Genomic DNA, 132,817 nt, shown 5'->3' on the forward strand with positions numbered 1-132,817 from the left:
CCTGGCAGTGAGGAGGTGAGCTGAGCTCCGGGTCCCTGCCTGGGGACCCCCGGGCCGTGCTCCAGCTCTGGCTCAAGTTTCCCCACGGCTCTGCCCAGCTGCTGCAGCAAATCCCAGCCTGGGGCATCCCATCCTGCTGTGGCACCGCTGGCAGCTCCCCAGAAAGGGCTCAGTGCCAGGCTGGGTACCTGCTCCTGCCTCTGCTGGACGTGGCTCAGGCATTTTCCGCAAGACAAAGCAGAGCGATGTCAGCGATTGTTTGCTTTTAACTCTTTCCTGCTCCTCCGAGGAGCAGTGACAGCGTCCAGGTGCCCGTGTGGCACCGCCCTGTCCCCTCGCTGGGCACTGAGCACAGCCCTGAGCCTGGGTGCCCTGCTGGCCCTGACACCAACAGAGGGTCAGGGCACGGAGAAACTCCTGGGGAGGGCTGGGCTGCTGTGCCCGGGCTCGGTGACATCGGTGTCACACCCAGGAACAGCAGGGCTGCTGTCTGAGCTCGGTGACATCGGTGTCACAGCCAGGAGCAGCGGGGCTGCTGTGCCCGGGCTTGGTGACATCGGTGTCACAGCCAGGAGCAGGGCTGCTGTCTGAGCTCGGTGTCACTGGTGTCACAGGCAGGAGCAGGGCTGCTGTCTGAGCTCGGTGACATCGGTGTCACAGGCAGGAGCAGGGCTGCTGTCTGAGCTCGGTGACATCGGTGTCACAGCCAGGAGCAGGGCTGCTGTCTGAGCTCGGTGACATCGGTGTCACAGCCAGGAGCAGGGCTGCTGTCTGAGCTCGGTGACATCGGTGTCACAGGCAGGAGCAGGGCTGCTGTCTGAGCTTGGTGACATCGGTGTCACAGGCAGGAGCAGGGCTGCTGTCTGAGCTTGGTGACATCGGTGTCACAGGCAGGAGCAGGGCTGCTGTCTGAGCTCGGTGACATCGATGTCACACCCAGGAACAGCAGGGCTGCTGTGCCCAGGCTCGGTGTCACACCCAGGAACAGCGGGGCTGCTGTGCCCAGGCTCGGTGACATTGGTGTCACAGCCAGGAGCAGGGCTGCTGTCTGAGCTCGGTGACATCGGTGTCACAGCCAGGAGCGGGGCTGCTGTCTGAGCTCGGTGTCACAGCCGCAGTGATGCGTCAGTGCAGCCGTGGGCACTCCGTGGGGGAGGTGTCTGCGTGGAAAAGGGTGTGGGATGGGGAGGGGGATGTGTGGAGCCCCCAGTGCTCACCTGCAGCCAGGCCAAACCCGGATTTGCTGGTGTCTGACTCCATCCCAGCCATGTCCGTGCAAGCCCTGCTCCCAAAATCCCGATGGATGAGGAGGGGGACACCTGTATTGTGTATTCCCTGTGTTCCCACAGGAGTCCCCAGCAGGAGCCTCCACTCCCTCTGTGCTGTTTGATGTGCAAATACAGAAATCCTGGGAATTCCTAGCCCTGGGAAGGACCCGTGCCCAGGTCAGCTTTGTCCTGGCAAACCCCCAGCAGTGACACTTGTGGGTGATCTGAGATGTGATCTGAGATGTGATCTGATCTGAGATGTGATCTGAGATGTGATCTGAGCTGTGATCTGAGATGTGATCTGAGATGTGATCTGAGCTGTGTCATCCCCTTTGTACCCAGGGGTTTTTCTGGGATGGGGATAAGGAGGCTGCAGGTGAGGAGTGAGGGGCATGGGGTGCTGCCACCAGCACCCCAAAGGCCACCAAGGCAGGAAGCAACAGGGCAGGGGGTGGCTCCTGGGGTGGCTCTCCTTGGCCACTTTTCCACAGCTCACTGAGGAAAAAGGGCAGGAAATCAAAATGTGCTGCCTTGGAGTGCTGGGAGGGAGCTGCAGCCACAGCCCAAGAGCTGGCTGTAAAACCAGCAAAATAAAACCTTCTGCTGTTCATTGCTGACTAATAAACATCAGCACCGCTGCTGCTGCTGCCAGTAACGAAGTTTTCCTTCCCAGCCACTTGATTTTAGTGGGAACTTGACCTCAGATTGGATCTGCTCTGCAAAGCCTCGCAGGGCTGCTGGCAGCGGGATGAGAAATCTCTGCCGGTGATTGCAGAGCCAAGAGACTGAACTGAGCCTGCAGGTGCTTCACACACAGCCTGGCCTGGGCAGCAGGGATCAGGGGCAGCTCCTGCCTGCAGAGGATTTTCCCAAATCCCAGGGATGGGAAGCACGGATGGGGTGAGCCACAAACTCCCCAGGATGGCTGGAGCAGGGACCTGGGTCACTCCTGCACGAACCTTCCAGCCCCAAATCCTGAGGGAACCAATTCCCCTTTTCCTTCTCAGCCCAGTGAGGCTGAGGGGCGGCTCCACAGCTCCCTGACCCCGCGGGATGGAGCTGCCTGGGGACATCCCTGCTGTCCCCTGGTGTGCACAGGTGGCTGTGCCTGGGCTGGGCATGTCCCTGTGTCCCCTCGGACCCAGCCTGGCTGGTGGTCAGTGCCCTGCTGTGCTCCAGAGCCAAATCCTGCTCAGGTGGGCAGCAGAGCTGGACCCAGAGCCCTCACTGCAGCTCCAGCACTGCCTTGGACTGAAATAATCTCCTCCTGAACTGCTCTGCCATGTCTCCGGAGGTTTTCCCCACCCTGCCACCATGGGAAGAGCTTTGTCTTTGTGGGAGACTCCACCACAGGTCCCTTCCCTCCCAGAACTGCTCAGGGTCCCCATCCAGCTCCATCCCAGGCTCCAATCCAGCCCCAAGCCCTTGCTGTGAAGGAGCTGATTCCAAAATCAGGGAGAGTCTCCAAGGGGGAAAATCCAGCGAGGCACAAGCAAAGGACACAGCAGATCCCAAAGCTGCCGAGCCTGGAATGGGACCTGCTGCTTTCCAGCCCCAGGGCACCTCTGCCCCTCCCTGCCAGCCCTGACACCCAGCCTGGCACCCGGTGTCCTGAGGGATTTCAGCTCCACGCCCTGCCTGCTCCAGGACTGTGAAAAGCCAGAGCAGGAGAGCCAGACTGGGAGGATCCTCCTCCAGCTGTGTCCTGACCAGGAGACGCCGAGGGATGCAAAGCCTGGCCACTGCATCCATGGATCCATCCATCCATGATCCATCCATGATCCATCCATTATCCATCCCTCCATCCACCCCACGCAGGGCTGGGATGGCTGAATGTAAATAATGTAAATTGTATATACTGGATGTATAAAACCAGGGGGGTTTCTGTTCCCTGACAGCCCCACAGAGGCACCTTGGCTCCGGGAGGGTCCACAGAGGCTGCTGCTCCTCTGCCAGGTGATTTCTGCAGGGTGAGGCAGGTGGAGCGAGGTCTCTCCATTTCCTGCAGAGCTCCAGGGCCCCCAGCAGCTCTGTCCATCCCCGTGTCCTGTGCTGTGCTCTGTGACCAGGACATGCCCAGGGTGTGTCCCTGCTCCCAGCCCTGTTTTCCTCCCCAGCAATCATTCCTCAGTGTCCCAGGGTGGGACTGAGCCTTCCCAGACAGGGAGGAGGCTGGGGATGGTGCAGGAGGGAAATAAAAGTTTTCCTACAGTTTTTGGTAGTTTGTGTGTGTTGGAGCTGGAGGGTTTCAGCCAGGCTTGGACACCTCCCAGAATTGCAGAGTATCCCAGAATTGTTCAGGTTGGGAAACTCAAAGGTCACCGAGTCCAACCTCGGCCACCACTGTGTCCCCAAGTGCCACATCCACACAGCTTCAAATCCTTCAGCCATGGGGACTGCCCTGGGCACTTCCAGTGCCTGACAGCCCCTCCTTCCCACGAACAAATTCCTCCTGATGTCCAACCTGACCCTTCCCCAGCACTTTTCTCTTGTCCTGACCCTGGGAGCAGAGTTTATCAAATCCTATAAACGCAAAGTTTGTCTCTGAGCAGCTGCGCAGCCCGGCAGCACCAACACTGTCCACAAATAAACCAAACTGCTCCAAAAAAACTGTGATTCTTTTTCTTCCCATCTCAATTTCCAGCACAAAAGGGGGGTTTTGGGGTTTGAACACAACAAACAAAGCCCACGGGCTGCGGTTCCAGCATCATCCCCACGGAGCTGGATCCGGCCTGGCTCTGGATCTGCCTCTCCCTTCGCGGCTGGAAAGGACTTTAAAGCTCAATCCCGTTCCACCCATCCTGGGTGGATTTTGGGGGAATATCGTGGTGCTCAGAGCGGTGTTTTTGGAATGGGAGAATGGGCAAACAGCCCCAGCTCTGTTTGAACCAAGCCCTGCAACCCAAAGGGACTGGGGTGTGTGGAGTGACAGCGGCACCCGCAGGCCGCGGAGCGCGACCTGTTTCCCCGGGAAACGGGGAAGAAAAAGAAAACGCAATTAAATAAATAAACAAAAATAAAATAAAATAAACAAAGCGGCGTTTTCTCCCTCTGGTTGTGTCTCCATGGCAACGCGGCTGTGCCCGACACAAATATGGCGGCGCTGCCATGACAACGGCTCCCGGATGTGCCCGGCACAAAGATGGCGGTGCTGCCATGACAACGCCTTCCGGATGTGCCCGGCACAAAGATGGTAGCGGCTCCCGGATGTGCCCGAGACAAAGATGGCGGTGCTGCCATGACAATGGCTCCCGGATGTGCCCGAGACAAAGATGGCAGCGGCTCTCGGATGTGCCCGGCACAAATATGGCAGTGATGCCATAACAACGGCACCCGGATGTGCCCGATACAAAGATGGCGGAGCCCCTCGGTGGCAGCGGAACTGCCACCCCCTTGCCGTACCCAAGATGGCGGCGGCGGCCCCGCCGGTGCGGGCGGGCTCCGATGTCGCTGTCGTGGCGGCGATGGCGGCGCGCGGCGCCGAGGCCGAGGCGCTGTTCGAGGCGCACACGGCGGCCGAGCTGCGGGCGGTGGAGCGGCGGCTGCGCGCCGGCATCGAGCAGAAGCGGGAGGAGCTGCGGCAGATGGTGGGCGAGCGCTACCGCGACCTGATCGAGGCGGCCGACACCATCGCCGAGATGCGGCGGAGCGCCGAGCGCCTGCTGGGCGCCGTGCGGGGGCTGCAGCGCGGGGGCACAGCCCGGCCCGGGCCCCCCGGCACGGTGAGGGGCAGGGGGGCACATTCTTTTTCCCCTTCTCCATCCCTTCTTGTCTCCGCTCATGCCGTATCTCACCGCTGTTTTATCCCCCTCTCTGTAGGCTCGCCCCCCGGCTCAGCAGGGTTTTTACGGGGCTGCGGCGCAGCTGAAGCTGCTGCTGGAGGTTCCCGAGCAGGTCTGGGGGGCGGTGGAGGGGGGCCGGTTCCTGCCCGCGGCCCGGCTCCACCTGCTCGGGGCTCACCTGCGCCGCCAGCTGCAGCTCGACACCGCCCGGGCCCGCTCCAGCCCCGTGCTCGCCCGCTTCCCCATCCTGCTGCGACAAGTGGCGGCTGCCAGCCACCTGCGGTGAGCCGGGCACGGGGCAGGGAAGGGCTGGGGAGGAGGGGGTGAGCCCCTGGTACAGGTTACACGGAGAAGGTTTGGCTGTTCCATCCCTGGAGATGTCCCAGTGTTGCATCCTGGGGGATTTGGAGCAGCCTGGTGTAGGGATTTGGAACTGCTTGAGCCTAAATTCCCTCCCTAAACCGTTGCCTGGGGCTCAGACACAGCCCAGGGAAGGCAGCACAGAAATCGGGTGCAGCAGGGTGGGAGATTCTTAACCTGGATCCCTGGCAGGATCCTGGGCTGTGGCAGTGCCAAAGCTGGGAGCACAGAGCTGCAGGAGTGATCCTGGGCATGGCAGGTGCCAAAGCTGGGAGCACAGTGCTCCAGGAGTGATCCTGGGCTGTGGCAGTGCCAAAGCTGGGAGCACAGAGCTCCAGGAGTGATCCTGGGCTGTGGCAGTGCCAGAGCTGGGAGCATAGTGCTCCAGGAGTGATCCTGGGCATGGCAGTGCCAAAGCTGGGAGCACAGTGCTCCAGGAGTGATCCTGGGCTGTGGCAGTGCCAAAGCTGGGAGCACAGTGCTCCAGGAGTGATCCTGGGCTGTGGCAGTGCCAAAGCTGGGAGCACAGTGCTCCAGGAGTGATCCTGGGCTGTGGCAGTGCCAAAGCTGGGAGCACAGTGCTCCAGGAGTGATCCTGGGCATGGCAGTGCCAAAGCTGGGAGCACAGAGCTCCAGGAGTGCCCTGGGCATGGCAGGGAGGGAGGGATGTGATGGAATATCCCAGTAAGGACATCCTGGGGGCTGCATCAGGTAACAGGACAACACTGACAGGGATTTGGGGAGATCCTTTCCAACCCAAACCATTCCAAAAACCATCTCGGCAGTCCTGTAATAACCAGATACAGGACACAGAGCCACGCTGGCAGTGCCCACACAAGCCCAGCTCAGTGTGGGGCTCAGGCAGTGACCCCCAGCTGGTTTCTGGGGCAGTGTCCACACAAGCCCAGCTGAGCTGGGCTCTGGCAGTGACCCCCAGCCGTTCCTGGGGCAGATCCACCATCCTGCAGGAGAGCAAGGCCCTGCTGCGCTGCCGGACAGGCTCGGACCAGGCGGTGGCAGAAGCCCTGTGTGCCATCATGCTGCTGGAGGACAGCTCCCCTCGGCAGGCCCTGGCTGATTTCCTGCTGGCCAGGAAAATGGCCATCCAGCAGCTGCTCAACCAGCCACACCACGGTCAGTGCCACGCTCAGGGTGGGGTGAGCCTTCCCTTCTCCAGGGATGGGTGATTGCCATCAGTCTCATGGTGGGAGGGACCAACATAACCCAAAAATTCACAGTTCTCAGGGGCTTAGGCCAAGCCCAGCTGTAATGGGGAAGCAGGTGGGGTGTGAGGCTGAGTCCTTTGCCCTCCCTGAAGGGACAGAGGCTGTGACAGTGCCCCTGAAGGGCTGCCTTGACTCACAGGCACCTCTGTGCAGGTGCAGGTATCAAAGCTCAGGTGTGTTCCCTGATGGAGCTGCTCACCACCACGCTGTACCAGGCCCACGCTCTCTTCTACACCGTGCCTGAGGGGATGGCCCCAGACCCAGCCCTGCCCTGTGGATTGCTCTTCTCCACCCTGGAGAGCACCACGGGCCAGAACCCTGCAGGTGAGCCCTGCACCTGCTCAGGTGTGCAGGCAGGAGGGTGCCCCGTGCTGGGCTGATCCCTGGCTGTCATTCCAGGCAGAGGAGGGGTGCTGGAGGAGGATCTGAAGCTCAGCAGCTGGTTCAAGTACCTGCCTGAGTCTGTGGTGGAATTCCAGCCAGCCCTGCGGACTCTGGCACACCCCATCAGCCAGGAGTACCTCAGGGAGACCCTGCAGCAGTGGATCAACATGTGAGTGGAACAGGGCAGTCCCAGCGTGGCTGCCTTCCTCCTCATACCCTCATCCTCCTCATCCCTCACCCTCATTTGAGCAGGCAGAGGCAGCACAGCCCACCCAGCAGTCGGGCACCCTGTGCCAAGCTCTCACCCCCCTCACTCACAGAGGTACAACTTCGCCTCCAGGTGCAGTGATGACATCAGGACAGGGGTCAGGACCCTGCTGGTGTTCGTGAAGAGCATGAAGGGGCTGGCAGGGATCCGTGACGCCGTGTGGGAGCTGCTGTCCAGCGAGTCCAGCAGCCACAGCTGGGAGGCCGTGTGCCGGCGCCTGCTGGACAGGCCTGTGTCCTTCTGGGAGGAGCTGCTGCAGCAGCTTTTCCTGGACAGGCTGCAGGTGGGTGCTGTGCTGTATTGTCTCACCCAGCCCACAGTGCACTGAGGCTCTGTTTAATTTGCAATCAATTTTTTCTCGTGGTTCTGTCGTAGACTCTGACCAAAGAAGGCTTCGACTCCATTTCAAGCAGCTCCAAGCAGCTGCTGGCTGTGGCCTTGCAGGAATTGGAAGTGAAAGGCAGCAGCGGTGCCCTGAGCAAGCAGATGCAGCTGGAACACAACGTGGCCCTGTTCCTGTGGTCAGAGAGCCCCGGGGACCTGCCCGGGGACGCGGCCTGGGTCAGCGTGGGCCAGCGCGGGCCCTTCGCGCGCAGCGGGCTGGCCATGAAGGCACAGGCACTCACCCCCTGCGTGCAGAGCTTCTGCTCCACGCTGGACTCCAAGCTGAAGGCCAGGCTGGAGGATGTCCTGTCCTACCTGCCCAAGGATGGCTCTGTCCCCAAGGAGTCGCCGTGCTCTGCCTTCGACCGCTTTGCCGACGCGGGCACCGTGCAGGAGCTGCTGCGGGAGCGCTGCGTCAGCTGCACCCAGCACCTCCTGGGCTGCGTCCAGGAGCAGCTCCTGAGTGCCCAGAGCCAGCTGCACCCCCCTGGGGATGCCAAGCTCAACGCTGTGCTCTTCATGGCCAGGCTGTGCCAGGCCCTGCCCGAGCTGTGCCCTCACCTGCAGCGCTGCGTGCTGGGCCAGGCGGAGTCGGCGCCCAAGGAGCCGCGCTCGGCCAAGAAACTGGGCAAGGGCAAAGGGCAGGAGGTGTCCCCCGAGCTGGCCAGGTGGCAGGGGGTGAAGGCAGAGCTCCTGCAGCAGAGCCTGGTGGCTTATCAGCTCTGGAGCTCGGCTGTCACCAAAGTAAGGAGCTGTTTCCCTCCTCAGAGATGCGTTTTGGGGAGGGGTTCCCTTGCTGGGGTGGCTCCAGTGGGGTTGGTGTCTGTGAGATTCACTGTGGGAGGTGCAGGGATGCAGCAGCTCACAGGCAGGGTGGGCTGGCTGTCCTTGGGGTGGTGTCCATGGGATTCACTTTGGGAGGTGCAGGGATGCAGCAGGGTGGGCTGCCTGCCCTTGGGGTGGCTCCAGTGGGGTGGTATCCATGGGATTCACTTTGGGAGGTGCAGGGATACAGCAGCTCACAGGCAGGGTGGATTGGCTGTCCTTGGGGTGGTATCCATGGGATTCACTGTGGGAGGTGCAGGGATGCAGCAGGGTGGGCTGCCTGCCCTTGCTCCTGTAAGAACTGTTCCTGTGATCAGGGCTTTCATTTCTGTGCTCCAGGGTCTGGTTGAGTGCTTCACCCACACGCTGCTGCTGGACACAGCTGGCTCTGTGCTGGCCACAGCCACCAACTGGGATGAGATTGAAATCCAGGAGGAAACAGAGTCTGGGAGCAGCGTGACGTCCAAGATCCGGCTGCCTGTGCAGGTACGAGGAGCTGCCTGTGGGAGGAGCCCAGCACTGCCCTCCAGAAGCACTTGCTGAGCTGCTGGGGAGGTTGGTTGGTGTCACAGCAGAGCACAAACACTCTCTGGTGCTCTCTGAGACACTCACCTCATGAGGACAGAGGTCAGAGGAAGGAAATGGGTCATTGTCATTGTTTATCTCTATGAGTAAGGTTGGCCCAGATCCTGTAAAACTGAGCCAGAGGAGGACTTGGGCCTGATTTAAACACACAAGTCCCAGGAGAGAGGTTCCATGGAAGTGGATGCAGTGAAGGACAGGGCTGTGGAATCCTGAGGGAGATGAGGCCTGGGGCTGCCCAAGGGTGTGGTGGTGGCACAGGAAGGACACAGGGACAGAGCAGGTGGCAGGGGAAGAGGCCAGGCCTGGCTGAATTCTGTGTTTGCACAGCACAGGAGGGGCTGGACAGGGAAATGCAGTGAGCCTTACCCAGTGAATTCTGTTATCTGAGGGACAAAGCAGCTGGGTGAGGATTCAGGAGGCCCAGGAGATGAGGAGCAGCCCCAGGGAGTGGCTGGGCAGAGCAGGGTCTGGCTGACAGAAGATGCACAAGCAATTCTCTTCTCACTGCAGTGTCTGGCAAAGTCTTTTTGGGACTTTGGGAGCTGCTGTAACCCAAAATCTGGGGTGTCAGTAAACCAGACCCTGTGAGATTCCCCAGCCAAGCTGTGGGGCAGATCTTTGTGTCTGCTGAGGAAGTGGGACCCATCTGAAGGGCTGTGGGAGGGAATGGAGCTCACAGAGCAGCTGCAAACACACTCTGTTCTCCTGGGCAGCCCTCGTGGCACGTGCAGTGCCTCCTGTTCAGCCTGTGCCAGGAGCTGAACAGGGTTGGTGGTCACACCCTGCCCAAGGTGACCCTGCAGGAGCTGCTGAGGAGCTGCATGGCAGAGGTGCTCGCTGCCTATGAGAAGCTGGTGGAGCAGAAGCAGGAGAAGGTACCAGGGTGTGGGATGGGAGTGTGGCTGGGAATGCAGGGACACAGCTCCTGGAGCAGAGAGTGTCTGTGTGTGACAGCTGGGGACACCCTTACACTCACCCTGCCTCCCCTGCACTGAGGCAGAAGGGGAGCAGACACCAGATTTCACACTCTGGTTGTGCCTTGGGGTTGGTGTTCTCAAACATTCCCCCTGGTCAGCCTCCCCATTCCTGCCTGTCCCGTTTGCAGAGACCAGACAGCTTCCCCCTGACCCAGAGCAGGGCTCTGCAGCTGCTCTACGACCTGAGGTACCTCAGCATCATCCTGACAGCCAAGAGTGAGGACACAAAACCCAGCAGGATCAAGCAGGACTCTGGGTATGGCACATTGTGGGGTTCACATCCTCCAGCAGTGCTTTGGGGGGCACTGAAACAGGGCAAGCTCCAAGCTGTGACACTGCACAAACACTGAACAGAGGAGGGGTGGCATTCTGTGGGCTGGTCCCCTCCTTGTGTCCACAGGATACCCTCAGGATGGCCCTGGAGAGAGCAGGAATTGAAGCCTGGAGTTAGCTCCAGCCTTGGGGGTACCACAGGAGCAGGTTCCTGCTGGGGTTGTGTAAGAGCTGGAAACCCTTGGGGCAGCTGCTGTTGTGCTCAGTCACCCCAGACAGGAAACACCTGGCTGTTTCAGCAGGGTGTCACCCCTGACAGGAGCCCTCTGCTCTGCTCTGCTCTGCTCTGCAGGATTGAGAAGGTCATCGACTTCCTGGAGGGACACATCGATCCCTTCGACCTGGACGTGTTCACCCCGCACCTGAACAGCAACCTGAACCGCCTGGTGCAGAGAACCTCGGTGGGGAGCAAGGCTGGGGGGAGCAGGGCTGGGGGGAGCAGGGCTGCCAGTGCCTCACAGGGCAGCTGGGCTGCCCTCAAACTCCTCAGAGCCTCCAGATAAGCACTGGCACTTCCTTGCACAGGGGAAGAGTGTTCAGTGCCAGCTGGAGATAAGAGGAGCTGGCTGAGCCGGCTGCAGCGTGTGGGGCTGCCTGAACTTTATCTAACAGGATTCACTGGAGCCTGGGCACCACTAATTGGGTTAAGTGGTGCTGGAACAGGCCTGGGACTCAACTGTGGGAATAATTAAACACAAGGGTTAAGAGGGGGAAGGGAGACACTTGATGTTCAGGCTCAGTGCTGTGTGCCCATGTATACTGTGGGGTCAGCAGTGCAGGAAACCCAAATCCAAACAGCTCCTGGTGCCTGCCAGCTCCTCTTCCCCAAATTCCAAGCATGTCCTGGTGCCCTCCAGCTTCCTTTCCCAAATCCAAACAGCTCCTGGTGCTGCCAGCTCCGCTTCCCAAATCCAGGCAGCTCCTCATGCTCTCCAGCTTCCCTTCCCTAAATCCAAACAGCTCCTGGTGCCTTCCAGCTTCCCTTCCCCAAATCCAAGCAGCTCCTGGTGCCCTCAATCCCCTTTTCCCCCAAATCCAGCATGTCCTGGTCCTTGCAGGTTCTCTTTGGCCTGCTGACTGGGACAGAACACCAGTACACGAGCAGGGGCAGCGCGCCGAGCTCACAGGAGCTGCACAACATCCTGCCCTTAGCATCCAGCCAGATCAGGTGAGGCTCCCAACTCTTCCAGGATTCTCCTGCCTCTGGGAAGCTGCTCTGGAACTGCTGCTTCCCACATTTCTTCTTTTTTCCATTTGTTAAGGTTTGGACTTCTGCCACTGAGCATGTCGAGCTCGCGGAAGAGCAAGGCCAGTGCCAGGAGCACAGAAAGAGTCCAGGTTGGTGTTTGAAGTGAGATGTGAAAATAGGAATATTTCCCCAGTGTTCACTGTCCCCCCAACACTCGAGTTAGTGGGGAAAGAAGAAAGCAGCCAAACATGATTTCACCTGATTTTTATTTCCAGTAAAATGAATCATTAGGGCAGCACAGCAGGGGATGGGGGGGATTTCTCCAGGACCCTCCAAACCCCCACCCTTCACCCCTGGGGTGTTTGGGGTCACTGCTCTGTGCCAGAGCAGCAATAACCACTGCAGGGGGGGTTCCATGGCTGAGGGCAATGCATCAAAGACAGCTCATGAAGTGGGGCTGCAGGAGAGGCTGAAGGACAGTAGCTAATGCTTGCACTCCTTTGCAGTGGGATGCTGCCCTGTGACCCCAAGGAGGCCTCAGGTACCCCAGCTGTGTGAGGAGTGTCCTGGTGCTGAGCTCTAGCAGCCAATCTTTCTGTTGCTCCATTTCCCCCAGTTTCAAACATCTGCTTAGATGGAGCTCTGTGTGCTGGATGAGAGCCAAGGAATACCTCACTGCTGTGGGAGGCAGCAATTCAGGTTTCCTTTACTTATTACCAGCCCAATCCATCCGTGCTGGTCTTGGCAACTGGGACAAGTTGTTGAGTCTTGACAAAGAGGTAAAGGCCTGGTTTGACCAGTGTCATTTGAGATGATCTTCAGCTTGCAGCTCTTCACTATCTGGGCCCAGCAAAGGGGTGTTTAAAGCCCAGAATTCCCAGTAAAGGTATTCCTTACCTCTCACAGCTCAGCTGGACTAGAGCATAGCAGTGTGCAGTGATGTCTGCCTCGTTCTGTCACTCCCCTCAGCTCTGTGCTGTGCTCAGCACACCCATGGCCTGTGCTAGCCACACTTCCCAGGATCCCTGACAGATGCTTGCTCCTCCTTCAGTGCTAAAACTCTTCTGGCCAGGTTCAAATGTGCAGTTCTCCAAGCACAGCTCTGCAAGGGCACCAGCCGTGCTGTGATCCCTTGCTCTGACAGCAGCAGCTCCTGCCCTGCTGCTCAGAGTTTTGATGAGTGTTCAGGGGTTTTCTGAGCATTGAGTGACATCTGCCACGTGCCTGTTGCTGGCAGCAGCGAGGTGCTGTGCTGTGTCCCCGTGTGTGGCTGTCACTAAGCCAGCAGTGACACCGCTCCGAGGTGCCCTGGTTCCACCTGCTGAGGGGACAGGGGAGCCCTGGGGGTGCTGTGACACTCAGAGTCACTTGTGTCTTCCCCAAGGAGCAGGCTGCAGCTGCTGTGCTGCCCAGGGAGGACGAGGCAGCACGGCCAGGCTCCCTGTTCCGACAGCTCCTCACCGACGACGAGGACGCGGCGGCGCCGTCGCTCTTCAAGCTGGGCTGGCTCTCGGGCATGACCAAGTGAGGCAGCAAACAATAAAACTGCTCTGGCTCTTTGTCTTCACTGAGGTCTCTCTGTCCCCTTGGCAGGAGTGGTGACACCTCTGGGATTGTCAGTGCTTCCCATCCTCAGCCAGAGCACGGTTTGGATTGTCCTTGTCCCCTCCTGGCTGCTGGAGCAGAGGTGGAGCTGCTCTTCTACCTCCTATCCTCATAAAGTCAAATTAAAGGAACAAAAAAGCCAAAATAACCTACACACTAACAGAAAACAAAACATTTCCCAGCTGGGAAGGGGTGCTGGAGCAGGCTGAGACAGCTGTGTCCTCCAGGCACCACCACCCTGCTCTGAGTGGCCCCTGCAGCTCCTGCCCGACCTGTCCTGGCTCTGATTTCACATTTCCCTTCCAGTCCTGCAGCTCATGAGAGAAGCTTCATCACCCTGAGCTGGGTGGGAGCTCACAGGCCTGAGCACCTGCACTCACTGTTCCTATTCTAACCCTAAATGCTCAAAAAATTATGTTGCCAACTCATTTTTTAACTAGTTTATTGAAATTAAAAAAAGACTTATAAAACTGAAGAGGAACGCTTAAGAGAACTTTACAGAAAGCAACAACTTGCTAACAAACAGATTAGGCAGTTGATTGGAATTGGACAGTTTGCAATCCTATAACACACATGTGGACTCCTCAGTCTCCTCTTGCCATGTACTTTAGAACCACCCCAAAAAGAATCCTATAAAAATTGCTTCAAAGCCCCTTTTGCATTGCAATAGTGCAGCAAACCACAAGTAAACAATCTCCTGTTAACCTGTTATTTCAAATATAGACTGAAAAGGCAACAGGCAATTTTTGTGCAATTCCATTTTAACAAACTTTGAAGTTGAAATATCAAATCTACACAGTGCTGTCCCTTCACAGAAGGCAGGGAGCTGCTGGGTCATCATGTAGGGAGGCGTCCCCGGCTCTGTAGGCTGTGGAAGTGAGCTTCCTTCAGGATCTGGTTGATGTGGAAGTAAGGACCTTGGCTTAGTGCAGACTGCTCGTGGAAGGGCTGGGAGGAGACAGGGCTGGATCCTGCAATCCTGGGGTTCAGGCTGGACTCTGCTCTGTCAGGGCTGTTGATGCTGCTGCTGCTACAGCTGCTGCTGCTGCTGCTCCCACTGTCACTGCTGGAGGACTGGGACACACAGAGGGTGCACAGCAACATCAGACACCTCTTCCTCACCCCCACTTCAGGATAAATCCCTCCCTTCCACATTTCCAGCCTGATGGAATGAATAAATCCACCTTGGCACCGAGGGGTGGTTGTTGCCCACACCAGTCACAGAGCTGAAGGGACAAACCTTCACCCAGGGTTTCAATTCTTTCAATCCTTCCCAGTTAAACCCCTCAGCTCTGCCCCCAACCCCACTGGAGTGATGGAGAATTGGAAAATAAAGAACATTCCCAGGGAGCTGCAGGTGTCAGTGCAGGCAGGCAGGGCAGGGCTGGCACTTCTGCTCTAGCAGAGGTTTGAGGGAAGCACCATGCAAAGCATTTTCCTACAGGGCAATCCCACAGTGACATCTGAAGCACCCAAAGCAAGAGGCTGTGAGAAACAAACGCACACAGCAGCCAATTGAAGCCTTTGAACACCCTGACATCAAGAGCTCTTCTCCCAGTTAAGTACTCCATGGCAGTGTTAACTGGAAGAGTTCCAGAGCAATTCCACACCAATTTACTTGACATGACAGTGAAAGAGCAACAGGCACCAAAGGATTCCTCAAGCAGCAAAAAGAACTCAGCATCTGACTGGAGTAAGAGGCCAGGGCTCATCTGTCAGCATTTAGGAAAACCAGTTTCCATGGGAATGGCTGGAAGAGCGTTTGCCATCATCATGAGGGATTCAAAGCCATGAAACACCATTTAAGGGCTGCTAGGGAAAGGTTCCATTAGTTCCAGCTGCAATATTTGAGTTTGTGTGATCTGCTGGTCAGGACCTGCAAATATTTGGATGAGTCAATCAGCAAGTGGCTACTCTGCCATCCCATAAATGATTCATGAAGCAGACAGAGTGACAGCAGCTAAAAATCGACATTTTTGTAAGGATTGAACCACAGAAGTCACAGCTGCGTGGCCAGAGCAGAAAAGGCCAAAATTCACAAAATCCTCAGGGATTCACCAGTCAACACCACCTCCAGTGGAGTAAATGAGGAGTGGTGCAAACTGCAGTGAGCACTGTGGAGTAAATCAGGAGTAGTGTAAATTGAGTAAATGAGGAGTGGTGCAAACTGCAGTGAGCACTTTGGAGTAAATCAGGAGTGGTGCAAACTGCAGTGAGCACTTTGGAGTAAATCAGGAGTGGTGCAAACTGCCCCAAATAAATCAGGAGTGGTGCACACTGCCCCCAGCAGTGCCAGGGAGGCACTGGGGATGTTTGGGGTGGAACACATCCCTCCCCCTGTCCCTCCCTCCCTCCCTCCCTGCCCCCAGCCCTGCTCCACCATCGATCCTGCCCATCCAACCCTGACTAACTCCTTTGTTTCGCTAAGCACCAAAAATGCTTCAGCTCTGTGGGAGCGCAGCAAGCCAAGCCCCGGGCTGCGAGGAGAGAGAAACACAGAGCAGCTCGTTCCCCAGGGAGCACAGATGGAACTCCTCTGGCTGAATCCAGAGGGAGAGAGCCCCGGCAGCACAGGGAGGAGCTGGGGTGGTGCTGGCAGAGCAGCTGCTGGTGCAGAGCAGCACAAAGAGGGGTCACACAGCTCGGGGAGGGACCCACCGCACAGGACACTTTGGTTCCTTTTAGTCTGCGCTCCTTAGTGAGCTTCGTGACAGCCACCTTCTGCAAATCAAGGTAGAAATGCGAGTGAGAGCCTGGCCTGGCTTGCTGCTGGAGTTTCACATCTCAACAAACGTTTCCCAGCTGTGAGCAGTGATTATTTTGTGCACTCAGGGGTTGGTGAAGCTGGCAGCGTGTCCTGGGACGTGTCCTGCCGCCTCAGGCTGCTGACAGATGGGCTTTGTCAGACCCTCTTTATTTCCAGATTCACTGCACCCCTTCAGCACTGCCCTGTCCCCAGGCTGTGGTGCACATTCTGCAAGGCACTTGGGCCACAATCAGACAGGAAAAGAATCCTTAAAGTCATCGAGACAGGCATCACAAAGCTCTCCAGGGCCAAAGGAAGGCGGCCCAGTGACGTCTGTGAATACTTGAACTATCAAAAGGGCATCTTCAAGGTTTACTGAGCTCATTAACCCTCAACATCACACTTCAAGTTTTCAAACAAACAAAATCCTGTGAAATGTGCAGATCCCTCGTGACAGGAACTGGAGTAAAAGCCACTCAGCCCCTGCTGCTCTCAACATCTTCCAAGATGAGTTTAACAGAGCCACGGTCTGGTTTTAGTTAAACTGAAGTCCAGCCCTCCCCTGGATAATGGGGGACAAGAACTTTGATTTGATCTCTGCTAAGAACCCGGGGGTGTTTCAGTCCTGGCCAGGACAAAGAGGAACGATGAGGAATTGGGGTTTGCAGAAGTTATTCAGGAAGGAAAGGGTCAGCCAGAACACTCAGACTCGCTTCCTTCCCTGGGAAAACCAGAGCAAAGGCTTTGCCTTGCTGAGCACAGCTGGCACTCCCAGCTTGGAGGATCCCTGAAGGATCCACTACAACTTCTCCTGGCTTGATCTGGGCACAAGCAATGGATTTCTAACCAAATATTGGGCAAACAACCCAGCTGAGCTCCTGGAAAAGGGAGGACAGGCTGAGCAGGAAGTGAAATTCTGTGGCAAAGGCTCTGCCTCGCTAATGTTTAACAGTGCTGGAGCTGCAGCCCCGTGTCTGTGCCTGCCCATGGACTGAGGGTTCTGTCACCCCAGGGTGCTGGAACCTGGCACTGCCTTCTCCAGGAGCAGCAGCAATGGCACATCCTCACAGCAACTGGCCCAACAGCAGCACTGATGGGGACTGGAGAGAATCTGTTCCCATCCTGTGAAAGTTGGAAGGATAATCCAGGGGGAGAGAACAGCAAATCCTCTGGAATTGGATGTGATTTGGATCAGCAGGGGACTCAAAGAGAGGGACTGAGGGATAACATCACAGAACAGCCCAGGTTTGAACTGCCACTAAGGAAAAACCTCCCTTCATCTCATTCTCCAGAGCAAAACATGCAAGGAAAAAAAAATGGGGAGAGATCCTGTTAAAGCCAAGTCCTGTTTAAAATGCAGCTGCCTGGTTGCCATCCTGAGCTCGTGTTCTCAAAGAGGCCTCACTCTGCAAGAGGAACAGTGAGTCTGAACCAAAACAGGCACAGCAATCAGGACTTTGGGGGATGTCTCACAAAAAGCAGGTGTGTGAGGCCCTGCCATGAAAAGTTACTCTCATCTGCTCTTGGAAATCACCAACTGCTCCCAAGAAATATCCCAAAACCAGGGGGGATTTTTAACCAGCAAGAGGTGTCTTTGCACACAGCAAATATCAGGAAACTGAAGCCAGGTGCTCCAAAGTGGCTGAGACTTTCCAAACAACACCAATCGGAAGCACTCGTGCACAATGAGCACAAGGATTTCTCCCCTTGGCACAGGAAGTCCTTAACCAAATGTTGGAATAATACAGATTTAATCTCGTGGCTTGAATTTCTGGGCATGCTCAGTTCAGGGATCTGACAAGAAAACAAGCCCAAAAAAAAAAAAAAAAAAAAAAAAAAAAAAAAAGAGAGAGAGAAAGGTCTATTCATCAGGAAAACCATTGGGAATTCTGATCCCCAGGAAGCTGTGTCCATCCCTCAGCAGTGCCAGCTCCTCCCTGCCTCACACCAGGGTTTAAGGTGTTAAAACCAGACTTTTACCAGGCAAGAGCATGCAAGAAGCAGATCTGTGTTAGGCTGAGCAGTGACCTTGCCCTGGCTCCTGTTCCCTCCCAGGAAAGCAGGCCAGGGCTGAGGTCACCCCTCGTGTGTGGCCACAAACCCACTGCCAGTCCTGCTTTTAGTGCCTCTGCCCAAACACCAGGTGTTTACACAACAAGCAAAGGTGCTGCTGGCACTCACCATCAGGGGGTTTTCCTGATATCCTTAATTTCATTACTCCCACTTCAATCCCTTGTTCCACACTAAATCCGTCCTCCTCCCGCCACAAAGCTGCTTTAGCTTTAACTACTCTACACACACGCAGGGGTTTGACCTGTTGGACAAGTGATTCAGTGTCAGATGGCAACAGAGCAGGGCTGCCTCTCCCCAGCACTCCCCAAAATGCAAAGTGTCCCTCCTGAGAACACAGCAGCACAGGGAACTTTCCATCCCAGAGATTCCTTCATGATGGACAGCAGCTCTGAAAGCGTTTCCAGCAGTGTTTCCTATCCCATCATCTTTTTGTAGAGTCTCCCTCACAACAGCAATGTAAAAATATCCATCTGAAACCATTTCCAGGTTATAAAAGAGCTCAAAGTTACACAGCAGCTAAATATTTTCTGTGGAGCACAATGAATAGCTGAATAATTGAGTTAATTCTGTAATAATTCAGACTCATTAAAATCCACCTTCAAAGTGAGGAAGGATAAAAAAAACCCAAGGATATTTCCAAAACCTTCAAAGAAATTAATTTCATTAACTTCAGAGAGAGAGCTCTGCTCTGCACCCTCTTCTCCATGAATGTTTTGAACACAAGGACGTTGCTCACAGTGAATTCTCAGGTGATTCACCCACGTGACATCTCAGGAAATCTGGCAGCAGTTGGGAAATCAGCAATTTCTTTTTAAGAAAAAAGAAATCTCAAATTGCACTGAGACAACACCTGTCTGGTGAGGGCTAAGAAAATAAGGGAGTTTATCCCACATCCAGCAAAAAATCATGGAAAATGTGAATAAAAACCAAAGAATTTAAAGTGTTTTAGCTGTGAACAAGTCTTGTTTAAACTGAGCAGCTCTATCAGAGCATTTTTTCCGCATCAGATAAGGGCTGCCTGGAATGTGTTTTGTCTTTCTCCCACAAATAATCACCTGACTGTGAGGAAAGGCAAAGCTGATGTTCAGGCAGAGTGAGCACAGGGACACATCCACCCTCAGCATCCCCTCAGCTCATCCCACAAACAGCAGGAAATTATTTCCCTGGGTGCTGCAAATTTGGAAATTCCTTCTCAGGGATAACCAGGCTGAGTGGAAATGCTGATTTCCAAACTGATCCAATGCTGCTTTCAACCTCTGATGTCACCAAGCGAAACCCCACGACCTCAAACACAAAGCTATGAGATAAAAATGGAAAAAGTGCACAGGATATTCCAAGTGCTGTTGAAATGCAGCATGGAAGGAGGCAGGATCTGCCTGGCAATCTCACCTCAGTGTCCCACGAGTCCTGCAGGACAGAATTCCTGGTGCTACGTTTGGTCTGGGGAACGTGACCATCATCTTCATTTCCATTCCTTCTCCTCTTCCTGCAGGAGAAAATCAATCATCAGCTCGCTCATCTACCTCCTGAAGGCACCCAAAAACAGCAGGAACAGCTGGTAAATGAATGCAGGATGTCTCCAGACCCCTGAGGTGCTGGGGACTCTCAGATTGCCCCTTTAGCTGCACAGAGAAAAGGATCCTGCTTCTCACAGGATGTTTCCCATCAGCTTAAGGCACGTGGACTCACATTAAACCCATCCTCCTAAATAAACCCACTGAACAATTGTCAGCCTTGCACATCTAAAAATAATCCCTGGGCTCAGAGTGACACCTGACAGGCTGGGGACAGCGCTGGGACGAGTGGCAGTGACCACATCTCCAATTATTCAGCTGCTCACACCACCCCACAACAACTCCTCACTCTGACAGTGTCTGGAGTCGAGTCACGTCCCAAAACAATCACACTTCCCATGTGGAAATAAGGTTTTGTCAGGAAAACAAACTCTTCCCTGTTTATGATGTTTGCCACCTCCCATTACACCTTGTACTGCCAGGCCTGGTGGGTACAAGTTTTAACCTAATTTTTGTCCAAATCTTTGCAGGTAACAAGGCAAAGCAGAGTTTGGAGGGGTGAGGGCAGTGCTAATATTCCCAGATTGGAGGAGATAAAGGGAAGATCTCAAAAAATAACCTGGGGCAGTGGAAGGTGTCCCTGCCCACGACAGGGGGTGGCACTGGATGAGACTGAAGTCACCTCCCTCCCAAAGCACTGAGATTCTGTGACACCTTCCCCAGCAGCATCCCAGAATTCCTACACAAACATCAAACGCTTCTCCCCACCGTACAAACGTGACAACTCAGTCAGGATCTCCAAAAAAAAAACAACACAGGATGGAGCTGTTTTGGTGTGCCTAAAATTAATCCGTGCCTGAATGAGTCAAAACAGACTGGAGGGAGGTATTTATAACCGGCTCCTTTCTTACAGCCTGGCCCACGCCTGCAGCCCGGAGCTGCCTCCCTGCTCCCCATCCCTGCGAGCACAGCACCGGGCGCTGCCCATCCGTGCTGCAGCACTCTGGGGAAGGGACATCGCTCCTTTCTGCCTGCTCTGCATCCTTCCCTTCCTGCAGTGACCGCAGCAGGAGCACCCCGGGCTGGGAAGGTGTCGCTGCCCACGGCAGGGGTGGAATGGGAAGGGTTTAGGGTCCTTCCACCATCCCCTATGGCCTCCCAGCTCCAGGACCCCTCCGCATCCCCTTCGCCCTCCCGAACGGACCCAACCTCCCCGGCCGGAACCTCGAACCCCTCCCAGCGCTCAGGGCCGCTCTCCCCTTCCCCACCGCTCACCTCCGCCCCCCTCACGCCAACCCCTCCCCGCGCGGGGCCGCCCCGAGCGGCCGAGCCCCCCCTGCCCTCAGCGCGGCCCCTCCTTCCCCCGCTCAGGCCGCGCTGCCCTCACCCACCTCTGCCTGGCTCCCCGCTCGCTCGGCAGCGGCTGCCGGCAGCTCATGGCGGGTCGGGGCGCGCTGCGGGCGGGCGGAGGTGGCGGCTGAGGGGCGGAGGTGGCGGTGCGGGGCGGAGGCCGCGGTTGAGGGGCGGCAGCGCGGCCCTGCCCGGCCCCGAGCGCCGCTTCCGCCGCCGCCGCCTCGCCCCCGTGACGTCACGGCGTGCGCCCGCGCGGGCGGGGCTGCGCCATTGTGACGTCACAGCGCGCGCCGCGCGGCGGAGCTGGGGGGAGCCGCGCCTTTGTGACGTCACCGGGAGCGGAGCGATGGCGGCGGGGACGGAGCTGTGCCCGCACTGCCAGCGCCCCTTCAAGCGGCTCCGCGCGCACCTCCCGCACTGCAAGGCCCGGCCACCGGCACCCGCACCGAGCCCAGGGCCCGGCCGAGCGTCAGGTGCGCGCCCGACCCCCGGCAGCGCACCGGGATCGGCACCGGCAGCGACCCCCGAGCCCTCCCCCGGCACGGCCCCAGGGCCCCGGGCGGACCCCGGGAGCGGCCGAGGTGCGGGATCCAGCCGAGGTTCGGGGCCCGGCAGCCCCAGGAGCCGCTCCCGAGCCGTGCAGGACGTGGCCCGGAGCCTGGATTTGCACCCCGAGGAGGTGGAGGATGTCCCCAAGAAGCTGCAGAAGGGGGTGAAGGTGGTGATCGAGAAGCACCGCGCCAGGGTGCTCAGGGAGGAGCCCCGGAGCAGGGCAGGAGCGGCGGGGAGCGGCGGGGAAGGGACGGAGGAGCCCGGCCCTGCTGCCCCTCCTCAGCGCCACAAAACTGCCCTGAAATCCAAGAGCGGGGAAGGGACGGAGCCCGGTCCTGCTGCCCCTCCTGCCCAGAAATCCAAGAGCAAGGAGAGTCGGAGCCAGGGAGCCGTGGGGAGCGGGACTGGGAACGCCAAGGGAGAAAAAAGCGTTTTAAAGGCAACAAAGGCACTTGAAGAGCCCCCTGAGAACAGAAATGGCCTGGTCCGCCAGGAGAGAAGAGACAAATTCACGGCAGGAGAGGAGCTGGTGCACCTGGAATTGGGGGTGGGATCTGAACCCCCCGTGGCTGCTTTGCACCCCCAGAACCTCCCTGTGTCACTGCTGGAGGCACTCGGAGGTCACAGCCAGGGCACATCCAGAAATGAGCTCCCACAGATGCTGCAGGACAGCAGGGAGGGGGTGCAGGGAGTGCCCGAGCTTGTGCTGAACCTGGGGAGAGCCCCAGGGCTGGCTCTGCTCCACACACCCCAAACCCAGCCCCCCTGCTCAGCCCAGACCTCTGGCAGGAGCACCAGGGCCAGGGGCTTGGAGTGGGTTCCAGATTTGTACCCTGATGGGGAAGGGCTGAGGATTGTTCCAGGGGAGCGATTCCACGAGGATGTGAGGAGCATGGCAGAGACACCCAGGGGTGGTTTCACACAGGGGCAACGAGGTAACGAAAATCTCAGTGCTGGGAGGTGCTGGAATTACAGCTGGGAAGGGGAGAGGAGGGGCTGGGAAGGCTGAGCTGCTGGGCTTGCCCAGGGAAGGATCCAGGAGAACCCAAAGAGGTTTAACTGGGCATCCTCCAGCCTGCAAAGCCAGTGGTTGATGTTTTTTATGGAGGCTGGAGTCAGGTTCGTGCATGTTTGGGCTGACAGAGCCCAGACTTTGTGGGAGGGGTGATGCCCTCTGCTTTTCCAAGCCCACATTCTGTGAGCACTGTGCCTTGTCACCCCACAGGTCCCCTCTGGGAGAGGCCCCTGCTGGAGGTGAGGCTGGGGGAGCTGCACTCCTGGATCAGCACCTGCAGCTTCTCTCCCCAGGGGCTGCTGGGGGCAGTGCAGAGAGGTGAGAATTCCTGCCTTTGGGGCCAGTCCATCCCACTGTTCCCTGGTTTACTTTACTGGTCCCCATGGCCAGCCTGGATCTTTACAAAGCACAAATCATGGAATGGTTTGGGAGGGACCATAAAGATGATCCAGTGCCATCCCCTGCTGTGGCAGGGACAGCTCCCACTGTCCCAGGTGGCTCCAAACCCCATCCAGCCTGGCCTTGGACACTTCCAGCCACAACTCCTCTGGCCTCCCCTCCCTCACCAGGAACAATTCCTTCCCATCTCTCATCCCAACATCCCAGCTATTCCCTCTGGCACTGGGAATAAACTATAAATAAAATTTTAAATAAAACTATAAAATAAATCATAAACAAAACCAACATTTTAGCTTTGTAAAGTTGCATGGAAACAGTGAATGGCCAAGACCAGCCCCTGATTTATCCCTTTCCTTTCTCTCCCAACAGCCTGGAACAGTTATTGTGCCAAATACATCCACGTGAAGCAGGGGGGCCCTGCTGGAATATCCATGCTCCTGGCTGGCTACTGCCTGCTCAGCTATGGCTGGAACTATCAGCACTTCAGTAAGAATTCCTTGGGGTCTCCTAGTTCAGGAATTCTTCCCTTTGCAGCACTTGGAGAGTCTGTTCAGCATTCCTGTTAATTAAAGCTGTGGAATAATTTCCATAATTAAATGATTTAAATATTCCCCATTTAAGACTAACACCAGAGCTCAGAGAGCAGGATTCTCTAGGTGGGCAGAGGAATTTGGTTAATAAAAGTGCTGATAGCAGTTGCTGACTCACTGGAGAGCACCAGGAAAAGCCCACACAGGGCAGAGGGAGGAGATGCTCCACCAGGAGCTCCTGTTCCCTGCATTTCCTGACAAATGAAAAGGGATTTGTTGGTGGTTGGGTGGTTCCCCCTTGCAGCACAAACAGAGAAGTTGAAGTCAGGCTCCTCATCCCACCTGGACACCCCCAAACAGATCCCTGGGCTGACGCTGGAATGATTTTCTGGTTTTCTCCTTGTTCCAGAGCGGCACCGCTGGCGAAAATACCACTGAAGGATCTGGAGCAGCAGCCAAGGAACAGCCACAGCTCTTGGAGAGGCAGCACAGCAGCCAGGACTGGGATCCCAGCAGGAATCCCCAGCAGAGCAGCCAGGACTGGGATCCCAGCACAGCAGCCAGGACTGGGATCCCAGCAGGAATTCCCAGCAGAGCAGCCAGGACTGGGATCCCAGCAGGAATTCCCAGCAGAGCAGCCAGGACTGGGATCCCAGCAGGAATTCCCAGCAGAGCAGCCAGGACTGGGATCCCAGCAGGAATCCCCAGCAGCACTGGAGCTGAGCAGTTGGAATTGTGCTGCAGGTCGGCTTGTGTAGCAGAGAGGGGACAGGGACAGCCTGTGGTCACCCCTCCAGGGAGCAGGCAGCTTTTAGTAGTGACAATGAGATAGATTAGAGGCACCCTGAGAAATCTGTGTGGGCAGGAGAGCTCCTGGAGGCTCTGGAGTCCCAGATCCCTTGTTGGGGACAGGGGACAACACCTGAGCTGTCATCAGAGATGTGACAATTCTGCTGAGTGTTACAGCAGGCTGGGCTTCAACCCCAGAACCATTCCCTTCAAATCCAGAGCTGTGCCTGGCCCAGCCCAGTTTGTACTCACCTCTTGTACTGGTGGGACTGGCCAGGACCTGTGTGAAGGCACTGGAGCAGCAGCTCAGACCACAGTGCCCTAATTCCAGGGAAAAAAAAAATCCTCAGGATGAGCTGTTGTGCCCAAAGGGCAAACCCGTGCCTGCAGCAGCCAAACCAGGACAGTCAGGAGTGCTAGTTGGAGCCTGCCATTCCCAGACATGTCTGGGAAAGGGTTGCTCATGTTGCAGGCATGAAGGACAAAAAGAAAAGCCAAGAATTAAAAGTCTGAGCTCTTTATTCTGCAGAGTGCAGTAGTGCCGTGACAGAGGTGTTGCACCAAAAACTCTTTCACCAGCAATTAAAATTTGTGTGGATTTTCCTTTCCTGCTTGGGTTGTGATCTGAAGCGAGGTGCTTTGTGCCCCCTTCCCAAAGGATGAGCCCATCCTCACCCCTGTGCCCAGGATCCTGGCACCAGCCAGTCCTGCACCCCTTCAAACCTTGGGAATGCTGCTGCTGTCCCAGCCTGCCCACAGCCAGCAGTGCCAGGGGGAGCAGCCAGCTGTGGGAAGTCCCAAATTTCATTGCATGAAGTGATTTCTGTGCCAACTGTGAGCTGGTGCTGGGCAAACCCTGCTGGCTTTTCTAGCACAGCAGCTGCCCCAGTGCCGTGTCCATGGTGCTCTGTGATTTCCTCCTTCCCTGATCCATGTGTGATCCTGCAGTCACTGTCCCAGGAGCATTTCCTTCCCTGATCCATGTGTGATCCCTGCAGTCACTGTCCCAGCAGCATTTCCTTCCCTGATCCATGTGTGATCCCTGCAGTCACTGTCCCAGCAGCATTTCCTTCCCTGATCCGTGTGGGATCCCTGCAGTCACTGTCCCAGCAGCATTTCCTTCCCTGATCCATGTGTGATCCCTGCAGTCACTGTCCCAGCAGCATTTCCTTCCCTGATCCATGTGTGAGCCCTGCAGTCACTGTCCCAGCAGCATTTCCTTCCCTGATCCATGTGGGATCCTGCAGTCACTGTCCCAGCAGCATTTCCTTCCCTGATCCATGTGTGATCCTGCAGTCACTGTCCCAGCAGCATTTCCTTCCCTGATCCATGTGTGATCCTGCAGTCACTGTCCCAGCAGCATTTCCTTCCCTGATCCATGTGTGAGCCCTGCAGTCACTGTCCCAGCAGCATTTCCTTCCCTGATCCATGTGGGATCCTGCAGTCACTGTCCCAGCAGCATTTCCTTCCCTGATCCATGTGGGATCCTGCAGTCACTGTCCCAGCAGCATTTCCTTCCCTGATCCATGTGTGAGCCCTGCAGTCACTGTCCCAGCAGCATTTCCTTCCCTGATCCATGTGTGAGCCCTGCAGTCACTGTCCCAGCAGCATTTCCTTCCCTGATCCATGTGGGATCCTGCAGTCACTGTCCCAGGAGCATTTCCAGCGCTGTCCTCCCGCTCTCAGTGGCACAGGGGCTGCCTGATCCGCTCTGGGGGCACAGGGAATGGGTTTGTGCTGGATCAGTCAGTCCCACACGTTGGTTTTGATCCCATTTCCTATGGAATGGGGTCATGGAAACAGCAGCCCCACACCTCCACCTGCACCAAACCTCTCACCCAGGAGGATTTGTTGTTCTCAGAGTTCTCCCACTGAAATCCCTTCCCCTGCTGGTTCCCACACCAGCTCCAAGGGGGCCAAATAACACAAGGAAAAGACATTTCCAGTCAGAGGCTGTTTTGGGAGCACTCTGGGAACCCCCACAGCATCTGCTGCCCCTCATCCTCCCTCCAAGGCTGCTCCCAGCCCTCCCATTCCCCAAAATCTCTCACCTTGGAGCAGGTGCCTCCTTCCAGCAGGCTCTGTGGGCTCGGGGGGCAGCCCCTGGTGTCCCACAGGTGAGCTGCCAGGTGCTGGGTGCCACGTGGCTCCTTGGGTGGCACATCCTCAGCTCCCCTCTCCTCTGCAGCAGCCAGGTCCCTCTGTACCAGCCCCCATGGACACCCAGCTTCCTGGGAGGAGAAAGGGGGCAGGAGGGGTAGTTCAGCTGGGGGGCAGCTGGGGCATCACCCCCGTGGGCACAGGGAAAACAGCTTCACCTTGGATGGGTCCGTGCTGCTGGTCATGAGCCCGGCCTTGAGGCTGGAGGGGACACAGAGGACAGGCAGTTACTCCCTTGGGTGCCCCCAGACCCTCCTGAGGCTCCCACAGCCCCTCGGGGGTGTCCTGGAGCTGCTCCAGGCACCTCCATGAGCACCAGGACAGTCCCCTGCCCACCCACCACAGTCAGCAGCACAGCCTGGGTGTGGGGTTTGGTTAATTCAGACCCTTTGGCTCCTTGTCCCTGACCCCACAAGGGCCACAGGGAGGGAATTTCCCCCACCCCAACACCTTCCAAGCCCCCCCAGCCTGCCCAGTACGCACTGCACGAATTTGCACTTGGGTCCCTCGGGGCAGAATCCCACCAGGTAGTTGGCACACATCACCCTCCTCGTGTGCTTGTACTTGCACAGGGGACCTGCCAGGCAGAGGGGACACTCACAGGGACACGGCATCACTGCAGGGCTGTGGGAGCTCTGCTGTCCCTGCAGCCCCGAGCCCAAATCCCCTCCTGCCCCAGCTCACCGTGCCTGCAGAAGCCGCGGTCGTACCAGGGACAGCCCACGGTGCTGGCGGTGCCACCGACGTGCAGGAAGGGACAGTCCTTGGTGCTGCACTCACCTGCGGGGACAAGGGACATCGGGGACAATGCTCACTCAGCGGGAATCACTCAAGGATGGGCTGGATGGAAGGAATTGGGGTGCCCTGGGAGTGTGACCCTGAGTGACAGTGGCACTTCTTCCCGCAGGCAGGAGGTGGCATCAGCCGCTTGCTCGAGGGACACGAGAGGGGAGGAGGGACCCAGGCACGGCCAGCCCCGCACCTACCGAACTTGGAGTAGAAATAGCACTCGGGCATCCTGGTGGCATCGTAGTCGTGCAGGAAGTCGCAGCTGTCGCCTCTCTTGCAGAGCCCTCGCAGCCAATGCTTGCACACGGCGGGCTTGGCCCCGCCGGGCCGGGGGTGGCCCTGCACAGCTGGGACAGCTCTGTCACAGCCAGCCTGTCCCCATAACCCCAGCCCTGCCTGTCCCCATGACCCCAGGGTGGCCCTGCACACCTGGGACACTCCTGTCACAGCCAGCCTGTCCCCATAACCCCAGCCCTGCCTGTCCCCATGACCCCAGCCCTGCCTGTCCCCATAACCCCAGCCCGGCCCTGCACACCTGGGACAGCCCTGTCACAGCCAGCCTGTCCCCATGACCCCAGCCCTGCCTGTCCCCATAACCCCAGGGTGGCCCTGCACACCTGGGACACTCCTGTCACAGCCAGCCTGTCCCCATAACCCCAGCCCTGCCTGTCCCCATAACCCCAGGATGGCCCTGCATAGCTGGGACAGCCCTGTCACAGCCAGCCTGGCCCCATAACCCCAGCCCAGTCTGTCCCCATAACCCCAGGGTGGCCCTGCACAGCTGGGACAGCCCTGTCACAGCCAGCCTGTCCCCATAACCCCAGCCCTGCCTGTCCCCATGACCCCAGGGTGGCCCTGTACACCTGGGACACTCCTGTCACAGCCAGCCTGTCCCCATAACCCCAGCCCTGCCTGTCCCCATAACCCCAGGGTGGCCCTGCACACCTGGGACCCTCCTATCACAGCCAGCCTGTCCTGTCCCCATAACCCCAGGATGGCCCTGCACACCTGGGACAGCCCTGTCACAGCCAGCCTGTCCCCACTGGCCCAGGGTGGGGACACTGGGGACCCTGGCAGCTCCCCAAGAGCTTTGCCAGCTCTACCCCTGAGAGAGCAATGCCCAGAGCCAGGATTAAACCCACCCAGGTGTGAGAGGGCAGCAAGAGGAGAACCCCAAGAGCTCTCCCAGCCCCATCCCCAACTTACTGTCCACCCCTGGGAAGGGCAAGGCCCGAGCTCCGAGCTCCTCCTCATCAGCCTCCAAGTCCAGCCTGATCTTCTCCACGCCAGCCACCAGCTCCTGCATCATCCCTGCTGCAGGAAGAGCCCAGCACAGGCAGGGGAAGAGGCAAAGCAAGAGGCAGAGGAAAACACAGCTCTCCAAAGGGAGCACCGCACTCTGCAGGTCCCTGCAGCCACCCCGGGCCCCAGCAACACTGCAAAACCCTCCTCCTCCTCCTCTTCCTCCTCCTCCTCTTCCTCCTCCTCCCCAGGCAGAGCAGAACCAGCCCAGGCAGTCCTGCAGTGCTGCATTTAGAGGGGGAGGTTGCCCACATCTGATCCCAATTTGCAGCCCCGATTTCCTGGTCTGCAGCTGAGGAGCTGAGCCCCAGGCAGCCCCTCGCAGCCTCCCCACTCCCACATCTGCTTCTCCTCCAGAAACCTCGGCTGGGGCTGCCTGGGAGCTGGGTTAACCCCTCACTTCGAGGCCTTAAACGGAGACAAGCATGGCTGGAGTGCTGGGATTGAGCATTCCAACAGCCTGGGGTGGATGCTGGGTGTGTTGGGGTGGGCAGCACCGGCCCCAGGCCTGCCCAACAGCACCTGGTAACACAGACCCACACCCCCGGGCTCTGGAAGGGCACAACTTGCATCCCAACAAATGACAGAATCATGGAATGGTTTATTGTGGAAATGGAATGGTCCTTAAAGCCCTTCTCGTTCCATCCACAGGCTGGCACGTTTTCACTGCGCTGCCCAAAGCTTCTTCCATCCCTGCTTTGGAGCTTCCATGGGTGCCAGGCTCTGGTGGCACAATCTGGGCATGACCAGGCTCCACGGGTTTCACAAAACCTCTGGATTTATCCCAGTGCTCCATTCCTGCTCCATCACAGAGCTCCAGTGGCACAGTCTGGGCTCCATGGGCTTCCCAAAACCTCTGGATTTATCCCAGCCCTCCATCCCTGCTCCATCACAGAGCTCCAGTGGCACAGACTGGGCTCCATGGGCTTCCTGGAAACTCTGGATTTATTCCAGCCCTCCATCACAGAGCTCCAGTGTCACATTCTGGGCTCCATGGTGTTCCCAGAGCCTCTGGATTTATCCCAGCCCTCCATCCCTGCTCCATCATGGAGCTCCAGTGGAACATTCTGGACTCCATGGGGTTCTCAGAACCTCTGGATTTATCCCAGTGCTCCATCCCTGCTCCATCACAGAGCTCCAGTGGCACAATCTGGGCTCCATGGATTTCCCAGTGCCCCTGGATTTATCCTAGTGCTCTGTCACAGAGCTCCATGGCACAATCTGGGCTCCATGGATTTCCCAGTGCCCCTGGATTTACCCCATCCCTGCTTCATCACAGAGCTCCAGTGGAACATTCTGGGCTCCACGGGGTTCCCAGAACCTCTGGATTTATCCCAGTGCTCCATCCCTGCTCCATCACAGAGCTCCAGTGGCACAATCTGAGCTCCATGGTGTTCCCAGAATCTCTGGATTTATCCCAGTGCTCCATTACAGAGCTCCAGTGTCACAATCTGGGCTCCATGGATTTCCCAGAACCTCTGGATTTATTCCAGCCTTCCGTCACAGAGCTCCATGGCACAGTCTGGGCTCCATGGATTTCCCAGAACCTTTGGATTTATCCCAGTGCTCTGTTTCTGATCCATCACAGAGCTGCAGTGGCACATTCTGGGCTCCACGGGCTCTGGATTTATCCCAGTGCTCCATCACACAGCTCCAGTGGCACATTCTGGGCTCCACGGGCTCTGGATTTATCCCACCCTCCATCCCAGAGCTCCATGGCACATTCTGGGCTCCACAGGCTCTGGATTTATCCCACCCTCCATCCCAGAGCTCCATGGCACATTCTGGGCTCCACGGGCTCTGGATTTATCCCACCCTCCACCCCTGCTCCGTCCCGCGGTTCCCGCGGCCACGCTCAGCGCCCGGGGCGCCGTGGGCTGACACGGCCGATGGAGCCCTGCTCCCATTCTGTCACTAGACATCAAAGCACTGGAGCAGCACGGCCACAGCGCTGCCCGTGGGTGCTGCAGGGTGCTGGGCACCCACCTCCCACCCTGCAGCCGCGTGGGACACCCAGGTGTCACCCTGGGATGTGACAGATGTCACTGTGCCACCCTGGGATGTGACAGATGTCACTGTGCCCACCGAGGGATGTGAGGAGGCTGGGGGTGCAGCCTGGCTCCTGGCACTCCCCACGGCACTGTCCCTGTCCCTGTCCCCTCCCGGTGTCCCCAGGTCACGCCCTGTCCCACGGAGCGGGGCTGTGTCCCAGCTGTGCTCAGCAGCCCCACAAACACTTTCTGCCCCATCAGCTCGCGGCACCGCGGCACTGCCGAGCCCCAGCCTGGAGCCGACAGCGTCACAAAGATCAGGGTGGCCAAGTGACAGTGGCAGGCGGCCCGTAAATGTCACCCCAGGGCTTGTCCCCGCCCCACAGCCCCGGGGAGCAAAGGGGACAAACCCCAGGGACCGAACCTCACTGCTTTGTGCCAGAGCATCCCTAAGGGACCAGAGGAGCCAGCTGTCCCCCAGTGACAGTGACCTCCCAGGTGACAGTGACCTCCCGGGTGACAGTGGCCTCCAGGTGACAGTGACCTCCAGGTGACAATGACCAGGATCATTGGCTCAGGGGGTGGGACACGGGGCAGGGGGGCACAGTGACCAGGGCAGAGGCAGCCTGGTGAGCTCAGAGCCTCCAGCTGCAGCTGCTGTTGTTCTCCCTGTCCCAGACAATGGCCCAATGTCCCCAATGCCCAGAGTGACAGGACAGGACCCCATTGTGTCCCCACTGTGTGGCACAGCGTTTGCCTGCTCCCCTGGCTTCTCCAGGGAGATCCATTTGGGTGGACAGGGACATCCAGCCCCTCCCAGGGCTGGGAGATGTTCAGGGGGATAAATCATTCCCCTCTCCAGTGAGGAGAGCCTGGCAGTGCTCAGGGAAAGGCTCTGGGGCCATCCCTGGCGCTGTGCCCCATCTCAGCCCAGCTCCATCCAAGGGGCTGGAGCGGGGAGTGACCCCCAGCACTGGCACAGCCCCATGTCCCCAAAGGCTGAGCTGTGGGAAGCTGGCTGTGGGATGGGAGTGACCTGCCCTGCTGGCCATGCCATGCCAGGATCACCCAGGGCCATGCCAGGATCACCCAGGGCCATGCCAGGATCATCCAGGGTTGTGCCAGGATCACCCAGGGCCGGGAACCCCCAGGGCACCCCTTGGCCCTCAGCCTGTGGGAGCAGGGACAGCCAGTCCTGTCCCCCCAGAACTGTCCCCTCCTCCCCAGCTGGAGGGAGCAGGGCTGGGGGAGGAGAGGGGAGCCTTGGCAGAGCCTCCCTTGGCAGGAGCTGCCTGGCCTGAGGGTCCCAGCCCTGAGCCAGATCCGGCCAGCAGGAGCTCTCCTGCTTCCTCAGGCAACGGGCAGAGAAAGCTGGGCCACGGCAGGTGCCCAAAGCAGGGCCAGGAGCACAGCCAGGGATGGGCAGGGGACAGCAGGACAGGGCTGGCCTTGGTGGCAGCACAGGGACACCAATCCTGCCTCGGCAGCAGGTCCCAGCCACGTGTCACCCCTCAGGAACTCAGGCCACGGCAGTCACTAGCATTTCCTTTTATTCCTTGCATTTGTACATACATGGTATAAAACCTCCTGTTCCAGCTGCCTGCTCCCAGCACTGCCCAGCCCCACCAGAATTCCCTGGCTCTGGGGGCTTCCTGCTCCTCCACAGGGGACAGACCCCACTTCCATCAGCACCCCTGTGACCCTCAGGCTGGTGGGAGGGTCGAGGATCTGGGATGGAAGCATCCATCCATCCAAGGGATGGGGAGCGAGCACCTGCCAGGGCACAGAGAGGCTCTTGGTCTGCAGAAAGTCCCCAAGAAACCCAGGAAGCTGGAGCTGCCCATAGTCCCAGGCCACCTCTGAGCTCCAGAGCCAAGCTCTTCCTCATGGGAAATCTTCCCTCAGTTAAAACCAAAAGAGAGTAGAGAAAGGTAAGTACAAATCAGAAAACAGTAAAAACTGTACGGTGGAAAATATATATATATTACTAAAGGGGCTAAAACTCCAAAGGCTCGTCTTGTTGGATCCTAAATCGCTTTACTCGGGCAGGGGGGCAGGAGAAAGGAGCTAATATCCAAAGTCCAGCAGAAAGAACCGAAATCGAGTCTGCTTCCCCCTCCCAGGAAGTGCTGGAGCTCTCTGGGGGCTGCCAAAGACCAGGAGCAGCCCCGGGAGCAGAGCGCTGTCCTGCTGCAGCACACAGAGGGAACGAGGCGGGAGAGGGGTCCAGTCTTCCCCAGTGCCACCAGTTGGGGTGTTCAGCCCTGTGTCCAAGCAACCACGGTGAGAACCAGGCCCTCAGCCTCCCTTATACCCGGATCTCATCATCATCCTCATCAGCGAACGAGAACTCCTTGTCGGGGCGTTTCGGGGCCCCTCCCCGCTGGCTCGGTGGCCTGGGGACAGGGCTGCGCTCCTCAGGCCCTGAGGTGCAGCTGGACACCGGACTGCTGTCCCTGGGGCTGCGGCCAGCACCGCCACGGGCCGGGCTCTGGCTCGGCTGGGCCACCACGGCCACCAGCGGGGAGCCAGGCGGGGCAGGCTCGCCCTCCTCCTCCTCCTCCTCCTCCTCCTCCTCCTCCTCGCGGCTCTCCTCCGCCTCGGCATCTTCGTCCTGCTCCCACTGCTCCTTATCCATGATGCTCAGCACGTCCCCGAGCATGGAGGGCCCCAGGTCGATGTGGAAGGACATGATGGACTCGGCGTGCTTCAAGCCCGCCCCGCCCTTGGCCACCACCACGGGCAGCTCCGTGATGTCCCCGAAGTCGCGCTCGTCCAAGCCGGGGCTCAGCGGCCCCGCGGCCGCCCCGTTCGGGCGCTGCTGCTCTTCGGGGCTCATCTCCTCGGGCAGCTTCTTCACGGGGCTGGACGAGAGGCTCTTGGGCAGCTGCCCCGCGCTCCTGTCCACGTCCTTCTCGTTGAGCTGGGGCAGGGACACGGCGTTCTTGACGAAGAGCGCCGAGTCCCGCAGCGAGCCCAGCATGTCGCGCCGGTCCCCGCGCGTCACCGACTGCGAGCGCTTGCTGCTGCGGAAGCGGCGCGACAGCAGGCTGGGCTTGGAGGCTCCCGGCTCCTCTCCCACCTCCGGCACCGGCTCCCCGGCCTTGCTGGTGAGGAAGGAGGTGTCCCCAAAGGCGTCCCCGGCGCGCCCCACGTGCATGGTGTGGCGGAAATCCCCCAGGGGAGCGCTGATCATCTCGGCCGTCAGGTCGGCCCGAGAGCGGCGCTTGGAGTGCGCCGAGTTGGACACGAGCTGCTTGAGGATGGGCATGGTGGCGATCGGGGGGGGCTGTGCCACGCTGGGTCCTGCTGCTCGCAGCTGGGGTTCCTCAGCCCGGGGTCCCAGCGGCGTCACGGGTGGGTCACTCCTAGGGGACAGAGAGGGAGGGACATGGTCAGGATCTGAGGGTGTGGGTGGGTGCCAGATTCATCCCACCAAGCTGTAAAATGTGACCCCGTGCCCTCCAGCTGCTTGGCCCTCCCAGGGATTGGCTCCATTTCCCACAGGACACATCCTCAGACCCCCCCGCCCCGAGCTCCCCACACCCCCAGAGCCATCCCCACAGCAGAGAGAAATCTCCGGGCACGGGAATCCCTCAGGATGATCCCTGACTCTGTGCCCACATGAAGGGGCACCACGAGAGATGCAGGGCACCATGGGCACCCTCTGCCCCGCCTGGTGCAGCCCCAGCCCTCCCGGCAGCTCCAGCCTCTGCGAGCTGCACGCTGAGAAGATGCCTGGGATTTTTTTTTTTTTTTTTCTAATTGGAAGAAAGCAGGGAGGAGCAGACGCCAGGAGGAATTGGAAACAGACGGCAGGAAGTGTGTGAGGAGGGCGTAGAGCCCCCGGGAGGCACCGCCAGCCGAGCAGGGGGACGGGGGGACCACGATGGGGACCCCTTCATGCTCGGCAGGGTGGGGACGAGGGGACACAGCTTTGCTGCTGCCCTGGAGCCCCCCAGACCCCCCCGTTCTGCTCCTCGGAGCTGAGTCCATGCGTGACCATCCGCCGGCCGTCTCATCGTCACCGCTGTGACTCAGAGGTGACACAAGCGACGAGGGCTCTGCCGGACCACAATGGCAACGGGCACGATGTTCCTTCCCTCGGCCACCTCGGGGCCACCTCGGGGCCACCAGCCGCCCCAGCCACGCGGGAGGGGACAAGGACAGCGGCGGTGTCGCTGCATCCCGTGGCGCCAGGCAGCCCCAGGTGGTCCCGGGAGAGGCTCGGGGGAGGAAGGGCTCGTGGCCGCCCTCTTCCTCCCTCCGGGCACCGCCGGCGACGCCGCGCCCCGTGACACGCACGGGGAGGGCACGGACAGGACGGACGTGTGTCCTCGGAGCGAGTCCGTGCCCACCCAGCCCCGCAGCCCGAGGGCAGTGATGGTCCCAGCACAGCCCAGTCCTGCCCGGCTGGACCTGCAGGAGCCACAGCACCCACCCCAGAGCTGCCAGCAGGGCGAGGGGACACCTCCACCCCCCTGTCCCTCCCCGCGGTGACACCCCGCTGTCCCCTCAGGAGCAGCAGGAGCTCAGGCAGGCTGTGGCCAGGCAGGATGGACTCTGGTCCCACGCTGGGACAAAGTCCCGACCCAACCCTGCCGTGCTCGGCTCCCGGATGGGCCTGGCCAGGCGGGAGTGGCACTGGTGGCACATGGCCACACTCCGTGTCCAGCCCTGTGCAGGATCCCACCAGCCCATGGAGGCACAGCCTGAGCCCCCAGGGCCACCCAGGGGGATGATGGCACATGGGGGACCAGCCCCGAGTCCATCCCCAGCAGATGGGGAAGCCACCAAGGAGCCACACCCCCTTCCCTCCACCTCAAAGCAGGAGCTGGGGGAATTCCTGCCCCCCTCAGCCCCTCCCGACACAGGAGCAGCTCTCTGGACCTCGCTCCCCCTCCGGGATCTCCCGGGTGCGTGTGCATGGCACAAACGCTTTTCCCTTCCAACATCTTCCAGGCCAGCATTCCTGCAGCCTTTGGTTTTCTATAAAACAAACACTCCCGGCGAGCTCCCCAGCTGGGCCAGGCAACCGTGCTGCTGATTTAGGCCATCTGGGGACTGTCCCTCCCTTGTATTTAGATTTCGGGGCCAAGTTCAGCATTTGTGAGATACTTTGCAAGCCGCGGCAAAGGGGCCACCGGGAGGTTGGAGCGGGACCGGCCGGGCCAGCAGTGCTCCATCACCACCCCAGCCTCCAAAGCAGCACCGAGCCCCCTCCCCTGAGTGCTCCAGCCCTCAGAGCCAGAATGTGCCCCCAGCCCTCGGTGTTTGGCTCACAGCTCGGCCCGGGAGGCGATGGCAGCACAGATGGACACTGCTGCCCGCACAGCCCGGCCGGGGAGCCGGACACAGAGCCCTTTTCTCCTCCTCTCGCTCGGGGAGAGCAGATCCTGTGACATTCCCGCTGCCGGCGCTTTCACAAAGGAAACCAGGCCAGGGAGGCATCGCTGGCGCTGCCTTTCCAGCCTCCTACCAGGGGAAGCTGCTGGTAACCCGAGAGACTTCGCAGGCACCGGGGCAGCGAGCCCAGAGCAGAGCCGAGCCCCAGCAGGGCTTTGGGGCAAGGGGAGGGGACAGGACCTGCACTCCAGGGTCGAGGACAAGAGGGATAACCTGTACTGACAGCCCTGTGCTGCTCCCACCTGCCCTCTGAGCAGGGTGGGCTCTGAGGAGTGAGAACCTGAGGTGCCCAGGGACACAATTGTTGCTGTAAATGAATGTCTGCTTGTAGGACAATGCGATGTAGAACTGGGACAGCTCCGGCCAGGCCCACGTGCCCTGATGGTGCAAGCTTCCCACGAGACCCTCCCTCCATCCCCTCCACCCCATCCCGCTCAGCATCAGTCACCCGTGGGGACCAGAGGGAAAGTGGCTCAGAGAAGGAGGCCAGTGAAGGAGGGCACGCAGGAAAAACGCCAAGTCCAGCCACACTCCCGTGCGTCCTGCCCCCAGCTCTTCCCGCTCACAGGCTGGGAAAGCCAACCTGGGAAAGCCAACCTGGGAAAGCATCCTGGGAAAGCATCCCGGGAAAGCATCCTGGCCGGCCCAGCCGGCTCCAAACGAGCTCCAAACGAGCTCCAAACGAGCTCCCCAGCTTCTCCTCGCAGAGCCCCCCAGGCAGCACCCCGAGATCAGAGGATGCTCTCCCCGCCCTGCCGGGCGCTGGGGCAGGGGCTGTGCTGGACCGGTCGGGTCCCCCACACTGCCCAGGGCCAGGGAGAACCCGCCCACGGGACAGGGAGGCCACCCCACCTGCTCCCAGCCCCACTTTGGGGTGCGCTGCCCCTCGGGGATCCTTTGATCCTTTGATGTTGGAGCCTGGCAGACAGCAGCTGGAGACAGGGCACGGATCACACCCTGCCACGGCCGGCCCAGGAGGGGACCGAGCCGCTGTCACACCCTCGGCCGGGCTGTTCCAGGGCCCGGGGGCAGGCGGTGCTGGCAGTGCGGGCAGCCCCGGCGCCCCGGTGACCGCCCCCACCCCGGCGCGGTGACAGGTCTGGTCCTGTCCCTGGCATCGGGACGCGGCTGCAGCGCGACCGTGGGATGCACGGAGAGGCCTCGGGAAGTGGAAAAGTCACTGCCAGCGAGCCGGGGATGGAGAGATGGCACTCGGGGAGGGAGGAGAAGCTTGGCTCTCACCAGGGCTCTCGGCACACGGAGCAGAACCAGGCTGGGAACTCAGCGGCAGTGCCAAGAGCGGAGAAGCGCTCCCCGAGGGACTGCCAACAGCCAGGAGGTAGCCAGAGTTCAGCGAGGAACTATTGGCAGGACACGCCAGAACACGAACAGGGCCATAAATCCTCCAGCTCCGGGGCCACGAACCAGCCCGCGGCTCTGCAGCGCCAGGAGGGGACTGTTCCGGGGGGAAAGGTTATCTCCTCGCTGGCCCTGGCTCTGCCTCACAACAGGGGCTGGCCGGGCTTCCACAGGATATCGGGGCTGAACAGACCTCCCGACCTGCGCCGGGCTCCGAATTCCTGCGGTTTCGCTGGGGTGGACGGGAAGTAAAGCAGGCAGATTTCCCACAGCGCGGCCACGGCTCCCTACCTGCCGGGGGCCCGGAGCCCGCTCGGGGGGCCCTCGGCGGCTGTTTGTGCTCAGGACAAAACCCAGCGAACAAAGGCAGCGACCGGCACGGTCAGCACAACGCCGGGAGCGGCGCTGGGGGCCGGGGAGGGAGCCCGGAGCCCGGGCACGGAGCAGGGACAGGATCGGGGCTCGGGCCAGGCTCGCTCTGCACCCCCAGACCCAAACAGGCTGAGCCTCCTCGGTGCTAAACCTCAGCTGGAATCGCTCCACGGTTTCCGAGGGAGCTGCGTCCAAAACAGATTTGTTTACTGCGTGCCCGGCAGGGGAGCGAGCCCTGTCCTGGCTGCAGAGATCGCACGCTGTGCCTCAGTTTCCCCTCACAGCCCATTAACGATCCCTTTAGAACAGTCCTCCTGCTCTATAGATCCCAACTCCCTTTGGAACAGCCTCCCTGATCCATAGATTCGGCGCTTGGAAACATCTATACTTCACGCTGCTGCTGCTGCTGCTGCCGCCGGGGTCAAACCGGGGCGGCGTGGGACGAGCCCAGCGCCCCGCCAGCGGTCGCTGCCCCCCGACCCACAGCTGTACGGGCACCGGAGCGGCTCTGGCAGCCAGTCCTGCACCCAGCAGTGACACAGCCGGGCAGTCCCGGTCTCTGGGCACCCGTGGCAGCGGTGTGTGCCGCCCAGGGACGGGCAGCAGCGCGGAGGGCAGGCTGCGCTCAGCCGGGACCCCTGTCCGGGGCCCGCGGGCGATGAGCGGGACGGGGATTTCGGGCGGCTCTGACTCAGCAGCCGCCGGCGCCCAGCCCCCGGGTGCCGCTGGAGCCGCTCCAGCACGGCGAGGATCCACCTTCCCCACACGGGCCAGCGTCCCCGCCGCGACCCCCGCCCGCTCCGGCCGCCGCCACCCCCGCGCGGGGCTCGGGCGGCGATCGCGGCTGGGGCGGGGTGCGGTGAGCCGGGCCGGTGCCCCGCGCTGGGCAAACAGCGCTCCGCATCCTGTTAGCCCCTTCGCCCACCCGCGCCCCGGCCCCACGGCCCGGCGGGGAATGGGGCGGGGGGTCCCGGCCGCCCCCTGCCCGGTACCGGAGAGCGGCAGCGCCGGGGACCCCGCCCGCCCGCCGGACAATAGCCGAGCTGAGCGCGGGGAGCTCCCCCCACGAGCCGGGCCGAGCCGGGCCGGACCGGGCCAAGCGGGGCCGAGTCTCGCCAGCCCGCCGCGACTCCCGGAGTCCCCGGTGTCCCCCCCCGTACCTGCTCGCCCGGGCCCCGCCGCCGGTCCATGGCCGCGCCGCGCCGGAACGGAGCGCCCCCCCCACGGCGGTGACATCACCGTCCCGGCCGGGCCAATGGCACCGTGTCGCGTCACGGGGCGGTCCCACGCCCTCCATTCAAACACGAGTGGGGCGGGGGGGCGGAACCCTTGGCCCCGCCCGGGGTGTCCGGCGGGAGGGGGGACAGGAGAGGGGACAGCAGTGGGGACAGCTCGGCCCCTCCCGGGGGGATGCGGGGTTGGCGGCTCACGGGTCCCTTCCCTCCGGGATCCCTGAGTGGGATCCACGCGTGGGATCCCCGCAGGCAGAGCAGTGAGCCGGCCGCACCCCCGGCAGAGCGGCGCGGTTGAGGTGGTGATGGGTGACCGACTCTAATTAATTAAGAGGAATTAAGAACCGCACTGAGATGCCAGAAGGAGGCGGCTTCAGCCGCAGGGCAGCAGCGATGTCCCCGTTCCACCCGTGACCGGGACACCCACATCCCTGTCCCCAGCCAGTCCCACGGCTCGAGCCCTTTTTGGGGTCCCCTTTTGGGGTCACTCCAGGCCATGCCTGGGTTGGGTGGGCGGTGGCCGGGACACGATGGGGGGTGGTCCGTGGTCACCCCAGGCCCCAGGGATGGATTCCATGGCCCCTGTGACCATCGCAGCCCCACTGGGCTGAAAGGGAGAGTGCCGGGCTGCACAGTGCTGCTCGCTCGCTCGCGGGGATTAAGACAAAACCTTTGTGGGAGAAAAGGGGCGGGAGAGCCGAGATTATCCCGACCCTGCCTAATGCAGCGTTTCTTGGCTATTCCGGGGAATCTGGCGTCTCTGCGGAGAGAGGAAGGCGGTGGCGGGCGGGGTGCTGGGATGCTCTGGCCACGCCGCTCTCGGAGGTTCCTCGTGTCCCCCGTGCAAGCAGCTCGAGTCCCCGATCGGGGCCGGTTGTGCCAGCACTGGGTGGGCAGCACCAAGCGCTGGGTGGCTCCTCTGGAGCTGACGCTTCCCTCCTTGGGAAGGGAAGGGGTGTCACCTCGGAGCTGGCACTGCGGAGATGTGGGATCGGCAGCCAGGCACAGCCTCTGCCCCCAGCCCGGGTGTCCAGCACCATCCCGCTCATGCCTGTGTCTCATCCTCGGCTGTGCTGCTTCCTCCAGTGCCGTTTTCATAGCCGCTTTTATTGGCAAATTTTATTTTCCTTGCTTTCCGTACAGAGAAACTGAGGCCAGAGGCAAAGCCCCGGGCCCGCAGCTGAGGAAGGGGCCACCTCTGGATACCACAGCGGCTTTTTTGGGAGGTGAGGAAGAGGAGGAGGCTTTGCCCCAACCCCCAGCGGCTTCTCGACCCACTCACGTGGAGACAAAGTGTGTGCTGGAAGACTGGTGGGACAGCGCTGCTCGCCTCACCTGACGCTGTCACGGGAGCGTGGAGATGGCTGAGACAGCGCAGTCGGGAGGGATTAACATCACCCGGCTGGTGGGAGCCGCCGGGAAGGCTCCCGAGGGCTGGCCTGGCTCCGGCTGGGAAGAGCAGGCACCCACTCAACTTGAAAAACTGCCTGGGAGAGACGGGCCCCCTCCCCTCCGCTTCCCCGCGGCTGCAGCCGGCCCTGGGGAGGAGAGCTCGGGGTGCTGGGCGGTTCTGGAGCGCTCCCGCCCTTCCCCAGCCACCGCCGGCTCCTTCTGCTGCTTCTCAACAGCTTTTGAAAGCAGAGAAGAAAAAAAGAAGAAGGATTGAAAAGCACTTTGAAAAGCAGAGCAGGGGGAAGCGGGGAGTTCCCGGCAGCCCCATCCCCTCCTCCTGCTGCCAGCGCCTGCCAGCTTTGTCTTGCCGACGCTGCCGAGCCAGCGGGGAGCTCTCCCTGAATGCTGGGGATCGCTGTCGGGACACCCCAGGGTGCCAGAACAAAGCACACCCCCAAAATCCCCCATCCCCAGCGCTGGCTGCTGCCAGAAACCTCCCCAGCAACCCCAGAGACCCCCAGGCACAGACCCCAAAGTTCACCCAGGGCAGAGCATTGCCCAGAGGATCCCGGCTGGATGCTCTGCCCGCCCCCGCCTTGGCCAGGTGGGCACCGGGACACGCTGGGTGCCGTGGGCAGGATCTCCGTGCATCCTCTCGCCTTTCCCAGCTGGAACCTTCTCCTGGCCAGCAGTGCCAGGAATGGGCACCCCAAACCCGCTGTGCCCCCGGAAACCATCACCTCTCCCACCTGAAACTGGAACACATTCCAGTTCCCTTCCAACCCAACCCACGCCGTGATTCCACGATCCCACCTGGAGTGTGGATTCTGCAGGAAAGCCCCTGGCACAGGGACCCCTCCAGAGCGGGACAGGGGGCACAGAGCCGGGTCTGTCCTCCCCGCCGCTCTCCTCTCCCGCCGCCCCCGGCACGGAGCCGTGTCCGGGGCTCTGAGGATGCGCCGAGTCCTCAGGAGGGGCTGTGCCTGTCCCCAAGGCAAGGGAAAGGTGGGGACATGACACACTTGGCTCTGCCCCAGCAGCTGGCAGCGAACTGGAGATATCTGGAGGACAGGGAGAGCCCAAGCTTCTAAAACAGATAAATTCAAACAAATTACAGATTTCAGCCCAACTTTATCAGTCACAACTGTCATTTTTTGGCACACCAGCATCTCCTCATCACGTGGCTTCATCATCCCCAATCCAGATCTCTGTGTCCCCAAAGATTTCCATCCTCAGGGAGCACTGGCATGCTGCAGATATTGACTGGGGCAGTTTTTTTTTTCTTATTAGGACTCAGGCTGGGTTGTTCACACCTGGGTTGTTCACACCTGGGTGGTTCGCGCGTGGGTTTTTCACACCTGGGTTGTTCACGCCAGGGTTGTTCACGCCTGGGTTGTTCACACCAGGGTTGTTCGCGTGTGGGTTGTTCGCGTGTGGGTTGTTCACGCCTGGGTGGCTCGCGTGTGGGCGCTTTCACGCCTGGGTTTTTCACAAGCCTGGGTTGTTCACGCCTGGGTTTTTCACACGTGGGTGGTTCGCGTGTGGGCGCTTTCACACGTGGGTGTTCACGCCTGGGTTGTTCACACCTGGGTGGTTCGCCCATGTGTTTTTCGAGCGTGGGTGGTTCACACTTAGGTTTTCACCGAGTGGTTTTTCCACGCGAGGGAACCCCACGCGAGTTTTTCCACGCGAGTTTTTCCACGCGAGTTTTTTCCACGCGAGTTTTTTCCACGCGAGTTTTTCCACGCGTGTTTTTCCACGCGAGTTTTTTTCCACGCGAGTTTTTTCCACGCGTGTTTTTCCACGCGAGATTTTTCCACGCGAGTTTTTTCCACGCGTGTTTTTTCCACGCGAGATTTTTCCACGCGAGATTTTTCCACGCGTGTTTTTTCCACGCGAGATTTTTCCACGCGAGATTTTTCCACGCGAGATTTTTCCACGCGAGTTTTTTCCACGCGTGTTTTTTCCACGCGAGATTTTTCCACGCGTGTTTTTCCACGCGTGTTTTTTCCATGCGTGTTTTTCCACGCGTGTTTTTTCCACGCGAGTTTTTTTCACGCGAGATTTTTTCCACGCGAGTTTTTCCCCACTCGAGATTTTTCCACGCGAGATTTTTTCCGTGTGAGTTTTTTTCATGCGAGATTTTTTTCACGCGAGATTTTCCACGCGAGTTTTCCCCCACGCGGGTTTTTCCCCACGTGTGGGAAGCCCACGCGTGTGTTTTGTTAGTTTTTTCCACGTGAGTTTTTGTTAGTTTTTTCCACGTGAGTTTCTTTGACGTGTGTGGGTGGTTCATGCGTGGGCAGGGTTCACACCTGTGGGTGGTTCATGCATGGATGGTTCACACCCGTGGGTGGTTCACACCCGTGGATGGTTCACACCTGTGGGTGTTTCACACCCGTGGGTGGTTCACACCTGTGGGTGGTTCACGTGTGGATGGTTCACACGTGGATGGTTCACACCTGTGGATGGTTCACACCCGTGGGTTTTTCATGCGTGGGTGGTTCACCCGTGGGTGGTTCACACCTGTGGGTGGTTCATGCATGGATGGTTCACGTGTGGGTGGTTCACCCGTGGGCAGCTCACCCGTGGGTGGTTCACACCTGTGGGTGGTTCATGCATGGATGGTTCACACCTGTGGGCAGCTCACCCGTGGGTGGTTCACCCGTGGGTGGTTCACACCTGTGGATGGTTCACACCTGTGGGTGGTTCACGTGTGGATGTTTCACACCCGTGGATGTTTCACACCCGTGGATGGTTCACACCTGTGAGTGGCTCACACGTGGATGGTTCACACCCGTGGATGGTTCACACCCGTGGATGGTTCACACCCGTGGATGGTTCACACCCGTGGATGGTTCACACCTGTGGGTGGTTCACACCCGTGGGTGGTTCACACCTGTGGGTGGTTCACACCTGTGGGTGGTTCATGCATGGTTGGTTCACACCTGTGGGCGGTTCACACCTGTGGGTGGTTCACACGTGGGTGGTTCACACCTGTGGATGGTTCACACCTGTGGGTGCTTCACACCTGTGGGTGGTTCATGCATGGATGGTTCACACGTGGGTGGTTCACACCCGTGGGTGGTTCACACCTGTGGGTGGTTCACGTGTGGATGGTTCACACCTGTGGGTGGTTCACACCTGTGGGTGGCTCACACCTGTGGGTGGTTCACGCGTGGGCGGGGCATTGCTGGAAAAGCGCCCGAGTTCCCGGCAGCCCCATCCCCTCCTCCTGCTGCCAGAGCCTGCCAGCTTTGTCTTCCCGACGCTGCCGAGCCAGCGGGGAGCTCTCCCTGAACGCTGGGGATCGCTGTCCGGACACCCCAGGGTGCCAGAACAAAGCGGGACAGGGGGCACAGAGCCGGGTCTGTCCTCCCCGCCGCTCTCCTCTCCCGCCGCCCCCGGCACGGAGCCGTGTCCGGGGCTCTGAGGATGCGCCGAGTCCCGTCTGGCCCCCGGCGTGGCAGGAGGGGCTGTGCCTGTCCCCAAGGCAAGGGAAAGGTGGGGACATGACACACTTGGCTCTGCCCCAGCAGCTGGCAGCGAACTGGAGATATCTGGAGGACAGATATTCAAACAAATCACAGATTTCAGCCCAGCTTTATCGGTCACAACTGTCATTTTTTGGCACACCAGCATCTCCTCGTCACACCTGGAGCAGGGATCAGCTCCTGCTCCAACGCTGCCCCATCCACCCACCAACATCTGGGGGTGCCTCAGGTCCCTGTGCCCCCCTTTGGCTCTGCCAGCCCTGACAGCGAGCGCTGCTCTGCCCCTGGGAAAACCTCGAGCCAGGGAGCAGCGCTCGGGAGAAACGTCAAGGCTGATTTGGTCCTCGGGGAGTGATTGGTGCTGACAGCTCAGCCTGGCTGAGTGCGGCACAGAGCGGCTGGAGGGGAACGGGAAGGGGAAGGGGAAGGGGAAGGGGAATGGGAACAGAGATGGGGAATGGGAAATGGGAAATGGGAACTGGAACGGGAATGGGAAATGGGAATGGGAAATGGGAAATGGGAAATGTGAACGGGAACGGGAATGGGAATGGGAAATGGGAATGGGAATGGGAACTGGAACGGGAATGGGAATAGGAATAGGAATGAGAAATGGGAAATGAGAAATGGGAAATGGGAACTGGAATGGGGAATGGGAAATGGGAAATGGGAACTGGAACGGGAGTGGGAACAGGAATGGGGAATGGGAAATCGGAACTGGAACAGGAACAGGAATGGGGACAGGAATGGGAAATGCGAAATGAGAAATGAGAGATGGGAAATGGGAACTGGAACGGGAATGGGAACTGGAATGGGGAATGGGAAATGAGAAATGGGAAATGGGAACTGGAACGGGAATGGGAAATGAGAAATGGGAAATGGGAACGGGAACGGGAACGGGAACAGGAATGGGAAATGGGAACTGGGAACTGGAACAGGAATGGGAATGGGAACAGGAATGGGAACAGGAATGTGCAGCCCTCAGCTGCCTGGAGGAGCAGGGATGATGGGGAGGGAATTTGGAAAATTGCAGGTTGAAAGTGGAGGTGGGAGGGAGGTGGCTCAGTGTGTTCCCCAGCGAGCCTGGCTGGTTCCACTCCTTCTGTTCATGGGGAAACTGAGGCAGCAGAGCTGAGCAAGAGCTCCCCCCAGTGCCTCGGGCACTCAGCCCATCCCTGCTGTGCCCAAAGCGAGCCCTGGGCCCTGCACAGCATCCCTGGGAGCAGGAGCCCAACCCTTTGCTATGCTGGGATGTGGGATCTGATCTCCCTGTTGGGATGTAGGATGTCCCCAGTGGGATGTGGGATCTCCCTGTTGGGATGTGGGATCTCCTTGTTGGGATGTGGGATCTCCTTGTTGGGATGTGGGATCTCCCCTGTGGGATGTGGGATCTCCCCTGTGGGATGTGGGATCTCCCTGCTGGGATGTGGGATCTCCCATGTGGGATCTCCCTGTTGGGATGTGGGATCTCCCTGCTGGGATGTGGGATCTCCCTCTTGGGATGTGGGATCTCCTTGTTGGGATGTGGGATCTCCTTGTTGGGATGTGGGATCTCCCTTGTGGGATGTGGGATCTCCCCGGTGGGATGTGGGATCTCCTTGTTGGGATGTGGGATCTCCCTTGTGGGATGTGGGATCTCCCCGGTGGGATGTGGGATGTTCCCAGTGGCTCCTCCACGAGCTCCCAGGGCTTCTCCAAGGGCTCACAGGCTCCTCCACAGCCTCCCAGGGCTCCTCCCGCCTTCACCACCGGAGCTGCCGCGGGGCCCTGGAGCTCTCGCCACACCGGCGAGTGTCACCTCCCAGCACAGCACCAGCCCCAAACCTGCCTCGGCTGTGGCTGCAGCCTCGGGCTCCTGCTGGCAGCCAGGGATGAGCTGGGTCAGGGCAGGTGAGCAGCGCCTGGGCTGTCCCAAAGCGCACACAGATCCCTCACGGATGGGATCCAGGGCTGCATCCCCCCATTCCCAGGATGGGAGATGTGTCTGAACTCACAGCCCTCAGCCAGGGATCGGCCCCGACACCAGGAGCCTGCCTGGCACACGCAATGTCCCTTGCACGGGTGCCATCCCTTGCACAAGGAGCATTCCTTGCTCTGGGAACTCCCCCGTGCTGCTCAACTCCCCAGAGCTGCTCTGCCCCGTGTCTCCGGCCGCCCCGTGTCCCAGCCCCGTGGGAGGAAGGTCCCTCTTGCACAAGCAGGGATGGCTGGGGCTGGAGTTGAGCTGCACACGAGGAGCAGGGTTTGTCCAGCCAGGCACAGAATCCCCTCTGTACCCGTGAGTGGGGTCTGGGGGCTCCCCAGGAGGGGACGGCAGCCCTGGGTGCTGTGCTGCTCAGGTGGGTCAGAGGAGTCACCCACCTGCAGTGCCAGCTGCTCTGGGGACACTGTGAGGGGACAGAGAGTGACTGTGGCTCAGTAGCAAGGCCACCAGTGCAGCCCAACCCTCCCAGTGCAAGGGGGAGCAGCAGGGACCCCAAAACCTGCACAACGCTCCCCTGGCAGCCCCTGGCCTGGGATGTGGCTCCCAGGTGCTGTGACAGGGACTGTGCAGCCCCTGGCACTGACCTGGTGTTGTGCTGAGCCCTCCCCACCCCCAGCCCCAGCTGGTGACAGCTGATGAAACCTGAACGCCTCACCTGGATTTTCCTGCCAGGCCTGAAGGGCAGAGCAGGAGAGGGCGGCTGTGACCCAGCCCAGGAGAATCCCCAGTGCCAGGGCTGCTGCTGGCAGGGGTGTCCTGTCCCACCCCCCCTTTCCCAGCAGCTCCAGCCCCCTCTGTGACGGGGACATGCAGGACACGGCCAGCACAGCTCCCTGCACCCTTCTGGGCTCCACCCAGCACCTCTGGCACCCCAGGTCCTTCCCTGGTGCCACAGGGCTGCCACGAGCCCAGTGGGGCAGCAGGACACACGGACACGGGGCACTGGCCCTTTCTGTGGCAGAGCAAGGTGCCAGAGAGGGGACACTCTTGTCCTCAGGATGTTTATTGGCATCTCCCTCAGCTCAGGCCGGGTGCCACGGCCCTGCCAGGCTGGTGCTGGCTCACCCATAGGCACTGTGGGGGCTGGGCTGTGCAGAAACCCCAAAATGGCCACGGACCCCCCCGGGCATCCACACCCCCGAATGCCCTCAGGCCTCTGCACAAAACCCCACTGAAAACCCCCAAACCCCCAGAAACGCCAAGGGGAGGCTCCAATTGCTTCATCCGAGTCCTCCCCAGAGCCCCCGAGGTGCAAAGTCAGAGGGGATGAGCACCACGTGCACCCACTGGGGCTCTCCGGGGGTTTCAGTCCTGGGTTCTCCTCGGGGGGCTGTGCTGGGCCAGGCACCAAGGAGGGGGGGAATGAATTGTGCCCTGGGATCCTTCCCCCAAAGGCTGTGGGGGTGCCAAGTGCAGGGTTCAAGTCCAGAGGTTTGAGATCAGCAGAGCTCCTCTCGCCCTCTTTAGTTTGGGGTCTCTGTGTCACCGCTTGTCCCCATGTCCTGGGGGAGCCACGAGTGGAGGGGCCGGGGTTTGGCACGGCAGGAGCCCCTCACCCAGCCCCCAGCACCCACTGGAGTCCAGCAGCAGGTCCGGGGTGGCTCCCGTGGGTGCCAAGGGTAATGTCAGCACAGCCCGAGCCCCCCCCGAGGAGTCTGTGACACTTTGGCCAAGGAGGGGACCTGACCTTGGCATCCAGCTCCGGTGCTGCCCAGAAAGCAGAAAACCCCTGGGGCTGCTCCCCTTCCTCCTCCTTGCTGCTTTTTCCTTTTCTCTTAATTTCTTGGGGCTTTTCTTTTTGTTTCTTTTTTTTCTTTTTTTTTTTCTTTTTTTCCCCTAATTTTTCCCCCCTCTCCTGTTGCTGTTTTTTTTTTTCCTTCTGTTTAAATATCAAACGAAAGAGGAAAACCCAGCGATGGGAGCTCTGGAGCCGGGGGCCAGGCTGCTGGGAGGGCGGTACAGGGTCCCGGGCTGGCTGCTGGGGGCGTTGCCGGGGGTCTGGGGGGTGGGAGTCCTGCTGGCTTTGGGGCGGAACAGGCTGCCCTGCTGCGTGGAGGTGCTGTTGGAGAGCGGGGTGTGCTCGGGCTCGCCCGAATCGCTCTCGGTGTAGCTGTAAGCCTGTGCCCGGGAGATGCCCTTCTGCTGCCGCCGCCACGAGTTGTAGTAGGTGGGGTCGCTGATGTAGTGGTTGACAAAGGAATGCGCCTTCTGGTGCCCCGGGTCCACCTCGTACTCGCTGTCACTGCCCTGAAAAACGGGATGGAGGGTGTGGTGACAACCCCAAAATTCAATAGGGTCAGGCTCTGATCCAGCAATGGGATGGGAGTTGGACCAGGGGAGTTCGGGAGGAATTCCCGCATGGAAAGGGAGGCCGGGCACTGGAAGGGGCTGCCCGGGGAGGTTTGGGGTGCCCATCCCCACAGCTCGGATTCGGTGATCTCAGAGCTCTTTTCCAGCCTAAACGATTCTGTGATTTCCTGGTGCTTTCCTGGTGCTTTCCCAGTGCTCTTTCGGGAACGCTGGCAAGCACATCCCCAAAGTATTTAAAGGCTGGGACGGCTGCAGCATCTCTAGGGGGTTTCTGCCTCTTGCTGAAACAAAATAAAAGCTCATACAAAAGGTTCCTGAGCGCTGCCGAGGCCGCGATGCCCCCGGGCTGGCGCGGAGGGTGTTTTCGGACTGTGCCGGTAATTGGATTCAGCTTCTCCGGCGGCGCACAAAGGGCCCATTGAGGGCGGTGGGAACTGCCCCGCGCCAGCGCCAGCTCCCGCAGCTCTTCACAGCTCCTCAAAAGCCACTCGAGCCCCGCTCGGGCCGCAGCGAAAGGAGCCGGCATCTGCCAAGGGAACAGGCGGTGCGGGCAGCGCGGGGGGGCGCGGTGCCCTCCTGCTCGGGGACAGCCCCAGGGACCCGCAGCGCCTTTCCCTGGGTGTCAGCCCCTCAGGATCCATCCGGGGGGTGACAGCCCCAGGGAGTCCATGGGGCTCCACGCTGCTGCCCGGCCACAGCTGCCCGTGGCCCCGGGACAAGACAAAGGTGGCATTTTGTGGAGTTGGCAGAGCCGCGGACGTTGCCACCAGCGACCGGGCAGCGGGACAGTCCCCAGCCCCCCGTGGCTGTCCCCAGCAGCCCCGAGAGTCCCCCGCGGTGTCACATCCCCAGCACACGGGCCGGGGGCTGTGCCAGCTTCAGCCCGGCTCTGTGCCAGGAGCCGCAGGGATGCGGGATGGGGCAGGAGCAGCGGCGCAGCTCCCAAAAGCGCACCAGGACCCGCCTCGTGGCGAGCAGAGGGACGGGCAGATGCTCAGGGAGGGCTCCCAGCACTTTCCACCCCGTCCCGGGTCCCCGAGGGTCACCTGAGAGTCCGAGACCTCGGAGGGTTTCTCGGTCAGGCTGCTGCTCTCGGCGGGGATCAGGTCGTTGTACTTGGTCACGTCCTCGTCCGAGTAGTGCAGGCTGCCGGGGCTGGGCCGGGGAGGGGACCTGGGGACAGACAGGGGGTGCTCAGTGTGTGTCCCCTCTGCTCGGGTCTGGGCCAACCCCAGCGGATCCACAGGGAACACCCCTCAGCCTGCCAACCCCATCCCAAAAACCCTGATCCCCCTGTCAGGGCTTTCAGGGGGCAGATCAGTGCCAACCCCTCGGGATCCCAGCCCTCCCAACCCCATCCCAAAAACCCTGATCCCCCTGTCAGGGCTTTCAGGGGGCAGATCAGGGCCAGCCCCTCGGGATCCCAGCCCTCCCCACCCCATGACGGAGCAGGGATGGACACAGTGACCAAAAACGCTCCCCCTGCCCGGGCAGGGGGTTCCTACCGGGTGTAGATGCCATTCTTCCTGCAGAAGGAATTCTTGACGGAGAGGCGGCGGTTGTTGAGCTCCAGGGCGGGGAAGCTGCCCTCATCCAGGCTCACCATCTCCCCGTGGCTCAGGGCGGCCGCCTTGGAGCTGTTCCCTGCGGGATGGGATGCTCAGCCTCCCCCAGCCCCTCCCCAGGCTGGGCCCTGGGGGTGTCCCCAGAGCGGGGACTGTGCTAATTCCAGAGTCACCACGGCCTGGGGACAGCCAGGAGGTGCCAGCCGTGCCCAGCCCCTGCCCTGTGCCCCAGTGCCCCCAGCTCCCCACTCGGGGCTGTTTGCTTAACGAGGAGCTCTGGATTTTCCCCACAATTGGAGCCCTTGACAGAGCTAAGAAAACAGAGCTGTGTTTGGCTAATCCCGGTGACCTCTGCGAGCCCCCGGGGCTGCCCTGCCTCTGCAGCTGTCTGTGGGAGAAATCCTTTATTTCATCCTCAGCCCTCGATGCTCTCCAGGAAGCCACAGCATCGTTCTGGGGTGGCACCGGGCTCTGGAGGGGTTGTTCCCAAGGTGGGCAGGAAGGGAGGCTCCCACTCCTCCACCCAGACCCCAAAGGCAGGGAGAGACCCCCAAGAGGTTCCCACGGGAGCAGGAGGGTCCTGTCAGGTCCTGTCAGGTCCTGTCACCACCCAGCACGCTCCCTCACCCACCTGAGTCTGATTTCTTGGAGTACTTCTTGCTCTGCCCGCGGATGATGAGCACGAAAACGAGGAGGAGGATGAAGATGAGCCCCACCAGGGCAATGACCACCAGGAACCACCACTCCTCATAGAACGGGTTGGTTTTCTGGGCTGGGGCACAGCAGGGAGGATCAGAGCAGGACAGGGACAGGGGACAAGGGACATCCCCCTGCAGAGTCACTTGGGGAGCTTTGTGAGGCCTGGATCCATAGGAAAGGGAGAGGGCTGGGGTGGTTACAAAGGGGGTGGGATTTGGGACTCTAGGAGCCAGGAGCAGGGTTCAGAGCAGCACCAGGACCCTCCCTCCAGCACAGGGGGACAGGATCCCCCAGGAACACACCTGACACGGAGGGGGAAGGGGTGCTGGGGGTCCCGTAGCCGTAGTCATTGACAGCAATGACACGGAAGTCGTAGCTGACCCCCTGCTTGAGGATGTCCATGCTGAAGGTGTAGGAGGTCACCTCCTTGGGGATGTCTTTGATGAGGATGTCCCAGAGCCCCTCATCTGGAAGAGACAACGGGGCTGGGAGAGGAGGGCTGGCTCTGCAGGACACCCCAGGCCAAGGGGTGACATCCCTCCATGCACTGCCCGTTCCATCAGCCCCCCTCAGCAGCGTTTCCCCATGGATCACCACAAGGACAACCCCCCAGCACCCCCTGCCTCAGTTTCCCCCCGTCCTGACCCCGAGGAGGGCAGCTGTGGTACCTGAGGGCCGGGCCTCGATGACGTATCTGGTGATGGGCCCCTGCCCGGGGTCCCCACTGGACCAGTGGATGGTGATGGCCGAGCCATAGCGGGAGATGAAGGGCTCTCCTGGGGGGCCAGGGGCGCCTGGGGAGCAGAGCACAGCTGGAGGCCACAGACCAGGCACAGACTGGCACAGAGCCATGCCAGCCCCATCTCCTCCCTCACCCCGTGTGTCCCCCACGCGTCCCCCGCACCTTCCCCGGGCCCCGTGGTGATGTTGGCCTCCACGTCCGGCCCGTAGGCGAAGGTTTTGGCCCGGATTCGGAAGCGGTACGTGACACCCTCGGCCAGGTCCTTGACCTTCATCCACAGCGGGCTGGTCCCCTTCACATCCACCGTCACGATCTTGCTGACGCCTGCGGGGACAGAGGCTGAGCCGGGTCCCGCCGGGCCCTCCCCGCTCCCCCCGGCCGTGCCTCACCATCCACGGGCGTGCAGGGCTCGTAGACCAGCCTGTAACCCTCCAGGACGCCGTTGGGCAGCGCTGGCGGCTCCCAGGACACGTTCACAGACGTGGTGGTCAGCTCGCTGAAGCGGATGGAGCCGGGAGCGCTGGGGGCTGCGAGGGGACAGGGTGGCAGGGCCAGCTCAGCGCTCCAGGGGACACCCCCAGCACGAGCCAGCCCCTGTCCCTGCCTCCACCCTAACGCTGATCATCATCTCACACCCCCCCGGGCCCATCCCTGCTGCAGCAAAGATTCCACGATGGGGGAATGAGTTTCCTGCTCCTGGTCTTTTCTCCCAACACCCTCATCTTCCTCAAGCCTCAGATTAAACATCAAACACTCCTGCTCTCTCCTCCCAAGATTTTCCTCAGCTTAACCATCCATCTCTGTGTGCCCCCACCCCACAAACCCGCCGGGCTGAGCCCAGGGATGCTCTGCTCGGGATTGCAGGATGAGGGAGAATCCCTGGAGCTGCACACCCACGGAGACACCTCCCCACGGAGCCCAGGGGCAGGAGGCTGCTGGGGGAGCCGTGCCACGGTCCCCACCTGCCTGCTGTGTCCGTGCCTTCACCGGGGCGCTGCGGGGCCCGTCCCCCGCGGCGTTGAAGGCGGCCACGCTGACCCAGTACGAGGTGTAGCCCGTCAGGTTCTTCAGCTTCACGCCGGTCTCGGGCAGGAAAAGCGTCTTGACCCGAGCGCTCTCGTTGTGCCGCTGCTCCTCCCAGAAGTGGATCTGAGGGAGGGGGCGAGGTGAGGCACGGATCCAACCCGGGACGGGGCGTGCAGAGCGGGGTGAGGCACGGATCCAACCCGGCCTGGTTTCCCGGAGCCCTTGGCTGTGCTCAAAGCGTCCCTGCCCGGGCTCCGGAGTCCCTGTCCCAGCCTGGTGGCTCCCGGGGCATCCCGGTACAATCGTGACACATCCCAGCTCTATCCTGGTACATCCCGACAAATCCCTGGTATAGCCTGGTACATCCCGACACATCCCAGCTCTATCCCGGTGCATCCTGGTACAATCGTGTCACATCCCAGCTCTATCTTGGTGCATTCCAGTGCATCCCGGTACAACCCCGACACGTCCCAGTTCTATCCTGGTACATCCCGACACATCCCAGCTTTATCCTGGCGCATCCCAGTGCATCCCGGTAAAACCCCGACACGTCCCAGCTCTATCCCGGTACATCCCGACACATCCCGGGTATACCCTGGTACATCCCGACACATCCGGGCTGCATCCCGGCTCTGTCCCCGTGCATCCCGGTACAACCCCGACACATCCCAGCTCAATCCCGACACATCCCGGGTATATCCTGGTACATCCCGACACATCCCGGCTGCATCCCGGCTCTGTCCCGGTGCATCCCGGGTGTATCCCGGAACATCCCGGCCGCGTTCCAGAGCCGACGGCGCCATCTGCTGCCGCGCCGCCGCTCGGCACCGGGAGGGGACACCCGGCGGGGACACCCGCCATCTCCTCGGGACCCCAGCATGTTCCCAGGAACCCTTCTCCCGCAGGGCACGCAGAGCACCCCCAGCCCAGCGCCACCCACCCTGTGCCCCCCTCAGAGGTCCAGCACCTCCCCAGAGTCCCCCGTTGTCCCCGAGCGGTGCCAGCTCCTCCCAGGTACCTTGTAGCCCTGTATGTCCCCGTTCTGGCTCTCCACGGGGGGCGGCTCCCAGGTGACATCCAGCTGGGTGGCCGTGGCCGCCTGCACAGCCACGTTCTGCGGAGCTCCGGTGGGCACTGCGCCGAGGGAGGGGACAGTGTCACCGTCACCGCTTTGTCCGGGCCATGGGGGGCTCCAGGACAGCCCCCAACAGAGGCACCCGTGCAGGACTCACCCGCTTCCCCCACGAACACCTCCTGCGGGGGGCTGGGCGGTCCCTCGCCCACCGCGTTGTAGACGCTCATCCGGATCTCGTAGCGCCGGTGCTTGTTCAGGTCTGGGGGACAAAGGCTGAGTGGGACCCTGCCCGTGGGACCCTGCACCTGGCAGAGCCCCCCTTGCTGCGGGTGTCCCCAAGGAGCAGCTGGATAGGCAGAGTGCAGTGCGGGGACACACAGGGGTGGCAGTGGGGGACACACGGAGGGAGCTGGGGGACACAGGGGGTGGTCACTTACTGTCCAGCTCGTACTGGGTGAGGGACACCTCGCTGAGGTTGTGCACGGCATAAACAGCTGGGCAGGAGAGCAGGGGGTGGTTAGTGCAGGGCAGGGGTGGGCTCTGCCTCTGAGCCCCACCCCAGCACAGCCCCCACTCCAGCCCAGCCCCACTCCAGCACAGCCCCACCCCAGCACAGCCCCCAGCCCAGCACAACCCCCACCCCAGCACAGCCCCCAGCCCAGCACAGCCTGACCCCAGCACAGCCCCCACCCCAGCACAGCCCCACCCCAGCACAGCCCCCACCCCAGCACAGCCCCACCCCAGCACAGCCCCCACCCCTACAAGGGCCCTGGAACCCCCAGCTGCCAACGGGGCTGCCACAGCACCGAGCAGCCTTTCCACCCTCCAGCCCCATCCCCTGAAGGGCACGGGCCAGGTTTGTGCATTGGGGTCTCCACAGAGGACAGGGCCAGGTCCTGTCTTGGGCTCTGCCCTTGTCACTCGTGTCCCTGCTGTCCCCCAGAGTGGATGTGGCCCTGGTCCCTGGGGTTGTCACACAGCCCGTGTCAGGTGCAGACACCCAGATTTGTGGGTGTCTCAGTTACAAGGACCCCACGGCACAGAGCCAGAGACAACACAGAAGAGTCTCAGGGACCACAGCCCTGGTGGCACGAGGGAACTGGTGACAGCTCCAGGGGGCACAGCCTGACCCTGGTTCCCGGGATATGCTGTGGAGCACGGGATGCTGCACTGCTCAGGTCCCCACCTGCCACCCCCAGGGCACCCAGCCCCTGTCCCCAGGGTGGGCAGTGGGCACTCACGGCTGAGCTCGGCCCAGCTGGCGCCGGGGTGGCCGATGCCGCGCAGGGCGAAGCCCCGCAGGCTGTCGTACACCAGCTCCCGGTAGCGCAGCCGGAACCCCAGCAGGATCCCGTTGATCTTGTCCTCAGCCGGCGGCTGCAAGGGGAGGGAGGGGAGGAGTCGAGGCTGCTCCGATCCAGGGCTCCCTGGCACCCTCAGGTGCCACCCAGGACGTCCCGGTGCCACCTCCCAGGGCAGCGCAGAGGGGACGGTACCTGCCAGCGGATGAGCACCGACGTGGTGGTGTGGGGGGTGATGGAGAGGATGGTGGGAGCCTCCTCGGGGGCTGTGGGGGACAAGAGGGTGGTGAGGCTCCGGAGATGCCCAGGGCAGAGGAGGAATCGCCCCGGACAGGTCCCCAGGAGGTGCTGACCCGCCTGCAGGGTGGTGAGTGACTCCGACTCCTCGCTGTACTCGCTGTCCCCGATGTCGTTCGTCGCCTTCACACGGAACTTGTAGGAAGTGAAGGGTTTCAGCCTGCAGGGAGCAGAGCAGGATGGGGACGGGACAGCCAGGGGATCACCCCCGAGCCACCCTCCCTCCCACCGGGCCACCCCTTCCCAGCCTTGTCATGACACGGGGAAACCGAGGCACGGGGAAACCACCCGGAACATCATCATCCCCCGTGTCCCCAGCCCCTCACCTGTCCACCACGAAGGCGGTGGCGTTGTGGCTGACGGGGGCGGAGTGCAGAGCCCAGTCGCCGTCGGGCAGCTCGCGGCTCTGCACGGTGTAGTAGCGCACGGGGGAGAGGCCATCGCTGCCCGGCTCCCAGGACAGCAGCACGCTGCGCGCCCGCACCTCCTCCTGCTGCGCCAGCGGCTTCCCGGGGGGCTGCGGCCGGGCTGGGGGAGGCGAGGGGCTGGGAGCACTGCGGGGACACCGCCGGACCCCCGCTACAATCCAGGACCCCCATCGTTACCTCTTTTCTCGGTGGTGACCACCAGCGCTTCGGCCGCCTCGCCCCAGCCCTTGCGGGTCTGCGCGGTGACACGGAACAGGTAGGTGGCCTCGGGCTGCAGCCCGGTGGCCGTGAACTGCCGGGCGCTGGCTTCCAGCACCTCCACGGCGGCCGCGGTCACCGCCGAGGTGTTCAGGCGGTGGCTGACCTGGTAGGCTGGGGAGGGAGCGGGGTGGTGGGGCTGGGGAGGGGACACAGCCCGGGACACTGCCCGTGCCGCCCCCTCCATCCCGAACCGGGCACGGGGGAGCTCACACCCAACATCAGAGCGGGGAACTCCAGCCCTGAGGGCTCCGAGATGCTCAGGGGGATCCCATGGAGCTGGTCCCGGCTCCCCACGCCAATCCCTGCTCCCACAGAACCTCTGCAGGGCACCCAGCGCGGCTGGCCCGGGATGTCCCCACCTACCCAGGATGACCCCGTTGGGTGCTGCCGGTGGCTGCCAGATGAGCCGCACCAAGGTGGTTCTCACCTCAGGAAAGAGGAGCCCCACGGGGGGCCCGGGCACTGCAGGGAGAGATTGGAGTCACCGGGGAGTGGGGAAAGTGCCAGATCCCATCCCCTGGGAACGGGAACCCTAAATGTTCCCATTGGGATCCATTTCCTCACGGATCGGGGGAGAGGGATCCTCCACAGAGGGACAGGATGGGATTAGGCACCCAAGGACACACCCAAGTGATGTCACCCACCGTCATCCAGCGTCCTCTCGAGGACAGGCGGCCGGCTGGGGACACCGTCGCCGATCCTGGTGAAGGCCAGCACGCGGATCTCGTACAGGGTGTACTTGGCCAGCCCGATGAGCTGGGCACTGCGGGAGGCATTGCCCTCTGCCAGCCAGAACTGGGCACGGCCCTCCGAGCCCTGCTCCTTGTACAGCACCTGCAGACAGCCCGTGTGACACAGCCGGGCCGGGCTGGCACTGAGGGGTGACAGCTCTGGGGTAGTTGCCCCAGGGGAAGCTGTGCTGGCCACGGGCAGGGCACGGACACGAGCTCACCTTGTAGCCCAGGACGAGCCCGTTGCAGTCAGCCTCGGGAATGTCACTCCACCGGACCACCAGGCTGCTGGAGGAGCTGGCCACTGCTGTCACATTGCTGGGGCCGGAGGAGGGCACTGGAGGGGGCCGACACAGAGGGTCAGTGGCCGGATTGGCCGAGGTGGGTGCCCAGTGCCCAGCTGGGCAGCGGTACCTGACTCCCGCGTGCGTCCCAGCACCGAGGGGCTCCAGGGCCCGGAGCCGATGGCATTGAAGGCCTGGACCTGCACCCGGTACTCCGTCCACTCCTCCAGGTCCTCGATGGTGAATTCCCGCTCCACACGGTCACGGATCATGTGCAGCGCCGGCTGCCCCCGCCCGTCCGCCCGCGAGTAGCGGATCCTGTACCCCACCGAGTCGGGGTTCCCGTTGTACTCCTGCTCCAGGAGGGGCTGCCAGGGACAGGCACTGTCACTGCTCATGTCCCACAGCCCCCTCAGCCACACAGGCACCGTCCCACGGGCCCCCCTCACCATCCAGCGCAGCCACAGGCTGGTCTCGCTGGCCGTCCTCAGGGTGACATTGGCAGGGGCCATGTCCGGGGGGGCTTGGAGGGTCTGGATCCTCCGCGAGGGCAGGCTGGGGGGGCTGGTGCCCACGATGTTCACCTGGCGCATGCGGAAACTGAGAGAGGAGAGGGGGTCACGGTGTGGGTAAGAGGACTCCAGGCCCTTGGGGAGGACAATGAGGGGGGTCACGGTGTGGGGCAAGAGAACTCCAGGCCCTTGGAGAGGACAATGAGGGGGGTCATGGGGGGGGACAAGAGGGCTCCAATCCCTTGGGGAGGACAATGAGGGGGGTCACAGTGTGGGATAAGAGGACTCCAGGCCCCTGGGGAGGACAATGAGGGGGGACAAGAGGGCTGTGTCCCCCCAGGGATGGCACCCCTGGCACTCACCTGTAGTAGGTGTAGGGTTTCAGGTTGGGCACCTCCATGGAACGGGTGTCGGGCTCGTTGGCCAGCTGGTGCACGAGCCCCCACTGCCCGGCCTCGCCGTTCTGGCCCATCTGTGGGGTGAGTGGGGTGAGTGGGGTGAGCTGTCCCCAAACACCCCCTGTCCCCCATCCCAAGCCCCCCTGTACCTGTGCCTCCACCTGCCAGCGGGAGATGGAGGTTTTGCCATCGTAACCCGGGCGGAACTGGATGGTGACGGAGCGGGGGCCGATGTTGGAGATGCCCAGGTTGGTGGGGGCACCGGGGAGCTCTGTGGGGACAGCACAGGGTGGGTGGCACCGGTTTCTTGCCCCCAGCACCTCACACAGCCCTCCAGCAGCACAGTGCTCACCTGGAGGGACCCCTGAGGAGATGGTGGAGGAGGAGAGCTGTCCCTGTCCCTTGGAGGTCATGGCGGCCACCTCGATGGTGTAGGTGGTGAGGGCGGTGAGGCCGGTGACGCGGTACTCCAGGGTGACGTTGGGCAGGTAGTGTGTCACCCGCGTGTTGGTGCGGTTGTACTCCTCCCAGGAGATCCGGTACCCTGGAATGCACCCATGTCACCTGTGTCACCTCTGTGTCATCCCTGTGTCACCCTTGTGTCACCCGTGTCCCCCCTGTGTCACCTCTGTGTCACCCCTGTGTCACCCTCGTGTCCCCCCTGTGTCCCCACTGTGTCCCCCCTGTGTCACCCCTGTGTCACCCCTGTGTCACCCATGTCACCCCCGTGTCACCCATATGTCCCCACTGTGTCACCCCTGTGTCCCCACTGTGTCACCCCTGTGTCACCACTATGTCACCCCTGTGTCACCCCTGTGTCACCCCCGTGTCACCCCCGCATGGCACAGGACAGGTGTGACAGGACAGGTGGGATATGCTGCGGGGTGGGAAGAGGACAGGACAAAGAGGAGATAATCTGGGAGGAGAAGGACCTGAGTGACACTGTGGGGTGGCAGTGGGACACGGGAGATGCTGCAGAGCAGGAATGGGACAGGACAAAGGGGACATGCTGTGGGGTGGGAATGGGACAGGACAAAGGGGACATGCTGTGGGGTGGGAATGGGACAGGACAAAGGGGACATGCTGTGGGGTGGGAATGGGACAGGACAAAGGGGACATGCTGTGGGGTGGGAATGGGACAGGACAAAGGGGACATGCTGTGGGGTGGGAATGGGACAGGACAAAGGGGACATGCTGTGGGGTGGGAAGAGGATGTGAGTGACACCGTGGGGTGGCAGTGGGACACAGGAGATGCTGCAGAGCAGGAATGGGACAGGACCAAGGGGACATGCTGTGGGGTGGGAATGGGAGCCATGACAGAGCCCGTACCCGTCAGGATCCCGTTCTTCTCCAGCGGCTCCTGCCAGCTGACCTTCAGGGACGTATCCAGGATGTCACTGAAGCTGAGGTGTCCCACGGGGCCAGGCACTGCCCGAAAACACCCAAACTCAGCACCCACAGCACCCCGCGAGCAGGGGGCTCCCCTCGGGCCGGGCAGGGTCCATCCCGCGGGGTCGGAACCTCCCCGTACCGTCCTCGTGGGTGCGCACCAGCTGCGGGGCGCTGCGCGGGCCGTCCCCGGGCGTGGTGAAGCACAGCACCGAGGTGAAGTACTCGGCGAATTTGCGCAGCCCCGGCACGTAGCCCACGTGGATGCTGTCCTGGAAGTTGGGCCGCACCGTCACCACCGTGGGCTCGTCCTCGTGCTCCGGCTCCCACGCGATGAGCTGAGGGAAAAGGGAACCGTGATGCTGAAAACTCTCCGGGCTTTCGTGGTACTTCACTCCATTTCATTTACGAGGTGTTTTTCTTTCTACCAAGTTTTAGTAGGGATTTTTTATTCTTAGGGGTGGGGTTTTGTGCTTCTGTTTCCATTTCTAAGCTCACCAGAGCTGTAAACTCATACAGTTTTTTTCTCCCAAGCTGATAATTTTTCCAGTTTCTCAGAACCTTAGAGAAATAAATTTAAAAATACAAAAGAGCTAATGAGGAGTGCAAGACAAAAAATGTTTTTTTTCTGTTAAACCCCAGCAGACACCTGATGTGATTGCAGAGTCACGGCGTGGAACGGCTCTGTTGGAACAACAATTGCAGGACTCCCAACATCAAAGGCAACAACAGCCGAGGGTGAGCCCTGACTTTGTTTCTCTTTACTTTATTTGATGATTTAAATGTTTAGATACCCATCCCCGGACTCCTCTTATTAATTCAGCGTTGATTAACGATCAATTAACGGTGCAGGGAGCCCCGATGCCGGCGCTGTTTATGGAGCTGTGTGAACTCATCGATAACGGCGCGGGATCCCCCCTTGCCCGCATCCAGGAGGGATGGCTGGGCATTTAATTGGTATTGTGCAAGATAGCCTCTAGCAACTTAATTAAACACTAATTAGGCCCTAAAAATACTAATCAAAAATACTAAGTGGCATTTAATAAGAATGTTAAATATCCCACTCACGCTGGTTATCTCATCCAGCGGCAATTAAATTCCCGAACTTCTTTCGATTGGATTAAGACACAAGTTTAATGTTTTAATTCAATTTCATTAGTGTAAATTTGAATTAATTGCAATTCGGAATTAATTACAGAGCATGGGAGACTCCGAGCCCATGCAAGTGTTAAATAACAGTAAATATTATTTTAACAGTCGGGAGAGATCCAATTAAAATCCAGGATTTCGGCGAGGAGGAGCCAAGCCAGTTTGTGAAGGCTGACCAAGTTTTCCCCAGAGCTGTTCAGTTTTTGGGAATCAGCTCACCTTGTAGCCCTGGTTGATGCCGTTGATGAACTGGGGGCTGGGGGGGTTCCAGGTGAAGCGGATGGTGGTGGAGTTGGTGGCCTCAGCCTGCACATTCCCTGGAGGCACCGTGGGCACTGCCAGGATGAAGGGACAGCTCACAGCCACAGCTCCACGAGGTTCCCTCCCCTCCACCAGCACCTCATCCCTGCCCAGCACATCCCAATCCCCCCGGGATCTCCCCACCCACCCTCCTGCCTCCCATCCCACCTCCCACCACCCGCTCTGGGGGTGCCCCTGCCCACCCCGACCGTCCCTGCTGTCCCTGCCTACCTCCCTGCAGGGTCCACTCTGTCACCTTCATGCTGTAGACGCCCAGGCCGGCGCTGTTGTAGGCGGCCACCTCGATCTCGTAGTTGGTCCAGATGATGAGGTCCTCCAGGAGCAGGTTGTTCACCTCGGCGTTGGTGATGTTCTTGAACTGGTACCCCACGGGCAGCCCCGCCAGGCAGTACCTGGGGATGGCAGGAGCCATCAGAGCTGTCACTGTCCCCACCCACAGCAGCTCTGGGAGCCGTGGGAGCCCCCGCTGGCACCCACCGGATGATGTAGCCCTTGAGGACGCCGTTCTGGTGGCTCTCGGGGGGCGGCTGCCACTGGATCATGATGGACTGGTTGGTGCGGCCGCTGGCGATGACGTTCTGGGGGGGAGCGGAGGGCGGCTCCTCGGGCAGGGACACCCTGCAGGGACAGGGCAGGGTGAGGACCCGGGCTCAGCAGCCCCCCCAGGACCCCCGGCCGGGACTCACCTCTCCGTGTCCTTGCTGAACTGCCCCCTGCCCACGTCGTTCACCGCACACAGGCGGAACTGGTAGGAGCGGGCGGGGACCAAGCCCCGCACTGTCACCGATGTCACCTCGGGGTCCACGCTGGCCAGCAGCACGGTCCAGGGCGCGTCTGGGGGAACAGGGGACAGCAGGGTGGGGACACGACACTGAGGTCCCCTGCCCGGCTGACAAATCCCGATGTCCCCAAGCTCCCCGCAGCATCCCCTGCACCAGGGTGACACTGGGGACTCCTGGGGGTGGCAGCAGCTCCTTACTGTTCTCGGAGACCTCCACGACGTAGCGGAGCAGGGGGCTGTTGCCGTCGAAGGGCTTGGCCCAGGTCAGGTTGATGGCCCGTTTCTCCTGCGGGCTCAGGGCGGCCACGGGGCTCTCGGGAGCGTGGGGGAGCTGCCTGGACAGGGGGGTTAGGGAGGGAAGGGAGGACGGGGCACAGCCCCAGGCAGGGGTGACGGCGGGATGGGGGGGGGGGTCTCACCGGACACGGAGGTGGGCGCTGCGCGAGTCGTTGCCCCCGGCCGAGATCACCTTGCAGGTGTAGGTGCCGATGTCACCCGACCAGGTCTGGGAGATGTGCAGGGTGCCCAGCTCGTCCAGGCGCACCCGGGAGCCGCTCTCGGGGCCCAGCGGTGCCCCGTCCTTCTCCCACACGTACCTGAGCCGGGGGGAGCCAGGTGTGGCGGTGCCCCGCAGCTCCCCAGCCAGCAGAGCGGAGCAGGGTCGCAGGGCACCAGGTGGCACTGCAGGACCAGCAGCGCGGGGATGGGGAGGAGGACCCTCATGTCCCTCCCAGGGACAGCGGTGACAGCAGCCAGGCCGGCAATCCAGGGGTGCCCGGGCTCCCCAAGCCCCTCACTCACCTGACGTCCACGCTGGGGTCGTGGGTGACCCCGCAGCTCATGACAGCCTTGGTGCCCTTGATGACGCTCTGGTCCTGCGGCGGGTCCGTGATCCGTGTCCTTGCTGCGGGGGCACACAAGGAACTGCGGGGGTGGCACCGGCAGCGACAGCTCCCGTTTGCACCCACAAAACGCAGCGCCCATCCCGGAGAGCTCCATCCCGCAGCACCCGGGGCCACGCAGGGTCCCTCCCTCCCTCCCTCCCGGCTGTGACACGGGCAGCGTCACGGTGAGTGACACCGTGAGTCCCTTACCCCAGACCACCAGGTCTGCAGAGGCCTCGTCCACGCCGCGGGAGTTGGTGGCCAGGCAGGTGTAGGTGCCAGCGTCGGGCAGGTGCGCGGGGCTCACCAGGAGACTGCCCGACTCCAGCAGGGTGAAACGCGGCAGCTGCACGGAGCCGCTGGCCAGGACCCGCTCTCCTGGGGACAGCAGAGCCCTGTCAGTGCCGCTGCCACCAGCGTGGTGGTCACTGAGCCCCACGGAGGAGGCTCGTCCCCAGCCCTTTACCTTTCTGCCAGGTGATGGCCGGGCGTGGCGCCCCCGAGGTCTCACAGTTGAGGATGACGGACATGCCATCGATCACCGTGCTGTCCTGGGGACCCCGCGTGATGTTGGGGGCGATGCCTGTGGGGCACAGAGGTGCACAGCCGCCCTGAATTCCCTCGCTGTGCCCGGCCTGACCCAGGAGAGTTTCCATCCCACCCAAACCCAGCCAGGGCACCGCAGGGCTGAGGGGGGCTGGCACCTACTGGTCACAGCCAGGTACGTGGTGGTCTGCACCTCGCCGGCCGCGTTGCGGGCGAAGCACTGGAACATCCCGGTGTCATCAGGGACCAGCCCGCTGATCTGCAGGCTGCCGTCCTCCAGCAGCTGGAAACGGGACAGCTTCTCCAGGTGCAGGAGGGCAGCGTCCTTGTACCAGGCCATCTCGGGAGGGGGGACACCTGCACGGTACAGCCGGGTCAGGCACGGGGTGCTGGCGCACGGGGAGGGCACTGGGGAGCAGCTCACCCTTGGCTTGGCAGGGGATGGCCACCACCTTCTCCATCTCGGCCGTGATGTGCCTCTCCGGCTCCCTGACGAACTGCGGGGGCTCTGCAGAGGGAACCGAGAGATAGAAACAGGGACAGAGCCTCTCCCAGGGTCCTTGGGGTGCCCAGTGCCCCTCGTGTCACCTCCCACCCCAGCCCTGGGGCTGAGCACGCATCAGCTCATGGCACGCGAGGTCTGGGCTGCTCGTGGGCAGGAGATCAACCCAGCAGGGACAGGGAGGTGCCCACAGAGCAGAGCTCACCCAGCACAGACTGGGGATCAACCCAGCAGGGACAGGGAGGTGCCCACAGAGCAGAGCTCACCCAGCACGGACAGGGAGGTGCACACAGAGCAGAGCTCACCCAGCAGGGACTGGGAGATGCCCACGGACAGGGAGGTGCCCACGGGCAGGAGCTCACCCAGCATGGACAGGGAGGTGCACACAGAGCAGAGCTCACCCAGCACGGACAGGAGCTCACCCAGCATGGACAGGAGCTCACCCAGCACGGACAGGAGCTCACCCAGCATGGACAGGAGCTCACCCAGCACGGACAGGGAAGTGCCCACGGGCAGGGGCTCACCCAGCACGGACAGGGAGGTGCCCACAGAGCAGAACTCACCCAGCACGGACAGGGAGATGCCCACAGAGCAGAACTCACCCAGCACGGACAGGAAGGCGCCGGCAGTCACGACGGGGACGCTGCTGCTGCGCAGCACAGCCTCGCACTCGTAGAAGCCGCTGTCGCTCAGGGTGGGGTGCAGGATGGTCAGCCGGCGGCTGTAGTCGCTGATCCCGCTGGACACCGGTGTCCCGTCCTTCTTCCAGATGATGTGCAGCTTGATCAATGGCCTGGGGGGGTAGAGGCGTGTCAGGAGCTTCTCTGGAGGATCCCACCTCCCTCCATCCTGCGGGATTCGGGTGGGAAGGATCTCCCTCCATCGCGGAGGTTCCAGGCGTGTGGTGGGAACAGATTGCCCGAGGCTGGGCAATGCCAGCAGGGAGATTCCCCATCGCCATCCCCAGCCCATCGCCATCCCATCCCCAGCCCAAGCTCACCTGGCGTTGGCCACACACTCCATGGTCACCTCCGAGGTGCCGGCCACCACGCTGGTGTTCCTGGGTGGGACAATGATGGTGGGTGCGATGGGATCAGCCGGGCCACCCACGTCTGGGGAGAAGGAGGCCAGAGGGACAACCATGAGCACCCCCTGGCCACCCTGGGGTGTCCCCGAGAGGGCACCCAAACCCCTCACTGCTCGGTTTGGCGGAGACAGAGGTGACAGGGACCTGATGGCATCTTGGTGGCACCAGGGTGCCTTCCCTAAGCTGTGTGCTCCCCTGGGAGCCCTGGCACGCCTGGTGGCAGCAGGGAGGAGGGAGCAGGGAGTCCATAAAGCAAAATGATGGCAACAATAAAAAACCCTCATGTAGGCGCTGTAAAAACGCGATCGGCTCGAAAGCTGCTGATAGAGCTGAATCCATAAACAGGGGCTCCGGGATGTTTATGGCGCTCCAGGACGCCGAGGGACGCGAAAACAGATTCATGGGGATGGGAGACAGGCAGCCACAGACGGGGATAACCTGTCCTAACCCCACGGAGCAGCAGCAGGGGGGATGGGGAGATTGTGACAGGACTGATGTCCTTTCAGGGCACGTCCCATGGGAAGGGCTGTCACCACCCAGATGGACTGGAGGGCTCAAAGGAACTGGGGGGACGAAGCCACAGCGGTGGCCCCAAGGCTCCAGAGCACCAGGAGCTGGCAGGGGGACAGGGACAGGGACAGGGGAGGGGGACACCCACCCCACAGCCCATCCCGGCTGCAGGAGCAGGAGCTCTGCCTGTGACAGCGCCTGCAGCACAGCCACGAGCACCTAAATAAATTCTGAGGCAGCTGAACTGTTAAGTCAGCAGAAGGCAGAGCCTTGGAAGAGATTTACTGCAAATTAAATTTGGGGGGGAGGCAGGGGATGAGGGGAGGGGGCCAGTGCCCCCCGCACTCACTGGCCACGGTCAGGGTGATGGGCTGGCTCGTCTTGTTGTCCCCGTTCTTGTCATTCACCGCCTGCACGTAGTAACGCCCCGCGTCCGGCGCCACCGTGGACAGGATGACCAGCGTGTTCTCCAGCGTGATGGCTCTGGGGGAGGACAGGGAGCAGTGAACACATCGAGCTGGGACCCTCACTCCTCACCCAGCACCCTCATGGGACCCCCAGCCTCACCCCAGGATGGGAGGACCAAGCCCTGTATCCCTCAGTCCGAGCAGAGCCCATGGGACAGTGCACATCTCTAGGATTTCTCCAATTTTTTACATTTTTTTACTTAATGGAACAATCTAATCTGCTGGAAACATAAAATGCTGTGGGGAATATGTTTTTTTTTACCATTAAATATGAGATAAAGAAGTTTTATCTCCTCAATCCCGCTTTGCAAATCGAAAGGAGACCAGTTCAATTCCTGCATAATGGGGGTTACAAATTCAATTCCTGCAGGCTGTGGCTGCCCGGGCTCCAGCAGCACGAGATCTGCCACAGCCCCGTGGGGACACCTGGCACACGCGTGTGTGCCGTGCTTGCCTCTATCCCACCCTCTCCTCCGCTTTGTTTTCATTTTTTGGTAAAGAAATCCCTTTCTCTGGTGACAAACAGAGCCATTAGTCACCGAGCGTGTCCCTGGGTTCCAGCACGATGCAGCGTCAGTTCAACATCCTTGGTGTGGGGACAACGGGAAATGCAAACGGGATGGTGGGGGGTTCCGGGAGGGATCCAGGGGGATCCTGGGGGTTCCAGGGCGATCCTGGGGGTGCTCACATGCGGCTGCTGGGGGAGATTTTCCGTCCATCGCGGAACCAGGTGACCTGAGGCTGCGGGAAGCTGGCGATGCGCGGCGCACGGATCACGGCCGCCTCCCCGTGCGACACGCTCTGCTGCGTCTCGCTGTCCTCGAAGCTGCCCATGTCTGCAGAGCAGGGCAGAGAACCGTGCCAGGGGCTGGGGGTGAGCCCAGGGACCCCGGAGGGGCTTTGTGGGGTGGGTGATGCAGAGGGGCTGCTCCGGGACCCCTCCTCGGCTGTGGGGATGGCTCAGGTACCACCGGCTGCTCCTGGGGATCCTGGAGTCCTTCACCCTTGTGCTGGGCCAGGGACCCCTGTCCGAGTGTCCCCACCACAGCAGGAAGGGCCCAGGGGCTCCCCAGCTTCTCTCCGTTCCCTGTCCCATGTCCCAGTGCCGGGAGCATCCCCAGCATGACCCTGACTGCAGGGACAGGATGTGGCAGCTGCCACCATCCCACCCTGCCATTCCCGGGCTGGAAGCACTCAGCAGTTGTGGGAGACTGAGGGAAGCTGGGGGGGCACGGAGGAGGGGAGTGGGACACGAGATTTTTATGGACTTCCTTAATTGCTGTAATTAAAAACATGTAAAGAATCCTTTTTTAACGACTTTGCCATTATCATTAGTTGTTAGAACAGCTGCCTTATTAATTTCTCATTATCCTCCTGATTTGTCACCGCTCCTCAGGAGGTGTTTGAGGGGATGGGACTGGGGGTGTCCCACAGGCAAGGGGGGACAGAGAGGGGCAGGTCCCTTCGGGGGACAGAGCCACCATCCCAGGCCTCAGTGCTCCCATCTCCTCCTTAAATCTCAACACATCCCTGCCAGTGTCACCCCAGGGATGCTCCGATGTCCCTGTCAGTGTCACCCAGGGATGCTCCGATGTCCCTGCCAGCCTCACCCCAGGGATGCTCCAATGTCCCTGCCAGTGTCACCCAGGGACACTCTGGATGTCCCTGTCAGTGTCACCCAGGGATGCTCCGATGTCCCTGCCAGTGCCACCCAGGGACACTCCGATGTCCCTGTCAGCCTCACCCCAGGGACACTGCAGGCTCGCACGAGTGGCACCAACACCAGAGCTGTCACACAGCGCCGGGAGCTGCGTGTCCCCGCGCTGTCCCCACGGAGCAGGACGGGAGCTGCGTGTCCCCGCGCTGTCCCCAGGGAGCAGGACTGTCACTTACAGGCCACCTGCACCTCTGTCTGGCGCTGCAGCAGGGCTCCCATGCGGTTGCGGACGATGCAGCGGTAGAAGCCGGCGTGGGTGCGGTCCAGCGAGGTGATCATGTACCTGCGGGAGGGGTGGCAGCAGTGAGGGGACATCAGTGCCGCTGTCACAGCCCCCGGAGAGGCTGCAGGTCCTGCCCCTGTGCCAGGAGTTCCTTTTCTCAGAGCTGGAGGCGCACGCACCTCAGGGATGTGCCTGTGCAGGCTGTGGGGACACCGCAGTGTCCCTCAGTGCCACACTGGGGGTGTTCCCACTGTGCTCAAGGCAGTGACTGTCACCCTCTCGGTGTCACCCACTGCCTGAGCCCTGCCCAGCCCCAGCAGTGACACTGCAGCCTGCTGGTGTCACTCAGGCTGGACCTGAGAGCGCTCGAGTCCGATCAATCCCGGCTGAGCCCCCTTATCACCCCACTCCTGCTCTTATCAGCGCCAGCAGCCGCAGAGGAGATAACGGAAATCACCACATCTCCACTCGACCACCCCCCGAGCATCGCCCTGCTGCCACCAGCCCTCCCCGGGCAGTCCCCACCCCTCAGCTCCGGTTTCATCCCCCCAAAACAGACGGGGGAGCCTCGGGGGGCCGGGCAGGCGCTGCAGCCCCGACGGGGAGCGCTGCGAGATAAAGCAGAGAGGGAATAAATAAAGCAAGCTCAGCCCTCCCTGCCCAAAAATCTAATCTTGCGTTAAAACCCGCCGCGGGCTCTTTCGGCAGAGCTTTGTTTGTTCTTCTGAGAACTGAGCGTAAATTAAACTTTCATAAGACCTGAGGAGCGCGTTCCCTGCGCCGGGAGCGCAGCAGGGCCCTGCACCCACGTCCCTGCACCGGAGAAGGTGACAGGGGACACGGGGGTGCCCTCTGGCACTGCGAGGATGGGGCGGGCACCGCGGGACTGGCACCAAAGCCGCGGTGCCACCCTGCCAGCCGCCCACCCAGGCGGAGTGCCGGGGTCACCCGTCCCCGCGGGAGGAGCGAGGGTGCCCTTTGGGAACGAGTCCTTGAGTGTCACGGCTGATATTTAAAAAAGCTCCCCAGAGGCTTTAAATAAGATATTTCAATTCCACGGAGCTGTCAGGAGCGGCTGCAGACGCCAGGAATAATGGGCCCGCTCTCCTTGCGGTGTCCTCGTTAATAAATCACACCGTGACTCCCGAACACACGCGCGCCGGTGGACGGATGGGTGGATGGACAGCAGCAGCACAGGGACACGTGTGTCCCCAACAGATCCGTGTCCCCAACAGATCCGTGTCCCCTCCAGACCCATTCCAGGACAATGCAAAGCCACCAGCACTGGCACAAGGGACCCAAAGGGTCACAGGAGCACCTTCAGCACCCGGTGCTGGCAGCAGTGTGTCCCCACAGGCAGGACACCTCCACGGGCACGGGGAGCCTTGTTCCCCAGCCCAGCAGATCCAATTAAGGGGACCTGGTCCCCCCACACGGGAGCTGGAGGAGTTACTGAAGCAGCAGCACTTGCACACACACCTCAGCAGCTGAAAATAGCCCGGAGAAAGGAAATCAATTCCCGGCGCAGCCCAGCCCGCAGTCATCAACCAAACCAGCACAGACTTTGTTCTCTCCCGCTCGCCTTCACCGAGGCTTTTATCCAAAACCGCTCGGATTCAATTTCCTTCCCCCATCACGCCTGGCTGGAAGGGGATGGGAATTGATTTCACCCCCAATGTCACCCCCTCACAGGGGACGTGCTGCAGGCAGGAGGGGTGGATGTCACCCCACATTTTCCCCGCACAGTTTGTGCCACGGCTTCATGGCCAGGAGTTCCAGGGCCGTTGTTCCATGCGGTTCCTCCAGCTGGGAGCGCTCCCGGTGCCCCTCTGTCCCTCTGTCCGTCCGCCCCCGCTGCAGCCGGGAGCGAGGTGAGGCTGGCCCAGCTCCCGGCGCAGCCCTCGCTGCTGACTCTGCTGTTCCAGGGGTTTGTTTGGCTTCTCTGTGAAGATGGAGGTTGACAGGGCATCGTCCGTGGGGAAAGGCCCTTCCAGAGCGAGCACTGACCCCACTGCTCCGGCAGGAAGCGGCTGCATCCCGCTCGGCCCCGGGGTCAGGGGGCAGGAGCCCCGTGCCGGGGCAGCGGAGGGTTTGCAGCAGCAGCTGTGGCACAGGATCAGTCTGACAGATGGATGGCTGCATGCCGGGAATGCCAACCTGTCCGTCCATCCATCCATCCATCCATCCATCCATCCATCCATCCATCCATCCATCCATCCATCCATCCCTGACCCAGTGTGCCCAGCTCCTCCCGGTGCCATCCCGGCTCGGCACCGCCGCGCTCTCCGTGCCCCAGCCCCGGCTGCTGCCGTGGTTTTGTTATTGTAGGGCTGCTGAGGAGCGTGGGGCTGATGCTGCCGAATTATTCTTAGATTGAGGGGGTGGAGAAAGGCCGGGAAAAGCAGCAGCCAAAGGATTTGATCCATCAAATTGAAAGCCAGGAGAACACAGAAATCTGTGAGGTTCTTCCAATGCCGCCCAGTAACAGCAACAGCTGGATTGGATTTGGGATGGAAGCACACTGGCACAGTCCCCTTTGATTAATATCCTGTATAACGACTAATTAATTCTGGAGGGGACGTGTGTTTGAATAGTTACTGTGGGATAATGAAATGTCAAGTGAGCATTAAAACACACTTAGCAGAGCTTTAACGACTCGAAGCATCCGAGCCGTGTCCCGGCCCGTGCGCGGGGCCAGCGCTCGATGAGGCTCCGAGCACCCCCCTGGAGTTCCATCAGCGCTGCTTAACCGGGCTATTGGATCTCAATTAGCGATTGGAACAGCTCCGGCTGCATCCACGTGGCCGCTGCCTCTCCTCGTGTTTTCCCTCGGCCGTGGGAATTGGGCGGGCGCCGGCAGCCCCGTAAATCGCTGCCTCAATTGGCCCTGCCAGAACAATGAGCCGTTTAATAATTAATGCCCGTGTATTAATCAGCCTCCTTCCTGCCGAGCAGGGACGGAGCGAGCCTCGAGCCGTGCTGTGGCATCCGGAGGGCTCCGGTGCATCGCTAACCACGAGCCTGGCTCCCTCCCAGCTCCGGTGGCATCTCCTGCTCCCACAGCTCCCGGTCCTCTCTGAGCCCCTGTCAGATCCCAGCACGGAAATTCCCTCTGCTGCCATCCCAGCTCCTGCCAGCCCCAACGCTGCTGTGCTTCACTGCCCTGTGCCCACAGCTCCCCATGCCAACATTTCAGTGTCCCCCCATCCCAAACAAGGCACAGAGACAGGCAGGAGTGCCCCCAGCACGAGAATTCCCAGGAAAAACCACCCCGTGCTGCCCCTCCTCTTCACCAGCACTCCTGGGGCTCTGCCAGCTGTGGTGATGCCAACGGTGATACAAGCACCAGGAAGGCCCTGCTGGGCTCCCACCCAGCCCTTCCAATGTTCTCCAGCTCCCATTCATTACCTCACTGCACAGTAATCAGCTCCCCAAGGCGGAGGGATGGGCTCCACACCTTGCCTGGCAAAGAGCTGGGCCCACCCGAGCAGGGATGGGCTCCCAGAGAGCAGCAGCACAGGCTGAGATTCCAGCAGGAATCCTGGGGTGATCCATCCTGTTTGCCCCAGGTCTGGGATTTCCAGAGGCTCCTGGTTCCATGTTTTAAATGATTTGGGGACAAACTCTGAGTATCAAACATCTGGGATCCTCACCAGGCCATAAAGGCACCCAGGGCTCTGTGTGTGCAGCCACCCCCAGGGACCCCCCAAAACAGCCCAGGTAGAAACAGCCCCAAATCTCAGTGAGCCCACACAAACAGGCTCCTGGAAGGAGCTGGAGACGGATCAGAGACACCACGTGCTGGAAAAGCCACCCAGGGCTGGCACGGGGCAGCACGGGGAGGCTCAGCTGTGCCAGCCCCGCTTGGCTGGCAGGAGCTGGGGCAAAGCCAGCTGGAGTTGGAGATGGAATTAAACTTTTCCAAGCTCCAGCAAAGGAGACCTGGGCTCTGGAGGGGAGGCAGGGAATCCTTCAGTAGCTGCTGGACTCCTGCAGCAGCTGTGGAGGCCGTGAGGAGAGGCACGAGGGCTGATTTAGGAGCTGGAAGATGCATCCCTACGGATGGGAGTCTGTCCAGAGGTAATCTATGTGTAAGGTAATTTCCGAAGGCAGCAGGGCTCGATGCAGCCCTTAATAGGACAATCTCATGTGATAAATTACCAGACCCAACTAATCTGCATGTTAAATTTCTTGTATGAGAAATAAATATCCCCAATTCACCAGAGAAGCGCTTTCCTTCCGAGGATTTCATTAAAGACATCAAGCTGCCTGATTTGCATGTTATGATTCCTCATGCGAGCTCGTGGAGAGCCCGGCACTGGAGACATCCTGGAGGGAAAAACAGAGCTGGGCAGCAGGGCCAGGGCACCCAGGCTGGCACCTCAGCGGGCATCAGAGGGGTGTCACAGCAGGGATCCCATGGGAAAAATGCCAGGGGATGGAGGGAGCAAGGGGAGGGGATGGCAGGGGGTCCCTGATCCTGATCCTGATTCCATCCCTCATCCTATTCCATCCCTGATCCCATCCCATCCCTGATCCCATCCCATCCCTGATCCCATTCCATCCCTGATCCTATTCCTGCTCCCATTCCATCCCTGATCCCATCCCATCCCTGATCCCATTCCATCCCTGATCCCATCCCATTCCTGATCCCATCCCATCTCTGATCCTATTCCATCCCTCGTCCTATTCCATCCCTCATCCTATTCCATCTCTGATCCTATGCCATCCCTGATCCCATCCCATCCCTCATCTTATTCCATCTCTGATCCCATCTCTGATCCCATCCCATCCCTGCTCCCATCCCATCCCTGCTCCCATCCCATCCCTGCTCCCATCCCATCCCTGATCTCATCCCATCCTTGATCCCATCCGATCCCTGATCCCATCCCATCCACCAGGGATGTTCCTGGGATCCCAGGTCCGTGGGTGCACACAGAGCCAGGCTGATCCCTGAGCTCCCCAGGGATGTTCCCGAGGGAGGATGTCCCCTCACACACACACAGAGCCAGGCTGATCCCTGAGCTCCCCAGGGATGTTCCCGAGGGAGGATGTCCCCTCACACACACAGAGCCAGGCTGATCCCTGAGCTCCCCAGGGATGCTCCCGAGGGAGGATGTTCCCTCACACACACAGAGCCAGGCTGCTGCTCAGTCCCTCGGGGATCCCTGATCCTGCTCAATCCCCTGGGATCCTGCTGAGGGAACCAAGCTGGGATGCTGCCATCCCCAGGGATGCTCCGGGGGATGATCCATGATCCCTCGACGAGCCAGGCTGGTGCCCAATCCCTACAGCCCCCAGGGATGGCACCACAAGCACACAGCCCCGGGCTGGTGCCCAATCCCCACAGTCCCCAGGGATGGCTCCACAAGCACACAGCCCCGGGCTGGTGCCCAATCCCCACAGTCCCCAGGGATGGCTCCACAAGCACACAGCCCCGGGCTGGAGCCCCACAGTCCCCAGGGATGGCCCCACAAGCACACAGCCCCAGGTTGGTCCCCCACAGACCCCAGGGATGGCCCCACAAGCACACAGCCCCAGGCTGGTCCCCCACAGACCTCAGAGACGGCTCCACAAGCACACAGCCCCGGGCTGGTGCCCAATCCCCACAGACCCCAGGGATGGCTCCACAAGCACACAGCCCAGGCTGGTGCCCAATCCCCACAGACCCCAGGGATGGCTCCACAAGCACACAGCCCCGGGCTGGCCCCCCGTCCTTGTGGAGCCCCTGATCACACCCAACCCCCGGGATGCTCCTCAGGGAGGATGGCTCCAAATGCTCGCAGAGCCCAGGGATCCCGCCGTGCTCCTCAGGGATGCTCCCGAGGGATCAGTCCCACTCAGAGGCACCGCCGGGAGCCCGCCCGGTTCGGGGCCAGCCCGGTGCCCACCCGGGCCCCGGCGATCGCCCAGAGCCGCTCCGGTGGCGGCGGAACCGCTGCGGGAAGGAAAGGGCGGTCGCCATGGAAACGCTACCAAACTGGGAGAGCGGCTCCATCCCTGGAAACACGGCGTGAGCTCCTCCGAGCACCGGTAACACCGAGCGGGGCTGGGGGACAGCGAGCCCCTGCCCGCAGCCCCCAAAACGGGCAATGCACAAAGGGCACTGCAGCCGGCGGTGCCGGAGGGATGCCCTGCTCAGGAGAGGATGATGAGGGTGGAATGCTGACAGACACAGCCCTGGTTGCAAACCACGAGGTGAAGCCACTAAACCTGGCTGGTGATGCCACCAAGCCTCGCCGGGAATCATGAGGTGGTGCCACCAAGCCCAGCCAGTCCCTGGGCACAGCACCCCACAGAACAAATCCTCTCCAAATCCTCCCTCGTGGGCACTGCCAGGCTCTGGGGATGTCCTCCTGTCCCTGGGAGGGGACAGGGACACCCCAAACCCCTCACCCACAGCCCTGATGCACCCAGAGCCCAGAACATCCCTGAGCTTCCATGGCCATCAGCACCAATCCTCCCCTCTCCAAGGATTACTCTGTTTCTAAACTCGTTAACTTTTAATTACAACCTTCCCACTGCCTGAGCGGGCTGGCTCCGCGCCACCGACAGCTCTATTAAAATTCAATTTCTGCCCATCATAACTAATTTTGGTCCTTCGCCTTCTCACCAGCAGCCTCCAGTGCCAGGCAAGACAGCCAAACCCTCATCCCCAGACTGGAAATCCCTCCGGAGCCGCGGCAGAGCCAAGGGATGCTGGCAGGTTCTGGGGAGCCCAGCAGGGATTTGCACGGTGGCTTCTCTGCTCCATTGGCTGCGCTGGGTTTGTTTGGGTTTTCCCCACGTGTTTGTTTGTTTGGTTGCTCGATTCCTTCGTTAATCCTTTCTGCCTGGATGCTGGGGCTGGGGGCTGAGGGCTCTGGGGGAGGGGAGTCAGTGTGGAGCAGGGATGTGGGGATGCAGGGATGTGGGGATGCAGGGATGCAGGGATGAGGAGATGAGGAGATGCAGGGATGAGGGGATGAGGGGATAAGGAGATGAGGAGATAAGGGGTGAGGGGATGCAGGAATGCAGGGATGCAGGGATGAGGACATGAAGGGATGCAGGAATGCAGGAATGCAGGAATGCAGGGATGTGGAGCTGTTGGGCATCCCAGAGCACAGACGTCACTGCTGGGCCCTTTCCTACTGAAGGGTCAACTGAGGCACAGATCAAACCCAGGAGAAACTCAGGAAAAGGAGTCACAATCCCCATTCTGTGTTTGGAGATGACCCCCAAGCACCCCAACCGACTCCCAGGGCAGATCAGGGCCCGGGATCAGAGTCCTGACTCCTTTCTCCTGCCTGCCAAAGAGCTGCATTCCCGGCAGGAGTGAGCTGTGGGAACTGTGGGGCTCAACAGGTCTGTGAATTCCACACCACGACAAGGGTGTCCCAGACAGCACTCAGGGCACTGCAGAGCTGCAGCCACCACGGCTTAGGAGGGGACAGTCCCCAGGGTCCCCGAGGAGGGCCTGGCTCCAGGATCCCAGCAGGCACACGACGTCACCCAGCCACTCTCCCTGCGTTCCCGGTATCCCGGAGCAGCCCCGCGTTGCTACAGCAACACGAAGCCTTTGGATTCGATGCCTGGGAAGGGGGAACGGCTTGTCTCGACCTGAATTATTGATTAAAACAGAGAGGATGACACACACACTCAGAGGAGACAGGAGAGGTGCCCGCCTTGATTTAAAGGCCGTCTCCAAGGGGCCGGAGCCGCTCTGTGCCAGTTGGCACACGGGGCTGGATCTGGGCACTCTGCACCAGCCTGCCCTGGCCCTTCCTGGCTGTTCCCAGGGAGCCACGGGGGGCTGTGATCCGCAGCCCGGTGTTGAGGTGTTAATCCGCTTGTGCAAACACCTCCTCCCCGGTGTTGACCTGCTTAAACTCCGCGTTTGCTCTGCAAACAGAGCCGGCAGCTCCGGGCTGCCAAGAGCTGCCTCTGTGCTGCCTCCCAGGATGGCAGCCCTGGCACTGGCACCTGCCAGGGACCTGCATGACGGGCAGGATTTGCCTCGGGAGGACTCAGAATCCCAGAGTCACTGAGGCTGGAAAACCTCCAAGGTCATGGAGGTCAAGCTGTGCCCAATCCCCGCCCTGTCCCCTTTGGCACCTCTGGGGATGGAGACTCCAAACCTCCCTGGGCAGCCCTTTCTGATGGTTGACCGTCCTTTCCAGCCTCACCTGTACTCCAGGGAGAACTTGGTGAGCTCCTGGCTGTTGTGCAGCCACTTGAACTCGAGGGGCCAGCTGCCCTCGGCCATGCAGGTCAGCACCAGCCTGTTCCCCTCCAGGTGCACCTGGCTCCGCACCGGCTCCGTCTTGAAGTACGGGGAGACATCGTCTGTGGAGAGAGGGAGGGGAGAAGATCAGGGCCCCACGTCCTGCCAGCCCCATGGGCCACCCAGCACTGCACCCCTGCTCTTGGCAAGGCATGGAAAAATTCATCTTTAAGGTCCCTTCCAACCCAAAGCATTCCCCTGGCATTGCCATCACCCCGCTGCCACCTCCTCTGCCCCAGCCAGGCCACCCAGCCCCCTTCCTGTCCCTTGTCCCTCCCTAAACCACTCCAGCAGCCCATCCACAAGGGATCAGCCTGCTGCAGGTTTATCTAAGCTGCTTCTTTGCTTTATTCCCGGCTCTCTTTGTAGCATCTCCGAGCTTTTAACTCGGGGGGTGAAGGGGCGGAGGGGCTGCGAGAGGAGCGAGGCAGAACCACTTACTCCTCTCCTGCCTTATTTGCTAAGTAAAACTATAAATCGAACCACACAGCTCCATTTTCTGCTTAACAAATGGAAGCCCTTTTACTTCAAAGGCACATTCATATTCCCCAGCAGCTTTCAAGTGCACGTTCAATCACAGCTCTGGGTTTTTTCTTTGGGGTAGGGCTTTTCTTTCTTGTCTGCTCGAGCTGAATTCCTGCCGTGGATCCCCGCGCTGTGAGCGGCACTGAAGCAGTGCCCACCACCCTGGGGGTGTGACAGGAGCTTGTGGGAGCTCAGAGGCACCCCCAGAGCTGCACTGGGGGTTCCTCTCCTCAATCCTGGTTCCTGTACACCCACATGGAAATGCCCGGTGGATTTACACCATCCTGCCTGGCAAAGGCGGTGCTGGATGCCAGGCGAGTCATTAGCAAGGGAGGGAGCAGCTTGTGGCTCATTAATTTAATCTTCTCCTCTGACCTTCAGCAGAGCTGGCTGGAAGGGGCAGCCCTCACTCCTCCTGGTGTCCCTGCCTCAGATTCGGGATGGATCTGGGGATTGGGACATCAGGGCACGGCACCCAGCATGTCCCGGGTGGCACAGGGTGCAGCTCGGTGCCCTGGCTCTGGGGTTTGGCACAGCCTGACCCATGGCCACGCTGCTCCCTGGCCTGGGGAGCCCTCAGGGTCTGTGTCACCTGGGCACAGTGGTGGCCACAGGTGTCCCCACCACGGCAGAGCTTGACCTGCAAGGCCGGGGCTTCGCCCACGTCACCCCGGAGACTTTGGGATTAGGGCAGAGCCCAGATGGGGACGTGGCACAGCCAGATGGCAGCTCTGGATCCACACTCCAAAGGATGCACCAGAGCGGGGTCCTCTGGGCACGGGGCAGCTGCAGGGGGATCCAAGTATGGCACAACCCTGGGGCTGATCCCCAGGGAATGCTGATCCCCAGGGAATGCTGATCCCAGGGAATGCTGGTCCCCAAGGAATGCTGGTCCCAGGGAATGCTGGTCCCCAGGGAATGCTGGTCCCCATGATCCCAGGGAATGCTGGTCCCCAGGGAATGCTGATTCCCAGGGAATGCTGATCCCCATGATCCCAGGGAATGCTGGTCCCCAGGGAATGCTGGTCCCCATGATTCCAGGGAATGCTGGTCCCCAGGGAATGTCGATCCCCAGGTGATCCCTGCTCCAATGGCACCGTGGCACTGAGACCTGGCCTGTCCAGTGCACCCAGCCAGAACCCAGTGCCTGGGAGGCACCTGGGACGTGTCCGGAAGCTGTTTGGGAAGGATTTGGGAAGCGTTTGGGAAGTGTTTGGGAAACGTTCGGGAAGCATTTGGGAAGTGTTTGGGAAGGGTTTGGGAAACGTTCAGGAAGCGTTCAGGAAGCGTTTGGGAAGCGTTTGGGAAGTGTTCAGGAATCGTTTGGGAAACGTTTGGGAATCGTTTGGGAAGGGTTTGGGAAGTGTTTGCTAAGCATTTGGGAAGCGTTCGGGAAGCGTTCAGGAAGCATTCAGGAAGTGTTCAGGAAGTGTTCAGGAAGTGTTCAGGAAGCGTTTGGGGAACGTTTGGGAAACATTCAGGAAGCATTTCGGAAGCGTTTGGGAAGTGTTTGGGAAGCGTTTGGGAAGGGTTCGGGAAGCGTTCAGGAAGCGTTCAGGAAGTGTTCAGGAAACATTTGGGAAATGTTTGGGAAGTGTTCAGGAATCGTTCAGGAAGCGTTCAGGAAGCGTTTGGGAAGCGTTTGGGAAGCATTCAGGAAGCGTTCAGGAAGCGTTTGGGAAGCGTTCAGGAAGCGTTCAGGAAGCGTTTGGGAAGCGTTCAGGAAGCGTTTGGGAAGCAGGGTGCTGCTGGCGCTCCTTCCCCTGGGCCTGCCCGCCGTTTGCATCCATCCTAATTTGATTTTAAGCAGCTAAGGCTCATCACGCTTTGAAGCGCCCGAGCCATCTGTTCTGCATTAAGGGGTGAAAAACGGCGCAGGGGAGGAGAGGCGGCTCCGAATTCCACCCGGATCCTTCCGTGGGGATCCACCCGCGAAGGTCACAGCGGCCACCCACACCTGGCTCCTCCCCTGCCCCCAGAAAGGCAAACCCACCCCAAACACGGCAGGGAGGGGGTGCTGGGGGTCCCCTCTGGGGGTGAGCTCGAGTGGAATCCTCCTCATCCTCCTGGGAGCCCCGTGCCCCTCAAGGAGCCCAACCCAGGGCAGGGGTGGATGGAGGAGTGGAGGGATCAGGGAGGGGAACATGGCTCCGTAGTTCTGAGATCTCCAGAGAGGCCTTCAGGGACAAGAGCTGCTGTTCCTGCTGTTCCTGCTGTTCCTGGTGTTCCTGCTGTTCCTGGTGTTCCCAGGGGGTGCCCACACCAGTTCTCGGAGGGGAGAAGAGTGGGGGCCCCCCAATGCTGTCCCACTCATCCCCAGCCACTTCTGTAGCCCCCCAACCTCAGTTTCCCTCCCCTCTGCTCCCTGGGGACATCTGCACTCTGCCACCATCCCTGACAGGCCCTGGCACCACCAGCCCCAGGTCCATGGAGCTCTGACCGTGTCAGCACAGAGCCAGCAGGGACGGGAGCTGCCATTCCCCCAGCCCTGGGCCCAGGGGGGGTCCCAGTGGGTGACAGCCACATCCCCCCCAAACCAAGGGTCATTACTGCTCATTCCGCCTCTCCCCATCTGTTGTGACTGTTTACACTCCGCTTGCTAATTAGAGGCTAATTAGTTGGTGCAGAAATTCATCACTTTCCAAACACAGGCGGCAGCGAGGGGCGTCTCCGGGAACATCTGCACATCTGCCAGCAGCACGGGACCCTGCCGAGCTCCTGTGCCACCCCTGCCACCCCATCCCTGCCAGGCCACGCCAGCAGTGTCCCCTCCACACAGAGAGGTGCCACCAAACCCCTGGGTCCCCATCCTGCCCTCAATTCTGACCTCAGAGGAGGTGCAGGAGGTGATGGATGGGATTCCAAGGGCTGGCACCAGGGACAGGGACAGGGACAGGGACAGGGACAGGGACAGGGACAGGGACAGTCCCTGCTCTCTCCCTCCCCTGTCGATGACAATCTAATGCCAGGCCCTGGCACACTAATCCTGCCTAATGGGATCACAATCTTGGCCCTGCACTTTAGTTACATCAGGGGCATTAGAGCCGGAGCGGGCGCGGATGTAGGGCAGGGCTCCCCAAAGAGCCGTAATGGATCCTAATTCCCGGCCCTAATGGGAACTAAGCTCCCCTCTCCCCAGCCTCAAATCCCTCTTGATGGGAAGGGACGGGGAGTTTTAAGCCTGGAGGAATCCCGGAATGGCTGCCAAGGGCACGGCTCTGCCTGGCAGCTGCTGGCAGGGGGGCGGTGGGGATGAGGGTGCAGCTCCCTCCTCTTCCCTTCCCCCTCAGAGGCAAGATTGGGTGAGGGCAGCAGATCCAAGTCCACAGGTGCCACTCCCGGAGCTCCAGGGGCTCGTGGGACCCCCAGGTCCCCTTCTGCCTGGTGCCACCATCCAGGGGACAACACAGTCCCCATGCATTCAGCAGTGTCACCCCCAGTGCCCCTTGTGGGCAGCAGTGACATCCAGGCCCTGCCAGCTCACCCACTGGAAGGTGACCAGGCCATTCCTGCCAGGATTCAGCAGGATGCACCAGGAATCCCAACAGAGCCCATTCCTGCCAGGATTCAGCAGGATGCACCAGGAATCCCAACAGAGCCCATTCCTGCCAGGATCCAGCAGGATGCACCAGGAATCCCAACAGAACCCACACCCACCAGCACCTGGGGGATGTCCTGACCCCAGCCCAGCTTCACTGCAGGCTCCAGGTAACCAACAGAGCCCAACCATCACCAGGAACCAGCACCTGCCTCAGGGAAAACAACTCCATCCTCTTCCTCCTTCCCAACAACCCTTCTCTGATGTGCTGGGAAGCGCCCACAGCCCACCTGGACCACAGAGAGGGGACAGAGCCACATCCCTGCTCCCCCCACATCTTCCCAAGGCACCACCACCCCAAAAGGAGGATGGCAGCCTGGAGAGGAGGACGCCAGCCCAGGAGAGAAGATGCCAACCCTCCAGGAGCAGTGTGACACCTGGCAGTGCCACCGAGCAGCTCCCAGCCCGGCCCCCCTCCCCAGCACGGCGAGATGGAGCTAAATCTCTTCGGCATCAGACTCTCGCTGGCTCCGCAGCACGAAGAGATTAAAAAACAATAAAGAGAAAGCGAAACCCTCCGCTATAATTACCAGCCTTTAGCCGCCAGCGGAGGCAGGAGGGAGGGAGGCAAGGAAAAAGGGGGAAAAAGAAACAGAGGAGAAGAAGAAATCCACTAAAATTTTAATAGGAACCACTGCATTTAATTTAACGACACATTTTTTCAATTACCAGAATAATTGTTTTATTCATAAAACGAGTTTCAATAAGAGGGTAATTTTCCTTTGTTTTTATTATTCATTTGTGGAACATATTCGCCGCGCGCTTCCCCGGCGCCGCCGCAGCCGCGCCACATCTGGGGGAGCTGGGGAGGGGGAAACGTCACCCACACCCCCAAAAACAGCACCCACCGGGGACCAGAATGTCCCCGAGCATCCTGGTGGGGTCACAGCCTCAGCTGGGGGCAAGGAGGGGTGACCCAGGGGATCCATCACCAAGGGGTGATGGGGACACGCTGGCCCTGGGGACAAGTGACTCCCTGCCCGAGCAGCCACCCCTTGGCTAATCCCATTCCTTGGATGCCAGGTGAGGTCGGGAAGAATCAATTTATCAGTGGATGTGCTAGAGCCACCAGGTGGATTTGATGGTGTCCCCAAGGGCACAGCCCTCAGTGCTCCCGGTGTCCCCTCCTGGTGTCCCCTCCCTGTGTCCCCTCCCTGTGTCCCCTCCCTGTGTCCCCTCCCGGTGTCCCCGGTGGCGGGGGGCAGGTGCAGGGGGATTAGTGCCTCTCTCTGCCGCTCTCAGAGCCATTAGTATTCCTGAGCCACGGCTCCATCCCCTTAATAAAAAGCAAACACGGAATTGAAATGCCGAGCGCTGCCGGCACCTGGGGAGCTCAGAGCGCGACGGCGCTGCCAGGCGGGGACCAGGGGGACAAGGCTCGGGCTGGGGGTGCCAAGGAGGAAGCCAAGAATGAGCCAGTGGGGTTTGGGAGCCTCAGCTGAGCCCTGCTCGCCGTTCTCTCAACACCTGGGCAGGTGCAGAGCGGCCTTAACCACACCCTGCAGGCTCTGAGGGGATCCCGTGGTGGGGCAGTGGGTCAGGATGGCTCCATCCTCATCATCCCATCACCACCACAGCCAAAATCACCGAGTTCCAGAGTGGGTCGGGTTGGGGAAGTTCTTAGAATCCATCCAGAGCCACCCCTGCCATGACCAGGGCCACCTCCCACTGTCCCAGGCTGCTCCAAGCCCTGTCCAGCCTGGCCTGGGACACTTCCAGGGATCCAGGGGCAGCCACAGCTTCTCTGGGCAACCTGTGCCAGCCCTGCCCACCCTCCCAATAAATCATTTCTTCCATGACATCCACCCCAGCACTGGCCCTCAGTCCTGATCCCAGCAGAACCGGCTCTGGAGCAGCCACAGGGACACCCAACTGTCCCCTGCTGTCCTCTCCTGTCCCCTGCTGTCCCCCCAGGCTGGGTTGGTGCCCCAGTCCCACCCATCTCATCCCCAGGGATCGGCCCGGCCGCCCCGCACACCCCCAACCTTTTGATGTGGTTTTTTTTGCCCTTTTTACTAAGAAAAAGACTTATAATTGCAGATGTGACCATTAATCCTCCCAACTTACTTTGTTCCCTTCCTTCCCTGCTTTCCCCTCCCTCCCTTCTCCCCCCACTGAGACCAAGAGCTTTAAAACTCTCCTTCTGGCTATTAATTAAAAGCAACCTCTCCACTGCCGTGAGTGTACTTGCCATAAATTAATAGCAGCCTTCTTAATCAAATCTTATCTCCTCTCCAGCGCCCGGCGCACGGGGCCGGCTTGGTATCCCAGCCTGCCCAGCCGTGAAATGCAATTCCCGATGCTCCAGTGGCTTTGGCAGCTCCGCTCCGTCCCCTCCTCCCCGTACCTGGCCCGGAGTCGCCACCTGGGCCAGGAGGGAGGAGCGGGGCCCGGCCACCCGGAGCGGAGGTGGCTCCCGGAGGACACGCTCCATTTCTCAGCCATTTACCACGTTTATCCGCAGCCCCCGCGGACCGCACTCGCCTTCCTGAATTATTTAGGAAGGGTTCGGTGCTCCGAGGAGGGGGAGCCGTGGTGGGAAGCGCTCCTGATGGAGCTGGGGGGGTGGGAAGGCAGCGGGGACACGGCGCAGCTTTTGGGGGGTCAGTTCCTGCTGTGGTGAGCTCACGGTGCTCCAGGGTCTGCAGGACATCGATCGCCATCCCTCCATCCCCATCCCCTTCTCCCCACCCCACGGAATTCCCGGACAACCGGGATAGGGGAGGACCCGGACATGGTGCCCTGGGGTTGGTAATTCCAGCCCTCTCCTTTACCGTGCAGAAAAAACAGGGCTGGACACGATTTTCCTGCTTGGCCCTGCCACCCTGCTGGGCTGAGATGGGCACAACGGCCCAGGAGACTCCGGGGGTGACAGAGGGAGCCCCCAAAAAGGAGCTAAGGATGTTTTCTGCTGAGGCAGAACAGCCCCTCCCAATCCCACCGGGGTCACAGGGATAAAACCACCCTGTGGAGCAGGGAATCGCTGCCCCAGGCTGCTCAGGGGTGCAGGAGCATCTCCCACCATCCACATCCCTGCAGCAGCAGAGCCCAGAGCTCTGGCACTGCTGCCCTGCTCCCTGTGCCTCCCTCGGCGGGGATTTGGGGTTCCCTACACGCCTAAGCCGATTGCAGAGGTGTGGTGACTGGATTAAGGGGGGGCTGAGGGAGATGCCGACCTGGAGGAGCTGCTCAGCAGAGCACGGCTCCTGCCCGTGTGACGCCGCAGGATTTGCAGGGCTGGAGCTTAAACTGATTTCCTTCCCTTAAGCCTTTGGAAAGGTGAAGCTGCAGGAGGGGCGTGGGCTCTGCCCCCTCCTCACCCCGCTAAAACCCTGCAGGGCTGGTGTGGGCTGGCAGAGGGGTCATGTCCCCACAGTGACCCCCAAAGCCACCCACACCCTCACACAGGCACTGTCACACCCCAGAGCCACCCACATCCTCATAAAGGCACTGTCACACCCTACAGCCATCCACACCCTCACACAGGCACTGTCACACCCCTGTGTGTGGCACTGTCACACCCCACAGCCACCCACACCCTCACACAGGCACTGTCACACCCCTGTGTGTGGCATTGTCACACCCCAGAGCCACCCACATCCTCACACAGGCACTGTCACACCCCTGCCTGTGGCATTGTCACACCCCACAGCCACCCACACCCTCACACAGGCACTGTCACACCCCTGTGTGTGGCACTGTCACACCCCACGGCCACCCCCTGTGTGTGGCACTGTCACACCCCACAGCCACTCCTGTGTGTGGCATTGTCACACCCCAGAGCCACTCACACCCTCACACAGGCACTGTCACACCCCCGTGTGTGGCACTGTCACACCCCACAGCCCCCACTGTGTGTGGCACTGTCACACGGCACTGTCACACCCCTGTGTGCGGCACTGTCACACCCCACACCCTCACACAGGCACTGTCACACCCCTGTGTGTGGCACTGTCACACCCCAGAGCCACTCACACCCTCATACAGGCACTGTCACACCCCAGAGCCACCCCTGCCTGTGGCACTGTCACACCCCACAGCCACCCCTGCCCGTGGCACTGAGACCCCCAGGTGACCCCAGAGCGCCTCGGGGAGCAGCACAGTGACCCCAAAGCCCTGCAGGGCTCCAGCAGCTCCCATGGTGACAGTCCCCGCTGGCAGCAGACACCGCTCGGGGCTCTCGGTGACATCCCTGTGGCTAATCCAAGCTGACCACTGCAGGGCACGGCCAGCCAGGCCACAGCCCCAGCACCCCCTCCCTGGCAGCACCCAGCACTCCCCAGATCCTCCACACAGCCCCGTCCCAGGGCAAGGGTGACACCAGTGGGGACCAGGGTGTCAGGAGCAGCCCCCGAGCGCTGCCCCCGAGCGCTGTCCCCTCCTCCTGCTGTCCCCAGCACGGCACTGGTGTCACCTGCGGGCTGCACAGCAGTTTTGCCGGTGTCACACCTCATCTATCTCTGCTGGAGATCTGTCCTGGCGCTTCCTGGTCCCAGGGTGAGGGTAGAGGCCCTGGGGGAGGGCGATTCCTGGAGCTGGCGGTGCTCAGAAAAATCCCAGGAAAAGAGACCAGGAGCCCCAAGTCCAGCTAAAGTTGTCCTGGCACAGAACGTGGCCAGATCTGTCCTGGCTGGCACTGTGGGTGGGTGGATGATGGATGGATGATGGATGGAGAAATGGAGGGATGGATGGATGATGGATGGATGGATGGATGATGGATGGAGGGATGGATGGAGGAATGGAGGAATGGATGGATGGATGGATGGACAGACAGACATCCTCCTCCCTCCCTGCATCCCACCAGGCCAGGCCGGTGGGACACCCTGACCACACTGCCATCTCCCCTTCTTCCTCCTCCCACATCTGTCTCCAGGCCCATACTTATTTATTTATTTGTTAATTAACTGCTGTTTCCATAACAAACGCTCCAGCTTCTCCCAGCCTCCAACAGCCCTGGGGCTGGATTGTTAACTAGGATTTTAATTTGTTAATTAAAAGCAGGATGGCTCCATAACAAGCTCCTCTTCCACAGCCGGGGCTCAGCGGGCCGTGGGCAGCCTCACCATGCCCGGGTGAACCCTCCAGGGATGGGGGACGTGGGGAGGGGGGAGCCCGGCTCTCCGGGGATGAGGGGTGATGGAAAAAGGCTCAGCATCTCCCTCCTCCCAGCAGAGGTGCTGGGGATGAAGCCTCCATCCCCTGCAGTCTCACCCTGGCAATCCCTTCCCCAACACCTCAGCAGCTCCCAGCCCATGTCCCCGGCCACCAGGGGTCCCAAAACTGGTGACAAACCCTCCTGTCCCTGCTGCAGCAGCCCAGGACGGGCTTCGGTCCCCATCCCTGTGGCACTGGGGACACAGCCAGGTGCACCCTGCTCACAACGTGGGTAAGGTAAGGCTTGAAACGCTCCCCGAGCCAGCAGACAAACACCAGCCCTGGCCGGCAAACAGCGATTTATTCAGCCCCACGGCTGGGAACAGAGAGGGGCTGTGTGCTGCCCATCCCTGCCGCTGGAAAAACCAACATTTCCCTGCCGGGAAACCCCAAACAGTCACACACACACACACCACCGTTTGTGCGTGCCCAGCCCCGAGCCCGGGTCTCGACAAGAAGAGCTTTGTGCAGCCCCCACGGACCCCCAGAGCCAGCCCCGAGCACACAGACCCCGGAGCCTGATCCCAATCCTGGCCCCAGGGCACGGAGCTCCAAACCCAAACGCGTGGAGCTGCCAGGAGTTGGAAGGGACCGGGAGCAGAGGGATGATCCTGGGGGGACAAGGGATGCAGGGGACACCCCCAGGGCTGCCCTGCTGCGGGTGGCACGGACAGACATTGACGGACACAGCCCCGGGGGTGTTTAACGAGCTCCAGACTCCGGACTAAACTCCTTCCCCAGCAAACTCCTTCCGACGGCAGAAATCCTCCGAAGCCCGCGATTACGCAGCTCCGCCGTATCTGGGTCACTGCTGTGAGTCACGGACACCCGGAGAGTGACTCAACGCTATTAGAGGGGCCGGATCCTGCGGCTGATTTTCCCGGGAGAGGCTCCAAAGCACTGAGGAAGGGAAGGATCGATGGGCATCACCTCCAGACCCCCCAGCAGCCGGACACTCCCGGAGCGGGAGAGGGGTCAAAGTGCATCCCCCGTCCTGCACTTGAGCCCTTCCCCACGAGCCCGGACCCTGTCCCTTGTCACCCACCCCACGGAGTGACGCTCAAGGCGGGGTTAGCTCAGCTCAGGGCTGGGTTTGGCCCCACGTGTATCCTCGAGGAATTCCTGGAAGGACACCACTGTGGAAACTCCTGGGGTGGGAAAGCAAAGCCACCACAGGCCGGACCTGCGGGAGGCACCTGAGATGTCCCCCCCGCCCGTGACACCCGTGTCCCACCTCCCCCGGCCCCGCAGGATGCTCGGCAGACGGACAGACAAACACACCCCGAGAATCCCAACGAGGCGGCGCTTCCCAACCCAGAAAACGGCGGGGAAAGAAAAACAGAAGGGAGAAACCACAAGAAAAACCCCGCTCAGCCCTTCCCAGGGCACTGACGCAATCGAGTCGCCAGCCCCGCGAGATGGAAAAGGCTCTGCCAGCTCCCACCCTGCCCGTGCCAGGCGGGATGAAGGCGCTGGTGGCCGGAGTCCCCTCCCCGCGGCACGGCCCCGAGCCAGCGGGCACCGGGCACTCGCCCATTCACTGGGGTGTTGCCCAGACATCCTTTTTCCTAAGTATTAATTAGTCATTGCATTGCTCACTTGAAACAGAAATAGCTGTAGCATGACAGCGAGCGTGAGTTTTCCTTGGAAAAGCTTTTTTTTCCAAAGCTTTTCCTCCCCAGACAGCCCCGCTCGCGGGTGGGGGAGGAACAAGGAGCCTGGCATTCCCCCCTAGACAGCCCTGGATTTCCAGGGCAGCGCAGCAAACTCTGGTCATCGCATTTATTCACACACTTGTGGCTCTCCCAGCCAGAGGGGCTTTTCCAGCCACCGCCGCGCCAGCGATTCCAGCCTGACGTGAAGCTTATGGGGAGAAGCCAAGCGAGCGAGACTCCCCCGGCGCCCCGGGGGAAGGGCTCCGGCAGCTCCGTGCCCTGCTCCCCGCACGCCTCTTGCTTCCACCGCCCTGCTCAGCCCCTGTGCCCGCCCTGGCAGCGAGGAGAACGCAGCCAAGGAGGCGATGAAGGCGCCCATCCTCTCCCTCCCCGCCGGGACCGGGTGCCGAGCGCTTCCAGGTGCTCAGCCGGCGGGGAGGGCTCTTCCAACGGCGGCAGAGCTCGGAAGGAAACATCCCACCCTAATGAGTTGATTTTATTAGTTTACGAATGCATTGAGAACTCATTATCAAAATAAACATCAGCTCACTCCAGCGAGCACGGCACGGCCGCAGCTGGGGCCGCTCCCGCCCCGGGACACCCCGCGGGTCCCCCCGGGCCCCGGCACCGACCGGGGGGGCCAGGGCAGAGGTGCCCACCCTGCCAACCCCCTTGGTGCCACGAGGTTCGCTTCTCCCTTTCTCTGCGGGCACTCGGTGGGGTGGGACAGCTCCGAGCTCCTGCCACCCCAACTGCTCACCTGGGAGCTGCTCGGGGCTGGAAGCGGCTCCCACTCCATCCCAGCACCCCCGGGAATCTGTGCTGCAGCGCGGGAGGGTGGCAGGTCCCCTCGGGGACAGCCAGGGCAGGGCACAGCGCCGAGCCCCTGTGGGCAGGGCCGTGGCACAGCGGGCGCATTGTCCGGCTCGGCAGGACGCGCTCCCTTTGGAAGCAGCAGCTAATCCCATTTCATCCCCCGTCACGGCCATCAGCTGTTTTTCAGGCATGCAGGAGGCGGGGTGCTGAAACCAGAGCTATTGTGTCCGCCGGTCCCAGCCCCCTCCATCCGAGCCAGCCCGCCATCCATCCATCCATCCATCATCCACCATCCATCCGTCCGTCCGTCCGTCCGTCCGTCCATCCCGGCCCCACGCCGGCCGCATCCTGCTCCATCCCCAACCTGCCAGGAGCTGGGGATGCCAGATCCATGCAGGACTCTCTCGCCTCCCTCCGGGCTCGGAGCCCGACCCCTGAGAAGCCCAACCAAGGAGGAGGAGGAGGAGGAGGGGAAGCACCGAGCATCCCGCGCTGCAGAGACCCATGGGGTAGCACCCAGCACTCCACTGCTCCCTGCAGGGGGACACGGGCTCCTCGAAGGAACACAAATGTCCCCATAAACCCCCAGCACGGCCCAGCCCGTGCCCCAGATTCCAGTCAATGAGCTGGGATGTGCTAGGGGACAGAGGGCCATCCCGGGAAGAGCAGGAACAGCGAACCCGTCTGTGCATCCCCAGCCTCGCTCCTGCCCTGAGGAAATGCTCTCTGCATCCACCAATTCCCACTTAAGAGGGTCCAAACCCAGCATTTCCCTTCATCGAGCTGAAGGAGACTCACAAGGGGGGTCCACACTCACAGCCACCCTTCACAGCAGAGTCCCCCACATCACATGTCCCCGTTCCACACAAGGCACAAGGGACACCTACGGGCAGCAGGGTCCTGCCTGACACCCCAACCCCTCCAGCTTTGTACATCCCAGTGCTCCAGAGAAACCCCTCAGGGCCCAGCAATCCCACACACAAATCCCATCCCACTCCTGCCCTGGCAGGACCTCGGTGCCGCCGAGGGCTCAAGGTTACAGCCGAGGACTCGCGGGTTGTGGGCTCACCCAGCAGTGCAGAAAGCAATTAGCTACCAGGGCTAAAATTAGCTCAGCGGCTTCTTCTGCTAATGGTCAAACTCATCAAGGCTTCCCCACACCCGGGGCTTCGGCAGGGACACGGAGAGAGGGACGGGAGCCAAAGGAGCAGCTCACGTGTGCCTGGGTCCCCTTCCCGCTGTACCCAGTGCCACCAGGCAGCAGAGTAGGACACCTCCACTGTCCCCTTCCTGTTGTACCCAGTGCCACCAGGCAGCAGGACACCTCCACTGTCCCCTTCCTGCTGTACCCAGTGCCACCAGGCAGCAGGACACCTCCACTGTCCCCTTCCCACTGTACCCAGTGCCACCAGGCAGCAGGACACCTCCACTGTCCCCTTCCCACTGTACCCAGTGCCACCAGGCAGCAGGACACCTCCACTGTCCCCTTCCCGCTGTACCCAGTGCCACCAGGCAGCAGGACACCTCCACTGTCCCCTTCCCGCTGTACTCAGTGCCACCAGGCAGCAGAGCAGGACATCTCCACTGTCCCCTTCCTGCTGCACCCAGTGCCACCAGGCAGCAGGACACCACCACTGTCCCCTTCCCACCGTCCCCACCGCCCCTCCTGCCCCGTGCCTCAGTTTCCCCCTGCTGCCCAGGCTGGAGGGAAGCTCCCGGCGTGCTCAGGAGGTGCCACGTGTCAGGCTGGGGACAATGTGTGGCAGGGAGGGAGGGACCCAGCCCAGGGGACCCCGGCATTCCTGGAATGGCCACCGTGCCACCCCCGTGGGCAGCCGGGATGCCCAGCTGCTGGCACGCAGCACAGCTGATCCTGGGCCTCATGGAATGGTTTGGGTTGGAAGGGGCTTCAGGCTCGTCTGGTCCCACCCCTGCCATGGGCAGGGACACTTTTCACAGACCAGGTTCCTCCAAGCTCTGTCCAGCCCGGTCTTGGTCCCTTCCCCAGCCCTGGTGGTGACACTGACCCACGTGGGAAGGTGACAGCGCAGAGCACCCAGCCCGTGTCCCCAGGGATGGCCCTGCTCCAGCCGGGAGCCCCCACGCCCCAAATCTCCGTTCCTGGGGGCCCCATCAGAGCGGAGAGACAAAGGGGGCCAGGGACCAGCTGCAGCCCGGGAATGTCCCCTGCCCTCGGCCCCCGTTCCCAGGGATCAGGTTTCCCAGTTCCCAGGCAACCCGAGCCCGGCATGGCTTTCCAGGCAGGCATTCCTGCACCCCCGGGGCTGGGGGCGAGGGGAGGGTGGGGCGGGGGCCACCAAGGGGGCACTGCCTGCCCGGGGCACAGGCAGGTGCTGGGAGTCAGGCTGGGGAGAGGGGCAGGAAGGTGAGCACGGTGAGAGGGGTGCAGGGTGAACCCCCAAAACTGGGAGCAGGGGTGGGAGATGCCCTAAGAGCGGTGCCCAAACCCACAGAGGGTGCTGAGGGCGCTGCCCATGCCAGTGGCATCTCCAGCATGATTACGGTGAGGGATGGAAAGGGGTGAGATGGATGCCAAGGGGGTGTGAGGGATTCTAAGGGGGTGTGAGGGATGCCAAGGGGGTGTGAGGGATGCCAAGCATGGCCACCACAGGCAGCTGTTGCCAGCACATTCCTGCCTGCTGGCCTGGCAGAGATACAGGAACACATCCTGAGGTTGGATCCACCTCCATGGATGGGGGAACCCCAGCTCAGGGCAGCAGCCCTGGGGATGAGGGTGGTCCCTGGCATCACCAGCACATCTGAGTGATCCTGGCCCCGTGTCCTCTCCAGCAGCTCCATGCCAAGCAGAAAAGCTCCCAGGACACCCCAGTGCCCAGCACCCTGAGCCATCCCAGCTCCCCAAGGCTGCAGGATCCAAATCCAAGGCCCAGTGCCACGAGGCACCGGTGGAGCACCAGAGCCACCAGCCCTGGCAGGAGCGCGGGCACGGCGGGGGCTCAGCTCGCCCTTCGTTAGCACAATCACATCACCACTGACAGCAGCATATTTCTCCCCGGCCGTTTCTCACCCAGCCACACGCCAGCCACTCGTTAATGAGCTTGGGGCAGCAATGAGGGCTCAGAGGGGAGGGCACCCTCTGCTCACCCAGCACCCAGAGGGTTCTGCTCCCACACGGCGCTGCCCCACGGGGCCATTTCACCCCAGGCACTGCTGCTGCAACCAGCACACCCCCAAATCATTTGTGTAGGGCCTACAGCAATGTGTGTGTGGCTGGAGCTCATCCCCAGGCAGGAGCCAGCCACAGGCACGGGCTGGGGACAAGGACACGGCTCGTGGGGTGGCAGAGGCAGGGTCACCCCTCGTCACAGCATCCGCCAGCCTCCCTCCTCCCCGTTTAATTATCAGCGTTTTCCCAGGTTCTCAAGCAGCCAAGCATCCGCCTGCTCCCTCCTTCCCGCTCTCCTCGAGCTCCTGCGTGTGCTCCTGCTGGGCGGAAATGCCACCGCAGCCCAGTCCCCGTCACTGAGGGACGAGCAGCACTTGACGTTGTCACTCACCCTGGTCCCCGGATGGCACCGGGGCAGGAGCTGCTCAGCCACCGCCGGCTCTCCCTGCCCACAGTGCCGGCAGCTGGAGGTGGGTACGAGCTCCCATTCCCATCCCCAGCTCTCATCCTGCCTGCTCTCCTCCTGAGCTGGCACCCCAAACCTTTGGGGACAAGCACAGTGACAGGCACAGTGACACAGCCTGCCTGGGACCGGACCATAACCCCCTCCCTTTCGGTTATCAGGTCATCAAAATTTCATCATCGCTGTGCCCAGGCACTAATGGCTTCCCAAGCAGCATCAAATTTTAATCTTCCCTTCCTCTCCCCTAAAAGCCACTCTCCTCCCCGAGCTGGAGCCTTGCACGAGGCCACCAGCGAATGTGGCAGCACTGGCAGGGACAGGAGGGACAGGAGAGGCAGGGCCATCCCCTCCTGCTCTGGTGCCAGCACAGAGGAACCAGCAGCTCCCATCACCAAAGTCCTGGCATGAGCCTGGCACCAGCATCACGTCCTCAGGAAGGGCAGGAGTTTGTCCTTGCCCCCTCCTGCCCAGCCCCACAGGCACCGTGTGTGCAGGTGTGCCCAGGCCCCGCACACGGGGACAGGAGATGCTGAACTCCCCTGCTGCCATCTCTAATAAGCCTCTTTGGTGGAAGCTGCCCATGGCAGGCCCCTGCCCCAAATCCCGTCTGGAACCTTAAGCTGCCCAAATCCCTCCTGGGACTGGTTGAGGCCTCCTCAATCCCATTAGAGGTGCTGTGCCAACACGGAGGGTCCCGGGCTGTGTCCCCAGCACTGGATGTGGGGACACCGCATCTCTGGGTGTCAGAAAATCTACCAGGAGTGGGAGGGGACCCCCAGACTCCCTCCAGATCTTGGGGAGCCCTTTATTGCCGTGTTCCTCAGCTGATGATGGTGGTGGTGGGGTGCCCCCAGGCCTGGCACAGCCCCCGGGTCGCACTGCGACAGCTCCCACCCGGGCAGCGCTGCCGGCTGAGCCTTCCCCCGGCTGCGCATTGGGCTCCGGGTAATTAGCGCGAGGGCCCTAATCAATAAGTTATTTTTTGCCACGGGTAATTAATAATTACACAGCACAGACGGGCTGTAATTAAACTTCCATCCTCTCTCTCCCGGGCAGCAAGGGGCCTTTTTTCTCACCAACCACAGGTATGAAAGGGCCTCACCCCACGGCCGGGCAGCCCCTGCGCCCCGGGGAGGTCTCAGGCCGTCGCCTCCTCCTTCCCTTCCCTTCCCGATTGATCCCATTTTCCTTTGGCTGCCAGAATCAATAGCCCTGGCACAAAGCGCTGCTGCCCCTCCACTGCCAGCTCTGCCTGCCCCACCGCAGTGGGGACAACCCGGAGCCTGGAGCTCCGTGCCGGGCTGTTCCCAGCTCCACCAGCCCGCTCCTTGTCCATCCCAGCGGGATGCAGCGGGGAGCGCCGGCACCCCACGGGCACCGCAGGAGGGAGGTGACCCTGCTGGCGCGTCCCCAGTGCCACCCGCGGCACGTGCCAGGCTTTGGGAATGATCCCTCCAGCACGCCCGGCTCGCCCGTGGCCGCTGCCACGCCGGGGCCGGGCACCGAGCAATGTCACAGCGCCCGCCAGGACGTGACACTCGCCGCAGAGAGCTGCAAAGCTCGGCTCCTGCGCCAGGAGAGCGGAGCGAAGCCCCTTCCCCACCCCTCCAGAGTGCTGGGGCACAGGCAGCCCCACATCTCCCACCCCACAGCGAGACCCCGGGGCCCCAGAGATCAATGGAAGGAGATTGGGTCACCCCAGGAGCCCGTCCCGCAGGCAGGGAACAAACGGATCGCAGGGGACCCGCCAGCCGGAGACGCCAGCCAGGAGAAGAGAAACTCGGCAAGGGAGTGAATCAATCAAAGAGACCTTCAGAGCTCCCCACACAGGGCCTGCCCGGATAATATACTGCCGCTTTAGATGTTATGTTCTGAACTTAATTACTGAGAAATTATAGCGGTGCTGGGGGAGGCTCAGGGGGAGCGGGAGCACGGGAGCGCACAGGGACTTCTGGCTCCACTCGCTGCCACAAACAAGGGCAAGAAATGTCGTGGGTGAGGACCCCCGGCGCTGCGCTCAGCTGTGCCCCCCCATTTCCAGTCTGGAGCTGCTCAGTCCAAGCGCAGGGACAGAGGCAGCCACGCTGCAGCCCTGCCAGCCGGGAGCCTCCTCTCTGGGCCCGCAGGGACCCTCAGGAAGGGAACCACCGGGCCCCTCTGAACCCCAGCTGCACCCCAAAGGGCCACAAACTGGTTTTATATCCCTGCGGGGTAGCGGAGCAGCTAAAGGCAGCCTGTGCTGTGCCCGAGGAGCAGAGAGGGGCTCACCGTGCCCGGCAGCCCTGCAGCCCCCAGGGGTTGTTGGGGTGCAGTGGGAGCCCCAGGCACCACAGGAGATGGGGGTGCAGACCCCCCCAGCCCCCTGGCAGTTCGTACCGGCGGCTGGAAGTTGGCGGGACCAAGATCAGGGGATGAGCTGCTCCCCCAAACTTGCACCCCGGGTTTTGGGGTACATCGGGGGTACCCGTGGAGGGTGGGGGAGAATGGGGGACGCTGACCCCTCGGAGGTGCTCACCCTCCCGGAGGTTCTCCAGCACAGACTCTACCTCATGCTCAGAGCAACACGTTCCCCCCATCCCCAACCTGAGGGCAGTTTTGGGGAAGGGGGAGGCAGAGCAGAGCCGTGCTGCTCGTCCCCCTGAACCGCCACGGACACCGCGCTGCACCCAGCACCGGCGGGCCCCGAGTCCTGGCTCCGGGGAGGTTTGGCGAATATCACGGATGCTGCTCTTCCCCCGCCAGGAGCTCCGGAGCCGCCTGGCTCCCACTCCCCGCCTGGCACACCGATCTCCCAGCCCGGGGTAGCAATGGGCTCGGTTGAGGGGTGCAGCGCGCGGGGACCCCCCCATCTCTCCTGGTCCATCTCCCGCCGCCCCCCGCATCCCCTTACCTTGGGCGCCGGCTCCCGGGGGGCCGGGCAGGGCGAGCACAGCGAAGCAGAGCAGCCCCCAGCTCCGGAGCCGGGCCATGGCTCTGCCGAGACAAGCTGGGGGGGTTGCGGGGGGACAACTTCCCCGACTTTATAATCCGGGCGGCTCCGGCGCAGGGATCCCCGCAGCAGCGCTGCTCAGGGGGAGGCGAAGGCGCCGGGGCGAAGGGCTCCTCGTGGGGCTGGGGGCGGTCCGCAGGCAGCTCCCCACCATCGGCAGCTTCCCCAGGGACGTGCGGAGCCGGGACCACCAAATCCGGAGCGGAGCCGGCAGCCGAGCCCCTCCCCGAGCGCTGCGCCCCGCGTCAGGGAAGGGGACGGGAAGCGCAGGGCGCCGCGCCCCCGGCCCCTCCTGCCCGCCCGGGCTCCATGGGGGCCGAGCGAAAAGTTTGGGGGCGGGGGGCGGCCCCTCCCCAGCGCTCAGCTCTTGCCTAGGGACATCCCCTCCTAGGCGGCTCCGGGCGACAGGGAGAGGGCTCGTCCCCAGCGGGGAGCGGGGGAAAGTGCGGCAGCGGCGGGCGGCGGCGCGGGGTCCCGCTCGGAGCCGCCGGCGGTGCGCGGCGGGCGGGCTGGCGGCGCCGCGCCGACCCCTCTCGGAGCTCCGGCCGCTGCTGCTCCTCCTGCGCTGTGCGGCGGCGGAGTGAACGGCGGCAGAGCCGGGGGCAGCCCGAGCCGGGGAGGCGGGGAGACGGCGCGGCCCCGAGCGCTACCCAGCGGCCGCGGAGGGAGCGGGCGCGTCCCCACCGGCCGCCCCCGGTTCGTGCGGAGCGGGCGGGTCCCCCCGGCTACTGGTGGTGCCCCCGCTGTGGAAACAGCGGCTCCTGTCTGCAGCTCCCACCCCTCGCTGCCCCAGGGCCTCCGACAGCGCTCAGAGCGTCAGCACTCGACCCCTGCGAAGGGGACACAGCACATCCCCCAGGTAGCTCCAAGGCAGAACTCAATGACACAGGATTACCAAAGCAAACGTTTTAGGGTTCTCAAACACAAACTCAAAAAACACAACGAAACCTTTAACCCCAGAGATGACCCAGCAGCACCACTTCATCAGGCCCGATCCTTCAATTCCTCACGCCCAGAGCTCCCAACAGGATCGCACATCCTTCAAAGATGTCCGTGCTTTCTGCCAGCACAGTGCCTTGCATTAGGTGCGGGAAAGCAGCTCAGTCACGGCTGCTACCAAGCATTAACACCCAAGGACCTGCACCATCTGCACAGGAGGAAAGATCCATCCGGAATTCTGGATCAGCCTTCTGAGCACACACACGGCACCTCTGAGCCAAGGGACCTGCGAGGATCAGGGTGAAACGAAAGCATGAGCAGATTAGCCTGGAGGCAGCCCCGGCCCTGCCGGGTCACACCAGGGCAGGGACCGGGGGAACACTCTCACACAGGCATTGACACAACTGTGGCAGTGCCCAGCCCGGGGTGCATTCCCACTGCCATGGAACACTCACGTGTAAATCCTGCACAGTCCTTGGGGGGACAACGCCTGTGCTCACGTTGTGTATTTGGAGAGCTACTGCCAAATTTCCCATCGACCTCTTGAGGAGAGACTGAACAATAACCCAGCTCTTGCCCACCCCGGCATTAATCAGCTCCGTGGCTGGCATTCTCAGCCGAGATGACGGGATCAATGTGCTGTGGGAGGCAGCAATCCTGGCTCACCCCTCTGGGAGGTGTTTCCCGCTGCTGGCTGGAACAAGCAAGGAGAGGCTGCCCTGCCAGGGCTGGGCTCAGCCCCCATCGGGAGTTCAGACCCGTTCCCCAGGCACCTACACACGTGCTGCAGCCACAAAAACACTCAGCACGCTCCCAGGCCCCTGCAGGATCAGGGCTTTGTTCCGTGAAGAACAGGAATTCCTGTCTCCAGGGCCATAAATCCAGGTCTGACCCTGGTGCTGGCGCTGATTTACGGTTATTGCCATTAATCTTGCCGAGCTGTGAGTAGTTTATTACCCACTTGCACAGGTACCTGTTCCCCACGGTCACCCAGACTGATTGAGTCTGGATCTCACATCAGTTCCCACCAGAGCACGTCCCCTCTCGCAGTGCCTGTGTCAGCCCTGTGCCAGCTCCGTGCCAGCTCTGTGCCAGCTCCGTGCCAGTTCCGTGCCAGCTCTGTGCCAGCTCCGTGCCAGCTCTGTACCATCTCTCCTCTGCCCAAATCCCTCCAAGCTGGAGCAGGTTCCAGCAGGTAACACCACAGCTGTCTCCAGGAGCGTGTGTCAGAGCCCGGACACATCCCCGGGAGCTCCGGGGGCCTCACATTGCCACTCACTGCTGTCCCTGAGGACACTCCAGGTGACATTCCCGGTGCGAGGCCGTGTCCTCCCCGTGCTGCTGCCCCACACAGAGAATTTCGTCCCCCTCCTCCACCGACATCACTGAAAATCCCAACTTAACCAACAATTTGGGGCAGCAGCACTTCTAATGACACCAGGAATCGAGACAGCGCATCCCTGCAGACCACCGTGAGCCACATCACACGGCTCCTGCGCCTCCAGGACTTGTCTACAAGGGGTTTGGAGCTCCTGTCTCAATCTCTGAGCCCTGCCCGGGAGCCTCCAGCCCCCACCGGCAGCTGAGCATCCCCGAGCTGCGGCCGGAGCCGCGGCCAAGGAGGGACCGGCCCCGAGGAGCCGCCGGCCGCGGGCAGCAGGGACCCGCCCCGGGGCTATTTGTGGATTTGAACGCTGTTATTTTGCCTCCTGCTTGAAGAGGGCGCATCAAAGTCAAACCCAAAATACGGCGCTGGGCTTGAATTAAAAACTCTTGTCTGAAACCAAGGCAAGTTCCAAAAAAAGATCAAGGCTTTGTTTGAAATGTAAAAGTCTTTGCTGGGTTGTCGGGAGCTTTGGGGACCATCAGCATTATCCAGAGGCTGCAGGACAACAGGCGAGAGCTTCAGCTGTCCTCAGCATCCCTGATCTTCCTCGGAGGAGGCGCTGGCTCCCAGCAGCATCCCCGTTCCTTGGGCAGAGCAGCATCCCCGCTCCCTGCTCTGGGAAGTGCAGGGAGAGGTCGGAAGCGCTGCCTGTGAGTGAGAGGCTCCAGGAGCTCAGTCCTGCTCGGCTATCAAAGGGGAGAGAAGATGGATGAAACCACAGGCTGTCAGCACCGGTGCAGGGAAGAGAAATTGGATCCGGGAGGCTCGGCAGCCTCACGGACAGCAGGGTAACAAGCTCCCACAGGCAGGAGAGGCCAGAACGATCCAGACCAGCAATAACCTGCACGTTTCTAACAGGGAGGATAACTCTGGCTGCAGCAAGGCTCCCTAACACTTTTTTTTTTTTTTGTAATTAAGATTGAAAGAGGCTTTTTTCTCCAGCTCAGCTGGAAGAGTCAATCCAAGGTAGCGCTGCAGGCCACAGCAGCCTCTGCAATCATTTAACTGCTCTCTTCAAACCTGGGCTTTGGACAGGTCCTTTCTCCCCAGAGCTGCAGCTTGGGATGAGTCACAGCCACCTCATTCCCCGGGCCCTGAGGGCCACACGCAGGAAAACGCCCCATTTCTGGCAGGGCTGGAGCTGCCTCTCCTTGAAGGGCATCAAACAGGGCTCCAAGCCATCAAACAGGGCTCCAAGCCATCAAACAGGGCTCCAAGCTGCCCTCGGGTGCTGTGCAAGGAGCCTCCAAACTGGCACGGAACAGAAATATCTTCAATCTTTCAGGAGTTAAAAAAACACCGGGGGTAGGAGCAGCACCAGGAGCGCGCCCTCTCCTTCTGCCAGGGCTGCTCCTCTCCCAGCCCTGGGGCTGCTCCTCTCCCAGCCCTGGGGCTGTCCCAGCATCGGCTGTTTGGGGCATCTCAGCCCAGTTTAGATCTTGGTCCGAGGCCGTGCTCAGTGCTGGGGGCTGGAGCTGGCAGAGAGCAGAGCAGCAGCGCTGGGGCAGCACTGCCATGTCTGAGCAGGGTCTGGATCTCTCCTTGGAGAGCTCTGGGAGCAAGGGAAGGGCCAGGGATCTGCAGGGAGATCTGTCCATGGCTGGCACTGCTCTGCTCCGCCTCTGCACCCATCAGATGGGCCCAAGGCATCCACAAGGCACAAAGTCCCATCCCTCCTGGGGGATGTGGGGGCCATGAGATCCCCACTGAGCCAAACCACCCCTGATTCTCCTCCAAACACGAGGGTTTGGCACACACAGCACCACCATGGACCCCTAAACTCACCCCAGGCATTAAAGTTCCTTCTCCTGCTCTGAAACACCAGCACAGCTCCTCACCTTCCTCTACCCCCATACCAAGCAGGATGTGGGGGTCCCACCTGGATCCCCTGTGAGAGGGGCTGAGGGTGGGGCAAACACCATTCCTGCTGCTCCAGAGCTGAGCTAGGGGCTCACAGTGCTGAATCCTCCTCCAGAGCATCTTTGAGGCTGCAGGCATTGGGAAAAGAAACATTTCTAATACTGCAACCAGCCCCAGACACACAAACTGCTCCTCACTGCCCTGCAAAACCAAGTTTTCCTTTTCCTACAGGCTGGAAGGAATCGAGAGAAGGCCCAGGATGAGCCATGGGAAAAGCTGGCTCCACTCAGCAGCAGGAGGGCAAAGGTGCAACCCCCAGTTTCAGAGCTGACCCCACACCCCAGGACCACCAGCACAGAGACATCACTCAGCAGCACCAGCCCCCACCAACAGCCCAGACCTCAAGGCTGAGTTTTTAAATCAGGAGATTAAAAATTTAAACTAAGACTCTGGCTCATTTTAACATGATTTCTTAACATTTAAAGGCCACCTTCGGAGCGTTCCTCGGGAAGAGCAGCTGGGGAGCAGCCAGGTTTGCTGGGGGCTGCATCCAAGACTCTCACTTCATCACGTTTCCAGAAGCTGAGCTTTTTGAGACGCTCACTGCTGACCCCCCCACAGCAGCCAGGGCCAGGTTGGGGGTGCCAGACCCCCCCAAACCCCCTCCCCTCAGTCAGAGCCTCTATAGTAACCCCATCCCTGAGTCCCACATCCAAAGTTCAGAGAAGTGGGTTTTTTGTTGGGTCATCCAGACTTGAGGGGGACACCAGATCAGTTTTTAGATGTCACCTGTGCTCTCACTCTCCCAGCACCCCTGAGATCTGTCTGCCATCACCACCCACAGATCTGGGGGTGCCCTGGGCACTCTTCACACCCCATAATTTGGGGTTCCTGCTAACAGAACCCTACAAATCAACAGAGTCCAAAACCCCCCTCACCAGTCCCCAGCGGGCATCACTCGTGGCTCTTCCCTCCTGGAAAGGGCCAGCTCCAGCATTTCCCTGCCTGGCACAGGGTGGGCATCCCCGAGCAGCTGCACAGAGCCCACATCCCAGCCCTGCTCTGCATTGGGGCAGGAGATTTAATTCATCTGCAGCTGAAACCCCTCCTGGTGTGTTCAGGGGGTTCCTGGAGCCCCCAGCCCGCAGCTTCCCAACTCCCTGCTCTGCTGCTGAGGGAAGGGGAGAGCCCTGTCCTTGACAGCAGGACAGGATCCTGGCTGGGGGCTCCAGGCCTGCCTGCATCTGATAAATAATGAGTGAAAATCGGGGAAATTGTAAATAATATATTTACAGAGCTGCATAATGGATGGCACCGAGCTCAGGCTGCGGCGAGAGATCCCTGCCTGGCAGGGGAGCAGGCACAAGTGAGGACACGCTGAGGGGGACACGTGGCTCTGGCAGGCTCCCCAAATCTGTTCCCCCATAAAAATCCCTTCCCCACTTGTGTTCCCACAAAGCCCCAGGGGCCTTTTAGGGAGATGTAATTACCAGCTCCTCAATCAATCCCGCCAGCAGCAGCCAAACCTCAGAGTGAATTATGCCATAACTGGGTTGGGATCGGGCTGGGGGGGCACTGGGGCAGGAGGGGAGGGTCCCTGCCCGGCCCCCTCCCCGTGCCAAGCCCACCCATCCTGCTGGATTTGCTGTTCCAGCTCAGCTCAGCTCCCCCGGCTGTTCCTGGGGTCACCACACCCCGAACATCGACCCCTGTTACCCCAGGGGATGGAGACGCTCAGGAAATGGATTCTGGCTGCCTCCCACTGAGGAATTCGGCTTCCAAGGGGCCGTGGATGGGATTTGCTGTCTCTTGTCACCCCTGAGAGCTGTGGACTCATTAACCATGGGTGAAGGACGAGGCTGTTGGGTGGGAGGTGAAGGGGCAGAGCCCTGGCACTGCTCTCCCTGCACATTCCTTCCCACCACAAACACCCCTGGGGGATACAGGGGGAAAGACCCCACAGCTGGAGCAGATCCCCAGCACAACCTCGCAGGAAAGACCTGGGGGAGCCACGCTGGTGCCTCAGTTTCCCTGGATGAGCTCCAGCCCGGCTGTACCGTGGGTGAGATGGGGACAGGGATGACACAGAGCCCTTCCCAACTGGTTGGTGTCACCGCCTTGCTGGGAGCGAGGCTGGGAAAGATCCATCCTGCTGCCCACCAGATAAAACAGCTACATTTCAGATAATTCCAGATAGTAAATTTTTTGAGTCCCTATAAGCTAAAATCAATATTGGCACAACTGTGCGTCATTAAAAACTAAATGAACATGACAAAGCCAAACTGCTGCCTATTAAACAAATGAGTTTCTATGCACACAGGCACAGCGGGTTCTGAAATCCTTTATTCCAGGAGCAGCGCTTTTATCCGAGGGGTGGGAGGAGGCGGGAGCAGCGTCCTGTCCTTCCTGGGACACGGGGACACCGGGACACCGGGACACAGGGACACAGGGACACAGGGACACAGGGACACCAGGACACCAGGACATCGGGACACGCTGTACCAGGAGTTCAGCCCTGCCCTCTGCCCTCGGCTTCCCGAGCTCGGCATTGGAGCAGCCCCACAGGGACCGGGATTTCTGCATCAGGGAAAAGGCAGCGGGAGGTGACCTCAGGGTGGGGACACTGGGACAAACTGGGGTGGTCTGGGCAGGGAGGGATGTGGGAAGGGTGGCAGGGTGGGACAGGGGTGGGAGAGGGATGGGAGAGGGAGGATCGTGGGGTGATGGTGCTCCAGGGATGGTGCAGCAGCACAGTGGTGGCACAACGGTGACAGAATGTTGACACAACGGCGGTGCAATGGTGACACAACAGTGACACGATGGCAGCACAGTGGTGACACAACGACCATGTCATGGTAGTGCAACGGTGACACAATGGCAGTACAGTGGTGGCACAACCACAATGTCATGGTAATGCTGTGGTGACACAATGGCAGTGCAACAGGGACACAGCGATGGCAGCTCAGCAGGGCAACGGTGACAAAATGGGAGTGTGATGGTGAACCATGGCAGTGTGATGGTGACACAGTGGTGACACCATGGCAGTGTGATGGTGACACAGTGGTGGCACCATGGCAGTGTAATGGTGACACCATGGCAGTGTGATGGTGACACCACAGCAGTGTGATGGTGACACCACGGTAATGTGATGGTGACACCATGGCAGTGTGATGGTGACAGAGTGGTGACACAGTGGCAGTGTGATGGTGACACAGTGGTGACACCACAGCAATAAAACGGTGACACAAAACTCAGCAGTGTCACAACTGCCACGCCGAGCACCCCTCACTGGAATTGTGGCAGGAACCCGCACTGAACCTTCCCACCCCAAATTTTGGAAGTCCTGCCAGTGCCTCCCATCCCCCGCAGGGATTTGTGGGACCAGACTCTGCCTGTCACCCTCATCTGCCCCATCACTCCGTGCTGTCACAGGCACACGCTGGGGACACTGTGCCAGCCGCCCACCGCCTGTCCCCGCTCTGCTGTTCGTGTCCTGATTGTGTCCAAGCTCTCCGCGCACACCCGGAGGTGTCCGAGCGCGGAGGTGCCGGGGAGGGAGGGCTGGGGAGGGGGAAGGGGCCGGGGAGGGAGGGCTGGGGAGGGGGAAGGGGCTGGGGAGGGAGGGCTGGGGAGGGGGAAGGGGCCAGGGCCGCCGCCTCCCCCCAGCTCCGAGCACAGGCAGAGCCGGCAGGAAAGGTCAGCGCGCTCAGCCATGGGAAGGAGAGCGCTGCAGGGCTCCTGAACTGCTCCCACCCGCGCCAAGAGCTCCGGGGGTGCTGGGGAAGGGCTCTGCTGGCTCCTGGTGGCACTGGTGACCTGCTCCATCCTCCTGCCGTGCCCTCCCTGGGGACATCTCCCCATCCTTCCCCCCCCAGAACCTTCCTCTCACTGCTGTTCCTCCGTTAACAGACAAATTTCTTCTCCTTATTCCTCATCTTTTCCGTTTTGGTTCCCATTTCCTTTTTTAAAGCTTTTTGAATGGAAATGTTTTATTTTTGGGAACTCGGGGAAGGCCTTGCTTGGCACAGGTTCCTCTGCTTAGGCCAGTTTGGGGGGCTGTGGGGAGGTGATCCGTATCAGTCCCTTCCAACTGGAAATATTCCACTCCTTCCTAGCCAGAAATGCTTCATTTCTGCGGTCTGCTCAGGATTTGGGGGAATGAAAGGAAAAAACAGGAGTTTGGGAGATTCTGAACAGGATTTGGGTGAGCAGAGCCCCCTGTCCCCTCCTCTGGAGGATTCCAGGGGCTCGCTGGGCTCTGGGGGTGATGAATTGTGTCCACACATGGAATTTTGTCTTCCTGGAGCCACCAACTGCCCATGGCACTCGAGGACAGGGCTGGTGCCACGTGGCACCGGTGCAGGGTGATGGATTGTGCTGCTGGGGACAATCCCAGCTCCTGCCCTGGTGGCACTGAGGCCTGTCACTCAGAGACCATCAGCAGGGTGTGCAGTTCACCTCTGCCAGGAGAAAAAGTGACTGGGAATGGAAAATGTAGCTTTAGGAGGGATTTTCTCAAGGAAAACGTGCAGGACTCAACCATGACCTCCAGCCCCATCTGCCTGATGCTCCAGCAGAGGGATGGATGGCAAGGTGGCTGCATCCTGATCTGGAATTCCTCCCACAAGGAGCTGGGAAGAAGCTGCACCCCCAGGAATGCAGGACAGAGGCACAGGAGTCAATCCCATCCCCACAGAACCCCGGCTGGGAGGGCTGGGAGCTGCTCTGGGAAGTTTTATGGTGCTCGAATCAATCAGTGGGAATCCCATAAAAGTCAGTGGGTATAAATGGCTTCCTGGGATAGGTTTTGACATCCAATTGTCTTTTCCATTTCGGTTGTCATAAAGCTCTGCACACCCAGATATACAGCCCGAGCCAGGGTGCTCACTCCAAACCCTGATGTGCAGCCACGTGTGCCACCAGCCCCGGCACACGTGCAGGGAGAGGCTCTGGACACACTCATGGAAGAGCCCCCAGCCCTCCCAAGGAGCCAGGGATCCATTTCCCCGCCGTTACCCACGGCAGGAGCAGAGGATGGGTGACAGGGGATCGATTTGTGAGGCTGTTCCAAAAAAAAACCTCATTTAAAGGAAAACTTAGATGAGCAAGCAAGTCGTACATCATCTCCCTGTAAATCATTTGTCGGGCTCGGGGAGGTGAGAGACAGGGCACGGGGATGGGGGGTGGCTTGGGAAGAGGGGATGGAGGAGGGTCCCTGATTTCTGAGGCAGAGGATTGGAGTGGGGCTGCCCCCCATCCCCAGCCCCCCACCCTGGAGCTGGAATCACTTGGAGAAGGTGACTCTGCCCCACTGCAGCACTTCCAAATAAAGAATTATGGAGCATTTCCTCCTGACCATCTGGCACGCAGGGAAGAGACGTTCAGGAACAAAACCCCTGGCTCTGGAGTCTTCTTTTCCTCCTTGACCTGTTTGGAAATCGAGTTAAAGAAGCTGGAAGGGCTTGGAGGAAGAGGAGGGACCCATCTCTGGATTCTGGAAACCCGGCACCCCTGGGATCCTGGGATGAAATCCTGCCATCCCTAGGGTCCCACACCAGAGTCCCGCCACCCCCTGATGTCCCAGACCGGAGTGCCATCACCCCTGGTGTCCCCTGCCAGCTGGCACAAGCTCTCCTCAGCCAATAACTCACCCCCAACCTCTGCCTCCCTTCCAAACCCATCTCTCGGGAGAGCAGGAACGTGCGGACCGGGATTTATCCCTCCCCGGCGCGGGTGGCTCCGTGCGAGCAGATGCCACTTTTGTGTCACCGCCTGATTTCTGTCCCCTCCACTCGCCGCTCATCATCAGCTCCGGCGCTGACCGCTGCCCTAAATCACCGCCCCTGCTCCCGCTGGGATTGATGCCGCGATTTTCCTCCTCTCCCCCGGCTGCGGCTCCGCAGGGACCCCGAGGAGGGAGGGTTGGGACAGAGGGGCTCCGAGCTGGCCCCTAATCCCTGGGGTGCCCAGCACATCCCAGCTCCCATCCTGCTCCTGCCGCACCGGGTTCCTGCTCTGAGGATGAGCCGGGGCTTGTTCCCGGCACCGCTCCCCGGCTTGGCACTGCTGCAGCCCCGCGGGCCCTGCCAGCCTCTCCTCGCTGGCAAACAGCAGCTTCCTTCTGGCAGGGTGAGGATTCCAGAGAGGACCCGGGCTGCTGGCAGGGCTGGGGCAGCGGCGCCGGGAGCTCCTTTGGCGAAAGGGCCCCAAATGCTCCCGTCGGTGTCCCCTGGGCGCTGGGACGGGCTGTGCTGTCACCGCGGAGGGGCCGGGCAGGGATGCTCGGCCCTGGGTGATGCTCAGTTGGGTTTGGTGACTGAGCAGGGGACGCTGCTGTCCCACGGGGGCTCAGCCAGGTCCGCTCCCGCCCCACGGAGCTGCAGGGAGGGAAAGGAGAGGTGGAGGGATGCTGAGCCAGAGCCCGGTGTCCCTGCTCCAGCCGGAGCCTGGGCTGCAGCCAGAGGAGGCTGGAGGTGGATAAAGCTGCTCTCCTCCAGCATATGGAGCTCGGAGCGAGCTGTCCCCAGGCAGCGGCGGGGCGTGCCCGGGGAGCTGCCCCCTGAGCCCGCAGCCGCTGCCAGAGCCTGCCCACATCCACATGCTCCTGTCCCCTGCCAGGATCCGTCACTGCCGGCTGCCTGGGGAGGGACATGGGCACTGATCCGTGCTGGCCTCAGCTCCTGGCACCCGCGGACAAGGACATGGCACAGCCCCACAGCCCGGGGAGGCAGCGCTGGCTGCGGTGCAGGACGGAGCTCGAGGTCCCCATGACCTCAAAAGGGAGGAACGGAGCTTTCAAGTCCCCAGCTCGAGGCAGCAGGGACAGGCAGCTGGTGCCCCTTGTCCCCTGTGTGATGCTGATGTGACCATGGCCAGGCTGTGGGGACACACATCCCCGGGCACTGGGGACAGTGGGAGTGATTTAAATCCATTTTAAGTGCCAGTCCCTCTCTGTGAGTCCCCGTCTCATGTGACATTAGACTGTGGCATCACCAGGGCTGGATCCATGAGCTCCTGACCGAGCAGGATGAGACCCTGTGCCGTGCCCAGCCTCAGGAATCAGGCTGAGCACCGGAGAGTTCGAGTCCATCTGCATCTCCCGAGGTGCCAATGAATCCCTCCCACTGCCACCAGCTCCTGCAGAGCCCCCACCCTGTGTGTCCCCAACCCCAGGGTGCTGTGGCCCCCAACACCCCCAGAGCAGCCCAGGACACTCCCTGCCACCCCCTGCCAGAGCTGGGGCCGTGCTGGAGGAGGGTCCCCGGTGCAATGGCAGTAACAAGCTTCTATTAAATAATTGAATTCCTCAAATTGTTCCCTTTTCCCTCTGGTTTTGGTACACATTTGTCACCGTGCCATTAGGCAGACGCTTTGCTCGCACTTCATTTATTCATAAGCGCAGCCGTGACAATGACAGCAGAGCTGAGCACAACTGCTGGCACGGGGCACGGCTGCCCTGGCACTCCCAGGTCTCACAGTGGCGCCAGAGCGGTGACAACGCCAGGGTCACCGTGGAGGATGAGGGCTCTGTGCATCCTGCTTGTCACAGCGTCCCCATTTTGGGGCACGGCTGGGGACAATCTGTGCCTGCTGGACCCCATCTCCTGCAGTGGCTTTGGGTGGTGGCAGCGCTGAGTGGTGCAAGAACCACCCCAGGAGTGCCCAGAGCTGGAGCTGCCTCTGCTCCCCACCTCTGGTGTGTCCAGAAGGTGCAAGGGAGGGATTAAAGGTGAGCCTGGCCTTGCTCCTGCTCGGCAGAGCCGTCGTGGGCTCCTGCACCAGCACCAGGAGCCAGCAGAGGGGAAAAGCCATCAAAGGTCAGGAGGAACAGCAATCCCTCGGTGCTGGATGTCACCAACCCCACGAGCAGCCAGGGACCAGCACCAGGGATTGTCACAGGACATGGGCACGTGCCCACCCCATGGTGCTGCCAGGATGGGGGTGGCCAAGGCAGCTCTGGGTGGGCACAGGCCCACAGAGCCAGCCCTGGGCTCCTGTCAGAGCCCCCAGGTGACTGACACCCCTGAGGGTGCCAAGCTGGAGCCCCTGATCCGGGTGGAGCAGCCACAGGTCCGTCCGTGCCACGCCTGGTGCCACCTCCACGGGCTGAGGGCTGGAGGGACGAGCGTCGCCTCGCAGGAGCTCGGCTAATTGCAGTAATTAGCCGTAATGAAGCAATTATTTGAGGACGTGGTTCCATGTGTTCCTGCAAGGGGGAGGACGAGGGACGCAGCCTCAGAGTGGTGTGGTGGCAGCGGGGACAGGAGTGTGAGCCGAGGGGACAAGGACACATCCCCTGGGAACACAGAATTTCCTTATTTCTCCATGGATTTTTGGCCAGGATTCCTGTTGCTCCATGACTCTGGTGAAAGGAGGAGGCTGGACCCCAGGGATGGGATGGGATGGGATGGGATGGGATGGGATGGGATGGGATGGGATGGGATGGGATGGGATGGGATGGGATGGGATGGGATGGGATGGGATGGGATGGGATGGGATGGGACGGGACGGGACGGGACGGGACGGGACGGGACGGGATGGGATGGGATGGGATGGGATGGGATGGGATGGGATGGGATGGGATGGGGCAGTGCTGGCAGGAGCTGCACGGACACGTCGCTCCCGAGCTCTGTGCTGGAGCTGGAGCCAGGGAGAGCCGGAGCCAGGCGAGGGGAGGCCGCCAGCTGGCGGCTCCACGCTGGATCAGCGCCCGGCTGTCTCTGCTTGCATGGAAGTGGCCAAGTTAAACCCCCGCGCATGGAGAGGGCCGGGAGCTGCGGAGCAAAAGCATCTCCAGCCCTGGGATGCTGCCCACGGCCGGGGCGCCCATCCCAGTGACACCCTGCAGTCCCAGAGACGTGAAGCAGGGAATGAGCCCTCTGCAGGGCTCCTGGAGCAGTGGAGGCACAGCTGGAGTGTGGGAACATCAGGATTCTCCTCGGGGCCTGCTGTCCCCAAACCCCTCCCCATTTACACCGACCCCACTGACAGCCCGAATTTCCCTCATTTCACCCACACGCTGGAGAAATAAAGCTCGTCCTAGCTCTAGTGAGGGAACTGAGGAGCCTCTGATGGCATCCCCGGTGCCCCCCAGCCCCTCCGTGGCACCGGGAGCATCTCCCAGGCGTGGTCTGGGCTTGCGGCAGCGGAGCCCCCGGCGCGGAGCGTGCCTGACAGGAATCGCGGCTCGGCGGGGAAGGAGCAGACGGGAGGGAAATAAAAGCAAATTACATCAGTGCTGGCATGGGCAGGCATCCCGGAGAGCTATTTCGGGAAGGGCCAGGCCGGCTGTGGGGATAAGCACTTGCAGATGCTGCTTGGAGCGCCTCGCCGGGCTCCTTCCGCCGGGGCTGCGGGGAGGGGACAGCGGGGACACGGCGGCGGGACGGGGTGCGGGTCCCTCCTCCTCCATTTCCACAGCCAGGGGTGGTGTTGGTGGCTGGATGCCGTCCTTGGAGCACGGTGGGGATCCCCAGAGCCGTGTCCTGCTGTCACAAACACCAGGACAGCTCGGGGAGCTCTGCGTGCGGCCACACGAGGTGCCCGGCTGGTGGCCAGGACGCGGTGGCATCTCAAGGTGATTGGCAAGGGCAAGGAAAGAGAAACCTGACCGTTGCCATGGTTACCACCTAACATCCTCCAGCACGGGCTCCGAGCAGTAATTCCGGTGTTGCATCGCCGGGATGGGCTGTGGCAGGGAAGGAAGGGATGGATGGCTCCCGCTTGTGCCGTTTGGTTTTGGGCAAAACTGAGGCTGCCCCTCGCGAGAAGCACTGAGAGCTCAGCTCAGCCTCGGCTGGGGGGGGGTCTGTGCACAATCACCCCCCAGACACTCCCAAATCTCTGAGCCCACGCAGGGATCCGGCCTTGGCTGCAGCTGGAGCCCGGCTCGGGGCTGGGATGCGATCCCAGGTCTCCTCAGCATCCGCGTTACCCCCGCACCAAAGCAAACAGCTCGGGGTGGAACGGAGCCCAAGCAGGGACGTGGCAGAGGTTTCTGCTCTCCCCAGCTCCCTGTTTGCTGCCTGGGACGCGGTGCTGATGGGTGCCCGTCCCTGCTGTCCCCTGTGTCACCCGTGTCACCCGTGGTGGCATCTGGAGCTGTCCCGGCCGCTACGGGAGCGGCACCGCCGCCACCACAGGCGGGAGGAGCCCGTTTGCGAGCTGCTGCCAGATGTTCCTCTGCAAAATAATTTGATGGAAAAACAGGGAAGGGAGAAGGGAATTTTCCAGCAACATCTTGCTTTAATATTTAAAAAAAAAAAAGCAGGAAATAATGTTGGAGGAAGGAAAGCAGTGCCCAATTTTGTCCCCATCCCGTGCACAAACAGGGTCTGTGATGCTGGGCTCAGCCCAGAGGGAATCCCAGTTCCAGTTCCAGGTTCCACAGCCTCGAGGGCCATCCCAGCACCCGGAGGAGCCTGAGGGGGCTCGGCCGGGGCTGGTGACACCGCGGTCACAGTCATGCGGAGGTGACAGACTGACCCACCACGGCTCACAGCCGGATTTATTGCCTGGACAGGCAGCCAAGGCTCCGAGGAGGAGGAGCCAAGGGCAGCACGGTCCCTGTGTGACCCCTGCAGCCTCTCCTGGCTCCAACCCCGGTGTCCTTGTCCCATCCAGCAGCCCCCAGGGGATACCAAACCCCTGCGGGGATCTGTGTCCCCCACCAGCCCCACATCACCTCGGGGAGCTCCAGCGAAGGCAGAAAACCCTAAAATCAGACCAAGGGGGGAGGAGGAGGGGCTTTCCCTCAGGGCCTGGTGTTCCCAGCTGCATTCCTGCCTCGGTGCAGCCGAGCAGAGGGGATGGGATGGGGAACAGAGCAAATCTCAGCACAAGCGATGGATAGATCCAGCCACAGGATTCCAAATCCCATCCCTTTTCCTTTTCTTATCCTTATCTCCATTCCCATCCCCATTCTCTCATGCTGTTCCACTTCCCTTTCCCTTTTCCCTTCCCAATCTCTTCCCACAGCTCTTTTCCCATCCCATCCCAATGGATCATCCCCACCACAACCCAGTCATCACCACCCTGCTCCCACTATCCAGCACTTCCAAACTGGGACCAGTGGCTCAGGCTGCAGAAGGAGCACGGACATCAAGGTTCCCCAAGAAAATGAAGACCCCCTGGGAGAGGAGGGGGAATGAGAAGAAAAGGGGGAAAAAAAAGTTCAATCAGCTTTGTAAAGGGCACAATTTACAAAATCCATTCCATATTTTACTAGGCTGGGATTTAGGGATTAGTCTGTAATACTTAGGTGGCTTTTTGTAATAAAACCCTGAGCTGCAGCAGCCTTGGGAAAGGAGAAGGTGGCAGGAGTCTCCTCTCCATCCTGCGCTCATTTTCCCAGAGTTTCCTCCTTGTTTCTTTCTTTTTTTTTTTTTTTTTCTTTTTTTTTTTTTGATCTCTGCAGCCCCGTTAATCTGGGCTTTATCTGCCCGTGGAAGAAGCCTGAGCTCTTTATTGGATTTTTGGCAAGAATGAATGATTTCGTTTGGGATATTACGGAGACGATTCCGCGGGATTACGACACCTCATAAACGGAACAGCGGGGATCAATTCCTGCATGTGGGAATGCACCTGTGCCTACGTGCTGCTGCCTGGGGGGGTGGGCACGGCGGCTGTGGCACAGGGAGGGTTGATATGGCACAGGGAGGGTGGATATGGCACAGATATTGGACAGATAGGGCACAGATATGTCACAGATTTGACACAGATTTTGCATGGATTTGGCATAGATATGGCACAGAATTGGCACCAATTTGACACAGATTTGGCACAGTTATGGCACAGATTTGGCACCACTTTGGCACAGATTTGGCACAGATATGTCACAGATTTGACACAGATTTTGCATGGATTTGGCATAGATAGGGCACAGATATGGCCCAGATTTGACATCAATTTGGCACTGATTTGGCACCAATTTGATGCAGATATGGCCCAGATTTGGCACAGATTTGACACAGGAAGGGTGGCTGTGGCACAGATATGACAGAGATTTGGCACAGATATGGCACAGATTTGACATAGATTTGACACAGATTTGACACCAATTTGACAGAGATTTGGCACAGATTTGGCACAGATTTGACATAGATTTGACACCAATTTGACAGAGATTTGGCACAGATTTGGCACAGATTTTGCACAGATGTGGCACAGATGCAGCACAGATACGGCACAGATTTGATACAGATTTGACACCAATTTGACCCAGATTTGGCACAGATTTAACACAAATTTAACACAGATTTGATACAGATTTGACACCAATTTGACCCAGATTTGGCACAGATTTGGCCATTACATCCAGCCCTGACCCCATGAGCAGCTTCAGGATCAAACCAAACCCATCCAGCGGTGCTGGGAGGATTCTGGCACGAGGTCACCGAGCAGGAACATCCACCCTGGGCACGGGGTGGATCCTGACCCCACACCAAAGCTCTCAATCCCCTGAGCACCGACCTCACGAGGGAATCCCAAGGGCAGCAGCAGCTCCAGCCTCTCCCCACAGCTGGGGCTGGGGACAGGGTCCCTGTGCCCCCCTCTGGTGCCACCACGGTGTCCCCACAGCGCTGGGATGGGGGTGGGCACAGCTTTGAAGCGCGGGGTTGAGTGGGTGGGGAGTTCTCAAGTCTCCTAATTAAGGAAATCCTTTGGGGAATGCAGATCCCTCAGCTCTGGGGCTGTGTGGGAGCACAGCCGAGCCGAGGGCCTTGGGGACAGGAGTTTCATTGGGAAGCCACCCCTGTCCCCATCCCCACCCCTGTCCCAGGCCCAGCAGTGCCTGCAGCCCCAAATCCACCCTGCAGGGTGGGAGACCCGGCTGCTCTGTGCATCCCATCCTGGAAAAGGCATCTCTGCTCCACCGTGCCATGGATCCCTCCAATCCCTCCAGTCCAAGAGAGAAATCCAGGGGAACAGCGAGGCAGGAGAGCCCATAAGTCACGGCTGCCCTGAGAGGTTCATCAATAATGCACAAGCTCAGGGCTGGGAGGGTTTTCCCAGCGCATTCCACACACGGGGAGTGCCCGCGGCCGCGGTGGCACAGCTCCCTGCTCCCAGGGAATTCCTGCCTGCAGGACTGACACGTTTCTCATTTCTGCCGTAATTACCTTACCGGGAGCCTTTGTCAGGAACTCCCCGGGAGTCCCGGCCCCACACGGGGCTGCCAGGCAGGAGCTGGCTCTGGAATGCTGACAGAGGGGGATTTGTTTGGGAAAGTAGGTCAGGATGGGACCTGCGGCCTCAGGGGAGCTGGGATGTACTCCAGGTGCTGTCCTGGGATGGGAATGGGGTGGGGATGGAATGGGAGAAGGTTGGGATGAGAATGAAGAGGAGATGGGAATGGGGAAGGGAGTGGGAACAGGGATAGGATGGAGATAGGAACGGGAAAGGAAATGGGGTTGGGATGAAGAGAGTGTGGGGATGGGATGGGATGGGATGGGATGGGATGGGATGGGATGGGATGGGATGGGATGGGATGGAACAGCAATGAGGATGAGGATGAGGATGAGGATGAAGATGAGGATGAGGATGAGGATGGGATGGCAATGAGGATGAGGATGAGGATGAGGATGAGGATGAGGATGAGGATGAGGATGAGGATGAGGATGAGGATGAGGATGAGGATGAGGATGAAGATGAGGATGAGGATGGGATGGCAATGAGGATGAGGATGAGGATGAGGATGAGGATGAGGATGAGGATGAGGATGAGGATGAGGATGAGGATGAGGGTGAGGGTGAGGATGAGGATGAGGATGGGATGGCAATGAAGATGAGGATGAGGATGAGGATGAGGATGAGGATGAGGATGAGGATGAGGATGAAGATGGGATGGCAATGAGGATGAGGACGAGGACGAGGACGAGGATGGGGATGGGGATGAGGATGAGGATGAGGAAGGTTGCCCCGGGGATGGGCACAGGCACACAGGGGGCAGGGATGGCTCTGGGCAGCGTGTGCCGTGTGTGTGGCTGTTGAAGGCGTCGTTCCAGAGCCGCTGGATAATTGCAGCGCTGCCGCCCGGAGCCGAGCGGATGAGCCGGGCGACAGCTCCCAATTATTGCAGCGCAGCGGGAGAAAGGGAAAGAAAGGAAGAGAAGAAAAGCACAATTATCGGGGCCTCGGCGACGGCGCCGCACACGGCTGCAATTTCCAGGCACAGCCCCGCTCCCAGCGAGTGACACTTCCATTGATTTTTAAACGGGCACTTTTCCATCTCTGCCTCCCGTCCTTCATCCCACAGCGCCAGGACAGGCTCCTGAATTCCCCCGATGCTCCCTGAGCATCCCAGCCCTTGGTGGGCTCCTCACCACCACCCATCTGTCTGGAGGCTCCCGTGCTACCCCCATTTCCATCTCACTCTGCCACCTTTCCCTCCCAGAGCTGCTCCCGGCTCGGGAATCGCAGCCCTGTATATTAAAAAAGGTCAGATTTCAGCTCTTGTGAGGAGGCAGAAACCAGAGCAGCGTGAAGAGCCGCAGCTCCTGCTTCTTGGGGGATCGGGGATTGGGGGCACGGGGGGGTCCCGCTCCCTGCTGCGGGGGCTGGGCGGGGTTGTGCCGGTCCCACATTGTCACTGGGTAATTGACAATTAAAATTAATTACACCTCTGAGAAATAACAGCGTGCGCTGGGTTAGCGGGGCTGTCTGCAGCGGGGCGGGTTCCTCCCACTCTGCCAGGTGGAGCAGGGGTGACATCCACGACGTGGTGACACCATGGTGGGGTGGCAGCTGTGGGGATGAGGAGCACGGGCACATCCTCCAGCACCAGCAGCAGCAAACCCATCCCAGGGCCCGGCCTGGACACTTTTCCTGGGAATCCAGCGGCATCCAGAGCAAACAGCACCACTGGCACCGTGCAGATCCGTGCTGAGGGTGCTGCGGGTCCCCCAGCACACCTCAATTATTTATCTCCATAAAAAACACGGAGCATGGAGCTGCCCGTGGAGCTGCAACTTTGCTTGAGCCATCCCCGCTCTTTTTCCCTTTTTTTTTTTTAATTTTCTTTGAAGCAACATCACAGCCGTCTCCCAAATTTGCTTGCTGCTTTATGAACCTTTGGATGCAATCATCAGCGGCTCTCAAGGTTTCTGCTGCAATTAGAGAGATTTTCCAGAGCTGGGATCAGGTGCTGGACGGGAGCCGGGGTGGTCGGAGGCTCGGCAATCCCAGACTCCACATTTGGGAGAGCCAGCTCAGCATCTCCCCGGCAACCCGCTCATCCTCATCCCCTCACACCTCTATTTTTCTCTAATTAACAATAATCAACCTGCAATTACCTAATTAGTTGGCTGATTTTTGCCCCCGATCCCGTACTCATTGCACTCACACTGGATGAGTTTGGAGCGCCTGCAGCCACACTTTGGTGTCCCCTGCCTTGGGTGGGTGTCCCCTGTTGGGTGACCAACCCTCCACGTCCCTTTTGCACCCAGGTGCTCACAGACCTCACCCCAGTGTGGCCTTCAGGATGACAGGAATGTCACAGTGGTGCCATCTCCCCATGGCACAGGGGTGGGGACAAGCGCCAGGGCTGTGGGGACACAGAGACTCATCCTGGAGTGACACCAGCCTGTGCAGAGACATCCACGGATTCCCCCAGCACTTCCTGGGGCTGTGACCCCCAGAATGACACCCTGACATCGTGGCCCTGCCCTGAGGGGTGGCACTGAGGTGACAAGGCCACGGCCAGCGCTGGGGATGGGTGACCCCGGCTGCCGGACACGGCGCAGGAGCGCGGCGGGGAACGAGGCCAAAGCGCGGCCGCTCTGTCCCTGCCAGTGATCATGGCCCTCATTAAAACCCTGCTAATTATTATTCGGGCTCATTAGCAATGATAAACTCCAGCGCTGGCACTTCATTAAAAAAATGACAACTTCGCACTTAATTACGTTCCAGAGCAGCCCAACGGGTGCGAGCGCTCGCCCTGCTGACCCTGCCCGTGCCAGCGCTGGCACCTCCAACCAGTGCCCAAACTGGGACACACACCAGAACCAGTGCCCAAACCAGGGCCCAAACTGGAACACACAGCAGAACCAGTGCCCAAACTGGAACCCACACCAGAACCAGTGCCCAAACTGGAACCCAAACCAGAACAACTGCCCAAACCAGTGCCCAAACTGGGACTCACACCAGAACCAGTGCCCAAACTGGGACACACACCAGAACCAGTGCCCAAACCAGTGCCCAAAACAGTGCCCAAACTGGAACCCACACCAGAACCAGTGCCCAAACTGGAATCCACACCAGAACCACTGCCCAAACTGGAACCCACACCAGAACCAGTGCCCAAACTGGAACCCACACCAGAACCAGTGCCCAAACCAGTGCCCAAACTGGAACCCACACCAGAACCAGTGCCCAAACTGGAACCCACACCAGAACCAGTGCCCAAACTGGAACCCACACCAGAACCAGTGCCCAAACCAGTACCCATAGCACTGCCAGAACTGGTGACAGTGTCCAAACCAGAACCCACAGCCAGAACCAGTGCCCAAACCACAACACAGCCAGAACCAGTGCCAAATCAGTAACCACAGCACTGCCAGGACTGCTGACAGTGCCCAAACCAGTAACCACAGCCAGAACCAGTGCCAAACCAGTACCACAGCACTGTCAGTGCCCAAACCAGTGCCAGCACCCACACCAACACCAGTCCCCAAAACAGAACCAGCAGGCCCAGCAGTGGCAGCAGTGCCAGCACGCTGCTTCCTGGCACTGGGCAGCCTCTCCAGAGCAGCACATGGCACACAGGGCATGGCACAGGACACATGGCACATGGCACATGGCACATGGCACATGGCACACGGCACAGCACACACAGCACATGGCACCCGGAGCTGGCAGCCAGCACCTCCCGTTCCCTGATGGATAATTGGCCACTAAATCCCTCTGGGGGAGAAATGGTTGGGAAAAAAAATTACAGCTGCAGAACCAGCTCTCCAAAATTATATCACCTTCTCTGACAGGATAATTGCTCCTTTTCCCTGAGATTTAGTACGGATCTCACATCCTTAAACAGTTGGGTGTTATTTTAAGGGCTCCCAGTGTTTTTTCCTCCTCTCCCAGGTACCGAGACCCGCGGCACGGGGGGGTGGGAGGTGGGGACACCTGTCCCGGGAGGTGACAGAGGGGAGGACACGCCTGTGGCACCCGGAGGAGGGGTGGGGATGATCCCGTTCGGGTGGCACCGGCGCTGTGCCTTGTTGTCCCCGCGCTCTAATGGCCACATCAATATTATCTCGGCTCCACGGTGGCCTGTGACAGGTGAATTAATGACACAGAACCCGGGAGGGACACGCGGGGACACACAGGATGGGCTCAGGGCAGGCAGGGGGTATTTGAGGGGACCAAGACCCCGAACTCAGAGTGACTCCAACGAGCCCCCCGATATTTTGGGGTACCCAGAGCAGCGCGTGTGGCTCCCTGGGGTCGCCCCCTCTCCCAAGGAAATCTCTCGTTCTCTCTGGCTCCCTTTCAGCCTCCCAAGCTCCAGGCCCACCGCGGCGAGCCATAAATCAGCCGGAGCCCTCGGTGTCACCGGCGCTGCCACCGGCCGAGCCCCATCCATCATCACCAGCCCGCCGCCGCCTGCCACCTGCGCCCCGCGCGGGGACCGTGACCCTCACCGGGGATGCTCCGGGGGACCCCGGCCCCAGGCACAGCCCGGGATGCTCATTAGGGCCCCCCACAGCAGCCCCGTGCCACAGCGAGGGCCACAAGCAGCAGCAGCTGGTGGCCTGCACACGGGAGCAGCTGGGGAGCGGAGCCGGCAGCAGATCCCGGCAATCGCCATCCCCTGGCACCCCACACCTGCCCCAGCCCTCTGCCAGCCGGGGGACCCCTGTGCCACCCTGCTGTCCCCCGGCACCGAGCCCGTGCCAGCCGTCCTTGTCACTGCGTGGAAAACAAAACCCCCTGAAAGCGTTTGGGGATTAGAGCCAAGCAAGATCGGGTTCGTCAGGAACCAGGGAGCTGAAAAGAGGCTCAGCCGGAGGATTCCTGCCTGCCAGCGCTGGTCAGGAGCATCACTTCGGGAGCCTCTGTCCTCTTACGGGGTGCACATGGCACCCAGAGTGGGGATCGGCACCCCCCGGCAAATTTCGGCTTTGCCAAACCGCACCGAGCCCCGACGTGTCACCTGCTGTGCCACGGGGACATCGCTGCCAGCCCCACGCCGGGGAGCGGGACTGCAAGTCTGTAAATATATTATTTATTCTCTCTATTACCCTCCTCCATTATTCATTGTTTAATCCGCTGCTATTCTATTATTAACTCTCCCCAGCGCTTCGGCGCTGCTCTGACATGAAAGAGGCACCGCGAAATTCCGCGTGCCGCGCTCCCCGCACCGGGATGGGGCGGGAGCGGCACCGGGAGCCCCCGCAATCAACATTGCTCTGGTTTTTCCTTGGGTTTGGAGCACGGCCCTGCCAAAAATCCCTCACCTCCCTCAGCCCTGATGGATGGATGGATGCAGCAACAAGAGGTCTCTGCTCTGGAGGGGAATTTGGGATTCTGAGGTTCCTCCTCCTCCCGTTGAGTGGGGATGAGGGTTTCCCCCATTCCTGTTTGAAACAACTCCAGTTAAATTATACATCAGGGTTTTAAAGAGAAGTTTGGGCTCGGAGGGAGCTGGTGGGGTTTTGCAGCAGCGCCTGGTGCCCAGTTCGGGCTCTGAAATTTCATCCCAGGGTGATCAGAGGGTTCCTAATTCCTCCGATTCCTGAGATGCAGGAAGCGCTCCTGCCCTGGCACCTGGGCACTGAGGTGCCCGCCGGAGCAGGGCGGCTCTGCTGCCTCATTCCTCCTTGGAATTCCTCCTTGGATTGCTCCAGGGTTCGTTTTTGGGGTGATTTTCAATGAGGGCAATGAGGGTGAGGCGTGGAGGATCCTGAACCCGCTCTCAGGATGGATTTACACCGAGAGCCAGGAATAAAGGGATGTTGATTAATTTGGGATGATCCCAGGGAGAATTGGGATCTGCAGGGGCAGGACCCAGCCCTGGGAATGACCCCAGGTCCCCCACGGATGCCGTGGGGAAGGGGCTGGGGGAAAAAGTGTCCCCTTCCCTCCTTGGTGACGAGATTGTCCCCTTCCCTCCCTGGTGACAAGAGTGTCCCCTTCCCTCCTTGGGGACAGGGCCCAGCCCGGACCCCACGCCCTGGGGACGTGTCCCAGAGCTCCACTCCTGTCACCTCCCGGTGTCACACGCTGTCACCGCACCTGCCCCCAGCGCCGCGCCCCCGGAGGGAGGGAGAGGAGGTGCTTTAATCTCAATCAATTAGAAATAAGGCAGCCTTAACGACAGGGCAATAAAAGAACACTTTAATTTTAGAGCTAATTAAATATCAACAATTGGAATGCGGCAACAGACAGTTAACCTGGAGTATCCCATTATTTATAAGGAATATAATGCATTGACTGGGGGGTGAAGTGAGTTGTAGTCATTTTAATATCAGCTGTCACAGTCTAACTGTTCTCTTTTGTCTCACTCCAGCACAATCATCTCCCCGGCTTCCTCCGGGACCATTCCCACTTCTCTGCTCGACAGAAGATTAATTAAGCCCAGGTCCCCGCAGAGGACGGGTGCGTGCGCTCCTGTCCCCGCTCCGTGTGCCCGGGTGACACCGGGGCTCCGCGGGCTCAGCCGAGCGAGGCGCTGCCTCCAGCCCCGGGGCTCGCTCTAATTGCAACCCCCGACCGAGCCACAGCGCTCCGGAGCTGGGGATTATTGATGGGGAGCGTTGGGGGCTCTGCCGGGCACCCCGCGGGGCAGGCACAGAGCCGTGTCCCAGCTGCCACCCCAAAACCTGCAGGGAGTCACTCTGCTCCCCCCGCTCACACTGCCCGGCTCCCCTGCTCCAGGAATCTGGATAATCCCTTGGGGCTCTCCTGCTCCAGGAATCTGCCTCTGGAGGATCCCTTGGGGCTCTCCTGCTCCAGGAATCTGCATCTGGACCTGGAGAATCCCTTGGGGCTTCCCTGCTCCAGGAATCTGCATCTGGAGAATCCCTTGGGGCTCCCCTGCTCCAGGAATCTGGATCTGGGTCTGGAGAATCCCTTCGGGCTCTCCTGCTCCAGGAATCTGCCTCTGGAGAATCCCTTGGGGCTCTCCTGCTCCAGGAATCTGCCTCTGCATCTGGAGAATCCCTTGGGGCTCTCCTGCTCCTGGAATCTGCCTCTGGAGAATCCCTTGGGATTTTCCTGGGTACCCCAGCACCGCTCCAAGGCTCTGAGTTCCTCTCCAAAGCAGGAGGGAATGCTGAGCCCCAAAGTGGGGATATTCAGCCCCAAACTGGGGATATTCAGCCCCAAACTGGGGATATTCAGCCCCAAACCGGGGATATTCAGCCCCAAAGTGGGGATATTCAGCCCCAAACTGGGGATATTCAGCCCCAAAGTGGGGGTGCACATCCCCCCCCATCCCGCAGAGCCTCGGTGGTTCACATCCATCCCGGGCTCCGCAGAATTCGTGCAAAGGCCCCGTTCGATTTCGCGCTTTTGGTCCATTTTCAGTGGCTTCAGCAGCCGGACCGAGCGGGTCCAGCCACCCCCGGCGCATCCCTGGAATGCCGAGGGTCCCCGACAAGCCTGGGGGGACACGGGGCTGATGTGACACCCTGCACACCCTGAGGACCCGATGGAATCACCCCGCTGGCAGCGGCAGGAAGGAAAACCCCCGCATTCCCGAAATTCGCATTTTCCTCTGAGAAAATTCCCTGGAGCTCATCCAGGGCACGGTCCCAGAGCTCACCCCTGCCACTGCCACCCCTGCGCTGTCACAATGCCATCCTTGTGCCACTCACGCTCCTGTCCCCATCCCAGCCCCTCCTCAGCGCTCCTGCTCGGGCAGTGCAGGAAAAAACGGGAATTACCCTCCCCTTCCCATCTCCCCCATGGTCCGGGGGATGTGTCACCCCGTGCCACTCCGGGGGGATGTGTCACCCCGTGTCACCCCGTGCCACCCCGGGGGGATGTGTCACCCCGTGTCACCAACCCCTGGCCCTCCAGCGCTGCTCCAGAGCTGCACAGAGCGGCGCTGAGGGAATTATTCCCGTCTTTAAGCGATGTTGATTTTCCCTCTCCATCTTCCGTGCTGCCCGGTCTGGCTCTGGCCTCGCTGTTCCCTGGAGGTGCCAAAAGGCAGCGAGCAGCACAGGGAGCAGCTCCAGGGGGAAGGGATCCACGAGGATCCAACCCTCGGGGTTCTGCCAGCACGACCCTGGCACCCCAATCCTTGGGGAGGAAAAGGGGAATTGGGGGGTGCAGCAGTGGAAGGGAGGGAAAATGTTTTGATTCCCACTCTCTGGGTTTTTGTCACAGGTTGGAGATCCCGGATTTCAAAGCGAAATGCCAGCGTGCGATAAGGAGCCGGGAAATTTTCTTTGGGAAATGTCAGAAGCAAGAGGGAAATGTCTGAGTGCCCCATCCCCACAGCCCGGAGCCTCCCCTGCTGGTGGTGCCACCCGAGGGGGCAGGGGAAGGGCAGGGGGAGGGGGGAGGGAGGACAAAACCCCCATCCCTTCATCCACACCGTTTCCATGGGAGCTCTCACAACCCTCATTACCGGAAAAATAATCCCGAGCCCTTTTCCACCTGCCAAGGCAGGAGAGGGGCTGCTGGGAGTGGGAAGTTCCGTGGGATTTCATTAGTGTTATTATTGTTATTATTTAATTCTCAAGGTCATGGGATTTAGGCCTGAGCTTAGTTATTATCCAACCCCGCCAAATAAATGATGGATTCCCATTCCTGCCTCCAGCCGTGGCTATTATGGTTGCTAAAAACGTTTTCTGCTCATAAAAAAATATAAAGGGAGAGGAAAGAAAAAACGGGGAAGAGAAAGAGCAAAAGGAAAACTGCAATAGGAGCCAGGGAAATGATGGATTGCGGGAGATAATCCATCTTGTCAGCCCAGGACTACATAACCTTGATGTCAGCGGGTATTTTTCTCTGCCTGAGTCTCCGGCTGCGTGCGGGAGAGAGGAGCAGGGATGCTCCAGCACACCTCGGGAAAACTGCCGGGACTCGGGGCTCGCCCTCATTGCCCTGTCCCAGGTGGGGAGGGGGATGAGAACCCCCAGGGAGAGGTGGGGAAGGGCTGGAGACCTGCTGGGAAGCTGGGAGAAGCTGGGGACCATCCCCAGGCAGGTCCTGGCTGCAGAATTTCCCTCCCCTCAGCCTCTTTTTGTCACCAGCCGGTCCCTCCTGTCCCCCCCTCCCCGCCACTCCCCCTTCCCTGCGTCCCTGCCATTTTTATCCGACGCTGCCCGTGAAAATTGGTGTGAAATAAAAAAAGGCCTCAGTGCCCAGAGATGAAATCAATTGATTTGGCAGGGTCGCCTGTGGACACCTCCGAGCAGCTCTTCCAATTTGCAGGACGGGCGCCGGCGCGGAGCAGCTCCTTCCCTTTCTTCTCCTCCTTCTCCCGTTCCTCCGCCCCGGTTTTTTTCTGGTTTTTGTATTTTTAATTTTTTTTCCTTCTGTCTTTCCAATTTCCCTTTGATGTTCCCCTTATTTCTGCTTTCCACTTAATGGAAATCAGCCCTGGGTGTGTGAGTGCTGCCGCTCAGGATGTGCTGGGTCCCGGGGACAGGGAGGATTTGGGGGATCCCAGAGGGCTGGGCAGGAGCATCCCAGGGGGGTCCTGCTGCGGCTCCAGGTGGGCTCGGAGCTGGGGAGGGTCCCCTGAGCTCGGAGCAGCCTCAGACATGGCAGGGAACAGACCAGGAACTGCTGGACCTGGAATCAATCCTGTCCTGGGCTCTGCTCCATCCCTCCTTTTCCTCCTTCCTTCCTCCATCTCCATCTTCATCTTCATCCCATCTCCATCCACCTCTCTTCCTCCTCCAGCTCCCTCCCCTCATCTCTATCCCCAGAACACACTGCAGGACACCAAACCTGGAACCAGAGGGGTTTCAAACCAGCTCTCACAACCTGGTTAAATGTTCAGCCCCAAAGCAGCCACACACACCCCAAACCCAGGGAAAAATCCCAATGAGGGGGTGAGAAGAGCTGCTGCCAACGGGGCAGATTTGAGGCCTTATTTTGATGATTCCCCCTCGTCTCATGGATCTCCCTGACCTCGGACACCTCCAGGACGGGCAGGGAGGTGTCAGTGCCTGGAGGATCCCGATGGATCCTCGCTGGAAAGGCCGACCAGGGGTCCCCACACTCCAGGATCTGCCCCAACCCCACCGCCACCACCCCAGCTCTTCCCAAAAGTTGTCCCTGCCACAACTTCCCTTCATTAGAGCTTCAAGGCAGACGCGACGCTAATCAGGAAAACCTTGATATTCTGCAGGAGCCTTAAGCCCTGAAAGGGAAGAGGAAAAAATCCCACACTCGCTTTGCAGCGCTTTCATTGCGCTTTGAGGTTAATGGAAGGCTAATTTGAAAGGACTCGGTTAATGAGAAAGCTAAAAATACTCCTCCCGTGCAGCCCCTTCCTCCGTGCTCCGCGCCAGCGGCTGCCGAAGATGTTCCGTGAGCCCAGGGACGCCGTGTCCCTGCCCTGACCCTGTCCCCAGCCCTTGGGGACATCGGGATGGAGAGCTGGGCTGGCTCGGTGGCACCGCTGAGGATGGGAAGGGCGGGTGGGGGTGTGAAATTCCGGGGATTTTGGGGTGGGACGGGGATGGGGACACCTGGGGCTGGCAGCCTTCACCTCCCAGGAAGGAGCAGGGCTCATAAAGCTCCGGGTGCTGGGCTGGACTCTCCCCTCGTCCTGAACCCAGCTCCGGGGTGGATCCACATCGCCCGTGATGCTCCTGAAGGAAGAGACTGCTTTTAATGGCAAAGATGGAAATCGAGGGGATTTTCCAGCTGTGGAAGGGTCGGGGCTGGCTCTGCTTCATCCCTGCTGGATTTTGGTTTTCCGTCAGGGAGCCTGGAGCAGCTCCAGGCTTGGCAGGGGTCATATCCCAAATCCCATATCCCAAATGCCGGGAAGCTGCCGCCGCCCCGGCGCTCCCGCAGCCACTCGGGATGTGCTTTAATTAGGGAATGATCTGCACGGAAAGTCACTCATTCGAGCGCCTCCGATCCCAGGCTCGCGGCTCTGCTCCAAACCAGCAGAAAATCACCCAACTTTGAGGACAATTCCTGGAGGTTTTCCGGAGCTGCTGATTGGGATCAGCAGCCGTGGCCGCAGGGGCTGAGGATGGCACCGAGCGCTCGGAATGCTGCCAGTGCCATCCCGAAAGGAGCCACCGAACGAAACCACTGGGAAGGGAGATCTGGAGAAACCCTGGGACCTGCCCAGGCAGCGCTGGGGTGCGGGAATCACCCTGGGACGTGCGGGAGAATCTGGGACAGGAGATGCCCAGAGATGCTGGGATGTGCTGGGATGTGCTGGGATGTGCTGGGATGCGCTGGGATGTGCTGGGATGTGCTAGGATGTGCTGGGATGTGCTGGGATGTGCTGGGATGTGCTGGGATGTGCTAGGATGTACTGGGATGTGCTGGGATGTGCCAGGAGATGCTGGGATGCACCAGGAGATGCCCAGAGGTGCTGGGATGTGCCAGGAGATGCTCAGAGGTGCTGGGATGTGCTGGGATGTGCTGGGATGTGCTGGGATGTGCTGGGAGGTGCTGGGATGTGCCAGGAGATGCTCAGAGGTGCTGGGATGTGCTGGGATGTACTGGGATGTGTTGGGATGTGCTGGGATGTGCTGGGATGTGCTGGGATGTGCCAGGAGATGCCCAGAGGTGCTGGGATGTGCTGGGATGTACTGGGATGTGCTGGGGTGTGCCAGGAGATGCTCAGAGGTGCTGGGATGTGCTGGGATGTGCTGGGATGTGCTGGGATGTGCTGGGAGGTGCTGGGATGTGCCAGGAGATGCTCAGAGGTGCTGGGATGTGCTGGGATGTACTGGGATGTGTTGGGATGTGCTGGGATGTGCTGGGATGTGCTGGGATGTGCCAGGAGATGCCCAGAGGTGCTGGGATGTGCTGGGATGTACTGGGATGTGCTGGGGTGTGCCAGGAGATGCTCAGAGGTGCTGGGATGTGCTGGGATGTGCTGGGATGTGCTGGGATGTGCTGGGACGTGCTGGGATGTGCCAGGAGATGCCCAGAGGTGCTGGGATGTGCTGGGATGTGCTGGGATGTGCCAGGAGATGCTGGGATGTGCCAGGAGATGCCCAGAGGTGCTGGGATGTGCTGGGATATTCTGGGATGTGCCAGGAGATGCCCAGAGGCGCTGGGAAATGCTGTGTCATGCCAGGAGATGCTGGGACAAGTGGGGACACGCCAGGAATTCCCAATCCATGGGCAGAAGCAGCAGCCAGCAGCTGTGCCCACATCCCCGGAATTCTCCTCTCCAAAGCTTTTCTCACCGAACGGGGGTGGGAGGGCAGGGCTGGATTGTCTCCCTGGAATAATCCCGGGAATTTCATTCCCTTTCCACAGTGCCACATGAAAGGGTTTGTGTTCTCCTCACTGCAGAGAGGCTGGCTCCTCCAGAGACAGATCCCACATTTCCCCTCGAGGGGCCGGGTGCCTTTACCCTCCCCTTCCCGGACAATTAGGAAAAACTCCTGGGGCGATCCAGGGATGCCATTGATGGTTTAATTCTCCTCGGGAGAAGGAAAGCAGGAGATAATTGTGGCAGAAGGGGCTGATCAGGGATGTTTGGGTTCCTGTTCCAGCCATTCCCCAGGGACCCATTATGGAAATTTTTCCCCTCACTGGGAAATTGTAGAACAAGTCGGGATGAGAAGCAGCAGGGCAGGAATTTGTGTTTTAACCCAAATCCTGTGCCCTGATGTCCCTGAGCCCTGTCCCGTGAAGTCCCCAGGTCCTGTGCCAGCTCCACCCGAGCTGTGAGCATCTCACTGCCCAAAAACCTGCTGGTGACACCCCAAGGTCCTGGCAGGGCTATAAACAGTCACTGTGGGTCCAGTCTGAGGGTTGGATTAAAAATAAAAGAATGAATGGAAAAAAAATTACCCCTGGGAGCAGCAGCCCCCTCTGTGGGGTCACAGAGTCCCAGGTCACCAGGACAGGACCTGTCCCCATCCCTGCTCCAATCTGGAGCCTAATTAGGATCAAACAAACCCTCCCCCCCACAGAGAGCTGCCCCTGGATGAGCAGTGCAGAGACACCCAAATTAAGTTATTTTCCTGCCCTGTTTTATTCCAGTTTTTAATTAGGTGGCTGCTGAGATGTGGCGTGGCCCCACGTAATGGTGTCACCGCGATTTATTGGGGCTGGAGTCACTGTCACCTCCTTGTCTCCGGTCACTGATGGGTCCTACACGTCCCTGTCCCCTCCTCCTGGTGGGTACAACTTTTGCCACCTTCCCAGGGGAGGGAAACCTGCTACAAAGGGCTTTTTAAAAATAACACAAAAAAAATCCCACAAAAGAGCTGAATCCTGGGACAACACAGGGAACAATCCTGGGAACAATCCTGGGACAATCCTGGGAACAATCCTGGGGACAATCCTGGGGACAATCCTGGCACAATCCTGGCACAATCCTGGGGACAATCCTGGGGACAATCCTGGGGACAATCCTGGCACAATCCTGGGCACAATCCTGGCACAATTCTGGGGACAATCCTGGGACAATCCTGGGGACAATCCTGGGGACAATCCTGGGGACAATCCTGGCACAATCCTGGCACAACCCTGGGAACAATCCTGGACAATCCTGGCACAATCTTGGGGACAATCCTGGGACAACCCTGGCACAATCCTGGCACAATGCTGGCGACAATCCTGGGACAATCCTGGGCACAGTCCTGGCACAATCCTGGCACAATCCTGGCACAACCCTGGGGACAATCCTGGGAACAATCCTGATACAATCCTGGGAGCAACCCAGGCACAATCCTGGCACAATCTTGGGGACAATCCTGGGACAACCCTGGCACAATCCTGGCACAATGCTGGCGACAATCCTGGGACAATCCTGGGAACAATCCTGGCACAATCCTGGGGACAATCCTGGGGACAATCCTGGGACAATCCTGGAATAATCCTGGGAACAATCCTGGCACAATCCTGGGAACAATCCTGGGACAATCCTGGGAACAATCGTGGGAACAATCCTGCCACAATCCTGGGGACAATCCTGGGGACAATCCTGGGAACAATCCTGACACAATCCTGCCACAATTCCGACAGATCCCCAGAGATCTGGGATCACCAGGATGGATGAATCCCACGGCTGGGCTTTGCCTGGGATCTCCCAGAGCATCCAGGTGGGAAATGCTCATCCCGGGGAATCCTGGCCCTGGGTATCGGGGGCTGTGACTGATGAGGGAGGAATCCATCAGTAATTACACTCTGATCACTTTAGGATGATGGATGGAGGGACCGGGTTACACTGAAGGACTCGCTCCTGCCACCATCAAAGGGATTTGCTGCTTCCAAAGAGGAAAAAAGAGGAAGAGGAGGGGGAAGAAAGAGGGAAAGGAGAAGAAAAAGAGAGGGAAAGGATGCGAGGGGGAAAAGGAAAGGGGGGAAAATAAAAAGAGGAATAAAAAAGAGAAAACTCGGGGAAGGGAAGGGAAGGGAAGGGAAGGGAAGGGAAGGGAAGGGAAGGGAAGGGAAGGGAAGGGAAGGGAAGGGAAGGGAAGGGAAGGGAAGGGAAGGGAAGGGAAGGGAAGGGAAGGGAAGGGAAGGGAAGGGAAGGGAAGGGAAGGGAAGGGAAGGGAAGGGAAGGGAAGGGAAGGGAAGGGAAGGGAAGGGAAGGGAAGGGAAGGGAAGGGAAGGGAAGGGAAGGGAAGGGAGGGGAAGGGAAGGGAAGGGAAGGGAAGGGAAGGGAAGGGAAGGGAAGGGAAGGGGACTCTCAATTCTCCATTCTAGTTCATTCCCTGTCTGTGATTCCTGGCTTTTAGCAGCTCAGGGAAGACAACATGTGAAGAAAATTATATTTAAAAAAAAAATTACCAGATTCTCTTTAATTTTGCTTTGAAACGAGTTGGAGTGTGAGGAATGGCACAATAATTCATCCTGAAGATGTTGGGCACCTCGCCAGGAGGATCCTCTTCCTGCAGCGAGGAAATTTCATTAAAAATAGTTTATTTAAACTTTTTTTTTTCCTTCTTTTTTAACAGTTGTTATTTTAACCCAGAAGCCATAAAGTTCTGAGCAGCAAAAGCCTCTCTGAAGATCCCACCGTGTGAGCTCCCTCCAACGACCAGGCAAACACTTGACCCCCTATTTCCTTTTTAATCCAGAATTATTTTATCGCTCACTGCCACCAAAAAAAAAAAAAAAAAAAAAAAGGTGCTAAGTAGTCATTTATTAACAGTTCTAAGTATCATTAGGTAGAAAGATGTGGTAAAATATGGATTAGAGCGGGAAGAGCGGAGGATGCGAGTGCCATTTTTCCTGTTCAGCGTTGTCATTACACATCCCGGCGTGCCGGATCACAGCCATGATTAGTGGCATCAAATGACTCCTGAAAAATGATTATGTGCCATTAAAACCATCAGTCTGGCTGAAAGCAGCACAAACAAATGGCCGTGCCGGGCATGAGGCAGCAGCAAAGGCTGCGGGATGTGCCGGGAATCCCGAGCTCTGGGTTGGGGGGCGGGATGAGGGGATGGGGATCCCACAGGGGGACACTGAGGGGTCCTGGAGAGGGGATGGGGGCAGCCATGGGGGGGGAAGGGGGGATCTGGTGGGTCCCACACCGCAGGTTGGGGTTTGGGGGTGCCCCACTGCAGGTTCCTCTTTCCCTTTCAGCAGCTGTAGGTCTGGAATGGGGCCTGGGGACTGTCCCCACCCTGGAAAAGGTGACCTCAGCCACCCCCTGCAAGGGCTGTGGGATCAGCTCCACCACCCCAAACCCTGCAAGGGCTGTGGGATCAGCTCCACCAGCCCAAACCCTGCAAGGGCTGTGGGATCAGCTCCACCAGCCCAAACCCTGCAAGGGCTGTGGGATCAGCTCCTCCACCCCAAACCATCATCCCAACCCACCGCTCCCAAATCCCCATCACCCCAGATCTGTCACCCCCAACCCATGACCCCAATCACTCATCCCAAACCATGACCCCAATCACTCATCCCAAACCATGACCCCAACCCACTGCTCCCAAATCCCTGCCACCCCAAATCTGTCACCCCAGCTCTGTAACCCCAACCCATGACCCCAATCATTCATCCCAACCCATCATCCCAGTCCCATATTCCCAGCCAATCAGCCCAAACTCATCATCCCAAACCCATCACCCCAGATCCATCACCCCAGATCTGTGATCCCAACCCATGACCCCAATCATTCATCCCAAACCATGACCCCAACCCACTGCTCCCAAATCGCCATCACCCCGGATCCATCATCCCAACCCATGACCCCAACACATGACCCCAATCATTCATCCCAGTCCCATAGGCCCAGACAATCACCCCAAATCCATCACCCCAAACCCATCATCCCAAACCCACCATCTCAAACCCATCACCCCAAATCCATCACCCCAAACCCATCACCCCAAACCCATCATTCCAAACCCATCACCCCAAACCCATCACCCCAAACCCATCATTCCAAACCCATCACCCCAAACCCATCATCCCAAACCCATCACTCCAAACCCATCTCCCCATCTCCATCACCCCAACAACGACCCCAACCCCTCAGCCCATCCCAGCCCTGTGCCCATGCCGTGCCAGCCACTTCCAGCCCTTCACCCCCTGCTGTTTCTGCTTTCTGAGGACATAAATCCGGTTAGTCCTTCCAAGGAAGTGAAATCCAAATGTCACATCTGCGGAGACGGCTCAATCGAGGGTATTGATTGTCACGGAGAATATTCGCACTTCATTCACCTACTTAGTCCCTTCCCCCAGGCACACAGGAATTCATCAAACCTTGTCACACCACATAATAATACTTGTTCCCAGGTGTTGTCACAGCAGCTCAGACTTCCTCCAGCCTTCCTGGGCAAGCAGGAATTTAGGGAAGAAAGGATTCGCCAGCAGAACAGAAGTGACGGTGCTGAGATGTGAATTAACCCTGTGGCAGCCGAGGGAGACTCGAGCCCCTCCCCGTGCCCATGCAGAGACTGCTCAGGCTCGTTTCCAGCTCCTTGGGGTTTTTGGTGACGGGAATGAAATTAAGTTGGGGAGAAAAGACGTTTTCCCATTGTTTGGAGCCTTTTATTGACGTGTCTGCACTGCCTTTGAACCTTTTGGAGCAGAGCAGGGACGTGGCTGCTCCTCTTTGCAGGGAAGGAAATAGAAGCGGGAAGGAGAATTGGAGAGGGAAAGGCTGAATGAGGAGAGAGGCTCAGGGTGGTCCCTGCAGGGCTGTGGAGGCTGCAAGGCCTCACTGGGGTGAGCAGGATGCTGGTGGGGTGAGCCTGAACCCCCACAGGGACCCACAGAAAGGAACAGGGTCACACTGGCACATCTGGTGTCATTGTCCCCAACCCCGGAGCTCTTCCATGTGTCCTCTGTCCCCGGACCGCGTGGGTGGTGGCAGTCACCAGCCCTCGCCTTCTGCTTGAGATAAATTGGAAGCAGGAGCGGCTGCCCCTGAGCCACGTTTATTATTCATATTATTTGTGCGCTGATCTGATTCCGTGTAATGATTTAATCTGTTAATGGCCCCTGATTCAATCGCTCCTCTCCCGTTAATCTCCTCTTGCCATTTGCACCTGATTTCCTGATTTTTCTGACGGGGTTTTGGCAGCCGAGGGTCGGGTTTGCAGCTTTCCACGGGCACGGTGCCACGGCAGGTCACCCAGGGGCTGGGACGGGATTCTGCAGAGCCACGGCAGGGAGCGGGGAGGGGGAGGAAGAGGAGGAGGCAGCAGATCCCTCCTAAGGGAAACGTCTTGAGGCTGCACAAACCCGGAGATCCTGAGGGCATCAGGGCATGTCCCAGCTCCAGCACCATCCCAGACACCACAGGACACAGAGGGTGAAGGTGCTGGATGGGAGAAGCTGTTCCTTTCCTGGGAAAGCTCCTGGCATGCCGGTCTGCATCCAGTCTCGGGACAGGGTGATCCTGATCCCTGCATCCATCCCAGGGACAGGGTGATTCTGGTGCCTGCATCCCACCCCAGGGACAGGGTGATGCTGATCCCTGCATTTCATCCCAGAGATGGAGTGATCCTGATCCCTGCATCCCATCCCAGGGACAGGGTGATCCCTGCATCCCATCCCAGGGACAGGGTGATCCTGATCTCTGAATCCCATCCCAGGGACAGGGTGATCCTGATCCCTGCATCCCATCCAGGGACTGGGTGATCCTGTCCCTCTATCCCACCCCAGTAACAGAGTGATACTGGTCCCTGTATCCCACCCCAGTGACACAGCTGTGCTCGTCCCCTGCCTGTGATATTGCCATTCCCCCCTCGCGCTGCCAGGCTCCCCGGGCTGATTTATGGAAGCACAAGGATGCAATCAAGGCCCGGGCCCCCGAGGACGCGGCGGCGGCGGCGGCTCCGCTGCGCTCGGCCCGGGCGCTGAATGCCAATGGGGAGCGGGGCCGGGCCGGGCAGGGCCCGCAGGGAAGATGGATATCTCTGCACCTGAAGATGCTCCAGGCAGGGCTGCAGGAGCGGAATGTGCTCCTGTTAATGGCAATGTGTGTCAGCAGAGGGGACGCGCTGCATCCATAACGCTGGTGACAAATGCCACCCCTCCGGGCACGAGCCCCCGAGGCAAAGCAAATATCTCCCTGCAAAGACAACACCAGGATTTGTCACCAGCTCCTGGGAAGGCGCCAGAACCGCGGAGCCTTTGCCTTCGCCTCTGGGGAGCCCTGGGCACCCCGCTCTGCCCCTCTCCTGTCCCCGCGCTCCAGCCCCGAGCTGCGATTCCCGGCGGCGACCCCCGGTCCGTGCCGGCTCCTCTCGCCTGACGTGAGCTGATTTTGGGAGGCAGTGGGTGGCGAGGGAGTACAGCTGCCGCTAAGTTATCCAAACGATTTATCTTAAGATTCATCCAGAATTCATGGCGCGGGAGCCTGGGCCGTGTCGGCCGTTAATATTCATGCGGATTTGGAGCGGCGTTAATCACCGGCGCTGACAATTGGCACTTCCCTTAATTGCCCGTGCAGCCGGCTCTGCCCGCCGGGTCCCTCCTGCTCGGCCCCCCCGGGATGGCTTCAGGGTCACACAATGTCCCCGCCTGCCTTTTTGTCCCCGTCTTGGTGTGGCACAAGGCGCCGCTCGGAGCATCCCCAGCGCTCGGGGTGAGCATCGCTGCACCCACAGCAGAGCTCAGGGGCCTGGCGCGTCCCCGGGGGCTGTCCCTGTCCTCTGATGGCTCATCCCAGCGCGGGGACACGGATCTGGATCCCGCCGGAGCTGTGCCCTCGCTGCCGCCGTCCCCGCGGTTGGTGGAGCATCCCCAGGGTGACATTGCTGCACCCACGGCGGAGCTCAGGGGGCTGGATCCCGGGACATCCACCCCCGGGGGTCTCCCCATCCTCCCACGGCTAATTCCACCGTGGGGACACGGATCTGGATGCCAGCAGAGCTCTGCCCGCTGTGCCTGAGGCTGGTGGAGCATCCCCAGCCCCGCGGGGTGGGCACTCCTCGAGCAGCTCCCACCCATCCTGGATCTTCCACATCCATCCCCGGGGCTCTCCCACTCCTCTCACGGTGTGGAGACGGCTCCGGAGCCGGCCGAGCTGTGGCCTGGCTGCCAGCCCGCCGGCTGCCGCCGTGGCTGGCGTTACCTGTCACCGCTGTCACTCCGCTCCCATCCCGCCAGCTGCCACGGCGCGCCCGTGGAATAACAATGAGGATCCGGGAGCTGCAGCGCTCGGGGCCACCTCGCCGAGACCCCCGGGGATGGGGGACAGCGTGTGCCACGGGCAGGGGTGGCAGCTGTCCCCAGAGAGGCGCTGAGAGCCGCTCTCAGTGAGAGGTGCGACATAGAGGTGTCACCAGCACGTGTGGCCTCCGTGTCCCCCGGCAGGACACAGCCACGAGGACACTTCTGAGGTCACTTCCATCCTCTTGGGGCCGTGCACCCCGAAAACCAACATCGGGAAACAGCACGCGGGGCTGGGACCCCCCGATCTCTCTCATCCATCCCCCTGCAGAGCCAAAGTAACCCCAAAAAAACCTCAAATCCCCCTCCCCACAAAGCCCAGAGCCCCCTCTCGCCGCTGCGGCTCTGGGCGGGTTTCAGCTGTCCTCGCGCTGTAATTGTCCTAATTAGATCGACAGATTTTGATGAAGGTTTCACAAGGAAAAGAAAGCAGGGAGGCAGGAGGAGATAATGGAATCGCAGATGACATTCCCATCACCCAGCCTCTCCCACAGCCGCTGCTGCAGCCCGGTCGGAAAATTATGCGTGAGGGGGGAGGAAAATTACCATAATCTTCCTCTGCAGGATGACACCAAATTCGGCTGGAGCCGAGAGGGGTGACAGCAGCCGCTCTGTCCTCACCCGCCGGTGCCACCAGGGATGTCACCCATCCGTGTCACACTCTGCCAGCTCTGTGTCCCACGGTGCCAGCACCCACCGGGGTGTTCTGGGCCCGTCTGGGACTGCACCCCCTCCTCCAGCACCCATGGGTGGGGGTCTCCCTGCATCCCATCAGGTCCTGGATGTGTCAGGTGTCACCGCTGGGTCACTGCCGGTGATATCGGGACATCAGGGGGATGTGTGAGGGACACCACACGGGGACAGGACCTGCCAGCCTGTGTCCCCAGCCAGGGCAGATCCCCCCTCCAAATGTTTTGGGGGGCTGTGAGAAGCTGGAGGCAAAGCAGGAGCCGCTCCCCGCCCGGGTGCTGCTCCTGGCTCCTGTCTGGATGTTCTGCCCGGGCAGGATCCAACCTAACCCATCCCTAATTAAAAAATATATCTGTATTCCAGATAAACAGTGCCCGATGCCTGCAGGGAAACTTCCAGCCCAGTTATCTTTCTTTTCCCTGCTCTGGCCACACCACGATGCCAACACTGAACTCAATTCCTCCCCCCAGGACATTTCCCCAGCCCTGTGCTCCCCCTTCCCCAAATTTGTGCCTCCTTTCCAGGGCATTTCCATGAAAACAGGCGCTTTGTTCCTTGGGATTCCTCTGCCTGTCCCCCCCTCGGCCTGAACCTGCCTTTGTCCTCCACAAACACGGAACAAAAGGGGAAGAGATGGAGAAAATAAGAGAGAGCCTCCGAACGGGCAGGTTCGGGCCCCGAATTGCCCATGAAGCTCCGGCTGCTCGGTGCTGATGGATGGGGTGGGGGAGCCGCGTTAGGAGCGGATTGATCGGCAGCGCTGCCGGGGAGATCTGAGCCAGGAGGAAAATGAGAGTGGAAGGGGAAAGAAGGAGGAAATAGGGAGAGACTGGGGAGAGATTCCTGTCCCTGGTAGTGATAAATGCTGCCGCGCACGGCAGAGAGGGCAATCCACCTTTCTCCTCTGCACTGGGGGGAGAAATTCCGGTAAACTGGGGGGAGAAATCAATTCCTGCTGCAGTTTGTGCCCCGAATCTCCAGTGCACGTGTCCTGTCGTGTCTCCTGTTCCTTCTGCCAGCTTCCACCTCCTCCTGCCGGCACAGCCGCTGTTCCGAGGGGCACGGGAAGAACAAACCAGTGCCAGGGCACACGCTGCTCTGTGGGACACGTGCTGGGGAGAATTCGGGGGGATTCCTTCCTGGAAGGGTGGTCTGATATTGAAAAGGAGGTTCGGAGTGTCCATCCTTGGAGGTGGCACTCAGAGATCTGGTTTGGGGACAAGGTGGGGATGGGGCACAGCTTGGATTCAGCCCTGGATGTCTTTTCCAGCCTGGATGATCCTGGGATTCTGTCGGGCACTGGGATTCACAGCCCCTTCTGCCACATCCCGGTCACTCGTGTCCCCAGCTGGCGCCTCTGGGCCCAGTCTGGGGCTCAGCACCCGTGGGATGTCCCTGCTCCCCAGGACAGGGCCACCCCCCATCCCCCAGCCTGTGTGGGACCCCAAAACTGAGAGTGGCCAGAATCCTGGAACGGTTTGGGTTGGAAGGACCCTGAAGCTCATCCCGGGGCAGGAGATGTGGGCAGGGACAGCTCCCACCATCCCAGGCTGCTCCCAGCCACATCCAGCCTGGCCTTGCCCTCCTTTCCCTCTCCTCGCTGGGTGGGGGGCACTGGCAGCTGCCCCAGGGACCCCCCTCTTCCCATCCCAGCCCCAAAGCTTCTGTTGGCCCCATTAAGGACGGGATAATTATTGATAAGTGACCCACGGCAGCCCTCGGGTGCCGGAGCTTCCTCCC

The 132,817-nt window shown here is 60.4% G+C and overlaps 7 protein-coding genes and 1 long non-coding RNA gene across 14 annotated transcripts in view; 3 read left to right on the forward strand and 5 right to left on the reverse strand.

Annotated features, from left to right (window-relative positions):
- Positions 1-969, forward strand: part of SSTR2 (somatostatin receptor 2) — a 4,217-nt gene extending 3,248 nt beyond the window's left edge. Inside the window, exon 2 of the mRNA XM_033076946.1 lies at positions 1-969. This exon is cut by the window's left edge and continues 2,764 nt beyond it. The gene's annotated coding sequence lies outside the window, so the exon portion shown is untranslated.
- Positions 970-4,729: 3,760 nt separating this feature from the next.
- Positions 4,730-13,148, forward strand: COG1 (component of oligomeric golgi complex 1). Of its 4 annotated transcripts, XM_033076626.1 has the most exons (15): positions 4,733-4,990; positions 5,088-5,332; positions 6,363-6,544; positions 6,790-6,960; positions 7,036-7,189; positions 7,361-7,571; positions 7,664-8,416; positions 8,837-8,983; positions 9,796-9,957; positions 10,188-10,315; positions 10,685-10,793; positions 11,451-11,560; positions 11,655-11,730; positions 12,088-12,122; positions 12,966-13,052. In XM_033076626.1, exons 1-14 carry the CDS (start codon positions 4,733-4,735, stop codon positions 12,103-12,105), a joined length of 2,724 nt encoding a protein of 907 aa, XP_032932517.1. In that variant the 3' UTR covers positions 12,106-12,122; positions 12,966-13,052. The 4 variants fall into 4 exon arrangements, with proteins under 4 accessions (XP_032932518.1, XP_032932517.1, XP_032932516.1 ...); XM_033076627.1 differs by lacking the exon at positions 12,088-12,122 and having other exon boundaries at positions 4,730-4,990; positions 12,966-13,148; XM_033076625.2 differs by having other exon boundaries at positions 12,088-13,148.
- Positions 13,149-13,611: 463 nt separating this feature from the next.
- FAM104A (family with sequence similarity 104 member A) lies at positions 13,612-21,074 on the reverse strand. Of its 2 annotated transcripts, XM_033076629.1 has the most exons (4): positions 20,911-21,016; positions 19,395-19,491; positions 15,845-15,907; positions 13,612-14,260 (listed from the first exon to the last, which is right to left on the reverse strand). In XM_033076629.1, the coding sequence occupies exons 1-4, from the start codon at positions 20,955-20,957 to the stop codon at positions 14,024-14,026; spliced, it is 444 nt and encodes a 147-aa protein (XP_032932520.1). In that variant the 5' UTR covers positions 20,958-21,016; the 3' UTR covers positions 13,612-14,023. The 2 variants fall into 2 exon arrangements, with proteins under 2 accessions (XP_032932520.1, XP_032932521.1); XM_033076630.1 differs by lacking the exon at positions 15,845-15,907 and having other exon boundaries at positions 20,911-21,074.
- A 144-nt stretch (positions 21,075-21,218) lies between these two features.
- Positions 21,219-23,886, forward strand: C20H17orf80 (chromosome 20 C17orf80 homolog). The gene is made up of 4 exons (XM_033077064.1): positions 21,219-22,359; positions 22,650-22,757; positions 23,208-23,324; positions 23,778-23,886. Exons 1-4 carry the CDS (start codon positions 21,219-21,221, stop codon positions 23,804-23,806), a joined length of 1,395 nt encoding a protein of 464 aa, XP_032932955.1. The 3' UTR covers positions 23,807-23,886.
- A 127-nt stretch (positions 23,887-24,013) lies between these two features.
- CPSF4L (cleavage and polyadenylation specific factor 4 like) lies at positions 24,014-28,448 on the reverse strand. Its single transcript, XM_033076628.1, has 7 exons — positions 28,313-28,448; positions 27,304-27,453; positions 27,002-27,097; positions 26,801-26,894; positions 26,476-26,518; positions 26,209-26,388; positions 24,014-25,868 (listed from the first exon to the last, which is right to left on the reverse strand). The coding sequence occupies exons 1-7, from the start codon at positions 28,413-28,415 to the stop codon at positions 25,800-25,802; spliced, it is 735 nt and encodes a 244-aa protein (XP_032932519.1). The 5' UTR covers positions 28,416-28,448; the 3' UTR covers positions 24,014-25,799.
- A 3,484-nt stretch (positions 28,449-31,932) lies between these two features.
- CDC42EP4 (CDC42 effector protein 4) lies at positions 31,933-38,890 on the reverse strand. Its single transcript, XM_033076911.2, has 2 exons — positions 38,697-38,890; positions 31,933-33,767 (listed from the first exon to the last, which is right to left on the reverse strand). Exons 1-2 carry the CDS (start codon positions 38,831-38,833, stop codon positions 32,708-32,710), a joined length of 1,197 nt encoding a protein of 398 aa, XP_032932802.2. The 5' UTR covers positions 38,834-38,890; the 3' UTR covers positions 31,933-32,707.
- An 8,547-nt stretch (positions 38,891-47,437) lies between these two features.
- On the reverse strand, positions 47,438-93,905 carry SDK2 (sidekick cell adhesion molecule 2). 3 transcript variants are annotated; one of them, XM_033076733.2, is made up of 46 exons: positions 93,353-93,905; positions 75,006-75,165; positions 66,794-66,900; positions 65,589-65,736; positions 64,783-64,916; positions 63,837-63,948; positions 63,439-63,629; positions 62,759-62,842; positions 62,497-62,691; positions 62,255-62,371; positions 61,999-62,166; positions 61,706-61,808; positions 61,324-61,500; positions 61,103-61,239; positions 60,810-60,957; positions 60,601-60,741; positions 60,334-60,515; positions 60,022-60,137; positions 58,796-58,991; positions 58,594-58,692; positions 57,617-57,808; positions 57,414-57,535; positions 57,229-57,338; positions 56,804-56,954; positions 56,485-56,722; positions 56,292-56,407; positions 55,984-56,173; positions 55,703-55,801; positions 55,256-55,450; positions 54,977-55,178; positions 54,707-54,810; positions 54,549-54,619; positions 54,294-54,429; positions 53,490-53,546; positions 53,210-53,311; positions 52,996-53,111; positions 51,914-52,100; positions 51,341-51,478; positions 51,114-51,275; positions 50,878-51,003; positions 50,512-50,676; positions 50,142-50,282; positions 49,451-49,589; positions 48,992-49,118; positions 47,841-47,882; positions 47,447-47,771 (listed from the first exon to the last, which is right to left on the reverse strand). In XM_033076733.2, exons 1-46 carry the CDS (start codon positions 93,429-93,431, stop codon positions 47,526-47,528), a joined length of 6,468 nt encoding a protein of 2,155 aa, XP_032932624.1. In that variant the 5' UTR covers positions 93,432-93,905; the 3' UTR covers positions 47,447-47,525. The 3 variants fall into 3 exon arrangements, with proteins under 3 accessions (XP_032932623.1, XP_032932624.1, XP_032932626.1); XM_033076732.2 differs by having other exon boundaries at positions 47,438-47,882; positions 93,353-93,904; XM_033076735.2 differs by lacking the exons at positions 63,439-63,629; positions 63,837-63,948; positions 64,783-64,916; ... (2 more) ...; positions 75,006-75,165; positions 93,353-93,905 and adding an exon at positions 63,103-63,107 and having other exon boundaries at positions 47,447-47,882.
- Positions 93,906-125,877: 31,972 nt separating this feature from the next.
- On the reverse strand, positions 125,878-128,598 carry LOC117005287. Its single transcript, XR_004419797.1, has 2 exons — positions 127,469-128,598; positions 125,878-126,056 (listed from the first exon to the last, which is right to left on the reverse strand). It is a non-coding gene; the product is annotated as an uncharacterized LOC117005287 (long non-coding RNA).
- Positions 128,599-132,817: the final 4,219 nt, after the last annotated feature.

This window comes from Catharus ustulatus, chromosome 20, assembly GCF_009819885.2.
Source record: "Catharus ustulatus isolate bCatUst1 chromosome 20, bCatUst1.pri.v2, whole genome shotgun sequence".
NCBI lineage: Eukaryota > Metazoa > Chordata > Aves > Passeriformes > Turdidae > Catharus > Catharus ustulatus.

Excerpts from the sequence above, each read along its gene's own strand:
- CDC42EP4 (XM_033076911.2), bottom strand. The coding sequence starts at position 38,833 with ATGGAGGGCGTGGGACCGCCCCGTGACGCGACACGGTGCCATTGGCCC. Across the intron at positions 33,768-38,696 it reads GGCGGGGCCCGGGCGAGCAG|GAGTGACCCACCCGTGACGC; the intron begins GTACGGGGGGGG and ends TCTGTCCCCTAG.
- C20H17orf80 (XM_033077064.1), top strand. The coding sequence starts at position 21,219 with ATGGCGGCGGGGACGGAGCTGTGCCCGCACTGCCAGCGCCCCTTCAAG. Across the intron at positions 22,758-23,207 it reads GCTGGGGGCAGTGCAGAGAG|CCTGGAACAGTTATTGTGCC; the intron begins GTGAGAATTCCT and ends CTCTCCCAACAG. Across the intron at positions 23,325-23,777 it reads CTGGAACTATCAGCACTTCA|AGCGGCACCGCTGGCGAAAA; the intron begins GTAAGAATTCCT and ends TCCTTGTTCCAG.
- FAM104A (XM_033076629.1), bottom strand. The coding sequence starts at position 20,957 with ATGAGCTGCCGGCAGCCGCTGCCGAGCGAGCGGGGAGCCAGGCAGAG. Across the intron at positions 19,492-20,910 it reads GAGCGGGGAGCCAGGCAGAG|GAAGAGGAGAAGGAATGGAA; the intron begins GTGGGTGAGGGC and ends TTTCTCCTGCAG. Across the intron at positions 14,261-15,844 it reads GAACCAAAGTGTCCTGTGCG|TCCTCCAGCAGTGACAGTGG; the intron begins GTGGGTCCCTCC and ends TGTGTGTCCCAG.
- COG1 (XM_033076627.1), top strand. The coding sequence starts at position 4,733 with ATGGCGGCGCGCGGCGCCGAGGCCGAGGCGCTGTTCGAGGCGCACACG. Across the intron at positions 10,316-10,684 it reads AGGATCAAGCAGGACTCTGG|GATTGAGAAGGTCATCGACT; the intron begins GTATGGCACATT and ends TCTGCTCTGCAG. Across the intron at positions 11,731-12,965 it reads GGAGCACAGAAAGAGTCCAG|GAGCAGGCTGCAGCTGCTGT; the intron begins GTTGGTGTTTGA and ends GTCTTCCCCAAG.
- CPSF4L (XM_033076628.1), bottom strand. The coding sequence starts at position 28,415 with ATGATGCAGGAGCTGGTGGCTGGCGTGGAGAAGATCAGGCTGGACTTG. Across the intron at positions 26,895-27,001 it reads CCGCGGCTTCTGCAGGCACG|GTCCCCTGTGCAAGTACAAG; the intron begins GTGAGCTGGGGC and ends TCTGCCTGGCAG. Across the intron at positions 26,389-26,475 it reads GCAGCACGGACCCATCCAAG|GAAGCTGGGTGTCCATGGGG; the intron begins GTGAAGCTGTTT and ends TTCTCCTCCCAG.
- SDK2 (XM_033076732.2), bottom strand. The coding sequence starts at position 93,431 with ATGGCCCGGCTCCGGAGCTGGGGGCTGCTCTGCTTCGCTGTGCTCGCC. Across the intron at positions 53,547-54,293 it reads CAGCTGGGCCGAGCTCAGCC|CTGTTTATGCCGTGCACAAC; the intron begins GTGAGTGCCCAC and ends TCTCCTGCCCAG. Across the intron at positions 52,101-52,995 it reads GGGACATACAGGGCTACAAG|ATCCACTTCTGGGAGGAGCA; the intron begins GTACCTGGGAGG and ends CCCCTCCCTCAG.